The 144179-nt window shown below is 30.5% G+C and overlaps 3 protein-coding genes and 2 long non-coding RNA genes across 5 annotated transcripts; 2 read left to right on the top strand and 3 right to left on the bottom strand.

Moving 5' to 3' along the window:
• The first annotated feature begins 30695 nt into the window (after window positions 1-30695).
• LOC121117555 (neuropeptide Y receptor type 2) lies at window positions 30696-90233 on the top strand. Its single transcript, XM_040712011.2, has 8 exons — window positions 30696-30826; window positions 80422-80649; window positions 80800-80964; window positions 83484-83630; window positions 83697-83886; window positions 85618-85777; window positions 86211-86368; window positions 86433-90233. The coding sequence occupies exons 2-8, from the start codon at window positions 80433-80435 to the stop codon at window positions 86617-86619; spliced, it is 1224 nt and encodes a 407-aa protein (XP_040567945.1). The 5' UTR covers window positions 30696-30826; window positions 80422-80432; the 3' UTR covers window positions 86620-90233.
• A 3323-nt stretch (window positions 90234-93556) lies between these two features.
• Window positions 93557-101039, bottom strand: LOC121118131 (uncharacterized). Its single transcript, XR_011780424.1, has 3 exons — window positions 100990-101039; window positions 98528-98677; window positions 93557-95971 (listed from the first exon to the last, which is right to left on the bottom strand). It is a non-coding gene; the product is annotated as an uncharacterized lncRNA (long non-coding RNA).
• Window positions 101040-115395: 14356 nt separating this feature from the next.
• On the top strand, window positions 115396-118927 carry LOC121118786 (uncharacterized). Its single transcript, XR_005864567.2, has 2 exons — window positions 115396-117853; window positions 117973-118927. It is a non-coding gene; the product is annotated as an uncharacterized lncRNA (long non-coding RNA).
• Window positions 118928-121615: 2688 nt separating this feature from the next.
• Window positions 121616-130514, bottom strand: LOC121117556 (uncharacterized). Its single transcript, XM_071888985.1, has 28 exons — window positions 130485-130514; window positions 130210-130439; window positions 129905-130120; window positions 129532-129762; window positions 129227-129442; window positions 128854-129084; window positions 128549-128764; window positions 128176-128406; window positions 127871-128086; window positions 127498-127728; window positions 127193-127408; window positions 126820-127050; window positions 126515-126730; window positions 126142-126372; window positions 125837-126052; window positions 125464-125694; window positions 125159-125374; window positions 124786-125016; window positions 124481-124696; window positions 124108-124338; window positions 123803-124018; window positions 123430-123660; window positions 123125-123340; window positions 122580-122779; window positions 122357-122524; window positions 122273-122296; window positions 122017-122208; window positions 121616-121956 (listed from the first exon to the last, which is right to left on the bottom strand). Exons 1-28 carry the CDS (start codon window positions 130512-130514, stop codon window positions 121781-121783), a joined length of 5706 nt encoding a protein of 1901 aa, XP_071745086.1. The 3' UTR covers window positions 121616-121780.
• LOC139905371 (uncharacterized) lies at window positions 130460-137278 on the bottom strand. The gene is made up of 17 exons (XM_071888369.1): window positions 137158-137278; window positions 135617-135668; window positions 135327-135542; window positions 134954-135184; window positions 134649-134864; window positions 134276-134506; window positions 133971-134186; window positions 133598-133828; window positions 133293-133508; window positions 132920-133150; window positions 132615-132830; window positions 132243-132473; window positions 131938-132153; window positions 131565-131795; window positions 131260-131475; window positions 130887-131117; window positions 130460-130797 (listed from the first exon to the last, which is right to left on the bottom strand). The coding sequence occupies exons 1-17, from the start codon at window positions 137252-137254 to the stop codon at window positions 130578-130580; spliced, it is 3498 nt and encodes a 1165-aa protein (XP_071744470.1). The 5' UTR covers window positions 137255-137278; the 3' UTR covers window positions 130460-130577.
• Window positions 137279-144179: the final 6901 nt, after the last annotated feature.

Here is a 144179-nt window from a genome sequence, read left to right as displayed (position 1 = left end):
GTTCTTATCATCGTCCAACTTATTTTTTATTCTCCGTTCTTTACCATTTGAATATGAAAATATGATTTAATTAATGTTAATGGTAGTATGAACTAAGTTTATCGTAATTTAAAATACATTTGGATAAAAAAGATAAACATGTAAATATATACATATAATAGTTTATAAAGGTAAATACTTAAAGTGTTTTTTTAACAAACTTACATATATCAACCTACAAAAATGTGCCCTTTTCTCCATTTTTTCACTTTTCCTTTTTTTTATTTCCCATGTTTTCCTTCACATGAAAATAAGTCATTGTTGAGACAAAAAATTTCATCTTTGATTGCTTAAAATTGTGTTATGTATATAGATTGGTCCTCATCTTAAGCTTATTTAATATAAACAACTTCATTCCTTCGTCAGATTAAAAATCTTTATAAATATTGATTTTAAAAATTAAGATTTTATATTAGAAGTAAAAAAATAAATTATACATTTTTTGACTTAGCATGAATGTTGCTTATATTTTCCATGTATCTAAACATAACTTGTCCTTTTTCTCGTCCAAAGTTAGGAACTTTGGGTCTTTCAATTTTTCTTAAATTTTACACGGAATCTTTCATGTCCCCTCAATCTCTGGATACCTTTGTGTAAGACATGTTTCCATTATCATATAAATTACCTAAATCGAACAATATTAACCCATTCCAGACGATAACTTAATTAATTAACCACTACATATAAGTATGAATATTTCAGTCTACATGAAATATTTTTTAATCTGTCGCTCGGAGTACTTTACATCATATTGCATAAAAAAGAAAATAAGAAATACATTACTGGGGCATCACATTACTTAAGAGCAGGGTTGTGGCCGATTCAGGTTCAGCGGCTCTATTGGTTTCTCTCCTTTCATTTCAACGTTTTTGGTCTCGATTCAATGTTATCTATCTCGATTCCGGTATTCAGTCTCGGTTCTTTTTTATACAGGCTCATTTTTGTAAGAGGCACTTAAAACAAGGAATGTCACTTGCAAATTTGGTTCCAGGAAATGATATTTGACAGCACAACCTTACTCACAGAGTAGGTACTGCCCCAAATTTCCTTGAAGGGGCCCAAAAACTAAGGTTGCTTAATGCAATGGTTTTTCAAAGTGAGAACCGTGTGGGGAGTCTATGTTGGGGGGGGTAGGAAGATGGAGAATTGGGAATTGCTTTCATTTTACACATGTTTTGTATAAAGGGATCTTTAGCTACAACATTTATTAGTTTAGGGGGGTGTTGCATAATAAAGTTAGGGAAAACTTTGTGTGAGAAACATTATATGATAGAGGCCCGACAGGCTTAATCTGTCTAGTTTGTCAATTATGTCTCCAAATCACATATGTGTTCTTACATCTAAATGCTACTGCAACTAGCGATAGATTAATTAATTAAACGGACCCTACCTGGGTCCCATGGGTCTTTTTAGATTTTTTTATTTTAATGAATCGCTTATTTAAATTCTAAATAGATAAACTAAATCTTTAAAATGTTTCTAAATCAGTCAAATAATTATAGTCTGTATGAGTTAACTATCTAACACCGGGTCATGCGAAATGGATTACCATTAATCAACGTGAGCAAACTTTTGCTCCACCTGAGTGTCAATTAAGTGAGACGTGATAAATTACTCAAAGACATTGATATAGCACACAATGACAGATATTATTTATGAATTTGACCTCCATTGCTCTCAATAATAGCCTTGAATCGGCCACGGAAGGTGGAACACACTCTGACAATATAGTTATTTCTCATGAGATTCTACTCCTTCTCCACGGAGGACTTCAGGTCAGTGACATTGATGTGGTGCGATCTCCAGGCCATGGACTCCAGATAGAGTAATCCAAAGGATTTAGATCGGGGTCCTAGGGAGGCCAGAAGTTCTTAGACAAAACTCAATTTTCTCTTCAATCCAGGCTTACACACTAATAGCTGTGTGGTTTGGTGCCCCATCCTTCTGGAAGACGTAGGATGCCTTGCCCACCTTCTTGGTGATCTTGAGGACAAACGGGAGTAACATGATCTTCAAGATCTCCAAGTAGTCGGTCGCCCACCCGTCTTGGACTTTCCTCTGGTGTCCTTGATCGCCCTGGACATGGTGGAGGAAGCCACCTACTTCTTTTGGGTAAATTTGGCCTTAGACATAGTGGGTTGACCTCGAATCCCTTCTTGGAAACTTTTGGGGTCAGTTTAGCCGGGCTTTCGCTACTGGGCTCGATTTTAAGGATTTTCCCCTCTTTCATTAGCTTTCTGAACCTGTAGACGATGTGCCTCTTGATACCAACAATCTTGACAATTTTAGGTGTGCTGTGGCAGGTGTAAATCAAAGCAGCAATCTGATTTCTTTTTGCTTCCATTTTTTTTACAGAAATGATAGAAGCGATTGCAATAGCTCATTCGAAAGCTTAGCAAGTCATTTGTCACGTGAAACATCTGAAAATTTATGAATTACAATCACTATACCTCGAAAAATTGATATATAGTAGTGGTACATCCATTTCCCACGACCCGGTATCTAATCCCAGAATTGAAAAATTGGTTTTTCTGTATCTGCTAATCCCTACTTATCTATAATACTACCTTGAAATAAATAAAAGTTTCTGGAATGAAAATGAGTATTATTATTAGTCTCTTATCTCCACAAGTTTTCCCTAAATTATAATGTCATTATCTTTAGTATGGTTTCAAGTTTTTTTATGTATGGTTTTGATACTTTTTTGGTTCAATGAAATATATAAATATTCTAAAATAATGTCTTAAATTAGGAAACTACTTTTAAGTTCAATTTACTTATTTTCATCATTAATCATTTCCAGCATAACCAAGAGTTATTTTGGCATCGAAGACAAACAAACTTTTCTTATTAATATATAAGATCATTCTCACGGAACCCAGAGTTTTACTCTCCGTTGTTCATGAGACCACTCACATGTAGTTACTCAATATTTAGATGTTTTTTCCCCAGCTAAAATATTTAAATATATGTTTTATTTCTTTATTTAAAAAAGTATATTTAAAATTAGTTACCAAATTGATAAAAATAGTATTTTGAATAAATTCCCTACCTTCAAAATTAGATTTTAAAATTTAGAAAATGAATTATTTATGAGGTTGTATATATATATATACCTTAAAATGTTGCAATCAATATTCCCTTTTAAGAGCCATAATAAAAACTATATGCACTTAGTTTCTTCATCTATTCAAATTAGAATATAATATAACGTATAATAAAAGTTTTTTTTTTTTTTTTCAATTTAATGTCTTGATTAAAAAATTAAGTATAATTATTTTATTTGTTAATTACTTCAAAAATTCCCTTAATTACTCTCAAAATGGTTCCTTTCAAAATATTATCATTATTTTGGGCGTATACATCAGGCATACATTTACACTAGGGTGGCTTTAATTGTATTAATAAAAAAATCAATGCTTTTATTTTCTTGCCCTCTCAATGTGTTGTAATGGTAAAAATATGTTCCTGTGCTAAAAATTGTACCATTTGAGACACATTCAGAGCTAATAGGTAAGATCGACTCTTAAACTTTATACCAAAATTTCAAAATTTCTCAACATTTGTGCATGTTTTTATTTTTAAATACAAATGAAACATAGAATAAATTAAGATTTTATCACAATCGAGAAAAGAAGGGTACTCAAAATTTTGTTTTAATTTTGAAATGAAGTACTTTGTAATACAATAAATATTAAACAATTTATATAATTTATCCTTAAATGTGGGTCATATATTTAAACAAAAAATTCACTTAACAAGTAAAAGTATTGACATAAAACTTATTCATGCATGCTGACAATGTTAGTATTGTTCATTCCTTTGTGTTATTAGAAAAAAATGGAGAAATAAAAATATTTCTCTCAACGATTTTTTTTATAAAGGGAACAAAATGGAATGGTGATACATGTCAATGTAAAACATTAATTCATAAAGACCACCCTATTATACATAATTATATTCTGATTTAACTACATATATACTTGTTACTCAGCTAGTAAAAGTTTTATATCTGTTGAATTTGTTGAGCTAATTATAAGGAGATTAAAAATATTTGTAATATATTTTGTGGGATTTTTGGTAATTTTATACTAACAATTTTTTCTTTCTATCGATGGAGTTTTTTTTACAGTTCTTCAAGCATCAACTAAAATCATGACTATGATTAACTCAGGCCGCACTAATCAATGATTACTTCTAAAATATTCTCATGATCCTGGACCTGTGACCCCTTCGTCTTTACAAAAATTACTCTTTCTTTATTCCCTCACTATTTTCTTCTTCTGATCTTTAGGTACTAAAATACACCAGTAAAGATTAAACGTAAAGTTCGTATCTATAATACAAAAACATAAAAAGGCGGTTTATATGTCATGTGGGCAAATCTCCAAGAAGCTAAATTACCCGAGGGAAAAATAAATGCAGCAAATTTACCAGTGACAAAAAAGTTTGTGGCAAAATTACTGGTAAGTGAGATCGGGGAAAAATTAATCCATAAAGTGAGACTGAAATAATTTGTCGACGGTCAAAAATTGAGATCTGGACCAAAAAGCAGTCATTAAAAATTTACTGAAGAACAAACCGAAATGTTTACGAGCGTTAACAGTTAAAGCTAAGTGTGTCGTACAAAAAAGAAAAAAAATGAGTTACTTTACTGGGTGGACAACTTACTCGCTTGAAATTAGTATTTTAAATCAATGTGCGTAGTTTCGATTCAAGGTCACTCCTAGAGAAACAAATCTAACTACATTATGTATATGAATTGTTTTGTTTATTATATTAATAGAACCAAAATTGTATGTCTGTTTGTCTGCCGAGGACACATTTTGAATTGAGTACTTATTATCAAAAAACTGCCTTACTACTTGATCTAAAAAAATTACAGTGTAGTAAAAAGTGTGCGTACCTAAAGCTCAATGCGTCTTATGAAAAAAGGAAAGCAAAATGGAGCTACATAACTTGGCGGACAATGCACTCTGAATAAATTATTATCTTTAACTCAATGTGGGTATGTTAAATTCCCCCTCACTCTTAGAGAAAGATATAAATATACCTTTATTATGTATATAGACTTCAATGACTATTCCTAGGTCAGATGGATCATTGTAGTACTACAACTGTTTAAATTATACTTAGTCAATACAGCTCCAAATTGACCAATGCATGGAACTTTCAAAAAAGAGAAAAGAAAGGAGAGAACAATTAAAAAATATGGAGAATGACGTAAGGTGAAGTATTGCTTGCACCCTGACAACAACTCATAAAGTTTTGTATACAAATTATCTTTAATTAATGACATATTCTCGCATGTTATCCACGAATGTCTAGAATAATTTATTTTATTCGTTTGATGGATAATAAGTAAAAAATTTTACCTTGGATAATGTATGTGTGTACATATATATCGCCAATTGGTCATCATCTGTTGCAAAATTCATAAAGTTTTACCTGCTGTTCATCTATTAAAGTATTAATTTAAATATTTAGCTTTCAAAGATAAATTAAATAAGATATGGTAAAAATAAATCAATTGAACAGCAATATTATACTAATTTATAATCACTTTTAGGTTAAATTACGCACTGTCAGACAAAATAAATAGGTGTTTACGTTCATGTATTTTTATAGACATCGTGCGTTATATTTAAGATATTTTTTTAAAAAGTATTTATAGATATGCTGGTAAGAAGTACATATGTATCAGAATACTTTCATTGGAACATCGAATAAAAAAACCTTAAATATTCAGTCAAAAAACGCCCTAAATTCATAAATTGGACAAGTTTCAAATTATTATTTTTAATTTCGGACACTATAAAATCGGAAAAATTTTGGACAAAATATGCAAGTGAGTACAAAAGCTGTTTTGAATGTTTATCTCTGGGATGAATAAAAATCAAAATACAACGTACTTAATCTTGTACGTAGGAGAATTCCATATTTTTTTGACAATCCTTGAGATAAAGGATCTCAAATTATTTTTTAAGAACAAAGAGTGGAGGAACAGGTACATGGTACATAAAATAGAAAAAGAAATCTACCTCGCTAACTCCTTACCTTTCATCATAATAATAAAAAGGGATGGATATATTGTCTGTGCTTCCAGTACCGTCCCGGGAAGGAATATTGCGGATCCAGTTCGATAAAATAATGTAATTTATTCCATGGATACCTTTAATGTCTGACTCTCGGTTAAATATCTATCTGAATTCTAATTCAAGCCATGTATCGTATGGAGCATCTCCGAGTCGATTCAACTCATCACTTTGAGAAATTATCAACTTTCCAAAGATCTGTTATAATTATATTGTCTTCCTTACTCCTATTGTCAACTCCAGAAAGTTATATCCTCATTTCTAATACAATTCCATATTTCATTGCGACTTTTCCATATCAAAATATATATTATTGTGATAAAATGTTGGATCAACAGTGAAAAAGAATTATCTCCAACTCTAAATCATTTGTTAACTTCAACAATCAAGAGTTATCATTTGTATTACAATAAGTAATGTTGATGTTCAAGCCCTTAACATTATTTGGTTTCATTTATTAATAATAATTATAATAATTTATATTACACCCACCGTCTCCTTTAGAAAAATATTTGCATTATCATTCTACAAATACAAAGTCATCCTCTTTGTTGATAGAGTATTCACTCATTATGTTGGAAAATTCATGCTCAATTTGGTTTAACATTACCGAGCAAGGTAGTATAAAGCTTAGACTTCCTTGAAAAAAGTGGCTCACGCCTCGATTGCTCTTCATGTTTTTAGGAATATAAAATGCTTAGCTGTTACAAGATTTAGGAATTTATAATGGAACATTCTGTTGTGGCTAAATTCAATTTCTTATTGACTCGATAATTTAAGATTTAATTTGTACTGTCTAATTTATTGTTATAATATACAATTCATATATGAATTCATTTTATTTCTCAATTGATTAGCTCTTTCGAATATATTTCCTTCATTAACTCTTTTGAATATATTTCCTTGATTGAGTAATAAACCATTCGGAGAGGTGGAACATAGTATTGACGAAGTTGGAAGCACGGAGAATATCCCTCTTAATTATAATATTGACTGGGCGTGAAGAGTGAGAGATATTATCTTTCTATTTTATATATTGTCTCTCTTCTTCCTCATCAACAGCTATTTCTATTTAGTTAACTCTTTTTTATTTATTAAAAAACTTCTATATATTAATCTTTAATTTATGTGATTTCACAATTTCAGACACTTTCCTATCATATAGATTATTTTGTTAATATTAACAGACAACGATTATTTAAAATGTGACAAAAATGCAGGGAAAAAAAATACTTATGTAAAAACTCCTATTAAACTAAAACATTGCAAGATTTGTAATACATAACTAAATGGGGACGAAATATCTTCACATTATCTCACACCAGAAAATATGGAACTGTTGAATTTAACTACTTATTATTAGAACCTCGAACTTTATAGTTTTGTTACTCAAAACTATATCCTCAATAAATTTGAAAATTTACATGATTCTTTCAAAATCTGTGAAAATTACAAAACAGATTCTTATGATATCCTAGGTTGAAGTACGAAAAAATTGTTGCCACTACATTTCCGATAATTTAGAACAACTGACGATGGACAAGTTACCTTATGTAATAAATATATTTTGATATGATTATCTTGTTTCTACTATTTGGTTCTTACCATATATTATTAAAATGCCGTGTAGTTTAACCAGCAAGGGAGTCACCGGCTCAGGCTCAGTCCCGTTCTTGGTTCTTTCATTTCAAAGGTGTCGGTCTTGGCTCAGCTTTATCGGTTTAGGTTCTTGTTTACAAAGGCTCAGTTTGGTAAGCCTTACATTTAAAACAAGGGTGTCACTAGAAAATTTGGGCCGAAAAAGGATATTAAATACAAACAGGACCGTAGCTACCTTAGAATTTGTAGTAGGAGGTACCACGGGAACCCAATATTGAGTTATCACGTAATTTGACCCCTCAAAAGTTGCAAATGGTATATAAAAATCCGTTTTACTAAAAAAAAATCCTGGAGAAAAAAATTTACTTCCCCCCCGCCTTTTTTTGTCCGCAAATGTTTCTGTATGAAATATAAAAAAAAATTATGAAAAAAACTTTTTTTTTCTTCCTTATAAAAAAGAAGCTTTATGTGCTTAAAAAATTATATTATATGATATGTATTTTTTTTTAAAAGTTAAATCCCTCACTTCTATAGGGAGATAAATGTTGCGTGCCCCCGGATTTAGTGCGAAAATAGACGAAAAAGATAAAAATTAATTATGAAAAAGAGGAAATTCTGTCAATATCTTTTTTTTTAAATTCTATATAAGTTAATATATAATAATGTGGATAGTATAAATGCTTAATGTTTGTAAAGTAAATTTACTTTGTACATTTGCAACAACGAAATCAAAATTTAACCTTCTTTATTATCACCTCTTTGTATTTTGAAAAATAGACTTATTAACATGTTTCTTTTATACAACAACTTCAAATCGAACAATTGATCGAAAGTACTTAATTATAAATGCGATACAAGTGATTTTTCACAAAGTAGTACTCAAACAGAAACAACAATGGCTACAAAAAGTTTGACTCTGCATTTCCTTTTTGGTCAGCCCAGTGATCTAAATCCAGCAATTCTTCCATCTATAAAGGATGTCTATAAATCCATTTTAATTGTAAAGCAAGACTTAAATAAAACTCGTCCTGGTAAATGGTTTAAAAGAGAGGCTTATTTAACAACTGTTGATTTACTTTTGTCAATATGGGAACAGTTCAGCTTTCCTGCAATGAAGAAATACTTTGTTGCTGGTGAAATAAAAAAAAAGACGAAAAAGTTCACAAGATTTCTAAAAATGGGTTGAAAATTGATGATCCTTTGGTCAAAAAGTTGGTTAATGAATATGAGGAAATGTTGATTATCGCTTCATGTCAATACTATGATAATAAAATTCCAAAAGATAAATGCAAATGTCAAAGAAAAATCCCCATTCAAGAGTGGCAGGCATATATTGATAAAAAAAAGTAAGGTGGGGATGTTAGGATCTTTGATTGTGTTACTACCAGAAATAATTTGGATACTGCCAGCAAGAGATAATGTCAAATTGAGCGTGAAAATAACGAAGAGAAACGGCTAATGGACCAAAATTCTTATAATCAGTCCTTAACGAATTTTTCAGATGTAGAAGATTTCCCTATGCCTGAAAATACGGATGAGAACTTGAACTTTGAATAAGAATCTGTGTGGGAATTCAAAAAATCTGAATATAATAAGTGGAGTTCCTCTAATTTTACAATAATAGCGGATGGATTTCGGTTGTCAGATACAGTAGTAGCTGCTTTATGTAATTATCTTTTAGAAGAATTTACACCTTCAAATATACTAGATAGGGTAAAAGTTATTAGAGAAAGACAGAAGTACAGGAAAATTCATACAAAATCTTCGAAAGAAGAATCCATCAAAATGAAATGCATTGATTTTGATGGCAAGATCGACCTTACCAAAAGGGTTAAAAGTGTTGAACACCAAGAGATTAGCTTCCTAACAAAAAAATATATTTTGCACAGAAAAAGAGGAGCATATAGTAATTATGTATTAAAGGTACTCTAACATCAAATTCATTTAATTTTTATTCCTATAAAATATATAGGGGTGGAGAATTGTAACTTTCATGATTTGAAACTAAAAATTTCAATTAACAAGAATACACTTTCTTATTCTTTATTGAAATTTAAAATTATACAAATAAATTAATGTCGGTCTTTCTCCATTTAAGAAACCCAACATGAATGCATTGACCATGTTTAACCAAGAAGTGGGAAAGTGGAGGATCAAGCTAGAGAAATACTATCGGTTCTAGAAGATCATGAAAGCTTAGAATCCATAGTTACCCTTCACAATTTTTGATGTGCCCAAAAGCATGATAGCTCAATTTTGGGCTCCGTGATACCCCTGGTGTGTAGTGCCCAAAGTAACAGTAGGGGCTTCGAAAATTAAGATTGCTTAGGACAATGGTTTTCAAAGTGGGAGCCGTGGGGGAGGGGGGAGGCGGGTAGGAGGCACAGGAAGATGGAGAATTTAGAATTGATTTCAGTCTACACATACATAGTACACATGTTTCATATAAAGTGGGCCCAGCTAAAAATGTATTAGTTTAGTGGGCCTTGGCATAGTCAAGTTTGGGAAACCCTGGGTTAATAAATATTATGATTATATTATTATATCGCCTTGTAGCGGACCTAGATTCATAATCTACACTAGCCTTTCCCTCTTTTATTTGGACCGTCTGGAACCTCAACTGCTTGAACCACAAGACCGATAAGGGTACAACATCCCTAACTTGAATATGATAATTAAATACTAAACTTAATCATTTGTTTCCCCTTCATTTATTTAATCATCTCATTGTCAAAATAAAATTAAACACAAACACACAGCAGGTTATTACAAAATTAGATTATAGCAACCAGGGTAAATATAATAGAAGTTATGTTCTTCTAAACACTCAATGCCGAATTGTTTGATTTGAGTCAAAAATGAACTTTCTGGCTTAGTCAACTCACATCTAGATAAAAATAAACCAAGTCCTTGAATACCACAGTTGATATTTTATGTTCCAAATTATGATGTAAGGCTAATTCAGCAGCTTATAGTAAAACATCATCATATTCTTCCTAATCTATTTTTGGTCCATTCATTTCTTGTTTCAAGTCCTTAACTAAACGACCAAGGAAGTTATCGTTTTCTTTATCTTCAATTTGAAGTATTAATGATCCGATATGGATCTATCAGCTTGGCCAGGGATAATTAATCGGAATTGATTTATACAATTAACACAAGTTCGATCATCATTTGAGACTATAAGGGCCCTTGAAGCAGAAAAAAAGTTTTGCAAGCATTTTTCTTCTCCTTCCTTCAATTAAAATATTCCCCCCCCCCTTTCAATATTAGCCTGAACTAGCACATTTTTGAATACTTTTTCTGATGGATGTTCAACTTCCATAGCTTCAGGTAAAGGAGATTCTTCAGAATGATCATTATCAAGACTCAAATTCAAGTTTTCTTTACTGCAACATTGATTAATTTATCCAGCATCTTATTTGGATTTCTGGACAAGAGCCGAGAAAAATTATATTTAATAACTATAAATAAATAATAATATAATATTTCAGAATTCAAAGTTTGAAGCAGACCCAAAAAAAAAAAAAAAAACACACAAAGATAATATAAAATAGAAGTTACATCTACAATGAAGAAATGTAGAACTCTAACAAAAAGGAACAAGAAACACTCACAAAAGAGGTAGGGAGTATAAACCGGACTATTAATCATAAATAAGTTAAACTAATGATAATATAATAATGATGGCTTATCTTCTTTTCACAGCTTTAAAAAAAAAAAAAATACTTACATACGCTTACAAATGAAAATCAAATAATGAGGACAAAATAATTCAATTTTAAAGGTTTGACACTATTCACCCTTTTATTGAAAAAATCAGAGTTACAACAAAATGTAGACGAATAATGATATAATAGTTAGAACAATTACATAAAATAAATCACTTGCTGGATTTAGTTGTGTGTTGAGAGGAGAGTTCATTAAATGACTTAATAACGGGTAAATTACCTTGTGTTTCTTGCTTTCATCTTGCAGTCGTTAGTTTTCTGAGAAAATTTAAGTACTTTATACGAAGAAATGCTCTTTTTATCTGACAATTTTTTTGATGATTTTGACATTTTTTTTTTTTTTTTTGGTGTTTATAGACAATACGTCTGTTAGTCTTTCTATTATTACAAACGGATAACATTCAATTCTAGGATAATTAAATTTTAAAAAGTAACCTTCTACTTCAGTACAAAATTCCAAAAATTCTCTTGAGGACTGTATAAGACCTCCTTGAGATCTAAAAACAATCCTTGTACGAGTTGATCAGAATCTAAATATTTTTTCTTTGTTCCGAGACTTGGAAATTCTTCATGAAGTTTATTTGCCACAAATCCAGTGATGTAAGTAAATAATTATTTTTAACATTCTCTTGATGGATTGTTCATTATCTTCCTGGTTACAATTTTCATACTCATAAGTATCAGGTTCTCTAGCTATAATTTCACCTTCTTTAAGCAGCAATTGTATATCATTTCATAGGTCCATATCATCTTCATCATAGTTATTTTCTTCTGGTTCGTCTTTAAGAGATATTTCATCAAGGGTATTTCTTATCTGATCCAAAATAAAGAAGTCATATGACCCAGTTTCTAATTGACATTTTACAACGGCGGTTGAAACAGCAAATTGTGATGAATTGGATATAACTAGTATACAAAATCGATCCATAAATTTCACAGAGTGAGGATGCTGGTGAAATTGACCAATTCCTCGGATACGTGAATTTTTTTTCTCAATGATATCTTGATTACATCGAACCGACAAAATATATTCAATGGTGATCTTTTGAGAAGTAATATCACCATGGAAATTCCTAAGAGACTTGGACGATATAATAATTCCGTTTTGATACGGTCATAATTTGGTTTTCATGTTGCTCATCACGGAAACTTGCCTCGTGGATGAAATTAAATGCTGTTATACACGAGAAACTTTTTTTGCTTCTCACGGTACATTCTAAGTCTACTTCCCACGTCATTTTTGGGATCGTAACGACCATGACTGTTCATATCATCAAACCAAGAATTGAATAAATCTACAAAATTAGCAACATTTTGAGTCTACTTCATCCGGAAATAATAAACGAAGACTCATAGCAGAGCTCTTACAAAACAGTTTTGTAGCATTATTCACGCAATTAAAATGTTTAGAAGTCAATTTATAATTCATTTGGTACTCATTATTATCAATTGTAGAATTTTGTAGAGAGTCTGGTATTACTTTTGTGTCATCAAGTAGTATGAAATTATCATTGATGAAGTGATTTCTTTATAGCTTGATTAAATGAGGAACCTCTGCAAAAACGTGAATTGAACAACTGAAATCTGCTGGATTTAGGAATGACGTTTGATCAAACGTTATCCCCAACTTTTTCCACAATCTTTGATTTTCATTTCCATGTCAGAAACCATTCTGTATATTTTGATTCCTATATTTTATAAGTCGGAAATAATTTCGAACAATAAATCTTTGGTGATCGCTCTATCGTAATCATAAAAAATCACTTGTTTCCAGGATGAAATCAAACCTGAAAGATTAAACAAAAATATTAGAATTCAATACGATAAAAGTTTTGCAAAGGGAGCTATTGAATAGGAAATAGTTGAATAGAAGAGAAGATAATGAAATACAAAATACCATAAAAAATTTAGTATTACCTTATTCTATTGTTTATATGGCTATAGTAATATTAAAATGGTGGCTGTTATCATGATAAAATAGGTTAGACGTATAATTTAAAAAAATCTGTAATGATAATTAAATTTGCTGCTTTCATTTAGTAAGATAATAGAATACCAGAGACTCTGCTTTGATATCAAACATTTGCTCATTTCTTTGACAAATTTGACATCTTTGGATAATGACATTTCATCAAAACACAGGACACCATATCCATAGTTTGGCTCCTTACTGACTTTAACTTGTTTTTCAATAGCTTTTAAGATATCCCTTTGTACTCCAGGAGGAGTTTCAAAATCTTTAATCCGCCTTTTGAGGGTTGTCACACTCGGTAAAGGAAATAACTTCTTGTCCCTTATGCACTTATAAGTCCGGCTCAAAAGTGACATCTTGCAAAAGGCTATTTAAAGGAAGGCCATTTGTAATGTCTTCCTTTTCCCATCGTGTCTTAGATTTGTCGTTAGATACAAAAGGAGAAGAAGAAGTTCGAGAAGGTGTTAACCCCTTAAGGAGTTCTTTTCTCACGAGTTGTTTAATACTCTTTTTTGACTTGAATCTCACATTTGCCTTCTTATATAGATTGAGGGGTTCTTTAAGTGATTGCACCTGGCTCTGCAATACTTTAATTTTGTTTTTCAGTAACTAAGTCTGAAAATTCTTAATGGTCTGGGATCTGGTAGTTGTCATTTCAGGTTTCATTTGAAAACTCTTGGTTTTGTCAAAAATTGTGTCTTCTTTAGCTTTAGAATCAACTTCTCTCATGACTTCATAAACAATTTATATCTTCTGTTTCTTATCCAATCTTTCATCCCTTTTATCCTCACGATTAGGATCTCCATCTTGCAATGAAATTCTTCTTTAGTTTTTCACATAGGCCTTTCTCAACAATTTATATCCTCTGCTTCTTAGCCAATCTTTCATCTCTTTTATCCTCACGATTAGGATCTCCATCTTGCAATGAAATTATTCTTTAGTTTTTCACATAGGCCTTTCTCAACAATTCATTCTTCAAATCTCTCTCATAATTATCTTCAGTAAAATGAGTGAAACTGATTTTGGGAAACTGAGGCATAGTGTCAGGCCTTCAACAAACTTGTATCTCTATATGACGGAAATGAAGAATCCAAAGTAAGAAATTCCATTTGGAGAATTGCATGAAGCAAGGGTATAATTTTTTTTTTTTTTTTAATTTTTACTTTCCAGTTTTAATCCAAAGGTATTTATTTTTATTTATATAAGTACTAGCTATTCAAACGGTTTTGCCGTTCCGATGAAGTTTGCATGAAAAAATTGCACGAAAATACGAATGAAACATCATTATTATATTATCATTGAGGTTAATATAAAAATGTATATTAATTATTATTGATGTGCCACGAGCAAAACTCGTAAATTGCTACTTAAGTTTTATGAAGTAAATAACAAACGATACACAAATTTTGTTTTGCACGCATAAAAAGCCAAGAGTTAAACGGAAATCGTCCAAAGTTGAGATTATCCTTTTTCTTTTTCGAGCCCATTATAACATGTAAATCTTCTTAAACTGACTTCCAATCTCTGTGAAATTTAGAATTTATTTTATCTCAAAAAGGCAACACTAAGTAGAAACATGTATCCTTTTGTGCATTGTGTACTCTTAATCCTAGTTCATTTGAAAAGGAATATCTTTTTGATTTTTTTAGACTAGCGGGAGTAATCGACATTGCTTCAAATTACGCAATTTGTTAAGCACACACTCAAAGGTTCTCCTCAGACCAATAAACATACTACAAAATTGCTTACATTAATATATAAATTGATGAATACTTCTAAATGCATGAGTAAGGGGCACTATTAAACATAAATTATAATTGTCAGGTTGGATTTCCAATCTACTAGCTACTAATTAGTTTGGCATATCGCTTGAGGTTTAAGCTTGAACATAATCCCCATTCCTTTAGCACTTAAAGCAATTCATTACTACAGTATTACCTTATGTTTAAGTAGTAGTTACATCTTGAAGGGTATTTATTGTTTAAAAATTTAACTCAAATTCTGGAAATCATTCCTCTCCACCTGCCCATACTCTATCCAATAAGGAAAGGCGAGAGGGTAAGAATATTGGGATTTGCAGTCTATGCAGCAAAAATATATAAGTTCCTGGTGGTAACAGCACCACTTCTATGAAACTCCATATGGGAAACATCCATGAAGTCGCTTTAAATTAATTTATCAATATTAATAATTAACCCCCATCAATCTATGATTATGCCCAGAAAAAAAAGTAAGTTGTCAGCCCCTACAAAAAAAATGCTTCATCGAAAGGCAGCTATGATTTCGATAAAAAAAATTATCCTATGTAGAAGGAAAATATTTTAGAGAATACTGCTATGCACTTAACCCAAACTATGATCCCCTGTCTCGCAAGAGGGAGACTGAATATCATCTCCCTAAGATATATAAAGAGATTAAAATGGTGATTAAGTACTGAAGAATGCCTCTTTTTTGTTGCATTGACGACAAATATCTGGTCTAACTTTAGTACTACAGCATTTATCTCTAAATCGGCTAATTTTCTAGATAGCTCCAGTACAAAGGAATATTTCTTTGAAGTCATTTTTTGGATCTCATAGTGGTGACAATATTCGTGAGCTTATGAATACAAGGCTATGAAGTTTGGTCTCATTAAGAAATTTGAGAATATTATTATTGATCATGATCCTAATATATTTTGCAGAGTGATTTGTGCATAGTTTGAATTTGATGGTGAACAATGCAATCGAGAAAAACAAAGAATTAAATCATTTTAGAAAAAGATAGCAACATTTTTAACCAAGATAAAAAAGTCTCCTTATGCCAAAGAACAGTTCTTTGGAGCACACCAGAGAAGTTCAGGATGAGACATAACTTGCCAAAGTACATGCTGCTTCAGGATGTGCCTACTCGTCGGAATTCTTTATATCTTATGCGGGAGAGATTTTTAATGCTACAGTGGGTTCATTTTAATAAAATATATCTGTTAATTAATTTTTTATTGATATATACACCCTATTTGATGTCCTGGTACTTATTGCCCTCTGTTAAGGGAAACGATGAAAATATATTAATTCCCAACTAATTAAAAATCTATTAAAGAGTTTTTGTCAATAGTATATCTCATTTATCTGGGTAAGATTCATTTGTAAATACTGTAAATGTGGCAAGACGATATCCCATCCATTTTTCCTTGAGTTTGTGAATAGATGCATCATTACCTATTTCCATCCCACTTTCTTGAAACCTGAATCTTCCTGACCCAGCAAATTTGTTTAATCTCCTAATAGCAACAGTCCTATGGGCTATGATAAAGTTTTCCAGATGAAGGTTTATTAAGGTTTTTTTACGAGAAGGGATTTTTGTTTATTACCTTACTCTATAAGTTGCTCACATTAATCCATAAAAATATTATGACAACTAAGCAGCTCTACTACCAAAAAAATTATCAAATTGTGAGGATTACCTCGTTTTATTTTCTTTATCCAATAAGGTCGTAGTGTATATAAATCTATGGACTTCTTTATATCAGTCATTTAAAAAGACTCAATACGCAAATCCTTATTTGTAGCTACCTTAATTTTTTTAAATCAATTTAGTCATTTAATATTAGTTGATATATTTAATTACATAAAAGTAAATGAAAGATAAATTAATTTCATAAACTCTTTCATGATGACATCGATGACTTTATAAGCCAAGAGTACATCCTTAGTGTTGTCATCATAAATAATTGTATTGGAGATATGACTAATAATACTGTCTGACTTAAAGTAGAGGACAACTGGATGCAATGAAAACATTGAATTATTCCATTGAAAACTCTGAACTTCATCCTTCACAAAAAAAAAAAAAAAAAAAAAAATCAATCAAAATCAGCGAGAAAGACTTTTGAGATGGTTCAGTTAGCTAGATTGTTTTTTGAAATGTAGGAGTTAGGCCTGAGTTTTTTTGCAGTTATTCAATTAGCTTCTCGATGAAGCAAGGTACATCAGAAACGATTTTGGAGAGCGTAGATCTAAAAGTGTTTGTCCACTGAATAAAAATGACTTGGTGATCCTCTTTATAATTGCCAAAGAATGCAAACAAAAAATCAGTTAACACCTGTGATTCTGGATAGCTATCACCTTTTCATGCTGTCCATGTTACTCATTCAAACACCATTCATTTATTAATCTTGATATATGGTGATTCACTTTACGAGTAATTTAATCAAACATATTATTCCCTAAACAGATGATTTTACTCAGAAACCTTGCAGGAATTACTTTATTTTGTCTCAGAAAATCATTTTTTAGTAGATTTCACTCTGATCCAAAATTGCTAATTTTATATCAAATATACATTTCCCAAATACCATACTTTACATATAGTTGGTTTTGAGTATATATAAAATAAATTTGTCAAAAAAAAAAAAAGAAGTGTGTTTTGAAATATAGTCCACACAGCGGTCACTGAAACAGAAACAGTAATTTTTGAAGGTAATGCCTTCATTTATGGGGGTTCTAACATCAAAAAATGATCAGATATGACAATTTATATTTTTATTGTAATATTACTTCTTCAAATATTTTATAAATTAGTTTTGGGATCCTAATGTGAACCAGTCCATATTTTGGAAATGGGTCTTAACAAAAACATAAATAACCCAGGAATGCCTCATCGTAATGACATCAAATTTTGGCAAGTGAGTTTTTATAATCAGGGGTAAAACATATATAAAACTGAAAAAAATCTGAGATACTTGGTGTAATTTGACATACAATAACCCTTTGATCATTCTAAAAACTTTTTGCAAATACTTTTTCTTCTTATCTACTGAGAATAAATGTGTAACTACAATGTACACGTTCAAAAAGCAAATGTTCTGTGCAAAAAAAAAAAAAAAAAAAAAAAAAAAAAAAAAAACTTCTTGGCTTACATTATCTAAAAGACCTAAAACGATATTTTTTAGAAAAAGCTTCCAGAGTAGAAAAATCTGACTACACAATTTATGCGTTCAAATAGCTTGTACATTGTACAATCTTTTTATACAAGTAGTAAATTGCACGAATTAAGAGGTGGAGTTAATTTTTAGAAAAGTAGTATGCCCTCATTTTACCTTTTCTAATAGATTATCATAAAGATTCTTGTTATATACAACAGCAATCTTAAAAAGCTTGAATTTAGAAGATTTTTCCCTCGTGTGGACCGGAAACTTTTTGAATACGAATAAAAGAATCAAGACATCATTCTAGAATTATTGCTGTGTAAACGAGGCCTTAACTTAAGAATAAATGTGAGTATAGTATTTTTAGATAAAGGTATATTTTGCAATGAATTTTCTTTCTATTTTATTTGAGTCATATGTAATAAACATAAATCATCGACTTTCTCCTTTTAAATTGACATTTTTGGGTCAATGTTTTACCCAAATTTCTATAACTTCTAAAAAATTATATATATATATGAGTACATTCAGACATTTATGACAAAATTCATTGAAATGATACACTGGATACTTACACAATTTTTTTTTAAAAACGTTACCATATGTTAGCGTTTTTAAAACAATTCTGTATTGATTTTACACTCCTACAACAACAATATATTCAACCTAGTTAATTGTGCTAAAAATACCTACAAATTTCCATAAAGAATCTAAGTTTGATAGACAAAAGCTAAGTTTATATAATTTGATATCAGGCGCTTCAATTTTAACTTAGTCTAATTCAATTTTAAAACACAAAAATGGTGATTTACTTGTTTTTCAATTACAATTTTTGTGTGTCATTTACCACCATTAATGATCATTAAATCAGGTGTTTTGAATTATTCATTTTATAGACGTTATAGGCTCCTTGTTAGTACCTCGCGTATCATTGCGTTATTATAACCACAATACGCTATTAAAATTTCAAAATTATCAATTCCTGCAAATAAAATATCGTATCAGTCCACTTCTTTTTAATTCAAATATTTTTATCTATAAAAATATCTTCTTTTTTTGCTCTAAATTTCTTATTTTTCATCTCAGTCTAGTTTATGCTGAGTCACCGATATAAATAATAAGTAATATTTTGCTTGTTTATTGAATTCAACCTAGATTGAATTCATTTAAAGAAATTTTGACAAGAATAAATAATCTCGATAAATGAATAATATAGAGTGAAAAAGTCTCAATCTCTGTATCTTCTTGTTTACATCTCAAAATGGTATTATTTTATTTTAATTCAATTTCCTTGTTCTCCCTAGGATACAATTTTAAATTGAGATTGGAAAGGCACACCAGTCAAATATATGCAATGCATGGGGGGAAGATGACATATTTGATTGGTTCATTTAGAAACAGAAATAATGATACAGTTGTGTCAGGCCTTATTTAGGACTGAATACTGAAGTCCAATTCAGTTCCGTCTGGGTCCGGTCAAGCTCAGTCCTGCATATCAATCCTAAAAACATAAATTTTGGTCTTTTGATGACAATATTCAACTTAATTTCTGCTTTTTTTAATATGTTCTAATACTGACAGTCCGAAGGAGTGACAATATTAAGGACCAGTCCTTAGACTGGACTTGACCGAATAAATCAGGACTGACACTAAATAATGATTTATCACGGTGCCGCCTCACAAAAATAAACATGAATTATGTATTTGTTGTCAGCTGTTTGTTCTTAAACAGGATGGGAGTATTGTTAATGTTCTGAACATTGTTCGGTTGAACCCGAATTCGCTATAGTTAAGTTATGAACAATTAGCATCCACTATTAAATAATAATACCATAGTTTGGAAGAATTGACAAAACTACAAACTGATTTCGGGCCTTTTTTCTGTTTTTTTTTTTTTTTTTTTTTCAAGGAAAGGAAGTTAGATACATTAAAGGTAACAACCTGATATCAGCTCAATGTTAACGATTCAAATTCTCCTAATGACACTACACTTAAATATTACTCCTATCCAGTCGAGGAAGTCAAACTTGTAAAAACTTGTCTTTCAAAAAATGTAGGCTAAAATGATGGAAGAGTAAAGAATGTCATAATTAGATTTTTTTAAGAGTGAAAGGAGATGGTGGTAGCAATACATATGGGACACCTGAATTAAGACCTCTGTTAATCTTTTTTGCCTGTTATTTTGGGAGGAAAAAAAGGAATTACTTCTATAAAGAGGACCTTCTATATGCAAAAGTGAAGGGAGAATATACTAATTATATTAAAATTTATGGATACATATTTATTTTATAATGCATTTATAATAATAAACGATAGGGGAATTCTTCTTTTAGTCGGAGATGTTAACACACACATGACTATTAAATAATGAACATAAAAGGAAAAAAAAACATGAGTTAACCGTTTTTCCTTTTTTTTAATTCCTATACTTTGTTGTTTTATTACAGACATCCCCTCTTTAATCATTATATGGTGACATTGAGAGATAACTTAATGCAATTAAGGTCGTTAGGTTATTTTTTCAAAAGTTTCTGTATATTTTTGATTTAATCTTCTTTTATTATTGTTTTTCCGAGGTCAAAACAAAATTTTTATTATAATGATAATGTTGGCTTATTTGGTGATGCAAAGAAAAGTTGAAGAAATATCCCTACACTTCCTCGTTGAGAATCATTCTAAATTTTCTGCCGATCAAATTTTTCGAAATCATTTCGTGTAATCAACAAAATATTCAAGACTTTGATGATTTAATTCAAGTTATCAACAAAACATCTCCCAAGTTATCTGCAATACCAACTAAATTTAGTGGAGTAAAGTGGTTCAATTGACACAAATTAATTTCAGAGCACTTTAGTAAAATCAAAAACATTAAAAAAATACCATGTTTGTATGTTTTTTCAATAATTCCTCGTGTGGTAAAGATGAAGGAGTGGCCCCACAGTAAATAAATCAAATCACTAAATTTATTTAAAAAAGGAATATCAGCTGAGAAATTGCCTACAAGTATCCCTGATACCTGATCCCTGGTGAGGAAGTGTCATTACCGGAAGAAAGAAAGCAATGGTTGGAAAAATATGTAGCTCCTCTGATTATTTGCGAACAAAAGATGGTCAAGTTTATTGAGAATATTATGGGATACTCTCCTAGTCACATTTTTTCTTCAAGTCAATCAACTCTTTCTATTAGTCCTAATATTGAATCTTCTTACTTCAATTCCTCCTAAATTAAGTATTCTTCTTAATCCTAGTCCTGTTACATCAACTCTTTTTGATAGTCCTTATCTCGAATCAAGTCATCTTCCAAGTCCTAGTCCCCTTAAATCAATACTTCTATAATACTACATATACTACTGTTTATAGTATGAATGTTTCGTTGTTGTCGAAAAAGCTCCTGATAATTCTAATTCTCTTGCATTATGATTATTCACACTATATCAATCCGGTTAAGTAGAGTAATCTACAAAGTCTCATCATCACGACTCCATCCCCCCCAAAAAAAAAAAAAAAAAAATCTTATTACTGCCTCTTGTACCCATATTAGTATTATGCAGTATTAGGAAATTAAAAAATAATGTGTCATACACTACAAATAACATACCCACATCTATAAATTGTTTATTTGAGAAATCATTTTTTATTTACTTAAAAAAAATCCCAAACCAAAATTTGCAAAGAAAATTTAGAAAAAACTTTTTTTGCACTAATTTTGCAAAAAAAATAGTTAATACCATTTATTGGAACTGTAAATTAAATACACACCTACAAATATTTTTTTCGTACTTGCAAAAAAAAAAAGTTATGAAGAATAATGTTTTGAAAAATAACACTGGCTCAGTTTTGCAAATATTGGATAAATTATGTCAAAAAAGGTTCTAGAAAATGAAAATAGTCCGTTTTAGATGTTGCATCACCATATGTTTTTGTGCAAAAGCATCGTCTTGTAGCATTTAAGTGGAACAAGCAGGCTCATACTAGTCTGATATATACAAAAAGAAACATATCTATCTTCCTCCTCCGTTTTGCTGCCTAGCAACAGATTTTGTTTTTTTCTCACGGTATTACCTCGCTAACACAAAAAATATTTTGATGTTAACTGTCATATGCCTCATATCGCTTAGTCCGTCATGACTTTTTCATAATGTTTCTTTTTCACAAATTAATAAAGTAATAAATTATTCTAAACTTATGCTCCGTTTCTAAAAGTACCGGAATACAATTTTTTGTTGATTCCTCGTCCTTTATATAATATATACATATATTGGCCATTTTATTATTTCTATACAGAAAGTTTGGCTATCATACACGATTACTAATGTATAATAACACTCTTTTAATAAAATATTACTAAGTATATTATAATACAGTATCGAATAAAATACCATGTAGATTTTAACGATATTTAATTCATTTTAAAAATGGAGAATTAGTAATATAACAAGTATAGTATGGGAGTACATAAGATATAAATGGGAATTGGTGTGATTGACTTATTTGGCTAACTACCAGATTATTTTGGGCCTTTTTTAAGGGTATTTAAAGGAAAGGTTGTGTGATAAAATGAAGGTAACGATGTGTTGTAGCTGTATCTACTATAAAAAATAAGAAGTGAAGGGAAAACTGTATTAACCAGTTGATTCGTCTTGGATATTTTAGGTATTAACATGAAAGGAAATTGCATTAAATAGTTTCTTTGTCTTGGATTACTGCAACTCAAATGAACACTTATTGCCATAATAGGGTGTGAGAGTTTTCAGCTTATAAGCTTGGTGCCATTAGTTAGAAAAAACCTTAATAGTTAATCTGATCAAAGTATCTGATCATTGTGAATCATTGTTTTATAATAAAATTTCGAAAATACATTTTCTGGATATGCTATCCTGTTGTATTAGTCCTGGTTGCTCAACAAGAGGGGGGTTCATATTTACTTCAGGCTGGAGCCTTTTCTTGAAATCGTGGTTTGCCGTGAAAATAATTTACCCTTGTAGTATAGATATACTTTGGAAACCATCACCTACATCTATCATATGCAAGATCCACTTCCAGCCGTATGATTTCCAGGAACCAAAGCACAGCTATGAAGTCTTTGGTCAAAGCTGCAATTGAGACCTGATGCACTTCTCTCCCTTTTTCCATGGTCAAAAATGAAGCACCGAGACTCAGCTTATCATGATGGAGCAGAAAAAGAAGCGAAATGAAGATAGACACTAATTTTTGTAATGATCAACCAAAAGAAAGTGAATTTGAAGTAAGATTCATAACTTTATGTTGTTCCTATTGATAGCCATCTTTTCTATTATGCACTTGTCCATGATAATCGAATGGTTGATCTTTACATGGACATAGATACAGTGGATGCTATCACTGAAAATGAGGATCAAGAAAGTTCTGACAATACTTGAGGCAAAGAATGTCGAACAGATACTACTTCCACAACATCAAAGAACGTTCAAACTTTAATTAACAGAGAAAATCTCTATTTTGTCCAAATACATTGAACTTATGTTGGGAAACTTTTCAAGACATGGCTCAATTTCTTATATTGTCAATTTAAAGAAATTTATCTATTTCTGTCCAAGGATATCACCGACCTTTACATGCCTAAAGATTTTAGATCGAAGTTTCCTGATATGATAATGATACAAGATGCAACTAAGGTCAGAATAAATAAGCTATCTAATGTTAAAGATCAAAGATCGACATGGAGCTCCTATAAAAACTCTAATACACTTAAAATAATGGTTGGCAGTAGTCCAAGAGCTTCCTACCTCTCACCTGCGTATGGAGGCGCATGTAGTGACCGTCAAATAATTGAATTTGAAATACTCAAGGATACTCGACTTTCAAAAGGATACTCTATCATGGCCGATAGAGGGATTATGGAGCAGACCTTTTTGCTTATCAAAACGTAAAAGTTAATACACAAATGCCAATGCAAGGCATCAATCAACTTCCAGGATCCACCGTTGTTAATGACAGGAAAATATCTTCTAAGGGAATTCATTTTGGTGCAAGTCATAGGACTCGCTAAGAAATATAAAATTATCCATACAGATCTGAATAATTATCAAAAAAATACTTTCTTAATAAAATAATTTTTAAATGTGTAGTCATACGAAGTTGTCCTTGAATCTGGTAAAAATAATTATGATTCTTTTTAAGCTATATTTCTCCATTTCGAATTTTTAAAAATGAAAAATTTGGGCCTGGACTAATTTTTTCATTTCATCCTGAAAAGGGGATTTAATTTCAAGAATAGCGTTTTCACTAACACTTCCATCAGGAGAGCCAGCCAAAAAGTTATATTCAGGATCAATGAACAATCCACATTCCTTGACTTCATTATCGGTAGCATGATAACATTTTGTTTTGGCTGTAGACTCATGAACTTTTCCATGGGATATAGCGGCAGAAACAAGATTTGGGTGTAGAAAAATAGACTCAGCCTATTTAGTAAAATCTCTGATCCTGTAGCCTTGCAAACGTTTCCAAATCTGGGTGCAGTTAACTGCAACTTTCTTTCTTCTTTCCATAAATGCGACAATGAATGCTGTCTTGTCTTCATCTCTATATTTATGATTCACATAATGTAACACTCATTTTTACCTAAATGAGTAAATGGCCGTGTTAAATAATCGTGATCAAGTACAACTGATTGGAGGTCGGCAGATCCAAATGAATATCTCCATGAGACGTCGACGCATGAAAGGTTGCTGTAATTTATTGTTTTCGTGCATAGCTTATCCGTATATGCTTTTCTATTTCGGAATCGTTTTGGTCTAGGATCATCATTAACATGGGTACCTTAAATGTAGATGCCATTAATTAAGAGTTGAATTTGTAGCGGTGATAGATCTGAAACAAACCTCGAATCGATTTCTTCTATTTGAATAGGTTCCCCGCTACCTGATTTTCTAGGTCGTTTGAATGATTGTAACTGGTCTATACAAGGCTTACCGATGTTAATGGTTCTATTCGAAACAAAGTCTTCCAAAACTAGAAGGGCAGACACTATGTGCTTGCACGTAGCGTGATGCCCAATTCCAGCTGCACATTCACATTTGCTGTTTAAAACCTCTCCTGATGTTGCCACAACAAGTTTTATGTTGTAAAAACATTTTCATTTCGGCTCCTACGATTCCCGTAAAGAGCATCTTCTCATCATCAGGTTTGAAGAATCGTATATCCATTACTGAGCTACATAACTTCATCTCTTTGCACATTCACGCAAGATCATGGTTCTGAGTACTTTTCCCCACCTGACAGTAGACAACATAGTTCCAAATATGTGCATTTGTCATGGGGGGCATGTCCAATCTATTGCATTCAAAGATTGTCTTGAAACACCCTCAAACACTTGTATCTTACGTAAAACAATTTTCATAAAGGACTCAGAAATTCTTGTGTTCTTACATCGAAACAATCATAATCTTTTCATATTTTTTTTAAATTTCAGAATTTTCTGTAAAAGCGCCAGGCCTGAACCATGCTCACGTTTAAAAATCAATTCTATAACGCTCAATAACACTTCATAGTCTACAAGGAAATCCTATAATTAGAAACAGAATTATCGAGCAAGTCAACACTGCCCATATTTTCATTGTAAACAATAATGGAATAACGTCAAGGTTTTGACAACTTATTTCAATGTCCTCTGTTGTAACGAGTTGCTAAACCATTGGGCTCCAAATCCAAATAGCTTCCAATGTGGACAGATTCAGAATCCTTCCAAGCAGTAACACATAAATCATTGTCAGTATACATAGATTTCATGTCTCCTTTGCTCATCTTGTTCAGTTTAGATTTAGTTTGCAGATTCAGATTATTGAGCCAAGTTTTCTTAATGTCCCGACTATCCCCTACTCTTTAGATCCTAAATAATCCATAAGATCCACCAAAGTAAAGAGATTATCACAGACTATCTTGTGTAATGCTTTTAAATCAGGAAGGTCAACCATTTCAATTACACGTTTGGACCCTCTCAAAGTTCTATCTCTTTTACTCCTTTTCTGTTTTTTACCTTCAGAAGGCAAGGAGGAGCTCTCCAGTTGGATTACATGAACACCAGATTTTAAAACTAAAACCCACAGGCTTTTCTCACAATTTTTTTTTGAAGGGATGAGGTCCAAAAGATTTCATCAGTGATTCATCAACCAAAATATATTCAGATCGCTCTATGTATTTTTTCAATGCTTCATTTATGCTATCAAGGGTTCTACATTCCAAAAGAGTATTTTCTGTACTGGATGGAAATGGGTATATCTCATCAGTTTTTCATGTTTGGATCTGAAGATATATCTTTTTAATAAGTTATTGGCCGTATCTTCTTTGGACTTCCTGTACATGCTTTTGTAAGAGGCCGTCATATAGCCACTAAAATAATTGTAGGTATGACTAGCCCCGATCATATTTCCGTCTAAATAAAATGCGAAATTCATGTAATTATTTGGGGTCTTGTGAAGGGAATTAATATACAATAAACATTAGGACCATCCTCCTTGGGCAGAAGCAACAAAGAACATAATAATAAACATGTGCCGATATCTCCGTTCAAGAATATAGATATAATTTACTTCCCTATCAGTAAGATGAATATTGAAACGTTAAGTAGAAAAGGAATAAGGGCCGTCGAGGAATTAATGGCATCAATCAATATAACAAATCCAGCCATAGCACTACTGAAGTTGCAAATAAACTCGAGATATAAAAATGAAATAAGGAATAAAGACACAAAAAATTCTAACCAATCAATGAGGGGTAAAATTTTGGAGGGAAGAGGATGTAAGACGATTTTTTTGCATCTTTTAAAAAGAACTGAAATTGAGACGGGCAAGCTGATAAATTTCTGCTTTGGAATCTATGATAAGGATCTAACTTCGACCCAAATGCTCAACAGATATAAAACTGCATCAGGATCATTTTATGTTGGAAACCTTGGAACGCAGGAAGGAAATATGTTCAAGTGTTCTGGATGTGGGTAAACATCCACTTAAGAAGAGAGTTTTTGGGAAAAAACTATCAGAATCTCAAATTAAGTATGAGCTAATAGTAGATAATGAGAGGTATGCATTAGCCAATAAATTCACTGTTAAATTCCAAATGATGATAGCTATAGCGATGACGAAGAGAATGAATATAAACAAAGGATTTTGACGGCGGCTACGAAGGAGCTCCAAGAGATTTAATTCGATGATTCAATTCCGACTTAATGCAATACGATGTCGGGATGATTTATTGAACACGAAAAAAAATATTTAGTTTTTACATAATAGTCTAGTTTTAGAACGATACTCAACCGTATAAACCTATCAATTATTATATTTCATACGTGTTTTATATTTATATATTTTTAATTTGCTGTTAGATGTAAAGGCGAAAACTTTCCCATAGGCTTCGAAACGTTTATTAGACGGAGTATGGCTTTGATATTGACGTACAAGTTACAATTCCCATAGTACTACAACTATTAAACAATTCTTAATGTGTTTTATTACTTTCTTTCATTATTTTAACGAACTTAAATGAATCTATATATGTATGTAGTTATTACTATTGTGATTATTATATTTTCTTGATATTGATTTGCAATAATTGAGATGTTGACATGGAAAAAAATTTGTAGGCATGACTATTACTAATCATATTTCCGTCTAAAGAAAAAGCAAAATTCATGTAATTATTTATTATTGCATTTTAAGCGTCTCCTCAAAAATTTTGTTGAAGATTTTGTCTGTAATTATTTTTTTAGAAAATCAAGGGGGGGGGGTTCATTTTGCCTAAATCAACTGGAATATTTTCGAGGTTCTGAATATATTTGGCATCATATTGTCCAACTTTCGTTTCGTTATAAAAAGTTTTAATTTTGGCAAATTGTCTGAATGTGTAGCAACTTTTTAGTTGCTTTTGTTCCTTTCATTGACATTTTTAGGATTGTTTTTATACGCAAACATTAGCAGAGGTTTCATCTTCTCGAGATTCCTCTTTCTCAACATAATTCTGCAATTCTGTAGGTTGACCAAGATCTTTTTTGCCAATAGAGTTTTCATCTACAGTCCTATCAATCTCATCTAGGTCATCGTCTTCATCACACAGCTCAGTTTATTCTTTTGGTGAAAAAAACACTTAATTAATAAGATCATTAAGAGGATAGTCTTTCAATAAACCCAAAATTTATAATGTTCTAAGTCCAGTTTTTTTAGTAAAGAGAAATACGAAGATCGTTTCAAACATATAAAAAGCGCAAATCTTTCATAACGTACTTTAAAGTACGTACGAAATCTAAGCATACATTTTTACTCGATACCAATTTCTTAACCATACTTTTTTTCTTTAGAGCAAAGTTTAGGGCTTACAGAGGTACAATAAGCAATTTGAATTGATAAAAAAATAAAATTTCAACATTTTTCTAACATTTGAATTTAATGGAAGCCTCGATTTTTGTATTATCAAGTATCATATTTACTCTTTAACTATATATAAGAAACTATTGAAATTGATGACGTAGTATCATAAAAGAGTAATGCTTTTTATTATATGTATAAGCTTATATGAGAAATGATTTCATTCTAATATTGCTACAAACTCCCCCTACAAACACGTACTTTAAAGTACGTAATGAGAGTAATGGATTCATGGTAACTCTGAAAATTTGAAGAATATTAGTTTAGCTGTTTCATTAAAAAGGTTGCAAAGAGCTGTGACATGAAAGAAATTCTAATGTGTAGTAAATCAGCAGGGATTACTCTGTTTTAGATTCTCAATTTTACCCTGCAACAAATCTTCAGGGTTACTTTTCATATTTTACACCCTCGTTGTTAAACTTAATACTTAAATGTTCTCCCTTGAAGAATGAAAGAATAATTAAAACAGCTTTAGAAAATAAAATAAAAAACGATTCAGTTTGATAATTGAAAAAATAACTCGCTCAGTAAAAAATGCTCGTATTTACAGCCCCCATCTTTATAATATTAAAAAAAGAGCTCAGGGTATGTTAAAAAAAATAACCAAAAATTAACATGGTACCCTGAAAATTTGAAGTATGCTTGGGAAAAGAGAAGCTTAGCTGACATGAAATTTGATCAGTTTAGCTGCAAGCAGCTTTGAAACGAGGAAATAAATACAATTCCTACTCTGTATCTAACATTAATTACAACAATGCCGATCCTCATATCTACTCCGAGTCCAGCAAGAACTTTACACTTATAACTCCCCCAACAAACACTTAATGTTACTCTCCAATATCCATGAGCTCACGCACTTTACACTTAGATATTCTATCTGTAAGAATTAAAGAGTTATCGTATAAACCTTAGAAAATAGTAAAAACCTTGCTCGGGTAGAGATTACAAACAGTCTCCTAGTCATCTAAGGTCATTTTTTTTACAACTTCACAAATAATCTTTTCTTTGAAAAACCTAAGTGAGAGGATAAGTTTATTTTTTCTTTAGTTTGGGAAGTATATAAGATTCTAATCTCTTTAGAAAATACATTTCAATACAAATAAACTCCTTAACTTAAATACTGATTATTTTTTATAATTCCAATGGTATTTGGGCCAAAATTATACAAATAAATAATGAACGAATAATAACTCCAGCAAAAAATTATATATCTGATAATGTAAGGTAAAAATCCTTTAAAAAAAACACACACATATCTACACTATACAATATGGACCAATAAAATGTGATGTATTTGATTGTAAATCCTAAACATTTAGATGTTCCGAGTATTTTGTAAAAATGTTGTTAAATATATGTATATTCTATAATTTTTGAGGAGAGAAGATCTGAGAATAAAGTAATCCCAAGTGTGAGTCCTCATAAATGATAGAAAGTAACACTGAAAATCAATTACACCAGCTGTTTTTCCTTTTCTAATCTCAAAATTGTAATCTTATTTAGATTTTACCCATATCTACTAACAGATAGATAAGTAGGAAAATTTAAAGTCTTTGCCAATCCCAATCACTTCTTTTTATTATTGATAAATGCATAAAAATAAAAGAAATGTATAGAATTGTGGAAAAATATGAAATTAGACAATAGTCGGACTTTTTGTTTTTATAACAACAAAAGTGTTTTTTATTCGTCAACACTGTTATAACTATTCTTTTATTCTTGAAAAAGAAAATATAAATATAAAGAAATCCTTTTTCGGAGAAAAGAGGAAGAGTAGGAATGAGGTTTTGTTACAGAGTTATAAGTGTAAGTCCTTTTTATATTTTATTATAAAAAGGACTTACCTGAATTGTATCATAATATTGTGAATATTTTTTTTTTACTGTAAGATGTTTTTTTCTGAATAAAGCAAGTAAAAAAAAGAATATTGTGCGTTGTGGAGACGTCTTTAAACAGAAATAATTGCCTCTAGTAAGAATAAACAGTCTATCAAAAGAAGAGAAGAGGGAAACACGACATTGTGTGCTATACATAGAATAGTAAATAGGAGTTTTATTGTGTCATAGGGATATATTCATACAAGAGGTAAGTTTTCTTTATAATCTTACAATTAGGAAAAAGTTTAATTTTTCCTAATTGTGTGTCCATTGAGTAACCCTTTGAGTAACTAGATCTCTAAAATGAAGAGATTTAATATGTATTTTTCATGTAAATATTACTTGAATATTAAACAAATCAATGCTAGAGAGATTTTCACGCTCTATATGGTTAGGTTCGGTTTATTCCTTGGTGGTGATGATGGATCGTACTGATCTTAAAGCATCAGGCTCTTGCCTCAAGTTTGAGGTGCCTAGCTTTAAAATTTGATCCGTAGTCTGTGTGTGTGTGTTTTTTTTTTAGTTTTGAGACAAAGATTTAAGGCCTAAAAAGCAGGATATTTTTTTTAATTACCCAGTTTATATGCTGAAGTTTTTTTCTCTGGTCCTTTAAAGGGTTTTATTTGAAAATACACAAGTTGTAACTTGTATAAGTAATTAAAAAGAATTATTTTTTTCACATAGAATGTGCTCACTTTTCCTTCTCTAGAAAAACGATTCTCATTAGATACAAAAAAATTCAACCAGCTGCGATTAAGCAGATATATTCTTCGCATAGACGCAAAACCTGTTAAAATACTACATTTCTAAAGGGTTAATCATATTAAGTGATATCTTCTTATTTGGATACAAGTCATGATGAAATTAATTATAAAGTAAGTAGTAAGCACACAAAATGATAGGAAACTTTTATATAACAAAAGTTGGTAAAATATATATTTATTTTGAGGAATAAATTAATACAAAATTATTTATCCATACATAAATTATGATTATTATGGACAATTTTCCTAGTATTTAGTTGCATAATTCCCTTCTTGGAATATTTTATATAGGACAAAGTATTAATTTGGGCATTTACAATATTTATATAGGTAGATAGATAAAATACTATATTCATAATGTAGATCAACTCACAGTATCTATTATTAAATAATATGATTGTCATTAATTAGGTAGCTTATCAAACATTACCAAGTAAGTACATTATGTATTTGCTATGTATCTTTGGTTGGACTTCTATTATCAAATGAAAATAGTAAACAGAACTCTCTGAAGATATACCATACTTCTTTTTAAAATATTCTACATATCTGAAGTGGTGTCAAGATAAAAGGAGAATGGCATAAAAAAGCAATTGAGTAAAGAAGATTTTTCTATTTATAGTGATTTGATTTTATAAGAAATGATCATACGACTTTTTACAGACCAGTATTAGTGGGTATAAGGTCATTAAAGATAAAGATTTTCACTTTTTCATGATTCTCTCCTTATTAAAAATCTAAGGCCTTAGAATTCATTGAGTTTTTTAGTACAACCCATGTTTAACACTGTATTGAATTGTGGTGACACTTAATAAAACAGTAAAAACCATGGCTTCCACCAAGCAAATAAAAAAAAAAAATGTTTACATTATTTAAAAAACTATATCGATTATTTTAGCTCATGGATCGATTTTAACGCAAACAATTGTGTTTATGTTAATAAGTCACATATGTACATTAACAAAATTATTTTATGTACCATATGTTTATAAATATATATGAATGGTTAGGGGTTGATCTATCAGAAATAGGAAGACCATACACTTTCATTTCAAAAGTTAACTGAAAAAATTGTGCTCACTTCCACAGTATTGTCCTGCATTCTTTGGATGACATTTTTCTCAAGAACAAAATATCAGTGTTTTCTTTACAAAACAGCTAATCACTTACCTTTTAAGTGGCTGACTAATTTCTCTAGTTTATTGGTTATGTTGTTGATGATTTGCATAGATACCTTCAATGAAAAAACTCTTTTCTCCAATTTTTCAATAAAAAATTTGATTGAAAGTAGGAATGGAAGATGAGTTTTTATAAAAGTCAATTGGCTTGAGACATCAGGTTGATCGATTGCATCAATGGTTTGAGATACAAATGAAACCTCATCAGAATCGATTTGATACAAAGCTCCTCTGACTGGATCAAGGTGTTCCGCAGGAAACAAAGCAGTCACCAAATATGTTCTTCATCGTGTAATGATTGGCTGAGGGGGAAGTGGTAGTTGGAGATTGACTTGTGTCCCAATCGCAATTATTGTGGGCAACTTCTTAAGTATTTTATTCAATGCTGATAGGAATATATTAGTCTCTCTAAATGTTTCTCTGACGACCCCCACACCTTACAAAGACTGTGATGTTCATGAGCAACTCAACTTATGTTTTTTTTTCAAGTCAGGATACAACACTTTTAGAGCAACTCCGGATTTAATATACCTTAAAAAACTTTTGTAGAATTTGGGGAGGATGTCATCTTGTTGTGTTCTTGATAAATTGAAAGATTGTGGGTCGGTTTGTCCGATCAAGGAATGTAGTATCTTCCAAAACTAGGTATTGGTATTCAAGATATAATATTAGACATTAAAATTATTTTTGATATATTTTATTGAGGTAATTCTTGCTAAGAAAGGCTTTCGATGGGACATAAATATCCATATTATATTCCAAAAAAGTATTAATGAAAGTACTATCCAGCTTACAGAGATCTAGGTCACAGGCATCAGATCTGGACATTTTTATTTTGTTATTTTTTGTCACATCTAAAAGTTGTACTTGAATGTGGCTTCATTTTATTTGTACTCAAGATTTTTGTCATGCTTATGTTTACACTATGAAACTGTTCTACACAGTATTTGCAATATTACTCACTACTCAGTAGCTTTAAAAGATATTCATTAATAGAGTTTGCCCAAGAGATTCACTTCAGTTTGACTTTCTTTAATGTAGGGATGAACGACATTTTTAATTTCGATCTGTAGAGAAATGATGAATATTTTAATTCTAATTTTTTAATTAATTAATGGTACCCTGAGCACCCCCAGTAGACAAAAAAAATAGGGTTTTTGTAGGAACAAAAATTGGAAAAAAGTTGATCATGTGGTTGTTGTTTTCCCACTTGGTTTTATAGCTTGGTAAAGTGGGACTAGTCATAGCTTGTACAGCCAGAACATTCTCTACCCTTGTATAGAACATTTTACAAAATTGTTATTTTTTAAATGTAAATTAGAAGTAAAGATCTAAAATTTTCTCCCCTTAAAGTGAAAAATATTTTATTTTTTTCACCCAAAAATTAAGAAATGTGTTGTTATTGAACAAAATCCAAAAATATGTAATTACATAATGTCTTGGATCTACTTACACGTTTCAAAATTTAATGTAAAAAAACTTTCCTCGATCACAGCTTCAATACTATGACAGTCCTTGATAACTTTTCCCGTCCAATATAAGTTCCACTTCATGGTGATGACTGACAATTAAGGATGGGTTTGTAAGTAGCATTTACCTTATTCTCTTGGACGCTGCACCAAAAATAGTCCAACAGATTCTAGTTTGGTGATAAGGACAAAAAAGTTTACAAATTACAAAAAAATGGCTGGGAGTTTCAAAAAAGGTCAACATTTACTCTATTTGTAGGTTGTGTGCTATCTATAAAGAATATATTTTTCTTCTTTACTCAATATGAACATTCTGTGCAAATTCGCTCCCTTTTTATAAAGGTGACGAATTCAATAAAAATTATGTTACTTTTCAAACCTACTATTCCCTTGAAAATAAGGGTCTATCGTCTCATTAATGAATTAAATAAATTTAATTTTTGCTCAATATTAATTATATTTAAATGTCTCTTCATCATGAAGTCAGTCATTAGTGGAAGACTTAATAAATGACCTGCATAAATTAATATATAATTTAATAAATTATTTACAAATCACATCAATAAACTTTTCCCATAAGTTTAATGGTGAATGATGGATTTATAATAAAAATAATAGGTTGGTACTTATGATATCATTTGATTGAGTAATTGCGACTATATTTTGTATTTTTGTATCAAATGTTACTTAATTAGTATATTAGGATGACTCTTATAGTGTACTTAAACATCAATGTTTTTATTTCCTTTCTCTCAAGCACCCATTCAATTGGTATTAATAGTGAAAATATATTCCTTTGCCAACAATTCCAACATTTTAGACACCTTTAGTTTGGGCCTTGGCACTTAAGCTTTTGGGTAAAATTTTAAATTTCTTAACATTTTTGTACGTTTTTATTTTTAAACACAAATAAAACGTATACTACAATAAAACTATATTAACACTACAGAAAAAGAGAAGAATGCTCTCAATATTAAATATTGGTTTGTTTTGTAACTTAAGTACATTGTAATACCATAAATAATTAAGCTTAAATAAGAATTTAAAATTGGAACTACAAAAATTACTAAATCAGTATGGGTATTTGTATAAAACTTATTTGCTTATTGAAAAAAATTGAGAAACGTAGGTTGCTACTTATATTTCTTCCCACAAATAAACTACGCATTGTAAGCTCCGTCTGTTGTATACTGTTAATAGCTTGGTATTTACAAGTAGGAGCTTTATAATAACGTTTTATTATTTTTAACGAAATTTGAACATTTTATAGTGATTTGCAATGATATTTCCAGTAAAAAAATGTTATTGACTCGTGAATACTTTCGTGCAATCATTTTTCATAACTTTCGACGTAGATTATCAAGATAACAGAGTATATATGAACTTAATTTCTTGTATGGGGATCATGTTGAGCCAGAATACATTGATGCTGTGCATGAGCTGATAAAAAAAGATGTTCATGTGACTAACTGGGAGATCGAAGCATCTTCAGAAATCAATATGAACAGCACATACAGGATATTTCATGAATTTTGGCTGTAAAGAAGATTTGTTCAAGTTGGATCCTACATGTCAATTGGTGCCAGGAAAGGGTGAAAAAATTTGCTAGAGGTGTATCAAAAGCTGTATGAAATATGAACTAATGGTATGTAAAAATAAATAATTCAAAAATTAACATGCTAATCCAGATAATTTGATAAACGTTTGGGAGTAAAGTAGTTTAGCTGTCATACATCCCACTCTTTATGTAGCAAGTATAATTTGGTAGGATAACTCCGATATCGATCCTCAATTTTACTCTGAGTCCTACGAGGACTCAATGTTCCTCCATGTTACTCTCCACCTTTCATGAGCATTAATACTTAGATAATAAATACTCCTTTGTCAAAATTGAAAGAAAAATGACAACACCATTGTAATATAAAATGGAGTGATGTAGCTCAATAGACAATCCACTCGGGGGTAATTATTCTTTTAAACTTATTGTGTGTAGGTTAGATATTCACTCGCTCCCAGGGAAGAATATATATACTATTTTTATGAACTAAAAAGATAATTCCTAGGTTAGGAGGAGTAATTTTAATACCTTAATGTTTACTTATATTTAGTCAGTGAAACTCCATCTGAAGAGTATAAATAAGATAATAAAACAATCTTTGCCTTGTCAACCATAAATAAATCTCGGCCTTGTTAAGCTTATATCTTATACAACTCTAGTTGTCATATATTAATAACATTATATCAGACATAGTTTTTACGCTCGCCTGGATTTCACCAATTTTATCATCTCTTCTTATGTCTACATCTCATCTTCTCCTCTTATACCTAGACTTTTTGACCATTATTATTGGCTTGATTAAAATTCAAAATATCCCCGATTTTTTACTGAAAGATAGGGAGAGTGAGCTGTTCTATAATTGTTTCAGACACATAGTTTGACGGATGTTGGAATTGTCGAAGTATCATTTAACAGTCAATTTAGCAATAAAATAAACAATGCCAGAGATGAGAACTAAAGGAAAGATGAGGTAAAAGCTCGAGGCTTGTTCAGCCTGTGAACAAAAATATTCAAAATGTAATACAATAAGCTATTTTGCTTGCAAATGCAACAGTTAAAAAAGTTCTAAAGTTACCTCGATATCTTCATCAAAGATCAGAGATAACATTATAACTTACATTAGCCTTTTCTCTAAGTAAGGTACCTTTTAGAGAGCTCGAGAAGAAGACAGGATGGTAACTTGTGATATTACTAAACTAAAGCCCTTGTTAACATATATGATTTTGTGGGCAGAAGATGAATTGCTGTTATAAAATGGAGAACCGTCTACATTTAAAATAGCATTGGTACAAAGAAAATATTAAAATTATGAATACATATATTTATATTTTATTATTCATTTTTTCCTTCCTATAAAAACTTCAACAAAATTGAACAAATCATTTCAAAAGTCCTACTTATTCTCAATTCCGTACCTTCAAATAAGACCATCATTCCTACAGACCTCGATAAGTTGGTCAGAATAAAACTTTATTTTTCGGAAAAGTTTGGGGGAGAAGGAACCCTTGTTTTCTCTATGGATAGACTGAATTATAGATTTGTTCTACTAGAACTATTCAAAAATATACTTTTTTGAATTTTGATATATTTCCACATTTTTTTCTGTACTTTAAGATATGAAAAGTTTGTAAATAATTTTTTTAGGGATTTAAGCATATCTTATACACAGCTCATTGGTCTTAAAGTTTTTATGAAATACCATTGTTGATGTATTTGTGTCAAATGTATAGATAAATGCAAAGTTGAATGTAAAAAAAGACCTTAAACTATAATAGAATTATTTTTGAATAAAATAAATAAAAATTATTTATTTTATTATCAAGATTGCCTAATACAATGAAGGTAAAAAGAAAAAGCTAAGTATGTCGATGGCAGTACTAAAAATGTATATTCCCATCTATCAAAGTTATTTTTTCTTATATTTACTCATTTTTTGGGGAAAAAACGATAATATTTTCGAAAGATTATACACTAGGCTTATTTTCTTATTTAGAATATTTTTTTTAATTCAAATTTGAAAATCAAAATTTAAATATATTTATAAGTATAAATCTTTTATCCTATTTTATATATTTTCTTTTACTTCAATTACTAAAAACGTAAAATTTAGACAGGTAGTTTGTGGATTAAGTTATTATTAAAATCAATTTTAAGTTATTGACTAGAGCATCCATTGCAACTGCTGAAGTCATCCACATTGGCTTACAAAACAAAGTAAATAACGTGCTTATCCTATCCAGCTTTTTCATTGTATCTATATATTATTTCATTTTTTGATTGAATAAAATCAACTTTTGGGAGTATATATTTCTGGCTTTCATGCATGATGAATAGCTCTTGGTTTTCTTCCAGTGAATATATCGAGAAGTAGTGCCTCCGAGTGAATTTATAATAAAATTTGCAATTTTTTGGTAATCAACTCTCGTAGATGTCTCTGATATCAAAATAATTAATGACGTTTGATGAGTTTTTGATGTAAATAGAATAAAATTATCTAAATCAGCCCCGATGGGTTTTAATTGGCACAAACAACGTCTGTTAATGTGTTTTTATATAGTCCAAATGGATAAGCGGTATTACATGTCATTTCAAATTCCAGAATTTCTTACTTTTAATAAATTACAATTCATTTATAATAACTAACAAATAGTTAAACTTATTTAATAATAACTGAATCCAATAACTACCTGTCTAAATTTTATGGTTTTAGAAATACGAATCTAAGAAAATATTATAAAAGGTATATATCTCTTATTTTTAAATTGTTATAATAAAAATTATTCTAAAATAAAAAATTGAGATTAGGAAATAATTTTTCGAAAAAATCAATACTTCTTTCCCAAAAAAGGGAAAACATAGGTGAAAATAATTTAAATAGATGTGAATATACATTTTCAGTAGTTCCATCCAGGAAACTAGCTTTTTCTCTTTACCTTCATAGAAAGGGGTAGACTCCATAATTATATAATAAAATATTATTTGTAACTAATCATATATTAGTTTAATGTCTGTTCTCACATTCAATCGTGTGTTGTATGTATACTCTTTGTCCAATAACTACTATTTATAATATGTTAATAATAGAAACTAAGGATAATTCGTGGAGGAGTACAAATATAGTCCACACTCAATTTGGAGAAAAATTATTGTAGCTTGCTTGTGTGTTGAAATGTCACATTTCTTTAGCTACATGCCTAAATTAGTATAGCTCAATGGGTGAAAATTCAATATTAGATATTTGACATAATATAAATTTACATATCTACCGTACAATATTATATTGGTACACATATGTTGATCTAATTCTGTGTTCAGAATTTTCCAATATATTTATATGCTTTTTTACACCATCCTCAACCAACAAACATCCAACTTAATGCTTTAAAACGTCTTAGAAATCATTCCTTGAAAAGTTGCTGACTCAGCATATTAAACATTATTTATAGATGAACTGATTTTTAATTTTTATTAAATAAAAAAAAATGTATATATGATCAAATAAATTATACTACACGAGTAGTACTTAACAGTTTTTCAAAAACAGTCATTAATAGTAACTACTTTTTCTATGATTTTTAGATACAATTTATATAAGCCAAAGATATATAAATGATACTTAAATTACTGTTATTTATATATGTTTAAAATGTAAAGTTTGTCTGTTTGTGTGGTGAATCAATTTTTTCGAGTGTGTGCTTAATATTTAAGAACTGCGTGACTACTTGATCTAAAAAATAACAATGAAGAAAAAAGTGTTTAGCTAAAGCTTAGCTTGTCATATTAAAAAGACCCGTGTCCAGTTATAGGTTGGATTCTTAGTTGGTAGTAAAAAGGGCTTATGTATCTTAATGTAAGATGGAAGTACTAAAAATATTGCTTAAAATAAAGTCCTTAGTAAAATAATGATAATTTGTATTAATTTGATAATTTGAATGCATGTTTCAGTTTAAACCTGTTTAGGATTTGTGTTTAATACATTAAATAAGTAAAAAAAAATTAGATTTATCATTTCCATGAATGTAGATAACATAGGGGTTGACAAAGTTTGTATAATAATTTAACAAATAACCCCAATGAATTCTGAATACTCCCACTAGTTCACAAAACAATTAACTTGTTCAAGTTAATTTAATAACTGAGTTTTTTGTTACAACCTGTAACTTACCCTGTAAATGGGGCAAATTCGCGTAGTAGTGATCATCAATAAATAATAGTATTTTTCGTTATGAATGATATAAAATTTACTTTAACTAATAATATATTATTCATATAATCTAATAAATTTATAACACAACCATAGTATATTATTTGAATTTGAGTTTGAATATAAGCATTACATATGGGTAGCGAATAAAGGCGAATAGGAGAAAAGTACAGGTGAATAAGGTCTTTGCAAACTTGATCACTCAGTATGACCACCTTCAGCATCAACCACAGCCTTAACACGTCGTCGGAAGGCCTTGTAGGAGTTTATGACAAAATCCTCATACTCCATGCAGCCACTATGGAAGCCTTCAGTAAGTTCACATTTGGGTGTGGAGCTTTGTCGGTTCACCTCTCAAAATTGTCCCACACAGCAAAGTCCAGTGGGTTCAAATTTGGTGAGGAAGGGTCCACCTCTTAAGCCTCCTGGCTTTCATGACCTCTACCAGAGGTTGGCTTTGGGCCCTCGTGTATAAGAAAAATCCCAAATCACTTTTCATGAGCCTCCTGATAGTCCTAGGAGACGCTGAGAAATCTTTACTTATTCAGTATAATTACTATCTATAAATTTCTTTATTTTGATTTCTATTAAATTTATACCAGTATTTAAAGGAGTTAAGTAATACTGAAGAACAGTTGAGCAAAAAAAAAAAAAAAAAATCAGATTTCCAATTCTAAAGAAAGAGCAAGCTAAAAATTAAACTGAATTTTCATCACTTTTGATCAAAATGGCTCCTACTTTTTGTGTTCATTTGTTTTTGATTTTTTGTTTTTTATACCCCCTCCCGCCCCCTCAATGATTAAGAGAGAGAAAATAAGAAACAGTCTAATGTACATACGAGCATATAATTGGAGTTACAAAAAGTATGAACTGCCGGTATGCCAAAAAAAGAAATCGAAAATGTACGTGGTAATCTTGACAATTTGAAGAATGTTTGGGAAGGAAGCAGCTTAGATGTCATGACTTTAAATGAGATCTGCTCCAACCATATATTATTTAAGGGAAATGAACATCTCATCTTGGAAGGGCGTAGGCCGGAATATCAAGCTCGGAAGAGAAAAATTGAGACGCATTGTATAAGCTTACACTGGACATGCCCCTTTTCTAGCTCACCTAAGCAAGTGGAAGGACATACGCTCAATGTACAATAACTGTATGGAAGAATTGCAAAGTGCAGCCGATCTTATCAATAGATATCCCGCCATATCTTACGTGAGACATAAAGTTATGAATGAGGAAAACGAAGACATTCGTATTTTAAAATTTATGAAATGTAAAAAAATAAAAAAATACTATATAACAAAATTTCAATGTAAATTAGGTTTTAGAATCTTCTGTAGTATCACAAATAACCCATTTGGTGGTCGTGTTCGTTGCCTTATATTTTTAAAATTTTATTTTATGCATATATGGGAAACAGTAATAAATATTTAACAAAATAATTAAATGAAGTATTTATACGTGATCCGGAGCACAAATAAACCAGTTAACTATTTGAACAAACAATGCATATTTATTTTTATTCGCGATCAATATAGATACAAAGTGAAATAAATATATTTTAGACATTTAAAAAATATTTTTGGAATATATAAATATATTATATTAATACCTGGAGATGATTAAGAAAAAGTGACAAAAACTGTCAGACACAATGTGTCAGAATTAATTTGAATTATCCCTATTTTTTTTAACTTTTATTCTATTTTTACTTGATTATACACTTTGTAGATTTATATCTTACAATAAAATTAATTTTCAAGATTAATATATAATAGGATCTTCCCTTTTCAAGTATATGTATCTTAAACTGCATATGTTGTCAAAAAGTCATATTTATGAAAGGAATAATTTATTATATATATTTAAACTTAATAAAACTTAAAAACTACGAAAGCTGTCAGGAGCATCTGTCTATAAGATGGTTATTTTTGGTACAAAATATTCCATCAATGCAGTAGTATTGCATTCCATAGACTGGGAGCTACACAAAAATTATATGGAGTAAATCACCAGTGTTTGATTCCAATAGTACAATAGATGTCTTCCGCCAAATTTGAAATAATAAGTCATACTTTAAGACCCCCTCCCCCAAAAAAAAAAAACAACTAAGAGAGCTGGAAAGGAGGACGTTCTTACATTTCATGATATAGATCAAATCGAATACTGGTAGGTTCTACTAGCCTCTGCAGAGATCAGCAAAGTGGCATCTTCTATTCACTCATTGGTATCTGAAATTTAATTCTGAAGTTTTGAAATCCCTGTTGCGTGTCTTACCACAAAGGAATACTTAGCTCTTTCTCAAAAACGGGAGATGTGTTCTCTGAAAGATATCAATGACAGTCGTAAGTTGACCTCACAATTTCAGATATCGACTAAGTTGATTAGTTTTTATCGATATTGTAAAGATTGTGGAAGAATATATTACGATGGCAATTATACTTTTGTTTCCTGTCCACTGTTGATAATTATAAAGGATTTTGTATTACTTAATACTAAATATATTTTAGATATTGAGCCAAGATATGGGGAACCATTTGTGCTACTTAGTATTCCTTCTAATAGGAAACAGAGTTCAGATGAGGTAAAGCTTTTATTGCTCAACAGCTCACAGAAGATAGGGTAGTTGACTGGGGAAATCTAAGGACCATCTATCTATCGGCTGCAACTACATACACTGCTTTATCCCTGAGGATTCCCCAATTGTAAAACTCATCGTGGAATTATGCCTTCGAATTAATTAGATATTTTCCATCACTTCGGTATGAATATACTCTTAGGATGATTATTCGGCGACATAAGAAGCAAAGGAAAGAAAATACAGATTGAGTTGGTTTTTTCTTCTAATGTTTTATTTATTTGAGTTGTCTTGTAGTTTTTTTTCCTGTTAAGTACATTGGGTAACTGTATTTGATTATGTATATGTGGATATGCGAAACGTCGTATTTATTAGTTTGATTATTTGATTGTTTTGAGTTTTTAGGTATTTTTGGAGGAAATAAATTTTAAGTAGAATGTTAAATGATGTTATTATTCAAACGCAAATTTCCTTTTATGTGTTTATTTTTATTTTTGTACATCTAAATATTTATACTTAAAGACCTTGTGGTTGAGATTTTTTTTTTGACAGTACTATTTTTTTAATTAAAATAGTTAATAACATTATTTTTCGACATATCTTCAAGTTTCATACACTTTAATCGTTTTTTTCGTTTTGAAGTCAATTTCGAAAATCTAGATTCAAACATTTTTATCTGTACTGCAAATCGAAATAACAATCCAGCTAGATGCTTTTGACCCCTGAAGATTATCAATGCGGCAAAAAAAAAAAAAAAAAAAAAAAAAAATAGTGAAGACTGCCTCCATCCCTGGTGAAGCAGTTAACTGTTAATGGTTGCAAATGTTGTATGTAGAATCAAAATCATAGGTTGTCATAACTTTTTAAGGGTGGCTACAATGATGGATACAAGCCCTTAAAAATGTTTTTTAGTCCCTCACTTGTTTATCCACATCAACTTGAGTATGAAATCTGGGGACCCTTTGGAATACAGAATATCTCTCAAGATCTTATGAACCAACCATTTTGTTAGTAAAAATTACATTTAGGGAGATAATCTCACACAATAACGATCTATTAAAGAATGAAAAAAAAAAAAAAAAGAATCATAACACTAACCTTTTTTCTTTTTCTAATCTTAAAACAGTTAATTTTCTCTACTTTTTCCCCCATTCCTGATAGTTGGATTTCAACCATGATATTCTATATAAAGCCTTTCCTCTCAGCAATATTAAAAAGACAAGCATTTTTGATTGTGAAAAAATGTATTTAGTTTAGTAATACTATAAAAATCTTTTTCAGTATTCTATATTTCTGTAAAACAGAATATTAATTCCTCAAACCTTTTTTTGCTTGTAGAATACAAATAAAACAAGCAGCTTCACGAAAGGCGAAATCTGGTATTTGGTTAAAATGTTTCGAATATGACCTTAACGTATATTAATTTTTGTTATATCTGGCAATCTGAAGAGTGTTTGTTATATTAGAAAGCTATTATCATTATTATTTAAATATTAAAGAGAAATCATCTAAGTATAGAGTAATCATTAGTATGTGTACTACTTACTGAGAAAGAGTAACACTGAATAAAGTTGGCAAATTATCAGTGCCAGAGCTTGTTGGACTAGAAGTAGAATTGAAGCTCAATAAAGGGGTAATTCCAGCCTATATGGCCTTAACTACGGAGGGAAATTTGTGTTAATTTCCTTCCTCTCACAAATGCTTGCAGCTGATATAATAAAATATCATGACAGATAAGTTGCTCTCCTACTAAATTTATATATCTATAGAGTTTAGAATTTTAAGAGAGTCGCAATCAGTCCAACTATTAAGAGGAAAAGAATGTAACTAAGGAAGATAAAATAATACTAATGTAATTCAAACTCAATTTTGAAAATCATCATTTTAGCTTGCTTTTATGTTGACAAGTCACATTTATCATTACCAGAAAAATTAATCCTTTTTGAGGAAAGCTGTCATATAACTATTCACAAAAAAAAATTCTAATTAAGTCATTTATTAAGGATTTCTCTATTTTCACAGTATGTGGACTATTTTTAGATTTTTTTTTATTTATCACCTTAAATTATGAACTTTACAGCTTGAAAGGGACTTTTCAATCTTGAACCATTGGTCAATATAGACTTAACTATATATTTCTTCATTTTTTATCAAGAAGAACATTTTTAAACTATGTTTCTACAACATTTCGAAATCAAAATATTTTAAGAACCATTCTTATATACATATTTTGTCATTGCACAAGAGTTAAAATAAGATCTAAAATATTAGTCGTTCGGATGAAAAGTATCACAAAATCCATATACTATGAGGAATTACTTCTTAATTTGTTTTCCTGTAATAAGCATATATGGGCATAACAAAATATACTCGACTGTAATCGATTTTTTATTGATTACTTTGTTAATTTTTTTAGAGGTAGTTCCCGGCAGTGTCCAGAGTTACTTGATAAGCGTCAACGATCTGACAAACTTTGATTCAATAATATCAGTGATAAAATTTTTCATGAGTACACTCGCATGTGGTTACTCAGTACTTAGAGGTTCTCTCCTCAAAAATAAAAGGAGAATAGTAACAGCTTTATTTTTTTATTATTATGACGCGTACGCTAGATCGGATTGTTTTTTCTTAGATCAGGTATCTACACTCAAAAATTACTTTACACAAACTTATCTTAATTACTAAAGACTAGCTGAAGATACTCGGTGTTGCCATCCATTTTATGTATACAATGAAAAATCAAAACACAAAAATACATAATAAATGAATAAAGCAAGTTATTACATAGAAACCACATTAATATTTTTAAATTCCTTTATATACAAGATTTTTGGTATAACGTTTTTGAGTTGAATAAATTATTTGGACTTTCAACACGTAAATATCACACATAAACTAACCTAATACTCCCATGAGTAAGTCATTGTTTCAAATGTCACGTAATGATCGATCTATTGCTTCAAGATGTCCCCTGAGTGACATGTACTTTTATCCCCAACAATTAATTATACTTTTTGTAATACTTTGGTTACTCCAGAAGATGAACATATATTAAATACCGAAACTCCTGAAGATGCATAGCTAAGTTGCAATATGAAGCCTTTCCACCTACTAATAAAGTTGCAGCAAAACCTGGCAATTAGGGTTATGAATATTGGATAAATTGAGGTAAGCGTAAAAACCACACTCGAAAGAATGCCATAAAAAATGAGAAAACTGTGAGAGATGTCATATCTCCTGACATATATATTTTATAAAAAGAATCATTTTAGAAGAAAACTGTAGTATAACTTTGAAAGATTGTTTAATTTCTCTATTTTGACAAAATTTTGAAACGATGGGTCTCCTTGGTCGCTGATACGTTATAATTTTTAAATAGAGAGGAATAATTTATAAGAGCATTCACATTTTCCTCTTACGAACATATACCCTTTTTCAAAATTTTGGCTCGGCACAATTTATCCAATATTCAAATCTATGCACAGATGATGCTACGGCCATGACAAATGACTTATGCAAGCGAAAATGAGATAATTTTAAATTAATGAAGAAATTTGTTTCTCAGATGTCAGGTACATCTAAAAAAAAATATTTCCTCTTTTTCATTTCGTGACTGAACTTGTCAAGAAGTATACAATGCAAAAAAAAAAAAAACAATCAAATAATGGCTTTTTTTTAACATAAAAAATGAATTTTTGTCTTCAAATGATCCCATAAGTCAGTAAAAGCTAAGTGAACCCCAACTGAATATTAATTTCTGGTAACTTTTATTATTTAAAAGAAATCGATTCAAGGCTTTTACATTTGTACTTTAAGAGATCCCTGCGTGCTCAGAGAAGTTGGCCTTCATCGATAAATATTATTCTTCTGAGTGTGAAAATAGTGAAATGTATTCCTAAAAAATAAGCCATTGCTTGAAAAGTTTGGTCTTTCTTAATTAAAAATTGATACTTAGTGATGTCATGTTTCCACCCTGATTATTCTCAACGAAGCATGCGATATTTTTTTACTTAATCCAAGCGCTTATACATTTACACAAATCTCTCGGCAGATGAATAAAAATCAATTTAAAATATACATACCTTAATGAATGAGCTTCTTACAAAATTATCACCATGAGTCCAAAAAAAATATTTTACGATTTGAAGAAGATTAAATTTTGCTTTACGGTCTGATATCTAGGTCTAAACTAGACTAGTCCAAATCGGTCGAGAAAATATCACTTAAGATCGAACCCAAAAAAACTCCGTATTAAGACTGTGTCTTAATACGAATATTGTGATAATAAAACAAGAAAGGGATTTTTAAAAATTGTATCGAAACTTTTTATCAACAAATACATTACAAATAACACGAGTCGACAAAAGTATGCATTCTTAGATAGCGAGTTCTTAATTGCTTTTATCTCGAGCTTTAGAACCCGAAGCTTCAACTTTTTTTGGCCTTGAATGAGCAACATTTAATATACTATCAATAAATCTTGATAGTATTATAAATATATAAAAACATTTATTTAAAGCAACAAATCTTAAGTAACTTTTAAAATATATATTTTTGTTAAGTGCTTTTTTATGTTTTCACTTTATATGAAACTTTGATCTTTATTCTGTGATCAAATATTAAGAAATGATTGGACTTCTACAAAGAGAGTTCATTTTTTGTACTATATTTTACAGGTTTTTTAGTTTGAAGGCATTTCCTGTGATTCAAAAGATATTATTAAATAATTTAATTACTTTATAAATCTGTAAACATATTTCTACTAATTATATTTTATATTTTTCTTTTTTATTTATATCCTTTAAGGCAAAAAGTAACATTGAATCATATAGCTATAAGAAAAATTATTTTTTAAATGCATAACTTGAAAAACTTTACTTAAAAGCAAGTATCTTCTTTTTTTTTTTTTTTTTTTTCAAGTGCTTTATATAATAGCTGAAGTTTTAGGATAGATATTACATTTTAATATTAAAAAATGTCAATTTTGATTGATTTTTGATGTATTATTTCAATATTTATTAATATTTTTTTTAATAAGCTGATTAGGTTGCGTTGAATATCGATTACGATAATATTCCGTGAAAAAAAAAACTCTTCATGTATTTCTCAACACAATAATAATATGATTAAAAATTTAGATGTAAGGGGATCAAAACAAGCTTATAGATTATTTATATTGAGAATCATTGATTAAGGGATAGATATATTACCAAGCTAATTTTCCCGCCCGGAATAATACTGTAATGTATTGTCACGCAATCTAAATAGCTTATTTTATAAAAAAATCCTTAATAAATATTAAAGTAAATAGACTAAAAATCAGCCAACATCGACTTTTTTTTAATATTAAAATGTAAGATCTATTCTATAACTTCAAGTAGGATATAAAGCACTCTTAGAAAAAATAAAATGGATATTCGTTTTTAAGCAAGATACTTCAATTTACTTGATTTTTAGTGGTTATATACATTTTTTATGATCAAGAAAAATTACTAAATAATTCATTTTTCAAATGCTGAATGTTTGTATCAATTTGCTACAAACTTTAATTTTCATCTATATAGTTATTTCTTGTCATATGGAACCGATCTTAGCTTTATCCATAAATCTTGTTTTTTCAAAAGGTTTTAAAGGGCAAACCTGTAGAAGTTGAAAGTTTTAATGGTCATTGTCGTGGTCTATGGGCTTAATAAGAATATTAAAATTGGATTTCAACCCTAATTGTTATATGAATATTAATTTTATATCAGATATGAACAAGATCCATGTCGCTTGCAATGTCCCACTTCATATTTTTAGTCTTCGTATTTTTTTTGTTAAATTCATAGAACGTTATACTGGCAATGTATACATTATTTATTTCTTGCTACCCCCCTCACAAAGTCCATGGAGTACCAAAGTAAGGTGGTATTTTCAAAGATCAAGAAAGAACTTGTAGGAAATGATAATCTTCTAGTCGTAGACGAAACTACGATCGAAGACTGCAATGTTTATAGGTTGTTCTTATGTTCTAAATTTGGAAGATGTTAAAAAGGCTTACGACTGAAAAATTACAAGTATCTTAGTCAAAAGTCTTTAAAACGTTTTGGACTCCAAAATCTGTGGTGGGGGACTAAAAGGTTTGCATTATCGAGGATGCAGCTTACTCTGTATAAAATCAGTCAAAAAACTTAAGCAAGATTTTCCAATGATGTTGCATGTTACAAATTTCCTTCGAGGTTATCATCAATAAAACCTACATGGCACAATCAATTAAAAGTACATAAGGCTTTAAAAATGCATGAATGCATATCTTTAACCGTGATTACTCTGTGTATTAAGCATATCTTGGCTACAAAAAATTAAAAAAAATATTTAATCACTTCCTTTTTTTTTTCTGATTGCGCCATGTAACATATTAGAGCAAATATCGAGATTTCTAAGAAACTTCTACGATACCGATATTGGATATTTTGCTCGATATCGTTTTTCCAGATTTTAATCCGATATATTAGCCCACGTTTCGTACTCGTATTTTCTAATACTTTAGAGTTTGCATACAAGTTTCGTTTCATATTTTCGAGTAGTTCTGATGCTAAAAATTACATGGACAAATTAATTCACTTTTTTTTTTTTAATTTAGTGATAAAAGTCTTATATTACAATTATCTTCTTTAAATATGCTCTTAATTAAATTTCATCAATAAAATTAATATTCATCCCACATAACGTATGCACAAAGTATTTTGATCATATATTTTTTTTTAATCTCATAGAGTGCAAAAATATTTGTATTTAATAGTAATTTGACTACAATGTAGAAAATAGTTTTTTTTATAATAAAAAGAGCCCATTCAATCATATTTGTTCTGACAGATTGATTGATAAAACCATGAGTTAAATTAATTTTTTTGAGTTATTAATCTATCTATATTTGTACTAATATTGATTATAATATATGAAATATTCTTATACTATAATTTTTTATCCCATTCAACGATTACAGTTGCTGTCAAATATTTGTCAAAGTAATTTTGCTGTTTTGTTAGAACGTATTGATCCCAAAAATCTACGGGACACGTCCAAATTGGATGTAAAATTCGTCCCAGAGAACCATTTTTGATCAAATATGTATATAATAATATTTTTATATTAAAAAACATTTTACCAAAAATATATATATATATATATATTAGTTGCTTTGTCCAAAGCCTTTTCTGCAAATAGTTGTGTTATGCAAATGATTTATTTACGTCTTTTAAAATTTCTTTCTATCTAGCCGAAATCTTACTTTTTTTTTATTACCCCTCTTTATTATATTTTAGTTTCATGAATTGACTCTTATATGTATTTTCGTAAAACTGTAATATATTAAAGTCTGTAGTATGTATAAATCAACATCAGCTATGGAAAATGTTAGAAACAAAGTTACAATAGTACTTTGAGATTCGAGTCCCACAAAATATGAATTTTTATTAAGATACGAACATCATGAGAGTAACGAGCTCCAGTTCAATAACAAATGTAACTTTTATGTCAAGTGTATCATTGTTTATATTTTATCTCCGAGTTATGTTAATTTCGACATTGGGTAAAAGAATGAAGTTGATTGGTTATATTTTTTTATACCATCATAGTTAAAAAATTGCAAATTAATTAAGAAAAAACAAAAAAAAAAAAAACGTGGCGTCATATTATACCCCTTTTATCAGGTTTAACATACCTATGTTATTTTATCAAATGTTTCCTTTCTCTTTTGTCGGTAGAGGTTGCAAGTGTAAAAAAAACAAAACTCGAAATGTAGGATTATAACATTCATAAGAATAAAATATAAATTAAGAATAAATAAAAACGATTATCGCACATTAAGTATATGCAATCAAAAATTACTAAACGATTTCAATCCATACATGGAAGTAGGAGAAAGAGGGACTAAATGACACAAAATTCATTATATAATAGTTTTAAGTTTCGGTCTAGAAATCCTATACCCGTCTGAGACTGTTATTATTTTCACAAATTTGATATAAATAAATTTCAAACGTCCTAAAATTTTGATTTGGATCGTAATATCGGTCCAGATTGTTTTAGAAAAACACTGAAGATTAAACAGAAAAAAAACTGGATCACAGACCGAGTCCTAATGCTACTTTAAAGCATATTACTCATTTTGTTCAATTGATGTTGATACGTGAATGTTTTTTTTTTGCAAAGTTCAAATCAACTTTTGGCACCAATACCAATATCGTAGCATATTTAAGTCGGAAACTTTTTGGGGCATTTAGTACCGTCGATGGGGGGGGGGGGCAAATTGAGACATAAGTAATTATAAATAAATAAGGACGGGCATTTTGTAGAGTGCAAGGAGAATGCAGGAAGAATTTAAGGAGATAACCTTCATCATTTACTAATAGTACAATGAAAATTTTATACCAATATACTTCTATTTTTGTAAATGTTTTTTTTTAATTGGTCCAATAATTTTTTCACTAACGGACATCTAATTTTTGCCAACTGACATTTCATTTCAAAAAAAGAATAAGATAAGGCATTTTGATAAATAATTTGGTAATTTTTTTAGAACGTATGTTTTTTACTTATCTAACCTTTGCAGGAATATAGTTCAATTTAATGTTTTTGTCTATTTCTAAAAAGTAATTTTGAAGTAAGGATGTATATACTAGGTTAATTTTTGATAGAACTATTCCTCATTGCCATATAAATTTTTCCATATTGTACGTATCGTTTTTCGTGGAGTCTTTAAGGAAAAGATGGAGTTATTTAAGGCAAAAGGGTAGAGATGCATTAGGGGAAAGGATTGTTTCTTTGTCTTATTACCTGATTGGGTATTTCTTTACTTTGCATTATCATTTGATTTGCTCTACAAAATCAAAGAATGGATATAACATTATATTTAAAGATATGTTTAAAAAAAAATGAAAGAGTGGATAGAAAATTAAATAGAGATATATGTGAGACAATAGTGGGGAAAAGTCATTATACTGCAAGTTCGAGTCCAGTCTAAAGTCTTTGCTCATGAATCCAAGTAAATTAATATTTTTATGGATTCCAGTTTAAGTCCTCAGAAAAAAAAATATTTTTAAAAGAGTAACTTTTCTTATATCCAGGAAATAATTGAAATGATTTTCAAGTCTCAGTCGAGTCTTGAGTCCAAAAATTTAAATACATATAACAAAAACAGAAGTAGTCCAATGCAATCAATGATCATCTCTTTAAGTTATATAAAAATACCATTCAGATGAGAAGTCAAGCTAATCTATATTTATTAGTAAAATCGCGTTAGGAGCTTATAATTGCTCAGTAGACAATTTGAAAAATATTTCACTTTTTCATGCAATATTATTAGTTTCAGGTGGGATAAATCTGTCAAAAAAAAAAGATTCTAAAATACAAATGTGGTTCTTTAAAATAAAAAATTGAACCAAATGAAGATAATTTGATATACATCATTCTGATTGCATAGAAAGGGCATCAAAATAACTCCAACTATTTAGGATAATTGGAGTTATTCATCTTGAGAATATTAACTCTGCAAACTCAATCTCTGACAAGCTTTTCACTTATGACAAATCTTGTTCCAGCTAGTCCATTACCATTTGCTAAGCCATACTTAATCACTTAAAGTTTGAATCTTGAAGTATAAGCTCTTCTATTTGATGAAAACATGGTGTAACAACCATTATAATAAATGCCTATTAAAAAATAGGAGACTCAAACATGTGTTTAAAAACGGTTACCATTAAACGACATAAAATCTAATGAGAATAGTGTATAGTGTGTACTATAACTTTTTCTTGAAAGTGCGACTTAAATATATGTATAAACCGTAAATCAGAGTTTTTGACTCCGTGGTTGCCATCAAAGAGTCCTTGTTGATCCTTGAAAACTCCAAATATTGTCCACTCTGTAGATCATAGCCTACATTGCATTAAGATCATGCGAAAAGGGAAGCCAAAAAGTTTTTTTCCAAGAGTGGGTCAAAATTGTCACTTCATCATTCAAGAATGTAAGAAATGAAATATATCCTAAATCTCCACATACATTACATTTAACACTTTAGAGCTGGATCCATCTTTATGTGCATTGTTACACTATTTGAGTATTTTTCATCTGGGCTTTTTGTTTTTTTACAATGGTTTTTACTTTTATATTGTTTATTTTTATGATCTGCTAAATTTATTTAATTTTCGCTGGATTATTAAACTTTAACATTTAATCAAATAAAGCAAATTGGATGAATTCATCAAAAAATTAATTGCAAATGGGTTTAAAGGTTTTGCGGTAATTGTATCATTTGTAGTTTATGACTATGTTGGTAAATCCGAATCAATTTTGAGCGTACAAGTGTTGTTGTTCTTGGCAACTTGAACAGTGTTTTCTATTTTCGGAATATGTTATCATTATTCTTTCATACTTGAATATAGAATATATTTAAATAATATGACCTCCAGGTAGGCTAAAAAAAATAACCTGTGTCCCTGACAATTTGAAGAATGTTGTGGAGGAAAGCAGCTTAGTTTTCACAACTTTTGTTTTAGATCAGCTGCAAGCAACTAGGAGAAGAGGGAAATAAAGGCGAATAAGTATAAGTTGGACTCAGAGTAGAATTAGGATCAATAAAAGAATCATTCCTGTCTATTTCTTGCTTGATACGGAGTGGGACTTGTATTTAGTTCCTTCCCTCAAAGCAGCTAGCAGCTTATTTAATGGACCGTTATGACAGCTAAGCTTCTTTCCTCTCAATCATTCTTCAAATTGTCAGAATTACCGTACTATTATTTTTTTACATACCGAAAATGCTTACATTGTACATTTCTAGTTATTACTTTCTCATCTTTGGCCTCGTTTTTTTACATCTAAACACCCAAGGCCCAAATTAAAATAAAACTTGCAGGTTTTTTTTCTCAAACTTTGATAAAGAATAATGATTAAAACTTAGAAATTTCTGTAGAAAAATAACCAAAAATTGTACAGGACTATAAATTATCCTTGTTTTTAAAAACTTGGGTTTCTAAACATCCTAAAAAGTTATTGGGGCTAAACACAGGACCAGTTTTAGGGAAGGGAATAATAGTTCGAACTTTGCCTTAGAATGAGGAACGATCGAAACAAATTGAAATATATACCAAAGAGAAAATTTATATTAAAAAAAAAACCAATAGAATAGAAAAAAGATTTCCTTTTTATTTATTTTAATAATGAATGAACATTTGTAAAGAGTCATTATAAAAATAGTTATAATTTTTCCCCTCAAAAAACCGTCATTAAATGAACAATAAAATAATATTTTTGAAGACTATAAGAAGCCTTGGTCTTTATAAAACAATTGTTTTGTTCTTCTTGTAGCTAATCAGATGAAATGTCATGAAAGCTACCCTGCACTCTCCAAAAAAAAAAAAAAAAAAAAAAAAAATCAAATTATTAGGATTACCAAAATAGTTTTGGATTTCTCTTTTCAGCTACAAGTTCAAAGTTATTTGAGGAAGTTTTATTCTGTAGAAAAAGAATAAAATCTATTGTTTGAAAGGACAGACCTTTCAGCAGCACAGTCATAGAAAACTGAGCCAAATGGAATTGAGGGTGTTGGGGGATTAAAAAAATGGAAGATGCAGAAAATTATTCTCATTTTTATGAGTGTTTTTGTAATTTTTATAAAAAAAAGTTGTTGATTTGTTCCGAAAGACCTACAAATGTATATATGCAAAAGGTTAAAATTATATTGAAAGAAATGATCAAGAAACATATACTCCACCTCCATAATCTGGTTTGATGTTTATCGAAAAATTCTGGAAGGAATGAAGAATAAATAATAGGACAAAGGAGATTTTAAAAAGCACTCTTATTTCAACAACAACATTATTATGGGGGAGTAAACTAAAGGTTCATTCCGAGTTTGCTACCTCTCTGCCAACAAATAAATGGGTCAAAAAGTATGATAAAAATATTTTCAGGTTGTTTTGAGGAGCAAGAAGAAAGAAGAGAACATTCATTCACTTGACAAGTTTAATTTTTTTTTGAACGAGAGTTAAACAATATTTGGGAATCATTGATCAGGGGGATTTTTAGTGGTCTTTGAACTTAACGAAAGCTAATAAGATTACGCTTAAGCTTTTTCAGCAATTGATAGACTTCTTTTGATTGACAACTGAATGGAAGTTTTATTCACTATGAATAATCTTGTTTAAACAATAAACAAACTTAAATTATCTAAATAATTCCAATATCTATACCTCTGTTACTAATTTTAAAGGCTTAGTCCTTTGTTTCTAGACGATTATTTTGTTACTGTTACTTTAATGTTTTTAACTCAAAAACAATAAACAGCCTAAATTAGGGGCCTAGAAAAATAATTTTTTATATATTGTTTGGAGACACCGTAAATTGCTCTTAAAGTAAACAAAATTGATAGTTGCGATAAAAAAAATTATTTGAAGTACCTATCATTACTCAATCCACATATTTGAATATAAAAGGCTAAAATCGACTAAAATATTGCGATAAAATGTAAATTAAGGTGGAACATATTACTCTCAAGATGAATAATTCAAAATTTCCTGAATAATTAAATTAGTTTATAAATCTACAAAATTACTTATAGGAATTACCGAATAATATTAAACTTCCTCGAATTATTAGATTGAATAAACTTGCTAACAGTTGAGTGACTACGGGTGTGTCTGCTGTTCAGTAAACTTAAGATACATTTAAAAGATTAAAAGAAACTGGGGTTATACAAAATAATATTTCTCTAAAGAATTAGTTGTATCCCACAAAAATAGTTTTTATCCAATGTCTTAAAGAAAAGTAGACAAAATTTATCATTATATCATACTATTGTAACGTAAATTTTGTAACCGTAGCTTTTTTGATGTTCGTGAAAAAGTGTCTTTGCAACTTTCATCTGTCTCCTTAATAAAAGTTATATAAATCAAATCAAATTGGTAACTTTCAAATTATTTTATATTTGTATTCCTATATTTTATTGTAATATGTAGATATTTTAATCTAGAGCCAGGATTTGATGATTTATATACCTACTTTTACGCTCAAAAACACAACCATTGATATTTTAAATTATACTTTTTGGTTTGTGATAGACAGACGAACTATAAATTCTTTTTAATTTATATTAAAAATTTAGGTTCATTTTCAAATACGAAAAAAATATAAACTCTTTTAATAAATATATTAATGAAAAAACTCTTATCCCTTTAACGTCATAGGAATAATAAATTTGAAATCTTCGATTTAAGTGGTTTAACAAGGTTTTGTGTTTTTTTCCTCTCTCGCTTAATTGGTCTAGGGAAGTTTCATACGCAAAAAATATGTAAATGAACATTATAGTTTATAATTAAATCCGTAAACTAAAAAGATGTGATTACTATAAACATGGTGAACTGATAATGTACATATTTAAATACATTTTTTCTAAAAAAATTGATAAAATATATCAACAGGTATAAAAAACTCATTAAAATAATCCTAAAAATTCACATTAAAGTATCAATAATAAAAAAAGAGAACCAAAAGCTAAAGTTTTTGAACTTTTGAGGAACATAACTTTTTTAAATGTTTATGAATATGTATCAGGCGACGTAGAAACTTCCTATTCTTATTCGAACATGAAGTGTAAAATTATTATAACATTGCGTTATAATTACGGAAATATAAAATCATGGGCAACAATGCTCGTATGGAGAAAAAATTAGATTTGAGACTCAGTAGAAGACCGAACTTTACACATAATTCAATGGTGTCCGTATGCTTTTAGGGGGGAGGGGGTTGGTTTATTTGAACTTTATGAATTTTTTTTCCATTTAACCAGAATTTGATCAAAGGAACTTTTTAAGAAAATAAATCATGTAAAAAAAAATTGCCCGACTTTCCCATTTGTTTTTCTAAAAAAATATTTTACAAAAATATTTTTTTCTTCACCAAGAGGAATATTTTTTCATTTGGGTAGAGGGTCCAGCTCCCTCCTGCAAACGTCCTTATAATTAAAGTTTGATAAATTGTTAGTATAAAATTTAACTAGGGATGTGAATGAGCAAAATATGAATTCTATAATTCATTATCTCCGTCTAAAACTTTATTTTAAAAATAGCAAAACGCACTTATTAGCTTGATGAAATACATGGTCTTGGTTATATCTTTTTTTACTAGGAAGATTTCGCTTTTTATGATACTAAAGATGATGTCCTTATTATTTTTATTTAATTTTCCCTTATATCGTACTACAAAGCACCTAACTCTGAACTAAAACTAAGAAATCTCAAATAGCCTGAATAACAGAGCCATACACCAGTAACGACTCAACAAAATGCCTCGTTCTAAGTGGGTATACTATCCATTGCAAATATGGGTCAAAACTAATTGTATAAATTTAAACTGCATGATTTGTACCCGAATTCTCTATTAACAGATGTCCATTGCTCTCATATAAGAGATAGCAAGCATGTAAGAAGAGGATGACTTTTTCATTCCTTTGGTGAATTTAACATGTAAATATATTTAAAAGGGTGAATTCATGGAAGCTGTGTAGTTACTTATGGAGACATATTCAACACTCACACTAGCGGACAAAAAAATTTCGCTACGACTACTAAAATGTTTAAATATTGATCATGTGTTTTTCAACTCTCAAATTGGTTTATAGCTTTGTTTCTCCCTATTTTGAAAGCTGTGACGTATCAGTGGGAAAGGAGTACTAAAGTGCTAAGCAATATATATTAGCAGATATGTCGTCCATAATAGTGATCATATTTCTCTAAAGACGAAAATAATATTATCCGCTGGTAAGCTTAGAAAAATAAACTGAAAAATAACTTGGTCACCTGGATAGTTAGAAGAATATTTGGGAGAAGAGCAGCATGGCTGTAATGACGTTTCACTAGTTTAGCTGCCAGCATCAGCTATGAGATGAAGGAAATAAGCACAAACTTCAATATCTGTATCTAACAAAGATATTGGCAGGAATTACTCCGATGTGGATCCTCAATTTTTCTCCGAGTCCAACACTTATTACTGTTCATCAAATCATGAGTGTTATTTTCCGTCTTTCATGTATTTATTGATTGCTAATGTAAAAATGCCATCATTCAACATTCAAATTTTAAAACCAGATTTGATTATGTTTAGAACATGTAAGTATCACTATGTATCAGCAGTTTTGCCCTTAAAAACAAATCCCTCTTGCTTATCCTACTTAATGACTTGGGTAATGAAAGTTAGTAATTTATCGTATTTCTATATTCATAACTTGTAAAAAGGGCTTTTGTGCGGTTGTCAATCTTCTAAAGAAAAAACAAAATTGATTACAAATCATTGAACGTGGATACTTGGGATTAATTATTACTAATTTGAAGCAAATGTTGAGAAATTGTTATTGAGGCATGAAACTTACCCTGCTCATGATTGATTAAATCATTATTTTCTTGTAATTATAAGTAGATAATAATTTTTTTGTTTGTTTTGTTCTAATTTTAATATTTACATGGATTTTACATTTTTTCAATGACATTGAATCTGTTTTCTTTTTTTACAAGTGTCTACCTTCAAAATAATTCAATCAAAGTGAAAATCACTGTTTAAACTGTTCCAAACATTCCAAATTAATAATTTTAAGAAAACTCAGTACGACATATATGGGGAAAAAATTGATAAGGGGTCTATGTTATAAATTGTTTTGGGAAGCTCTGCTGTAGACGAATCCCAGAATAACTTATGGTCTCCAGGGGTGAGTCAACAATCTGGAATATGCTTTCAATTTGAGACTCTTGGCAAATGATACTGGAAAAGGACTACAAATAATTGAAAACTAGTCAATTCTTAATGAAAAAGCTCAAAAATTTATTACTATTCTTCTTGATGTAATCATGCCTCTGATGCCCTAACATGAGTAGGACATCCCATTAAATCCAATATTAGAAGAAAATAGAAATGATAGTTATAAAAAGAAGCTTCGTATCAAATAAACAAGGCTTCTAGACAAGGCGATATACATTATGAACAAGACTTCAAAGACAATTCACAGAGTCAGATGGAGCAATTGCAAAACTATAATATTTACTTAGACTTAATCAATGCGACTCCATCTAACCAATTAAAAGAACGTAAAATAAAATAAAAGTAATACACTTTTTCTGTAGATAGATTTTCCAGACTTATGTCCTACAGAATATATCTTTATATCAATTAAGATTATCGAACGTACACATTAAAGTCGTACAAGTGATCAAAACAAAACTACCTCACCATCGTGGTTTAAATTATTTTCCGATGAAGTATTATTTTTATTTATGACTTTAGATTGAAAAGATAATAACTTGTTGATCATTCTTAAAAATTGTGTGGAATAAAGTGATTCTCAAATTATTTACAAGGAAATGTGGTTTAGTTGTATCGTCTACAAAAATACATCAAAATGTGTGAGATATAAAAAAAGGTTGTAATAAACTTGATGGAATTAAATACTTTTTTACAGACTGTAATTTATTACTTTTACATGCATCTTTTTTATAGGTATATATGTCGTTCGACTATATAAATCTAATAAATGGCTTTTTTTTTTCTTCATAAAAATATCACAAATAACATTATGAAGTTATTTTATGTCATTTGAGTTATTTCTCATTCATTCTACCGTTTTCGACGCTTACATGTGTCTAATATTATGTGTATAACTATAATCGTATAAGGTATGACCTTAACACCTACAAGATTGCTTTAAAGTGGTCTACCTGAAGTGTTTTTTTTATCATTATTCCAATGTTATTATCAGTATTTTGTAAACACTTGAGAAATAATATCAACATATAAAATAAACAGTAGTGTATGTGCTCGTGACAGGTGGAGAGTAATACGGAGTGATAAAAATTCATCCTTATAGACTAGTAGTAGAATCTAGGATAAATATCGGAGTTATTCCTGCATATGTCCTTGCTAGATACAGAGTGGGGTTTGTGTTTATTTCCTTCCTCCCAAAGCTGCTTGCAGCTAATCTAATATATCGTTGTAATAGCTAATCTACTCTTTTCCTAAACATAGTTTTTTTAGAGGCTGCAGTTCCTGTTTTTTTTTTTTTTTAATTTCGTAATCTTTCTGTGGACTTTACTTTTTATTCACACCCTTTGATTTCATGGTCAAAATGACACACTTTGATAAATATCCCATAAAAACCTGATATCTGAAGTTTGAGATCAATTATATAATACATATACAAACGTACATTTTTATAAAACATGTTCGATATAAATCTGTTTGTGAGAGTGAAAATACAGCGATAAATTAAATTTTGAAGGAACGAAAATGACTAATTGACCATTTTCTCTCCCCCAAACAAGAACTATTATAAATCCCAGAGAACTCTTTATTTTCACAGACAGAGTTTTTTTTTAAATTTTTTTAAACTTCACCTGTACAACCTGAGGGCCGAGGTATATTTTGTATATTAAGAGGGGTTTCGATGCTCAGGGAAGCGGCATCGGAGAAATTTAACTGTGGGCGGGGGTGTATTCTACCATATTTGAACGGGTTCTTGATGTATAAAAATGTAGAGGCGGTGCAGTTTAAACCCCCTAGAGGCCAAGTACTTCATCTGTACAGCCTGAGAGCCGGGGGATTTTTCGGGATATTAGGAAAGTTCCTTGATACTCAGGAAGGGTGGCAGAGAAATTTAAATTGACTCAGTTCATCTGCAAAATACATCCGATGGGGTATAGTAGAAGGGTTCCTTGGTGCCTAGAAATATTTTTTTATAGACAGCCTAAGTCGAAAAATCTACAAATTTTCTTTTAAATTTGAGGCCACAAGTAAAAACAAACGTCTGAAGTTCTAGGGCAGAATTTTTTGCATATTTTAAAATTTTGTAATCCTCCAATATCCAAAAATTTAGTAGCCATTTTTGAATTTGGACAACATCCTTCTGCAAAACCTTCTCCCTTTTTTGATTGCTCTGTACATTGTCATCTTAGAAACATTGGAATTGTCATCATGTTCTCACATATCCTGGTATATATGGAGTACCTTCCTAATACCAAATGTTTTTATAACTACTACAAATGCATTATCCTGTACTCATTTATATTACTTACAATTGATTACCTCTCATGACATCATTTGACAAGTTGCTCACATTTTTCTTCACTTTTTTTTAAAAGATTTTTTCATCCTTCAATGTAACAGAAATATTATAAAAAACTTGTTTGAAGTATATAAACATATGTATGTTGTAAAAAATTATTGTGATTTATGTAATGTAGACAAAATTATATGTTGTCAAAACTCAAGATATGTGATAAATATATTTTAGATTTTTATTTTTTCGTACTATAGGGATCTTAGAACTTTTTTTTACTTAGCTTAAAATGTTGTATGTACAATATCATGATATTTACTCTTTAAATTTACGACAAATATTTAAAGGAAGGACGGTAGCCGTATATTTATCATATAATTTTCCATTTCATGTACACATACATGCATACTTGTACAAATATTTCAAATTTAATTTCAAGCTTATACGTCTCTCTGAGAGTGATGAGATCACCCATCCTTTCTCTGACACATTTTCTGGTACTACAAGTTTGGAGTAATTCTTTTCATGTTCTTTTTACTTCAAATACTATTAATAAGGTTGTAAATCCTAAGCATTTTCAGTATGTGAAAAGATAAGCTGCAAGTTAAATCTACTTCTCAAACATTATTTTAATTGTTAGGGTGACAATCATTGGTTCTTACTTAATTATAGATCTACTGGCTTTTGAAAATTTAATATTTGAGCCTAAAGTTTCAGTAATGCTTTGAGTTTGTTCTTTATGGTCTCACCCAAATCCAATTTTCAAGATATTATTATTTTATTAGGCATTAAAAAAATTACACCAAAAGTAGTGGGAATTCATCATTAGAGATAAATGTTAATACCTTGGCGATCCATAAAAGAATGAAAAAAAAAAAAATCAGAAAAAAAGCACACGCACTTAATTGTTGTTCTTTTCAAATCTCAAAACTGTTATTTTTATAAAGGTTTTGCCGACCCTTAGTACTATTTATAATTAAAGAAGGGATCTTTTTAAAGTATAAACTGAGTTTAGAGATTAAAAATGTTAAACAATGTAGGGTGTATTTTCTTCTTCTTGTGCATTACTGAATAGGTTGCCGGGGTGTTAACTTTTCCCTCTGAAGTAAACTCTATTTTCTATCTCTGGTGTAAATTGTTTTAAAAATGCATAATCAATTAATAAATATAAATTATAATAATAGATATTATCCCTATTTTAAATGTAGAAGTTTTATCCACTAGGTAACATACTTTAATTAATTTTCTACCCCCCCCATCATATAACTGGCAGCTTATATTAATTAGCGTCTTTATTTCAGTAACAACATTGCTCTCTTACAAAGATCCCATCTCTAGTTATATGTAAAGCTTGAGAAAATATACGTGAAAAGAAGAAGACCAAAAGGAGAGAAGTACAGGCGGTCGAAATAAGAGGGGGGAAACCTAAATACATCTGTTCTTCTTTTTATCTTTTCTTTCGCATTTTCATGACTTTTTTATGAGTGGCATTCAGTAATTCAAAGCTATGATAGGCAAATATAATACTTTATTTAAAAGCTCTCAAGTTGCTAAAGAAAACATTATGTCAGTTCACCATGATCTAAAGTTTGACCTGAAATATTTTAAGGTTGGTGGTCTTTATTTTTTTTTTGAAATTTTAACCATCTAATGATTAAATGCTTATTATATTTCTTTTTGAAAGCTATTAGCTGTTTGAAAAACAAAATTGATTCAAATCCGTGTCTTCCTGAAAATGTTCATTCCAGGATATATGTTTACAATTAAACGGACATACAGTAGAGAAAATAAAGTATTTGACAACTGTTGATGGCTCGTCAAGACAAAAGTGTAAGAAAAAACAATTCTTCTCAAAATTGAGTTAATATAATATTTTTATTATTATACGGATAATCATCAATTTATATTAACAAATTATTCGTATCAACATTTTGAGTGAGCTCAAAATTGCATTCAAGGAAGACAAAATGGATTGTAACAATAAAAGAATGAGCTTTATGGACTTTATTTAAAAGACCCTAGCGGCGTCGATATAAGTAAATCTAAATCAAATAAAGGTTTTAAACTATAGCTAACATTCTTGCGTGTCTTAAAACATCCCAGAAATTTGAATACAAATTCTATAATTGACTCAAATGGGTCTATAAAACATCGGGCTGGATGTATATGAAGTAAAAAAAAATAATTGGGATTTTCTCCTTTTCTTAATTTTTGCTTAAGATTGTTTTTATGTTGACACAGCACATAAAAACAATATTTATTTACTCAGTATTAGTTTATTTAAGATTTTTTCTACAATATAGGTAATATATAAGAGCTTTTCAATTATGAATCATGGATGGTTTTGTTTTTCTTTACAAACTTTGAAAATAATTCGTGTTAATATTTATTCTTTATTAATGTTCATAACTCGTTAATATCTAATTTTCTTTTTATTTAATCTTTACATTAAGATTCTAAATTATGACATCAATCTAACGTATGTATCTAAAAAATAAGGATCAGGTCATCATGATTTATAATTATTTATTATAGAAAGATGTGCCTAGATATAATATATACATATCACAGTTAATTGGAATGTCTCCTGATTAAAGTTATAAAGATAAATCCTACTTGAATATAACAGTGAACAAGGCTTGAAGCGATCATCTATCATAAGAAAGTAATCCATTGTTTTAGAGGTAATATCTGAAAATAGACATGCTAAACTCAGTTTGATCATAAATTAATAGTATGCTTCGTGTTTATCTCCTTTTTACAGTGTGTTTGAATGCTTTAAAGGTATCAGTTCTTCTAGATTTTTCTACAAATTCATTTGTTTTAATATTCCTTTAATTTCTTAGATATACTTAAGTATATTTAAGTCAACATAAATAAATGAATCATGAGCGTTGCTGACTTATATTCAGTTGTAAATCCTGTGCGGACTATTGGCCGGAAACATTTTTGCCAAAAACCACTTTGAACATTTGGCCGAATAATGATATTTAATATATTGTATACGATCAGATTGCATATTTCAATTCAATTTAAAATGATAGTCTGATGAATATACAATCTATCCAAGTTATATAGGTAAATTAATTTGTGTTATTTTGAAGATTTTTTTTTACAGTTATAATAATTAATTATCATTATATAAACCCAACATAATTTAATTCGAATCTTAACCTCAAATTGTGTAATAAACACAATCATACATATGAAATGACTCAGAAACGGCATTATAAAATATAATTCAACAATTTATGTAATTATCTTATTTAGTTAATTGTGCTACATATGGTTGTAGCCAAATTTATAAGAAGGTTTCAGGGTATCGAGGATTACGGGTAAATACATGGAATCCCATTCTACTGGGTTGTGTATAATATAATGGCAGTATTAACAATTGATCTCAGCTCCTGAAGATGCAACACATCATTATAGAGTTTAGTAAAGCAAAATCTAAAGCCTTTGTTTCAGCTGGCACTCCTCTGTTTCTTTTGGAAATCCGAACAAAACCATACTTGTTGCAACGTTAGTATTAGCATGTTCTAATCCACAAAAGCATGTAAAGTATCATTAAAATTTTTACCACAAAGATTCCAAAGATTCGAATTAAGTTATTTTACTATGTTGGGTTTATATAATGATAATTAACATGGCATAAAAAACTGAATTATTCCAGATTGGCAGTAATCTTTTTGTCATCTTTAATTCCTCTCAGAGGTATTAATATCCTCTTTCTCCATTTTTTGGGAGCCCCAACAGCTTGATATGATCAACGCACATTTTTTCCCCTACATCTGACGAATGAGGAACTTTCATTTTAAGATGCCAAGGGCAAGGTATAATGTGGGCATTTGCTGCTCTTGTGAGGAGAAACTTGAATCTTCCGTCCCTAAATGGTACAAAATTATTAACATCATGAATGGTAAGAGTTCCATTATTTATTGCATATTCCTCCAGAGATCCAGGATCTTTGACGATTGTGAGGGAAAAAAACTTTTCCCTAAATTTTGCTGGATCATATTTATTAATGAATCTCCTGATATACAGGCTTTCATTTCCAGATGATTCTTTGTGCAACAGCCCAATCTTGAGAAATTGCACCGAGGGTTATATTCGTAAGATCTGTTCCCATCATTATTCTGTAATATATATTCGTTGTTGTAATTGTGCTCCTCCATTCCAAGGTTGTATTTTGCCATATTTATAATTATCTTCATGTAAATTTTAGAGATTATTTTTAACACAAGTAAAATTCCTTCACCTAGTTATGCTCTGGGTCTTTCAATAGATTCCCAATAATTTTTTTTAAACAATCTTGGTAACCATTCTTTTTCTTCTAATATGGCTTTTTCAGCAATCCTTGGAGATGCAATAGCTGCAAAAAGTATCGAAAGTATTACCTGGATCTTATAAAGGTCAATCCTCTTCTGAATATTATATCCTCTCCACTTACTCAACCTGTGATTATTCTGGGAACAAACACGATCCAATTTAAGTATATGAATTTCATCCCTATCCCACTCTAGGACCAGAATATTAATACCTGTTTTTACCATGCAGGTACTTATACTGAGTTCTTGATTAGGGATCCATGATCCTATGAGGAGAATTGATGTTTTCTCTTTGTTCAGCTCCAGGCCAAATATCTTTCTAAATTTGCTAAATAAATTCAACAGAACTTCTATCCTCTTGATTAACTGGGGCTCCGAGTTAGCTTCTATAGCTATTGTCACATTGTCTGCATATAGATCCAAGTTTTTACGGGAATTTTACTCGAAATCCAGTATATTTTTTTTTACTGTAACCCGTGATAGCCTTTCAATGGCAGCTATAAACAGGAGAGGAGCAGACGGGCAGCCTTGTCTACAGTTCCTTTTCAATATGATTGGATCACTCGTCACCCCATCAATCGAAATTGATGATGTACTGTTGAACAAAAATGCACGTACTGGGTTAAAAAACTTTTTTGGGAGCAACCTCCTCACAGCATTTGGAATAGAATTATGAAAGATAGAGTCAAAAACTTTTTTGCAGTCGATCTCTATGATAGCGCCAAACTTGATCTTTGATTTAACAGAATCAATCACACTTGAATATTTCACAAAATATCTGAAATTCTTCTGTGCTTTAAGAGCCCTTTCTGTGTCATTTCAATTTTTTATTCAATATAGGCTGCATTTGTTCTGCCAAAATGCCAGATAAAATTCTATAGGTTTAATTAAGAACTGTTATTGGTCTCCAGTTCTTAAAATAAGTTCCGTTACCTTTTTTTAGGAATGAGGACTATTCTTCCATTGGTTAAAGATTTTGGCATTTTACAAAGCTTTTCCATAGCTGTAGGAGATAAGGTGCACTTTCCTAGGGGAAAACGTTAAAAATATCACTAAAAATACCATTTGGACCAGGTGTTTTTTTGCATTTGAGTTTCTTGGTAATGTAGGACACTATTTGTTGCTTGGAGAAAACTTTATCATCTAAAGAAGCCTTAAATGATAGTTTCCGAGGAAAATTCAACCTTTCACTGTCTACAATTTCTTGAAATTTTCTATTAAAATGATTCAGGATATACTCTGGACTTGTAAGAAATTTTCCCGTCATAATTGATCTTCTTAATAGTAGAGGCCTGATAATTAACCTTCCTTGAAAGCAACTTTATTCTTTTAGTTTAATCATTTTCCAAAATAACCTTCTATGCCATATCAGCTTCAACAACTTCTGAGATTCCGAAGGAGTTGATAGTGTCAGTAGTGTAAGTCCGCGTAAACAATGAACTTTCCCGAAGAATTTCATCAATTTTTTTTTTTTTTTTGGCTTATATTCTTGATTTCTCTTTGATTCCTCACGTATCCTAATACAGTTCGTTGAATAATGTGACATAGCATAAACGCTACTTTAGAAGATGAATGAAGAGGGTTGAATCCACCTAAAAAATCCTTTTCAGTCCTATCTCTTGGGGTGACCGGCTTATTCTTAACTTTGAGATATATTAGCAGAAAAATATGGCTAATCTATTCTAAAGTATTAAACCAAGTAACGAAACGTGACTGTTAGCCTGAGGAGAAAGAATGGTGAAGCCTAACAAATTTTTTTCGCAAGATGTCGCTTTTAATTTTCCTGCCACTGAGCCTGACAAATATAAATTAACCTTCAAAACGGAATTCTAGACACATGGAAGAACCACACTTTTTTCAGGTAGCAGGATGAGTGTAATATTTTCATTTCTTCTTTCAGAAGTTAATAATTTATTTATGTGTACAATCAACCTTCTATGTAATTTAACAGGCGTATTATTTGTTTTGTTCCCTCGGTAGAATAAAAAAATAAAAATAAATAAATAAGCATTTTAAATTAGTATAAATTTTATTGATTAGAAGATAGTTTTATTATTTTTCTAGTTTCTTTAACATATTTTTTTGAGTTTACAGCAGACCTTTTCATATTAATATCATCATTAAGTTTTCTTGAATATTTTTTACCCATAATATTTAGTAATTGAATGTAACAGTGATTAAATAAGCTTTTAAAGTAATGATTAGATGGACAATTATGACCTAAATAATTATGGAAGTCGTAATTTTTTCAAAACAAATAAGAGAGAATAGTATTCCTCAATGTTGGCATTATTAGAAAAACAACGATTTTGATTTTCCATTTTTCATAATAAGTTGATACGCAATGTACATTTTATTAACTAGAGAACGACAGAAGTCTGTAGGAGAGTAGAAACTTCCTTCATTTATTTGTTCAAAAAGTTCGACTTAGGAATTTTTGTTACCAGATTCAGTGAAAGTAACTGAAACAAAATCTTTTAAAAATACAAGGAGACCAAAGCAATCTTTGCATTTGAGACTTGATATTTGTGACCTGGCAATATATCCATAAATCACAAAAAGAAGGGCTTCATCACTTTTTTCTTCCACATAAACCATTTCATCTTCATTCATGAATCCCAAATTTTTTGATTTAAACGGGTCAATAATATCTTGGGAATGTTGGACTTCAATACTTACTGAATGAATGCCCTTCATTTCTCGCAAATTAGGAACATCAAATTTGGCAGGTTAAAGAATTATTATTTTCTTTAAGGAATTCAAGTACTTGTCTAACAGAAACATAATTGTTGGCTCCAGAGAGCTGACGGTACCAGGTAAACCTTGATTCAATGAAATCGCTCTGTACTTGCACAAGAAGAATGCATTTAAAGTCACACTTTGTTAAGAGGTATTCATCAAGGTTCAACGCTGTACTAGTAGACTGTATCACTGCAGTGAACGTTTCGTTTAGGCCACTCATTTTGTGATTTTCTGTTTCCTCCTGCCAATGCTTCACCCAGGTATTGAACTTCGTAAGATACTCCAAATTTTCATGTCCTGAACTAAGCAGTTCTTTAGAAGTATCCCTTTTTCTAATCCCTGCAAAAGATGTCTTGCAATTGACGATGTTCCAATAAGTTCTTAGAATGGCGAGAAAGTTTCCGATTATTTTCCATGTAGGGCGTGATGAGGAGTAATATTGAAGAGCAGCAATGGGACCCTCATGGAAAACGCTGTCAGACAGTAAAATGTTTTTTTTTTCAATAGGTGTTGGATATACTACTTTTGAGGTTAACTTGTGGGCAATTTTGACGGCCTTATGTTTTTCCATCTCATACAAGTCAAAGACGTGTTGAAAATTTGGAGATGAGAGATCAATATCACCGAAATAAGGACACCTCAATATTTTTCTCCTTTGAAAACAGTTATACAAGTTTTTGAAATTGTGGGAACTATCAAAGAGAAGAAAGAGAGGAAAATCTGGAGCAGCTGGATTTGATATACTTGGTTTCAAAGATCCTTTACAGAATTTGTTTAAACAGTATTTCCTGTTGAGACTGCATTGCCTATTAAAATAGCTTTAACATTCAATCCTATTTTAAAAAGCTTTGTTTATTTGTAGCATTAAGTCATATAGTGTTTCTGATTTTAGGTTAACAATTGGGTAAAGTGCGACAGTGTCTTGGTAATTTAAACATATTGATTTTATCATGAAGACCAGCAGAGTTTTTGTTGTTTCACCTCCTTCCTGTCCCGTCCATTTTCCTCCAAAAAACTCAACTCTTTGAGCAGTATAAACTTCATCCACTAAGAGAACAACTTTGTTGTGGCCATCTGATAATGATTTATATCTTATATTCTCTTGATAAAGATATTAACCCCATATTGATGGTTAATGAAGAAGACAGTTTATTATGGTGATTAGGCGAAGGTAAAGTTACAACATCAATGGACATCTGTCGATATAGTGCAAGACTCGTATTGTGCCAAACGAGGGATGATGCCAAATAACTTGGTGAACAACATCTAAGGGTTGCAGGAGAGTTAAGCAGATTGAGCTGTACACATATAAATATCACTTTTTTCGCTGATGAGAGTCAATATCCGATAACGAGTTTTTAATCAGCTTATTAAAATCATTCAAGGCATTGCAAATGGTATCTTGCATTGACGGAGAATTAAGAGATTTCATATAGGCTAATATATTTTGAAGCTTACTGATAGAAGTAATCTTCTCTTCAACTGTCATTGTTGAATAATCTTGTGATGCACTTTGATATTCTTATGTGTCAGATCCATTTGAATAGCAAAAGGGAATATTATTTCAAGGAAGCTTTGTTCTGACCCTTCCAACCAATAAAATTGAATACAATTATCTGTTTTCTACAATGGATATTAGCCGGAAGTCTTTCATTAGTAACTTTTGAACATAAATCATCAAAGTCACTCACAGAGTATATTTTCCAGAAAGTTTCTTCTTCTTTGAGAATGCTGAGATTTCCAGTTGCAAACCATGCTGATGAAGGGTTTTTTTAGTCGTTCTCTCATGTTTGTGATTAGACAAGTACTTTAGAAGATTTGGGAAAAGCATGGAAATAGAAGAAGTTTTCAAATATCAATTCTTGTATTGATATCCACCGATTTTAACTGGTTTTTTTTTTACTCTTCCGGAGCTTATCTCGACTTTCTATAACAAAATTATCGTCTTGAAAATGAAGAGAGCAAACTCGTGAATTCTTAGAAGGTGCGTAAACTCCGCTAGCTTGCCAAGGAATTGCTCTAAGCTAGGGAATTTTTAGGCATTCATCATGAGGGAAAGAGTGTAGATGCACAGTAGGGTCCTTTGGAGTGTTTTTATATCCACTGCAACAATTTGGTACTCAACAGCAGTCTGACATTATAAAAAATATCTGAAACATAATTTCAAATTCATTAGGTACATATATTATATAACTACGACAAAATAATTGTCTCTTCAATTAATTATTATCATTAACGCAATAATTGTTCAAAAAAGTAATTATTATTATGGAGTCAGTTTAATCAAATTACATCAATTTTCTTACAAGCTTCCTTTAATTCCAGTCACGACAATATTGGCTTCACGATTATTAGAATATTCCGCGATATGGAGTAGATAATCAAGGATTCAATACAAATTATACAAATGACTCGAAGAACAAAATTTCGTTGTTACGTATAAAAAAATATAACAAACTGAATAAGAGAACAAAGAACCTAACTTGTAAGGAAAAAAATGAAAAATTAAAACGAGATTCTTCCATGTGTCTAGAATTCCGTACCTTCGGTTAAGTTCTTAATGTGGTAAAGTTTGAATTACTTGAATTTAAATATATTAGTATGGATTATCATTATCCACGAAACCTCTGAAATAAGAGGGTGAATTTCAGTTACTCATAGGTTATTGTTTATTATTACTGTTGTACTGCTTTGGACCTCAGGTAATGTCATTAATTACATATTTGAGAATTGCAAAAAATAAATAAGTATATTTATGAACAGCAGCTAGTCGCCAAGAGTCCTTATTTATTAGCCAAATCACGAGACGGATAAGTATTTACTTCATTGTCGTCATATGGGATTCAAGATGTCCAATTTTTCTCGGAGACAGTAAGTGTATTTCCTTATAGTGGTGTAGGGTGCTAGATATTCCCCTCCTTGACGAAGGGCTTTCGTGAGAGGAAGATGAAAAACACCAAACTGTATCCTCATCTATTGAAATGACCTTTCTGACTCCAAGATTACTAGGAAACTACTTTTCCTAATTTCATAATACGAGGGATTTATCAAAGAATATACTAGTAACTACAATATATATCTACGATATCTTTATAACCAAGCATGCTGAGGTTTTCAAAGAAGATTTATCACTATCAACATAAGCGTACGGAAATATGGGGATAATATAGAATTTATTTTTTTACCCAAGAAAATAAACTGATATCATACTATAAGATTATCCTAGATGATATGGATTCCTAGTGGCCAGCTTTAGTTTTTCTGTTATAGAAAAATCTTGTCTTCCTGCATTTCTTGTGTAAATCCATGTATAATATCAATGTAACTTTAAATACTTAATATTTTATCTTAATTTATATTGTTTTCATATTTTGACTTCAAAAAGTAAAAAGACTTCAGCACATGAACCAAAGTAATTCATTATTTTAACATTTAATATTCAAATTTTGAATTTAAATTAACTAATATGATCAAACTGAATCCAATTATTGAACATCCAATAAAATTATTATACAAACGTTTTATAATAGGCTAAATAAGATTTAAAAGGATAGTGTAAAGTTATTTTAGTTTATTAACTTCAGAAATGAGCTTAATGACTTTTGATTTTTTTCTTTATACTTTGATAATACCATTTTTAAAAGCAAAATATATTATAAACTTCTTGTTGGTTCTGTTTGATAGTTATTGTATAGTAATAAATATATTGTATTTTTGAATTTTTACTATTATTTATAACAAGACATAATTACTGCATAGTTTATATTTATGGACAAATATTGAGCTACATTTTCAAGCCAAATAACTGAAATTTCTTTTTAAACGGAATCCAAATCCAGTTTTTCCTTCAGTTCAGATAAAGTCAAAAGACCATCATCATGTTCTTAAAAAGTTTCAGACAGAGGATCAAAATTATTAGTTCTTTTTCAACGTTGGGCTTCAGGAATTTGATTAATGGTGTACTCAAAGAATCCCTTACAGACAACATATTAAGCATATTATACCAATAGCTTGTGATACATTTGATTGTATAATTTTTTTATAAGTATATATTCATAATAGATCCATTAAATACTAAATAGTGATGCATGAGATATCCAAGTTAATAAAAACTTAATGAAAATAGTATTAATAGTAAACTGAAACCACTTAAGAAATAAATTAAAATTGACAAATGTCGATTTATTTATTATCATTGAAGATTAATGAGTTCTAAATCTTGTACATACTATGCAGGTTCTTCATGAGACGATTTTCTCTGATGGTGATATATGTATGAAGTGAATATCTTCCCATAAATAAAGGAATCTGATGAAACTGATCCAGTAATAATTTCTTTGAGTTCTAAGTTCTATGAATGTGAAAGTTAATGAATCTGAAAATATAACAAAAACTAAGGCGTAAATTATTTATGATACTCATACCATGCGGTTCATTCTTACCACAAACACTAAACGGGCTTAGGCATACTTGATAATTCAATTTGAGCTCATTGAAAAGGAAAATAAGAGTTCTCATTAAGGTCAAATTCAACCCATGATATCTTTCCCTTATACTCAACAATTCAATTTCCGTCTTCCAAACCTTCAATGAGCATCTTCTAAAAAGTAAAATCCATTCCGTATCATATTAACTCCTCCTAAACATCTTTCAAAACAATAACTCCACAATAGATTCCACCCAATATTTTTTTTAACTCAACTCAAATGGTGAGTCGAATGTTAAATTAGAAAAAATCCTATTGGACATCAGTTTTTATTGAGTTGGCTTGATTATCATCACTAAACATCATTATTTTATTTTTTTTAGTTTTGTGGCGCTGTAGTTTTCTAATCAATCATAATTTAATCTATTTATAGACCCAAATTAGATTTTATTGATTTTTGTCAAATATTTATCGTGGGGGTTGTAAAAGTTTTCACTCAATCGGGTTTTTTGAGTCGTCAAAAGATGCTATTTTCAAGATGCATGAATAATATTAGAGTAATTCTACAACATTCTCCCAACCAAGATACTAACTCATTTTATTTTATGATCCCTTCCCTTTCTCACCTTTACTGTTATTTTTTCTTATTAATATGTAATAAATTTATTTTGACGAATAAACAAATTAAATTCAATGTTAAAAGCATAATTATTAGAATGTGAAAAAGACCTCTTGTATAAAAAAAATAATAAGAATGAATAAATGACTGTTTTTCTTCTTGAATTAATACCTTAAAATCTATTAAGCAGAGACATCTCATTAAGTATTCTTTAAAAACATTGAGTGTGCTTGTGTATATACATAAGTCTATGTAATATAAAAAAGAACAAAGAGATATCTAACAGTGATAGAAATGTATTTAGTGCATAGTTCTGAGAAATTAAGATTGCCAATCAAACCAGTTTGATTGGCAATTTTTTCGAATATCAATTACAGGATATGAAAATAATCAATACAAAATGTTATTGTTCTTAATTTCATCTTCAGGCAGCACATTTTGGTCAAAGGTTTGAAAAATGATAATTCTTCCTTATTTTGAATATATATATATTTGATAAGTTTACAATATTTTTAAAATAATAAAATTACCAGATATATACAAAGTTTACAAATACCATTGACTCATTTTTTTTTCTAAAACGGTTATTTTAGAAGAAAATAAATACCAATTTTGATGATTTAAGAATAAATTTAATAAAATTAACCTTTGAATTTATTAACACGTCAACTATTTATTTTAAACCATTAAAACAGGTTCGTTTAATACGGGAATCATCAAAATTGATATCAATTTTCCTTTTTTTGCAGAATAAATAACTGTTTTAGAAAAAAATTATATAATAGTATTTGTAGACTTTGTAAATATCTAGTAATTTTTTATTACATACAAAATTCGAGTATATAAGGGTTTATCAAAAAATAGATTCAAAATAAGGAAAAATTATCAATTTTCAAAAACTGTGAACAAAATGTGCCCCTGGAAGATGAAATCGTAGAATCAAGAAATTTTTTCCTGATTATTTCATACCCGAAGACAACTTTGCGCAATGCCTGTAATCCAAATTTGAAAAAAATTTACTATCAAACTGGTATGTTATATATATATTTTTCTCGTATGATAATATTTTCCCCAAAAACTAAGTACCGAATCTTTCATAAATAAGATAACTCTACTTACTTTTGTCTAAAAAGTATAAATGATAAGAGATAATAAAACATGGATTTGTATGTGGTAAGATGGGGGGGATAAATAACTCTCTGATCTTCTTAAGTAAAAAGACCATCATCAAACATGAAGGACATATAGGTTCAGAGAGGGCCAATTCAAGAATAGCGTAGGGGAAAAGATGTCGTTTTATCTTACCTTTAAATCAACCTCTACACCTATAAATTAAAATATGTTTTTTTTTGTAATTACCCATCCTCACTCATCCTAATAATGAAGACATTTTTTATCCATAAAAACAAAATCAAATGCAACGAATAAAAATATCAATATTTGAATATATTAAGTTAGTTTAAAATTATTGGAATTGAATAATTGAGCATGTGTAGCACTTTCATTTTTTATATTGTTTATTTTCATTTCTACTATATAGACTCGAGTCAATCAACTCAAGTCAACTCAATGACAAGAAAGAAAGGGCCTCCGAGAATTTCTCTTCAACAATACCTTGAAAAACTTAAGTTTCTATGTAAGATTAGTAAAGAGAGGTGGCAGGGTTCTTACAGAAGTGGTTGTTTGTCATTGTCAAACTTTTTTGGATGAGGCAAAAAATGAAGTAAACGAGAAAGTTCTTCTCCAGGAGAGGAACAAAGGTTATGAATGTATGGTCATTGCAGACAAATTGAGGGGAAAACAAAACATCAGCTCATGATAATGATTCTATAACGTTCCCTTCAGGGCGGGGAAATGGTCCTGAGGTTAGAAAAGAGGATTGAAATTTCTCTAAGGATACGTTGCAAGTAGGGAATGAAAATGAAGTAACAAAAGAAGAAATTTAATATTTTATAAATAATTGTAAAAAAAAAAAGTCTACAGGTCCTTCTGGAATCCCATTTGAGTTTTACAAATCGCAATTAAAACTTCTCCGCCCCATTCTGAAGGAAGTCTTCGTTAAGATATTTGAAGAGGGGGTGATCCCCAAATTAATGAATAATGGGATTATAACTCTCATTCCAATAACAGGTAAAGATCCCCTGTGTATTGATAACTATAGACACATTACACTACATGAAACAACTTACAAAATTAATACGGGTATCTCAAACAGTCGTCTAAAGAAAGTTTTACCATATATAATGTCCACCTCTCAAAAGAGTTTCATAGAAAAAAAAGACTCGCAGAGAACATACCAAGATCACTTCTATATGCGATAGGAGTGATTAGAAAAACTAATAATGAATACTTGTTGATTTCGAGAAGGTTTTTGACTCTATGAGCCATAAATTTATTGTAAACAATAATATTAGACTGGTTTACCTCCAAATTACATTTCAAAAGTGCCAATAATTCTTAAGTTATCTTTCTCAATACTAGATCTGCCTGGCAATAAGAAAAACAAAGAAGAGGATGCAAGCAGGGTGACTCGCTATCACCTTCATCGTTCATTATAGGCATTAATCTGCTTTATGAAAAAGTGATTTCTAATGCATTAATCAAAGGTCTTAAAATAAGAAGGAAGTCATTGAGGATAATACTGTTCGCTGACGACGTCTCTGTATTTATTGCTGGTTTACGGGACGAGGTGAAAACTGCTTTACGAGAACTAGGAAAGGCGTTAGTCCAAATCTGAAAGGAATCTGGATTGAAGGTTAATCCATCAAAGACACAAGTACTTACATCTATGGGAAATGAACTTATCGAGGAGTTTCGTTTGTATTCATACGTTGACTCTGCATCACAGTTTGGGTATTAAAGTGAGCTACTGCCATAGTGAGGAACAAGCATCATACGAAAACCTGAATAAAATGTGAATCATAGTTACCAAAGCAGTCGAAGTGTCAGTCCCATTTATTATAAACAAACTTGATAAAATATACATATGGAACTCAAAAATTCGTCCAAAAATTGTTCATTTTTTGGAAGAATCCCCTTGTAGAGAAAGCATTTGATGTATAATCATGGCAAAAAGAGAGAAGGTCAAAAGTCAAGGTGCAAAGAAACCAAAGGAAGCACTTTAAGCGAAACATATTTTAAGCGCCTTTAGACCTTTTTTAAGTTACAAATACGTTTAGTGGGTACTGGAAAATAATCCCATTTTACAAGTTAGGAAGATCCTAGGACATGAAGAACCTGTTAATTACAACCGAAGACGTAATACAAGGAATGAATACTATTCACCCCTCAATATTACCAACGCTGGAGAACTCAAGCCTTCCAATAAATGAGGAGTTGGTTTTCCAATTATGTCTCCCGAGGGTTGCTTTCGATAGACAAACACTACCCTTTTACTTCCTCAAAGCAAACATGGCTCTGCTATAAAATTGTAACCTTAACAATTTATAGGAATAAGTCGAATAACAAGGATGAGAGTATGAATTGCACATTCTGTAGGGAAAAAATAGAAATGTCAGCAAATATTTTCTACGAGTGTAATAGGGAGATTCCTTGAATGCGTGAAGTAAAATTAGAAGAGAAACTACAAGTTTTGACGTCAAAAACGGATTGGGTAGTGCCCATCGATCCTGATCTTCCTTGGGTTTTTAAAGTTTAGGCCATCATCAGTAAAATGCAGATTATAATACATTCTTGCAGATGTAACTAAAAACCAATACCAACAAATTTAGAAGGTGTAATCGGGAAAGAACTAAACGTTTTAGCTATTTTTTCCGACATTTATCGTTCATTCCGACTTTTAGGTGCTTCTATAAAAAAAAATTGAAAATAGCTGTGATTTTTATTGTTGTTTTTCTTATTATTGTTTTTTCTTTACCCCCTGTAAGATATGTGTAAGGATTTTGTTATATTCAGTTAGAATGTTTGTTTGATTTTGTTTGTCATAATTATAAATAAAGGTATGCCTATTGGACTTTAAAAAATACATATGCACACATACAAGTACACCTATAGTGTGCACAAGCTATTAGGGCCACGATTATTATTTTTTTTTTCAAAAGCAACTTTCTCTCCAACCAAATAAAAGAATTTAAAAAAAAAAAAAAAACAGACTCTGCAAGCTTGATAGATTTGATTTATTTCATTAAATAAATTCACCTCCAGCCCCAATTACAGTCTCGGTACGATGAAAATGTTAGAGCCTTCGCCACTTGGTTCCCCGGCAAATCTTAGAATTTTTTCTTGATCCGACTTTCGGTGGATTTGCTTGGTTTTTTGTTCGGATTTAGATCCGGCTAGCTTGGAGGCCAAAAGTTCGGTGAGATGAAGTCATCCAATTTTCATGGATAAATTAGGGATTTTTTTCAAGGTGTTGCTGGAAGGAGTTCTTTAGTAGTCTCAAAATTCCCTTCAAACCTTGCGAAAGAACCTCTTTCTGAGTCACAGTGTTTAGACAATTGTTATGGGGTGGGTCATCTAAATATTTAACACTGTCGTAACTATTATAATTTTGAGTCGTTTTATCTTTCCATGAATTGTTTTCAAAAGTTACAGATAAGTTTTAAAAAAAAATCAAGCATAGGGCTGCTTTGAGTTATTCAAACACAAAGGAGCTCAAATATCTTTCCTTATCTCACACTTACCAATTTAGGGGTCTGACAAGAAATTATGATGAATCATAGAGTGGGCAGTTTTTAAAAGTGATAATACACATACTACAAGTACTTCTTCTATCTCTATCACTGAAACATTCGTATTCCAGTACCAAAAGCCTCTTATTGGTATGTATAGGGATCCCATTCAACGTCCAGAATACTGTTTTCATCTTAATAGAGGAAGAACGACATGATGCATGATGCTTTAGATATGGAAGAGCTCTTAAGCGTCAAAATCAATCTGAACATCAGAATCAATGGACTACAAGTCAACATTTCAATCTCCAATCAAGTGGTGCCTGCTAACCATATGACAGTGTCCTAACTTTCTAAATAGTATTTTTGAGGTAGTATACGAAGACAAATCCATATAATTTCATCAAATTAATACAGAAAAATGTGTGGCAATGAAAAATGGACCTTGCTCAGGGACTAAGCATGTTGTACCTTTTGAGTTAGTAACGGAAATAAAAGTTTTAGATACACTGATCTTAAATGAGGATGGAAATGGGGAAAATTTTGAAAGTTTATTTCAAGACATCCAAATGTCAGTCAAATCAATATCGAAAGAAGCTTTAATTCATTAGAGAGGGACGATACCTGGAACAAATACTTCTTGTCGAAAATAATATACCTAATGAGAATTAATCCAGCCACTGATAAAAAGATAAAGAGGATCAACGATTTGAGTGTTTCTTTTGTATCGGTAAATTATATGCAAAATATCGAAGTATAGAGTGGTGGAAAAGAAATATAATGACTGACTTGTACTCATTTGGACTAGACAAAAATTCTCTTGGTTAAAAAAAAGTGGTTATTTGATGATCTGTGAGTTAAGATCCTAAGTTAAAGGTTTAATAATGCATAAGACACTAAATTATGCGAAACGTCGAACTTATACATCTCGGAAACCATGTCAATGATCATAATACTTAGAAAAATTCTGAAACAAAATACCTAAAGTAGTTTATAGATCTTCCATATGATGTAATAAATGCTTGGGGCTATAGTTGAATCACTAATAAGTGTGGGAGTAATAAATCATTATAACATATGTTTCTAGCACGATGCCAGGGATGCAAATAAAAAATATCCCACACTGGATCTACGCCTTTGAATTTAGGATTTTTTTTGTAACAAAAGTCTCAAAGTATAGTCTCATAACCCAATCCAAGAAGACATCCTTGGATTTTGGTTTCGTCAATGTTCGAAAATTTTATTAAAGGCAGTAACGAACACAAATGTATGTAGTTTGTCCTCTTCAAAAAGCGAACCACAAAATACTAAAGCACAGAATTAGATGAAGAAAAAATAATCATGTATCAAAACTCACTTTTATTCCATCCTCTTGTTAAGTGTTTCTTACACTTTTTAATCAAAAGCTACAATAATGTTTGGTCTTGTTTATTCTCTTGGGCGCACTATTACACCGTGGTTCGCAGATTGAGAAATTCTGCTCTAGATGAAGGCATACAAGAATAATATAAAGGGCTGTAATTATAGCCAAAGAATTTTAACGTGTGAGTTTTGTTGTTGTTGGCAACCTCAACCATGTTTTTTTTTTTTTTCTAAATCTGTTTTTTCTAATTGTTATTTCGTTCCTTGGGAGGAACATGAGTGTGTGCTCATGAAGGAAGTAGACACTGAGGAACTGTTGAACTCACAGTAAATTGAGGATAAAAAACGGAGAAATTCCTGCCTATGTCCTTGCTTCATTCGCAGAGGTGTTTTTCTTTATTTATTTCCATTCTTAGAAGCTTGTAAGTAATCAAATAGAACGTCATGACAGATAAGCTGCTGTCCTTCAAAATATTGTTAGAATTGGTAGGGTCACCATGTTCATTTTCGGTTCCTTGCCCAAATGCCTACGATTTGGAACCCTTAGAATGTTAATAATTTTAATGACCTCAAGAACAACTAGGAGCAGAAATCAGGCACATTTTCATTCGAAGAAATATGAACCATCATTGAAGGTGCCACCTGGAGATATCAAGCTATCTTTTCGGTCAAGGTGGCCTATTTACATGACTTTTTTCTATAATCAATTAAAACGATTAATTGTATTGTATAGAATCAAACAGTCTTCTATTGATCAATAGACATTTGTTTTTGTTTATTTTGATAGAAATCCCTGTATAATTAATTATACGGACCAAGAAATCAATATAACTTTAAAATAACAAATATAATTTGAAAATAAAATTATCGATTCCCAAAAAGAAAATTAGTTATCTTTATAGTATATTATATACAATAATCAATTATTACAATGATATACATTTTTCAGATTTAAGACTTTAAAATATGGATATACATAGTGGAGATACTTTATTGATTGTTTGACAGCCCATAACATGACAATTTAAATATTTTAATGTTCAAGCTACGAACACACACTTAAGCACTTGTGTAGTCGTATTTATTGAAGTCACACATCTTGGGTTCAAATCTGTTCACGAACTTCTTAACTGAGAAAAGATAGTTAAATGGAAACCGAAATTGGTATTAATACTACACCTATGCAAAATATAAAATTTAACTCTTAAAAATTAGAGAAAAATTAAAAGACTTTCCCTACATTACGAATGCTGCTAATAAGAGCAGGCAAGACTAAACCCTTTTTAGTTGTCCCTGGTATTGCATAGATACAATATATACAAAAAACTCAGGTAAAAAAGAACTGAATTTCCATTTTAATTGTCGAACAGGGCTAAAACTGGATCAAAACCACTAAAATTTAGAGGTTTATCCGTTAAGAATCGGGAACCGTTAGAGCTACATACATCAGTTACTTAACTAACTCATAAATATACAGTTTGTTTTGTTGTCAGCTGTCAATGTTTCTGCTTCTTTTCTCATAATCAGCGTTCTGAACTTTGATTGGTTGAATTATAATTAGCTTCTTAAAAGCTGTGAACGATTTTCAACCATTAATGAATAATAATTATATATGTTGTTGTAATGAATTGGCTAATTATTTATAACCAATTGCTTTTGGGACTGTTTTTGTTTCTTTTATTATGAAAGGTTTAGTGATATAATAAATGTAGCGAGGTGCATATAAAATGGAACTTCTACATACTTGTCTTTTAAAAAAAAATAATAATGCTCTACTTAATTTTTATGTTTCATATTCAAATATGTATATAAAATACGAATTTCTAATAAATGAAATAAATAATAAAATATTTTTTATCTGATTCCAGATCGACACAACATGAAAAGCATTGATCTCTTTGGAATTGAGCATTCATCTAAAATATCAAATAACAGCTTTTATAGTCTCTATAATTATACTTACAAAAACTTTAACATTACAACAACGCCTCCCATAATTTTTAACCCTCCTGAGCAAACAGCTTTTATTCTTCTCTATGGAATCATTCTCATACTGGGTATTTCCTTTAATGCAGCTCTCATCTATGTCATCTTGCGTATGTTATATATTCATTAAATTTGTAGATGATAACTGTAGCATAATTTAATTAGGGTATGATCATTTATATGTAATTTGTAATAGCACGAAAAATAATCATTTCAACTAAATCAAAATCTGTTCTTATCAATCTCTTATTTTATTCCAGTAAGTCGAGAAACACGGAATCCAAGAAATGTGTATATTCTTAACTTGGCAGTGTCTGGAATTATCATGAGCGTTTTCTGTGTTCCTCCCACTCTATTGCAAATTTTATATGGAGGTGTTTGGCACATGGGAGTGATTGCCTGTAAATTGGTGCCAGTGATTCAGGGTAAAAATCATTTACAATGGATTTGTCTTCCTTTGGATTAATTAGACAAGTCAACCACGTTTGACTTTTACAAAATCTTATTAATTCTATACTCAATTTTTGCAGCACTTGACGCGTTGATTATGAATCTATAATTAGTTTTTCTCTATCATGTCTGGTCGTTAAGAATATTGATTTGAACTTTTTCTGAGTATTTTGGCCATTATTATTTGATAATTATAAAGGATTTTTTGAGTTAGGAAAAAAAACAATATTCTACACAAAATTAACTTAATATTTTTTAAATTCAAATATATGCTTATATTTTATATGTAATCATCTAATCCTGATAAAATGCAATTCAAATGTTCAAAAAACACTATATTTGAAAGCTTTCATTTGATATGAAATGACTCCTCAATTTTTAAATGTTTCAACACCAAACGAATTAATTTAAAGTCTGAATAATCAAGATTTACCCCTTTACAACAAGGGCATCAAAGTGGTTTCGGTACAAGCTGGTGACATCCTCTACATACACCAGCAAGTCAAATAAAAAGAAACGTGGATATTTTTTATGTAAAGAAATAGTAGAGTCTTTATTTCACCTATTTTATTTCTGTGATTGAATGAGCCATCTATTGTTGATGGTGGAGAGTATAATTACCGATATATTTAACATAACTCTAAAGGCGTCGGACTGACTCATTGCTCTTCCAATGAGAGGAGAGAATTATTTTTAAGCCGAGGCGATAGTTGCAAAGACACTCACAATTATTTACGCATGTAGAACAAGAAAAACTTCTCTTCCTACAGGTCCAAACCAAACAATCGCAAGTTATATTGAAACAATAGAAGCTTTTAAACCGGACAATTTTTTTATTTTAGTTTAGAAAGCAGACTGTTGTTACCCCATCTTTTTAATAACTTTGGAATCTTTGAAGCTTTTTTAAATAACTTGAGAAAACTCTGTATTTTCAAGTTATTTGTTTTTATAATTTAAATCATTGATCTTAGTGGGAATTTTATATATGTGAAAGGATAATAATAAAAACATAAAAAAATAACATGCTCACATACATATATAAAAAATTGCCTAGATGAGAAGTCATTTTTTTATTTTGGTCAATAAATAAGTCGCACATAAAATTTTAAAAAACTTTTTTGCAATAATTTTGCAAAAAAAAAAAAAATAGCATTTATTGGGATTAAAAAGAAAAACACAAACCTACCAATATTGTATCCTTCTTACAAAAACAAAAAAATTTATGGAAAGTAATGTTCTCCAAAAAATCAAAAAATAACCCCTGATAACTGGTCATTTTTGCAAATATTGTAAAAGTTCTTTTATAAAATGTTCCGGAAAGTGAAAATACTTTATTGTATTGTATTGTTAGAGTCTAAAATCTTATGTACAAAATGCGTTGTTTTGAGGCAATTCTTCTTAAAAATTGACGTTTTGTAAAAAATAAAAATAAAATAATAATAATAAATAAAAAAAGTAAAATCAATCAGAAAATGACGGATATTTTAGTTAAACATCAATTTTTATTCGGCAAATTTATATGCAAACGAATCTCCAGACAAATTTCTAAAAAAATTTACTCTATTTACGAACCTTTTTTTATTTATTTTTTTTGAAGAACAAAGAATTCCGAATTTCATAACAAGCATAACATCAAACAAATATGTTTTCATTTTTTCTTTAAAAAAATATATATCTATTTAATAAATTTAATGCAATAGAAAAATTGGTTCGTTATGGTCTTAATCAGCAGCAATATTAACTTGAATATATTTGTTTTAAGCAGAAATTTTTAAAATTCCGTGGTAATTAATTATATTTTATTTACAGGAAATAAATTTAATAAATTCAAATATAAATAGGTTGATAATATTTATCAACCACCTATTTATTATCTCCTTAATATAATTAAAAACAAATATTGCTATTAAACTAAACTATTTAGAACCAAATATAATTTTTAAATACAATTCTGATTATTCATGCTTCAAATAAAATCATTCTACATAAAAAGTATTATTCAATTGAGGTTTTCTTCCTTTTTAAACAAAAACTTAAAATTTTTATGTTTTTTAACCTTAAAATGGCATTTTCTCAGGAATAGATGACCGCATATATAAAATATAAACCCAATAATTGATATTAATATAATTTTTTTGCAAGTAATAGATTAATCTTGGTTTTATTCTTGCTCAAAAGCTGTCTTAAACCTTAACAAAGGGGTTTTTCTTTGTGGTGGGATATTCCAAAAATTCAAATCAAAAATTTTTGAAACCCAGATATGATACAGAAAAACTTATTACGTACCCGTCAAGTACTATTAGTATGGATTTTTTTTTTTTTTTTTACTTGTATAAAATTTATTTTTCGTGTATGATTAAATTATATTGCATCACCCTGGCATTACCTCAGGTCCCACAGGAACAAATGAATAAGTCCCCCCCCCTCCCGTCAAGTTTGAAAATGTCTGCATTAATAAAACATATACTTATATGATGTTTGTGTATTTACTTAGGAACAAATATTCTTGTATCTGCATTCACAATAACAGTGATAGCAGTTGATCGCTGGCTCTCCGTTATGAATACAAATCCAAGAGATAGTCAATCTTATATATCAGTTACTCTAGTGGTCATTGGTGTTTGGATGATATCTTTCACAGGTTATAATTTTTTTCAATGTTTTTTATGTTCACAAGATGAATTATTTATTTTATACTTACCTATAGTAACGTCACCACTCTTGTTTTTTCAAACACTTGAAGGAATGGACTTTCCTATAAAAATGGAAATTTGTACTGAAAACTTTCCAAAGGAAATTTACAAGTCTTCATTTACTCTCATCATCCTTCTTTTTCAGTATTTGATGCCTCTTATTGTTTTGCCCATTGTTCATGGTAAAATTCTTAATTTCTTGAGGTAAGTATGCTTGATAAGTACACACACATTCGAGCTTATTTCATGATTCCAGAAACTCAAAGTTAGACTCGGAGTAGAATTGAGGATCAAAATCAAATTAATTACTAGCAAAACAAGAGAGTTTTATATCAAATATAATCAAGCCCAGGGGATTAAAAGCTTGTTTTCAAATTGCCTTTAAAAAATTAATAGTGTTTAATCTTTTCCATAATTTTAATAAAAATTATGGAAATGGCAATTTTTTTAAAAAGTTTTTGTCAAATTCGTCTAAGAAAAAAAAAGTTATTCCTCAATTTTGTAACTTTTTTTAAATCATATTTGTAAAAATTTGGTATTTATATTTAAAAAAACCCATTCTAACGTTTTATTAGACCAGCTACGAAAGAAAGGACATAAACATAACTCCCACTTCATCATTCATGAGAGCACGCACTTGTGGTTATTTTTATATTTTGATGCTCTATCTTCATTAATTGTAGAATTATTATAACAGTTGTGGAAAATATAAAAAATCTTCAGATTACAAAAAAGTAACTGTATATTTGCAAATCTTTTACAACTCTCATTATAAAACTCCGTACCAGGATATAGGATAGAAAGAATCACCGCCAACATAATGTATTTATCAGTGGGGTGGGCCATATATACTACACATACATCCTTTCATGGTATCGTTAAAGACACGTAACCTTATATTTTATAATACAACTATTACATTTAGTCCAAAAAAGTAATGGCAATGGTCCCTTGATCCCTATTGTTTGCCGCCTCTAGAAAGGGTATAAGAGAAAATCCCTAGCAGGAGTAGAATGCATTATTTTGATTATTAGTTAGGGGTCCACAAACAGTAAAAAGGGCAGGCAACCCCTGCTTTCATATGAGGCGTCTGCAGGGATGGGCCGGCGGGGGTGAAACCATTTACTAGAAAATTAAATATTTAAAATTAATTTTTTGAAATTTAAAATTTTTTTTTTTTTTTGGAAAATAGCTGTTTATTTTGGAATTAATATTTGAAATTAAGTTTATAGAAGTTTTAATTTTTTAATTTCAAAATACCCAGTTAATAATATAGATAATAAATACTCTTAATATAACTCTAATATATACTTTTCTTTTCTTTTTTAACATGATGCCCTGAGCTTTAGCTGCATTGTTATAACTTATTTCTTAGATCAAGTAATCCTGCAGTTAATCATTTACTTTAAGCACACACTAGAAAATGAGATCTTGGCAGACAGACACACTTTGCTATAGTGATAAAGATTATAACCAATTGAAAAGAAATAAAAATTTTGACAGACCAAGTTATACGTCTCCCAATCATTACATTTTATTATTATCTTATAATTAATCTATCATGTCATGAAATATAAATTTATTCAATAAATGTGTTTGTTTCTATAAAATGTACTTATATTTTCCTGAGGTTTTTCAAAATCAAGGAGTTTAAAAAAGGTCCATCCAAAACCAAAAATCTATTATTTTAAGATTATGACTTCTTGCGTAAACATGGGGAAAAAACCCTACTTATTTTGTAATAAAATTATCTGAAAAGCTCCGGCATGCAGCGTAAAAGTAAAAATTGTATCATTATATTTGCAAAATATATTAAAAATGAATATTCATCATCTAAAATTTTAAAACAATGAACAAAGTTTAAAAATCGTCATGGAAGCATGATTTATAAATAATATACAATTTTACTTATAAACATAAACTTTCATTTTACAGGGCAAACTCAGGATTTCAAAGTGATGAGAGACGAAAGGAACGTGAAATGAAACGTAATCGTAAAATGACCTTAGTCCTTTCATTTATCAGTATTATCTTTGCTATTTCCTGGTTACCTCTTCATTTGTACTTGATTATAACTGATCTTTATTCGATTGAGGTAATCTTTCCACTAATTTGTAAATGTACGAAATTGTATGGGGACAACTTGTTGAAACACTATTGATGAATAAAAAATCACGAATGAGATTTTGCCGCAATTTCATTTATAAATTTGATTATTATTCGTGAAGTTAAACCAAGCATTTGTGCTTCCCATTTATGTTGCTCTTATTTGGAAGGATCAAATGTTGGATTACCTTTTCTACGAATTGAAATGATTAGATAGGAACTCATAGTTGATTTATTTTATGATAAGGAAATGCTAAGGCTGTAAACAACTTAATTTTATTGTTTAAATTGGAGTCCATTCGGTATTTCAAGAAAACGTAGTTTAATTATTTTCAACAAAATGTCATTCAGCAATATGTTATTTGGCGAAATTACTTCGGGGAATTCCTCTATCATCATACCAAACATTCTAATATTTTCAGGTGGATCAAGAAACATATTATTTATTCCTTGGGCTTTGTCACTCTTTGGGCCTCTCCACTTCTTTTACAAATCCAGTGCTGTATGGATGGTTCAATACCAATCTTCGATCCGAGCTAGAGAAACTCATACCTCTTTGTTGCAGACGTTATTTGCATATGTAAGATTTCCATATAAATTTGTATCTATTTTTTAAGATTTAAAGATTTTTATGGTTTTTGTAGCCATCCAAAATCTGGTCGAGCCAACCGGTCTCATAACAGCAACAACAATACTAATATAAATGTCCGAGATCAAAGAGCACCGATTGTACACCCCATTGCAGCCACAACTCGACAAGAGTTTAGAACGGATTTAATGAAATCATGTCCGAGTGAGCCAACCCAAAAGCTTGAACCAAGGCGAGACTAGAATGCATATTTTTAGAATTTGTCAAAATTATATTCAAAGCATTTATTATTCATAAACCGTAATCTCCGAACAATAAGTTGCAACTTTTTGAAATTGTATATGAAGTTATAGTGTGCACTCTACATTATTATCAGCAAAGTTTTATATGCACTTTATTATTTATGGTAACCGTTTAATTCATTTTAAACAATTTAACTTATCAAATCACAATTGATAACACCTTGTTGTGTGTCTTATTTTTTAATACGTAATTATTAAGTTTGAAACACGGTCCATAGTCATTTTTTTCTTCGTTTTGGTCTTAAAAAATATTTACCGATTATTGGTCCAGACTACGATTTCAGACCGTAGAATGAAATTTAATCGTTTTCAAATGGTGGACCAATTTTTTTGGTCTCAATATATTGGCCAATTTTTTTGGGTATATATCTTTGAACCGAATTTTTACCTTACCCGCCTTTGAAATGTACAAATAGGATTTATTTGACACATTAACTTTATAAGAAGTGATTGTTTGATATTCACTATTTTGAAAGACACATGACGTCATCAAGAATTCATTAAAAGTTTATTCCAAACCAAATTTTAATGAGACTGATCCAGACCATTTATTTTGTTAAACCAATCACGGCCAAATGTTTTTCTTGGGTCCGGTATAGACAAAATTTTTATATGAGGCTGTCGAGACTCAACTTTTTTATACGACTGAATGAATAATGTCCACTAAAAATCATAACAGTTGATGACTGGTCTAGGATTTTTAGGCCAAACCCCAACACACTAGTAATTATTACAAATGTTTCACCATATATAATTGAAGAACATATACAGCTATATTCAAGCATGAAATGATAAAATTAATGTTAATCGACCAGCTGGCAGAATATTGTAGTAAGCGAGAAGCTTGTAAAAAATTGGAGAACAATTTCAATCTTGAGTATGCAGGGTTTTTGAATAATTTAATGCTCTTTCTTTACATGAATTATGTTGAAAAAAATAACATCTTTGTATAAAGGGTACGCATGTGACGTCACAGACGCTATCTCTACATATATCATTCCTTCTGAGTGGCAAAAAAAAAACTAAATAAGAGCTGGAAATAATAAGAAAAGGATTGTTCATAAAAAAAGGAAAATTTATGATTTCATATTTTAAATTTGTATTTATATACTAAATAAAATAGCTTGATTTAGCATATTTTTTAGTTACCAGTAATTTTACCACAGGATATTTTGACTTAAACCATTTTGCCTCAAGGATATTTCGCCTTAATATATAAATAAATGAGGTTTATACGTCGGGATTGCTTATTTTTGGTTGAAATTGATGTTCCCTTAGAATTTTTTAAATATAAATTTGTAAATTTTTTAATTTTTTAAATTAAAAAGCATTAAATGTTTGCTTTCTGTTTGAATAATGATATACTTTTGCCCTTGCTTCATATTAAGGTTGTTCGTAATCCTTGACTCTTTTCTAATATGAATAATCCATCATATCTAATTATCATTAATAACAGAGAATTGATTCGCAATTCTTCTATTCGAATCGTTGCTGTGTTTATTTTTTATTTTTTTACTGCACTAATGTTATTACCTATTTTGTCTCTGGTTCAAATTCATTAGATAGTGAGATCTTGTTAGTGTATGCATTGAGATTTTGGAGCATAATTTCATCATTATTTCAGCAGAAAATAACCATTTATTGTGTTTTACAGTAATACATATTATGATTTGAAGAAAACATCAATTTCAACCAAAAATAGCAAAAGCAACCTATAAATTTCATTCATTTATATGTTAAGGCCAAATATCCTTGAGAAAAGATGGCTTAAAAGCAAAATGTCTTAATGCGAAATTGGTTAAGGCAAAATTAACTAGCACTGTATATTTTATTAGTGATGGAACCTTGGGTACTTGGATGATCTATTGTATGACAGAATAATTATCAATTAATAATTTCTATCAAAAATAAATTACTTACCCAATTAATATACGCAAAATCCAATTATCATAAATTATTATTTATTTAAAGTGATTCATATCATTTTTTTTTTTGTAATTTATACATTATTGTAGATAATCTCAACTTGTACACATCACATAAATAAATATGCGTCGTGTACATTTTGACATTTTATACTAGTTATAGCTTGTATCAACAAATTATACAAGTTGCTCCCAAAAGAAAAGATGAATAATTTACAGAACATGCAAAAATAGAAAAGTCTTTGTATGATCGATACATCCATAACGTAGTTGAAAATCGTATTGCAAATCAAGTACGTACAAAAATCTGGTAATTCAATTGGGGGGGTCAAATATTAATATCCGAAATACTATGTTCCTTTGTTAAACTATACGCGAATGTATGTGGACCAATTTTCCTCCATTTGTTTCTAATCTAATTTTTCCATAACAATAGATGCAAATTTTCTCCATGTTTTGCCACTCAGTACTGGAGAAGAGGGTGTATTCTAAAAAAATGAGATGTCAATACATATCCTCTATTTTTTATCTGATGGGACTTATTGTCAGAAAATACGATAGTTTTAATTGCAGTATTTGTTTAATCATGTCGGGTTTTTAATGTTGCTTAAAAATATTCTCGTATTAATTGTAAAAAATTAACTACATAATATTTGTATCCAATTGATGTTGTAATGCCCTGATTATTTTTATAAAAATTTGTGATACTTATCTATTTCCATGTTTATGTGTTATTCCTATTATAAATTATATTAGGTTGGAGAAAAAGTAATTTCGAATTTCCCCCCTCTTTACTTAACTAAGTATATCTTGTTAATTATTGGTCACATCGGATCATACGATAAGACGTTGTAAAGGTATGATTATATACAAGAAACTATTCTTAGATAGTATTGCACTCGGCCACTTCAGTCGTAAATTATCTTGCGTCTAATATGGAGATCTCGAAAGAAGAAATTCGCCACATTGTTCATTTTTACTGCCTGAAAGGGAAATCGCGTCGTAAGCAATCAAGAAAATTTGCTATTTAAACGGAGCAGATACTCTTTTAGTTCGTGGTTCCAGCGATTATTTTCCGGCTCCGTTCTTCCCTCTACTATGAAAAACTCGACAATTAAAAGCTACCGATCTAGCAGAAGCAGCCAGCTTTGGTGAATAGGAGACAAATCACATCATCAAGACAACGCAAGGGTGCACACATATTCCGGGATCTCTGAGCGGAAGTTTTCATGCATCAATGATACAGGCCGGACCTGGCAACAAGTGACTACCACCACCTGTTCTTGTCTATGGCCAAAGCACTTGGGGGGTACAAATTTGGCCTCAATAGAGGCCTGTGTAAATTGGTTGAAGGTTTTATTCATATATGTACAAGGGCTTCTACGAGAAGGTCATTATCAAGTTGGATTCTTATTAGCAACAAGTTATCTAACAGAACAGTGCATACTTTGCCTAAATCCAATGGTTTTAAAACTTCTTATAAAACCTTTGAAATAATGCAATAAGTACGAAATTACTTTTTACTCAATCTTATATATTAATCAATATACATATTTTCTGTGTCATTAAAATAATAGAAAAATATTTGAAAATCCTTAATTGAATAATAAATGTATTGATGTACTTTTATATTGGTGTCTTAGTAAGTTATTAAAAAGATATATGTAATAGATACATATGAGATACGTAAATTACCAATAATATCTGGAAAGAGATTCCTTGCTAAATGCCAAAAACTTCAGTGTACAGTTCTGCAATTAAAATCTTATACCCACATTTTAGTGATCATTAACCTGAACTGCTTTATTAGGTGATAAAGTGCGAAAATCTGAAATATAGCATACCTGGACCTCAGCTTCTTCATCAATAGCACTAACACCGTTGCTGTCAACCTTCTCTAGTGTTTCTATAGATATAGGAAAAAAAAGGAAAATATATATATAGATATAGGAAAGTTGAGAAAAATGAATCAACCGCTCCAGAACTCTCTTTCTCGAAGATGATCAGACTTTTGGATGAGAACATATATATATTCAAAAATCTGAAGCCTTTTGCCATGGCAGTTTATCCTGGAAGTACCAAAACGGAAGAATTTTTGACACTGCTGGCAGACTGCACTAAACCTTAAGTCAACCAAGTTGTCATCAACAGAAATAATTCGACATATTTGACGGATAATAATTTATTTATACAGTTTGAGACATGAGACTAAATGCTATAACAAATTGTATAATATATCTTTTCATTTCTCCTTTTTCTTTTCAACTCTCTTTGTTTTTACCTCCTTTCTTCTTCTCTTTCTTTGTTTTTATATCTTGTAGTTGGAGCATACGAATATTTATGGACTTTAGTTATGAAATCAATTCAAAAATTAGTTTTATCCTTGAAATATTGACATGGGGTTACCTCAAATTGACAACAATATAGAACGTTTTAGGAAAGGCTCATTTTTTTAAATCAAAGTTTATAATTTCAGCTATCCAATGAGATACTTTTGAACTTTTTGAATCTATTTGTCTTGAAGCTATGTGCCTCTGAATAAAAAGCACTCATTTTCCATTTTAAACTAAGATAACTCAGTTAAAAGTATGATGCAGTCATTTTAAAAATGATTTGGAAAATTTTAAACATTTGTCTTTAAAATATATTAATATAGTTTATCCCTATCTTCTACACTGAGGGATTAAAACAGTTTCGAACCTTAAAAATAGCCAAAAATAGCAAAATATGTATGGCCTGTTTCTGAAGGCCAAGAGGCTATGCCAGAAAAAATAAGGTCATATTTGGAATCAAGGGATCAAATTGTACTAAGTTGAGCATAAAAAAAGTGTGATTTTGTTGGATAGTGTAATGAATTAGCACATTGTTACTATAGTTACTAAAGATAATTTACATAAATATAAACGTTACATATAAATAATGATAAATAGATATGTTGATTTGGTCAATGTCAAGCCACACACCCTCTTCCAGACACTACAATTATAATTTAATAAAATAAAAGACTAGATGTGGCATATATAAATACAAATTTTTAAAAATTAGGTATTATCTGAACATGAATATTTTCATAAGGTTTGCCCTAAATCTAAATATATTAAAAACTTTGATATAAACGGAAAGAAAACTTTAAATTTAGTTGTGATTTTCATTTACTTAGATCAATCTTCATAAATGAAAGAAGGAAATACTTTAAGTTCTTTAAGAATTACGACAAAAGAAGTGAAAGTATCTTTCAGAGAAGTAACGCCCAATTGGCTAACCCTGTAATTGAAAGAGCAACTGGTGAACTACAGGCTAATGTCTTTTGATACAACAGCATCAAATATTGAATTTCATAAAGGAGCGTGTCTTCTTATTGAAAGAGCTTTAGTAAACCCTCTTCTTCGTTTAGCCTGTAGGCATCATATAGGAGAATTACTAATTAAATCTACAAGGCAGACTATTTTTGGTAAGAGTATAAGTCCAGAATATCCGGTGTTACTGGTGATTTTAAAAAAGTGGGGTAAAATAAATAAAACATCTGTGAAAGAAATATATAGGCACAAAAAAAACGTTAGGGAAGCAACCGACCTTGACGTGGTTCTATGGATTTAAACTCACAGGTTGCAAAAATTTGTTCATCCTTATATACTTAACTACATTTTTGTCTCAAAAATGCGAGAAAATTCACCAATTTTAGGCCTTAAATTTCATAGGCTGAGGGCTTGCTGAATTTTACGAGTATTCTTGTAAATGTTTAGTTTAAAGATGGGTTTAGGTAAGCCTTACAATAAAACGGAAGAGGTAACATAATGCAAAAACATTTTGTTCTTTTTAGAAAACCCTCATGTATAGTGTATTACAATTGATATGCTCTTACTATTTTTATACTAAGAAATTCAGTTCTTAACTGGTTGGGGAAGTGTATTCAGGTTGGGTTGTAGCCCAAAATATAGACAAGTGATTCAGCACTTATTTTGTTCTCACCCCCCTAAAAAAAAAAAAAAAAAACTGAGTCCACCCGTCTGGAGAGGTTAAAACAATAGACAAACTAAGACAACTGTGGGTATATGGGAGATGAGCTTACAGGAGGAATTTACAGCGTTTAGAAAAAACCAGCAAAGCCATTAAAAACCAATCAGAGGCCTCTAATAGGCCTGATAATTGGAAAATAATCCCCGACCAGGTCTGATCGGTATGGGTCTTATTATCATATTGGAAAAATTGACCCGACCCGAGAGTCGGGTTTGGATCGGGCTCAATTTTTTTTTTTTTTTTGCACCAATTGTCTATGCCACGGATCACACTTGCTAGTAAATAAGGTTACACTTAAAAAATATGACTTTTTAGCTCTTTTTTAAAGGAGGGAGGCTGTTGAAAATAAATTGCGGGATCCCTTGAATGAAAATCCAGACACTTTTTGAAGCTGCCCGAAAAACCTCATTGGAAGGTATTTTGAGGCTGTTCAAAAGAAATACTTAATAATAAATTTGACAGCATTTTATAACAATTGAGAGCATCATTTTTACAAGTATATTACACCCCTGTAAATTTAAAAACCCTAGGACAGCATGTTTTCCTTGTATTAAACTACACCCTTGAGACTCATTTTAATGTTTTTAGAAACAAAAAGGGATTTATGTATTACTGAGTATTTTGTAGCTTTTTCTACCATAAAAATATTAAATGGATAAATAAAAATTCAAAAAAAAAAAAAAAAAACGGAAACAAAAATGAACGATTGAACGGGAAAAGGGTGAACGGGTACAAGTCTGAGTGTAAGCAATGCCAATGAGTTATAATAGTATCTAGAGGAGAACAAGCTCCAATCACGGAACCTGTTGTGGTGAAAAACATCACCTTTTTTTTAATTCAACTTGTTAAACTCATATGAGCTATAAAGCTAAATTATTTGTCGTAGTTCTAATTTTATATTAATAGCTCGTGGTATATTAAGAAACTCTTCCATTTTGGGGTAATATATTTGAAATTCTAACAAATTGTTTTTGAGCAAAAAATGATGGATTTACTAAAGGTATACAACAAAAAATCAAAGTAGATTTATGTTAAAGGGTTTTCTAAATTCAATTTTCAAAAAATTATTAAACTAATTATTGAAACTGATGAATTTGTGCCTCAAAAATAAAGTTACTAATTTACTTGTCATTATATTTAGATATCTCTTGATTGTGAGGATTTAGGATCTCCACAACAATATTTAATAAATAAATCAAGGATTACACTAAATGCCTATGATGTAATAAAATGTATATAAGAACGATTATTTTAGTATTCATTGACATTAAATAGTAGATTATGTTCCTTGACAATTGTAAAGCATATTAATATGACAATAACAATTAAAATCATTTTCTTATTTATCAATTGTAAATAATGGTAAAATGCAAATATTATTTATGTGCTTCATTGATTTAAGTTTATATTTTTATTTTGTCTTCATTGTTTGGCCTAATAATATATTTGATAATTTATTAATTTACTACGATTTACACTTATATACTTCTAAATATCTAGGTATGTAGTTAAAATGTAAGATTTTGTTTTGACTACCCTCATTGATCAAAGATTTATTCATAAGTGTATGTGCTTCGTTCCAGAATGCCATAGTAGTTACAAGGCATCGAAGTCTCAAAAAATTCAGTATTAATTTTCTTAGAGAGTACGTTCTGTTAATAAAAAATTTCTTAAAAAAAAATTATCTTCAACCAAAAAATCTAAAAGAATATTTCAATAATAATAATATTTTAAAACTAATATTGGAAGACCTATATTTTCTAGAAATTCTTAACGTTGAATCTGATGAAAAGCATATTTTTGATCGATTTATATTTCGGTCAAATTTTCAAGTGCATGACACAACAACTAGTTTCTCAAGTTTATGATAATATTAAAAAAGATATAAAAATAACAAATTAAAACTAAAGAGTTATAAAGATTAAAAATTGAATAGTGGAGATTAAAATGATGATTTATCTTATTGCAACTATAGAATAAATTATCCCCAAAGAAACAAAAACCTTATCCTTCATATTATTCCTAATTCACACGTTTAAAGTGTTTTATCTTTAGACGGTTAAAATAAAAAATAAAAGAAATTATTAACCTGAAAAAATTAAGATCCTGATTTATATTTTTTCCTAATATTGCATAGTTTTGTTTAACTATCTAATAGCTTTTTAATGATGTATTTTACATACCTATTGAAAAATTATATAACTTTAACTGGTATGCTTACAGAATATTTGATTGAGAATAAATCCTGAAAGGAGTTGAGTTCTGTTTAAAGTGGAGGCAATGTTCACATAATTATATATTTTATTATTACTAAGTTTATTTATTGTTTAATTAATGGTAAGTAATATATAATTGTAAATCTCTTTAGGCATGTAATTATCTTTAAATATATTGGTTGTTCAAGAAGATTTTTATTCACCTATCATTGTTTAGGTTTATCAGATATCAACTATCAAAAATTCATCACCATTCTAATTTCTTCATCTTTAAGATCTTATAATTCAGAGTTGGATTGAGTTACAAATCCAATATTTTATTTTTGACTAGAACTACTATCCATGAAACCGCATATTAAATTTGACTAAAATCAGTGTTCGTTTGTGAAAGTTTCTCATGGAATTACCCATATCTGATATGTATTAGCAAAAGTTTTTATTAATATAAATTAAATATTAGAAAATACTACTACGAACTGCTGTCCTTATTTTGTTCACAAATCTTACACAGTTATGTTATTATTATTTATGAGAAAGATGATTTATTTAGATATTTAAGTACGAATATGCAGTATACAATAAATAAAGTCATTATTTCGAGATTAAAATATAATTAAGTTTGTAGACAGTTAACTAATTATTATCAATTAATATTGTATATTTTATAACATTAATTTAATAATTATGTTTATTTTTGCTAAAAAAGAGATATCGTATTCTATTTTCTTAATCTACCTTTTTGTAATAATATGGATAGAAATTAAAATCATTTTTGCGCACTCTAAGTTGAAAATGGTCACTCGGTCTATAGTTATATTTTTTTACTCGTAATTGAAAATTGGTACGGTCTAATGACGGTAGTCCCCAATCATGATGTAGATTTTTAATTGCTTTTCTTACGCGGAGTTGAAAATCATTAGAGAGGGACTTTCTTATTCTCAATTGGAATCCACCATCCCTCAGACTGGATTTGAAATTGACTGGATTGTTATTTTTTGAATTTCTTTTTTGATAAGGATATGATGATGTGTTGTTAATAGGCTGTTGCTGTTGATATAAACCAAATGATGGATTTAATTTATATTTGTCAAATATCTTCGTATTCTCTAAATTAGAATCTAATGTAATAGGTGCCTGTAATAATTAATAAAAACAATTAGATTAGGACACATTTTTTTAATGTACGAAAAGATAAGTAAAATTTTTAGAATATAAAATACATATTACAAAAAAATATTTACTCTTAAATGCTTTTTGTTATTTTTTTGTATAAAAATAATGTTATCAAGTGAAAAACGATTCATAGTAGTGGTTTAAGGAAGGAAAAGGGAATACAGTAAAAACTAGAATGGGCACTTGGTAGAGCTCAAACATTCTCCTACAAATTAACATTGAGTTGAGTTATGTATTTCAATTTCTTCAAAAGTTATACAATATCATACGTTTTTAACGTTTTGTGTGACTTAGATATTTTAAAATTTAATCTGAGTTATGTATATCAATTTTTTCAAAAGTTGTGGGCAACTTTGTGTTTTTGATATTTTATGTGACCTTGACCTCTAAAAACTTAAAAGTATCTTATTGATCACATATACGATCATCCTACAAAGTCTCACCAAAATCAATTTTTAACTTTTTCCGTAATCCAGCTGACAAAGAGACAATCAAACAAACCAAGGTGAAAACATAATCTCGGATCAACTTTATTGATGGAGGTAAATATAATCTAATTGATTTTTGTTGCTCATGTGCAACATAATAAAGCGGCTTAAAATATACATATTTCATCCGTCAACACAAAAGCAAACTAAAATGTATTTTTGTTTTTTGTCAATTTCTATCAAAAAATAACTGTTACTACCCCTTTGGATGCGCCACAAATTGCTCTTGATCTTCACAACTATAGAATTTGAAGGGGATAAATATATATTTGAAAGGCCATAATGGGGACAATTTGAGTCGCTTCAGTCCAATAAGGCTATCTTAACTCATCCCACAAATATGAATGAAAACCCTATAATTGACCTCTATATGTAGACTTTTTGATAGAATGGAAAAATGAACGACGTTTACGTGTTCAGTTTATTTTTTAAATTATGAGTGAAAAAATGTGAACTGGTCTCATTTGCTTATTGTCTATTGGAGAGCTTTTTATAGAAATTTTTTCCCGAAGATTATAACAATTATTTCGTTAATTATGGGTACAATTATTCTTATATCTGAGGTTGCCTAAAATAAAATGAATGTATATTGGAAAAATATCCTTTACTGAGTAAATGGATTATTTTTTATGAAATATATCACATTACATCATTTGCAAATCACTAGACTATGAAATGGTGGTGTATGAAATAGGTATTCTAGGTTAGGTAAGAGTGCAATTTTCTATATACTTATAATTTCTTATTTTTATTAATAAATATTTGATGAAAATATAGATTTTATTTATGACAGGGTCATTAATTGATGGTAAAATCAACCATTTTCGAAGGGATGCTTGTAAGTTAGCAACTTCTTGGGGCTGCAAAGTATCATAAATGCTTTTACTTCATGCAGCAACAGGGTACAGATATTAGGACCAATAAGGTGTTAATAAAGAAGGTTTCCACATTTTAAAATAATATAATAAAATATTACTGGTTTCTCCACTTCTAACCAGATTCAAGTTTGAAGTAGTTTTTACACTATTTACTAAGTTATACATATATAAGGTCCCTATACTCAGAACATAATCAAAGAGTTGTAAAAAAATCGCCAAAAAATAAACATTTGCTATAATTTCTATTTGTTTTTAATTTTTGGGGAAAAAATGTATAGGCCTTAGTCTATGGATAACTTTTATACGGGACTGGGCTGATTTAAATCAGTTTTTTTAATAGTAAAAATAGATTAAAAAAACACAATTTATATAATGAATTTTATGACCTTTTCTTAATTAATTATGATTCGGCTTCAGTAATCAGTTGAAAAGTTTTCTCATTTTCAACAAACACTAGAATATATAACTATAATGTACTAGAAAATCATAAAATAATTGTTAAATACCCTCATAATAACTAGATTTTCAATGTTTAGGATCTTGAAAAAGGCAAACCAAATAAGCCTCAATCGTTTATACATCCAATATACTAATTGCCTATTTAGCGGCTGTTTTGATGTAACTTCATACAAGAACTATAAATGAGCAAAGTGTATAGAAAATGACAGTTTTAAGATTAGAAAAGGATACACGGGGGGTTGGTAATTGGTGCTGACATTTCTCTCTGAATGATAAATTCCTATCTACTTTTGATGCATTTTTTAAGCATAATAGAATAAATGAATATTATTTAAATATAATTATGATACTTTTCCTGCACTAATACTATTTTTAATATAGAAAGTTATCCTACTTATAGCAGTAACTCCTTTCCTCCCCCAAAATCATATAACAGGCAGCTGATATTAACAAAGTAGTACCAATCTTTTTGTTGTGCTCTCCTTGATTCCCATCCCTACAAATAACTATTCAAATTTATCAACAGGCTCATTGAAGATGTAAAGCAAGTTGTAATTTGGTATATTTTCCATGAATATAATACTAAATAAGCATTTTGGTGGTATGCTTCATATTTGCAGCAAAAAAACATTTGACTATTATACTTAGATTAGACTTACGTATATATGAAAACATATCTTATAATTCCTTACCATATGATCAACCATTTCTAGAGGAATAAGTTTGTACGCCATTTCTGAATCTGGTTTAATGTCACTCAATATATCGGCCATCGAGTATTTGACTCCTAATGAGAAAATGGTGAAATAAAGTTGAAATACGAACATCGTTATATTCGTCACCTGTTAATGAAGAAATAATTACTATTAGATATGTAATGTGTCAACGCAAATGCAATCTTAAACAAAAATCAAGAAAATGAGAAAATTCCAATTAAATTTTTTACTTAATATACAACCCAAAATTTCATTGACATATTTGAGTAAATTATAGGCTTATTATTCAAATGTATGCAATGAGCTAAGATATTCTAATAATTTACCTATAGTTAAAAACTTTTATCAAGTTTGAGAGACTTATATTGGTCCCAATATGGCCTTTCAAATAAAATCTATCCTTTTCTCGTTCTTTTAGAGTAACATTCCATTTTGGCCAATTAATGGCGCCTCCAAAGGGTTGTTAAGAGTAATTTTTGATATAAACTGGTGATAGTATGTCAAAGAATACAAATCTAATCCACACTCAATTTTAAGAAATATCCTTTTAGCCTGCTTTTGTGTTGACAAGCCACATATAACGTCTTAATATGCTTATCTAAAGTTAGATATTGTAGTGAACTGAATTCTATATATATATATTATTTGTTATAACCAGTTCAGTCGTTGAAGTGAAGTGAAAGAGAATATACTCAAAAAAGTTACATTTTACCTATAAGTTGCCTTCCTTTTCTTTACATTAATTAATTCATCAATTATAGAACCCTGAATACCCTTTTGTTGTTAATTTGTATACGTAAGAAATCCTTTAATAAAACTTGTATTCACCAAAAGGTTATTCATAAAATGATCTTGACATATCCTTAGACTATGTAACAGTATTCTTATCAATGGTCTAAAGTCCACATTTAAAAATATTATTGATGTTGTAGAAGACGAAAATGACTATTTGCACTTTTCTACTTACATAGGTTTGACATATAGAGCCACATAAAATTTATCAAGTTTTTAAAATATAATTAAGGTTCAATGCCGTATTTCAAAGTGAAATAACTATAAAAATAAAAGTTAAAAACAATTGATAAAAAACTGTAGCCTTTCAAAGACTAATTAATTATTTATTATGTGTCTAATCAAAGAAATCGAATAAAAGTGGAAAAAATCTTCCCCGCTTTTTTTCTTATTTCCTTCATGTAATGGAAAAACTTAAAGAATAAAGCTTACATTACATTAAGCTACATTTTTTTATAATAAACATTACAATATAAAAGACGTCATTACACACCAGAGTAGTGTTTAAAAACAAATTTGTAGAAGTCTAGCAGTGGCTGGAGCGACTGATGTTCTTGTCAGATTTCGCATCTACTCCTAAAGTTTTTGTGAAGAGAATAATTTAAATAAACTCAATGAGTGTGATTGTGTCAAACACTTTGATCGATGGATCTTCGTGGAGTGGGATCCTGAAAAAAGGGATCACATTGTCAGACCATTCTCGTCGTGAATGTTATGACAATACATAAACCTATTATTCATATGGCATTTTCTCTAACAAAGACAATATATATCCTGTAATGTATATTATATGAAAATGTTGCTGAAATTAATCTAATTGAAATCAAGCTTGCCTAACTACATCCTCACACAAATGAATGGGCGCCATAAAAAGGCTAAGGATTTTAATCAATCACACTGTAAATATTAACTTATTTTATCATTACTCATATAATCAACTAATTTAACAATAATAAATGTAGGTGTTAATTCTGTTAAACAATTATATTTAAATAAGTTCTTTTTTGTAATGCTAACTAAAATAATAAGTCCTGTTAATTCTTTAATTCTGCAATGCACAACTTAATTTCAAATTTAAGAAAAATAAAAAGTTCTTTTAAATTTGCCTTAAAACAAAATTTGGTATTTTCCAATAAGAGTCCTTCTAAAAATATAATGATGCATTACTTACTAAAAAAAAAATCCATAAGTATTTCTTTTTATTTAAAAAAACAACAACATTAGAATCGAACCAATAGGATATCAATTGAAAAATTTAAGTTGAAAATTTAAGTTGAAATACCTCCCCTCCACCCATAAAAAAATTCTCACAGCGGTCTTAAGAATAATTACTAATGTTTAAATCTAAAAAACCTATACCGTTCAGGGATAAATATAAATCATATATAAACACCTCATTAATCAGGATAAGGTGAAAAACAGGTCCTAAGGTTGAAGGCAAAAAAATCTGCTAGATATTGTGACCCAAAAAGCTGTCCACAATTTTAAAACAGTTAAATTTCGGTCATTGGTCTAATATCGTATTCTTAACCGTTATATAGGGCCGAATTGGTCTAAAAAAATAAGAAATTTAGACCTAACCGAAGAAAAAATTCTAAAACATAACCATATATTTTTAACAAAGAAGGTAATATTATCCTACTTACCTCTACCTCCGTATTCCCAATATAACAAATATATTAATTTTCATACTGCTCATATTTATAACATTTACATGGAATGGATGTACAACAAAGTTAATAAATCATCTGAAGAGAAGATTAGAAAGTAAGAGAAAAAAATATGTCTTGAAAGTAGTGGTTAAATCAATATATCATAATAGATTATAATTTACAAGATAGGGAGGAATCGACCATAAATTCATATTATGATTATATTTTCTAAGTGTAACACATACCAGGCACTAATGTTGTAATATATTTATATAATTGAAATATTACCCATCTACAGGGTGCCTAAGCTTATTTTACCACCACTTTCTTGCGCTCTCTTAGGCAAACGCAGTCACTTAGGCAGCTGTTTTTTACTTAGCCTGTTTAAACTTGCAACAATTGACAAATTTGTAGTTCAAAATATTTGTAAAAAGTACGGAGCCCTTCTTGTAATCCACGTCAGGAGCGTCAACATAAGAAATGCCCAAACTTTGGGACACAGCGAAACGTTCCTTCCAAAGGTTGGAAGGAAAATGAAGCATGTAAAGGTAATTTAGAGGTAACAGGAAGGTGGACTGAGTCGAAACTGGTTGCATAACAATTTTGGTGACTTCACCTTGCTTGACTTTTGGCCTCTAAACTCGATGGATCTAAATTCGATAGATTTTTTTTTGTCTAGGGTGCAATAGAACGACAAACCAACCAACCCACTTGCAACACCAAAGACGAACTTATCAGTCTGATTAAGAAGGAGTTCTAATATTTGTCAAAGTTCTAATTGACAAAGGGCTGTTTGTGCTTTAGGTCTCGTATAGAGACTTTATTTGAGTCTGCAGGTTATTTTATCTGATTTAAAATAAATCAGAATACATCTAGCTTTAAGAATCTGGTTTTTTTTTTTTTTTTAATTTGATAACTGGTTGGCGAGAAAGTGGAGTTTAAAAAAAATTATTTTTTGCAACGCAGATAGGTTTATATTAATCTAACAAATTTTGTCTATTATTAAAAGGAGTAGTTAGTACCGCTCAAAAAATCTTGATACAGTGCGCTCATTCCTTTAAAAAACTAACGGGAGTGCGCTCACCATCTTAGAAGGGCCATAAAATTGCTCGAATTTTAGCTCATTTATAAAAATTTCTATTACTTTTTATGTTTCTACCTTTAATAACATCAAAAAATTTGATACTTAAAGGAGAATTTTAACGATTGTGAGAAAAGACAGTTGAAGTTATGTCTCAAGATAAGTTAGAATTTTTTTCCCATGTTTTATTTTTAGCTTTCTGCTGTCTTTTGTTGACGAGTTTGAATTTCATGTTGCTGAACACTCTAAGAAGACTGAGACATCGGTTCCCTTAGAAACACCCCCAGCTCTTTCGTGTATGGAGATTATGTTTGAAGATAAATCTTTCTTTTTTGTAAAAGAATTTTCCCTGTAAAATACGCTTTTCTATTATTTTTATACAGTAAATTGGCAAAAGATCTCAAAATCTCACGTAAACATAAGCTTGAGAACTATGTGTTCAAGCTCAAGCTAATTTTCAGGCTTTCCTAAAATTGGCTTAAAATGTCCCTTAAAACAGTGGTTACCAAAAAACTTGTGCCCAAGCCACACCAAAAGACAAATAAAAATTTATTTTTGGAAATCAAAATTAGAATAAAACAACTATGGCCTATTCGTAGATGAAGTAGAGCTTGTGTCAGCGAATCCTGAGTAAGCTTGCGTCCAACTACCAAATGGAATGGAATTCAATCTATTTTTAGAGCACCTGGCCCCAAAAGAGGTTGAGTGTGAAAATCTTGAACAATTTGAGGAAATTACCAATAGTCCCAAGGACAGAATGGTATAAAATTTATTGTGTTGGCTTGTGAGTTTACGTACTAACGTTCGGTGAACTCACAATCCTAGTTTTGTGTTGTATGTTACTTATAATTAGGGATGGGCATCGAGCAAGTCTATGTAAAAAGCAGGAGCGATAATTATTGTACTATTGATTAAAGTTACGGTTTTGGAGGATAGAATATCACATGATTCTACTATTGAAATAAGAATCTTCTTTCAAATTACACTGGAACCGTGAATATAAAAAGTAGAAGAAATTTTCACATTGATGAATACTTTATTTACTTCGTGAAACTCATAAAAAGAACTTTTATATCTCTATATTATAGATGTATTAATATTGAGATTTCCTAAATTTCTACCCTTAAAATCACTAATATGGTATGTTATACAATGAGTAATCAAAAACTAATGGCAAAAACTTTATCTATAGGAATGGATTACTAGTAAATGGATAAGTTAAAGTATTATAGCGTACATTTGAAATGTTAAGTTAAAAAAGTATGGGTAAAATAAAAATCAACTAAAATAACGATTTAATATTACAAAAAATATTAATTAGAAATTTTAATAGAAGTTATACATAGAAAATCAAACAAATTAATAATGACAAATGATGTGATGAAAATACGAAAACTCTTCAGTTATGTTCTCCTCTGTCTTGATCAAAGCCAAATGGAGGCAACCGAAGAATGATGCTTCTCACTTGATCATTCATCTCAAGAGAGCAGATTCGACTCCTTCCTTGCAGAGGAGATTAAAAGATTGCAACATTGAAGAGATCCATTCACGATGAGTAGGGAATTTCAATATTTCACATATAATTATTATTTACTTTATTTGAATTTGTACAAAGCACGGTGTTACATAGAAATATTAACAATTACGAAGTATGAAGTCGTTATTGAAACATTGAAATGGTGAATATTATTAAAATAATTTATAAAAGTAAGTTCACGTATTCATATAATAGTAAGCTAAATAAGTATGAATAAATTATTAAAAAATACAACTAAAGAAACAATTATATTCATTAAAACTAGACTAGCAGCCAATAAGGGGATCCATGCCAAATTTGCATATGCCAATAATTTGCAATCCTAAATTAATTTTGTCAAAAATCTATAAATCAAAAGTTATTTTAACTAAATATAATCAGAGTCAATAACAGTAAATAAGGATTTTATGCAAATATTAGCTATATGCAAGGTTGATAATTTTGGTAAGAATACAAAAGCGTGCGAGGAGAAGAGAAAAAATACTTATGGCATCATTGATTAAATAACATACATCTTCTTCTATCAAGAACGTTATCATTCCCGCCTTTATTATTCAATATTAATATAGTATTAGATGCTAACTGTCGACAGAGAACTGAATAAAATGCCTAAAATAACGTCGCCTTCTGTCTGGATTTCTGAAAATGGAGGGCCAGGAATTTGGAAAATACTTACCGGATGAGAAACAGATGGCTTGTCGGATTTGTCGATATAAATGTGCCTTTAGTCCCCCGTCTAGAATTAAACGCCACTCATTATCCTCATCTCATATCAAGAGTATGAATATTCATCTATAAAATCAAGTTAACGATAAATACAACCAGTCAGACTTTAACTTTGATTTCACATAGATGTTTATTGCATGTCATGTAACCTTATCCATTGCTAATCATCCTACGTTCAAAAAATGTATTGAGAAAAACACGGGTAAATTCTTCCCTTCCCGAGGAACCATCATTAAATTAATGTAGGGTGTTGGTAATTATGTCATTTATAGAAATACCCCCATTGTAAATTGTGAAGTTGAGATAATTTTCAGCATGTTTAGAGTCATCTACACCAAATTACGAAATGGAACTCTGAATTTTGTACCATCTACAAGTAAGTATTCATTTTTTTTTTTTTAAATTTAATCATAAAATATGATTCTAATTATCAAGAATTATGATACACAACTCATTAAATGCCAAAAACAAGTGCTTAAATGGTCACAACAACGGGGATAGTAGCTTTGGATGGTTCGCAACTAGTTTTTCTGAGAATAGTTTCTTCACTTAAAGGCTTGGGTATGATCATTAGGTTTTCCAATATTACATAGTCAATCAATATTACTTTTTTATCACTTAAGGATTAGCTATGGTTGATAAGCTTCAAGAAAAGGTGTTCAGAAAACTCATAAAAGGCAAAAACAACTGCTTAAATGGTCACAACAACAGGGTTAGTAACATTGGGTTATTTCATTATAATTAGCAATTGTGGGTATCCTTCATGATAACAGTACACTGTTATACAAGCATAAATAACGGGGAAATCTTTTTTTATGTCCTTCATAAGGAGTTATATCGCCGGACACTACTACATAATTACATTTTGCACTAAATCTTTACGATGGATTTAATTCTAACATTTTTATATTAGTATATTTATTGTCTATTTTTATGATTTGGATATTTACTTCATTATTAATAATTATTTAGATCTCATCAATATCTATCCTGTACACAATTCTATATAGCAACTTCCATATCAGGATAAAAAGGTGATGATTTTTTTGAGTAAGCTCAACATCTGGCTTGTGTTGAGTAACTTAAAGTTATTACATATTTAACTGAATTCATGTCAGAACAAGAAAATATTATTTGGACCAATCTATTATTTCAATATTCTCTATTTGTAATTTATTGTTTTTATTAGTTATATAATTACAATTGTTTAATCTTGTATATTTAACATAAATGTGTGTCGGTTTATTTTTTAGTATGTAGATTATATTTAATTTGAACCTACTTTTTAAACTTGGAACTTCAAATATATTTCGAAATACTATTGTCGTTTCATTAGTTATTATTCTGAGAATATGGTTCATAATGAATTAATTACAATTTCATGGAGTGTGACTTTTCAAATCTACTGTAACGGATAAAAAACGTCGAAGTCAATTATACGTAGTATATCTTCATTAAACATTTTGCTAATAAATACTTTCGTTATACCCTCAAAAATCATAATGAAGTAGGCTATTGATAATCACATCAGTATTTTACACAATTATACCATAAGTCTTTCTCCCTCCCATTCTCCTTGCACGCGGTTTTCTCTACAGAATTATCAACTTTGCCTATATGATACAAATTACTTAAGTGGAAAGGTAATTTAAGCACAATCAACAATAAAATAAGAATTCCACATATGTTTTATTATAACCTATGTAACCCATGAAGTTGAATAATTATATATATCCGCGAACACCGGTCAACCACACATGGTTATGTGGATGTGGAAAAAAGGAAAAAGATTTTTTTAGAGAGTCACACACAACCTATGTAATACGCATGCCGGGTTTTTTCCCCTCTATAAAATTCTAGGATGCTTTTATGCTGACATCATATAATAGAATAAACACTCCACCGCTTTGTTTTAAATGCAAATAAAGATATACATACCAAGGAATATACATTTTTGAAATTAGTAGATAAAGGTCTACAACTTTCACTTCAACCAAGAAAATGATTTATTATTCAACCAATTTTGAATATCCGAAGGTATAAAATTTATGTCGCTTTTTGAAGATAAATTTTGATTTGGTTTTCAGATCTGTTTGGTTAAAGTTACATAGCCTAGATTATAAAAAGATGGTTACATATTTAGGTTTTTCAACTTTGATTAAAAAATATCATGTTAATTTTTTAATTTTTTTTTTAAGTTTTAAGCCTTTGAAGTTCGGACCAAATCTGTAAATATCTTGGTTTTCCTATTCCATTGAGGAGGTTTGTATTTTGAAGTTTAGAGAAAAATAAAAAAATCTGTTTTTTGAAAATTATCTAAGTGCCAACCCAGTGTATTTTTTTGTCATACCAATATTGAAATTTTGAAAAAATGTTTTATTGATATGAATTGTAATAAGGCATATTTCAAGATGTTTTTTGAAGACATTTTAGAATTAACTTTATATTTGCATAAGTTATTTAATGAAATAATTTCTAATATTAATAATGTATTAAACAGTAACACAAAATGGAAAAACTTAAAAACGGAGGGAGAAATAATTAAACCGCACTAAACAAGGACCACAAAGATTAGAGAAAGAAAAAGAATGGAAGAAGAATGATTTTTACCTAGATTTTGTAACATCTATAAAATTCTTGGTTTTCGAGATTTTTACAATTTTGCAAAGCTTAAAAAAAACTATAGGACAGAGAGCAACTTATCATATTAATACAAATTTACAAATTGCTCCAATCCAAATTTGTACATGCCAAAAATTAGCAATGCCAAATTAATTTAGGCAAAAGTTTATTTGTAAATTGTAGTAATATTATACAGTCATCTTTAATTAAATTACAAAATACCGAGTTTACATAAATTTTAAATTATGACCTTTTTTCAACTTCAAACTTTGAAAAAATGGGTGAAATCTAAAAAATTTGCAATCTCAGTATTATGCAAAAATTTAGCGAGGACTTAGGGTTAACTTTTTTTAGCCCTATAAATTTTCGAATTGATTTGTATAATTTTTCATTTTTAGTTTTTGGGGTTTCTTTGTAGTCCAAAACAGGATTTCAGGGTACAAATTTTGCAAAAGTTATTTAGAAAAATGTTCTGGAAATTGAAAATCTCTCTACATAATGCGTCAGCATTTTTAAAAAAATATTTGGAAAAAGCATCTTCTTGAGGTCTTTTTTGGAAATTTTGAGTAAATTTAGGATTGATGTATGAATTTGATCGGAAATAAAATTGTGTATAGGAAATTTTCCTTTTTTTTGTAACGGATTGGTATAAGATATCCGGGAAATTAACCCACCACCATGATTTATATTTTCATGGTCTACAACATTTATGTTATGAACTGTAGCCTTTAGTTTCAACGTTTATAACCCTCGAAGTTTGGTCAAAAATTGTATTTTGAAAAAGTGCGCCAGAAAAGTTATTAGAAAAAGTTCCTGGCCTCACCCTAGACGGCATTCTGTCCTCCGATTTAAAGATTTTTTTGATTTTTTAAAAGCCTTAAGTTATCTTCAGGCCAGGCCACAACTTTCTTTATTTTACAGATTTCCAGATTGTTAGTCATTTTTCTGAGATACCCGGATTTCAGGTCAAAAATGACACTGTTTTTTTTTACTTTTAAACCCTCAAAGGTGGAGTGGAACGGCGAATTGATCAAACATATACTTATGGCAAAATTTAGTCAACACATATGACCAACTTTTACGGAACAGGTTTCTCCAGACTTTGGCATAATGTTTCCGGAATATAACCCGGTTCACTTGATACTCTTTTTTATGGTCTACAATTTTTATTTGAGGGGCTATATGCGCACACTTGCTTGTGAATCTGTAGCAATCAAAGCAAGATTACCAGGATGCAATTGACTTTTACTCAAAGGACTGCGTTTGTCAATTCTTTGTGCAAATAAACAGATATTTTTCCAACCCTTCGAGTCATTAACAGTCCAATCAGACACATAATTAAATGAAGGGATATAATCTTTGCTTAAATTTGATTTCACAACTCCACTATATGACATTGATTTTGCTGTATGGGACGTTCCCACATTGACAGCAGGAATTATTGATGAACATTCAAGGAAAACAGTGTCTTATTCTTATCATTAGGATTGGTACTATTTCCTCCAAGAATAACCGTGTTCTCAGCAGCAACAGAGCTTAAATGTTGATCCATTTATAATTGATAAGGTTGTCTAAAGGAGATCCCAGTTCGGATTTCTCCTTTTTTATTTTATTATTCTTTCTTTCGCCGGACGTCAAAAATAATATGTGAATATAACAACAACAACGGAAAAAGTGGGAGAAGAAGAATTTCAAGGTGAGTTTACTCACCCTGAGTAAATTACATCACCGAAGGAGAACTCCTGGAGTTATTCACAGATATTGAAATAGACTAGATAAAAAAAAAAAGAGGAAGAAAATCCCTTTACATGCTCTGTGACAAATCCGAGACGGTTTGTGCGATATGTGAGGGTTGTACGAATAAGATAAATCAAGAAGAAGACTGTAAAGGGGTCTTGCAAACACACTGATGTATACTTAAACCCACACAAATGATAATCATTGAGAAGCCAATAAAAAAACTTCTGCACTAGTCAAATACACAAATGTAACTCCGTATTAATATATCTTATATAAAAAAATAACATATCCGTGAATTACTTCTAAGCCAGCCCTTGGATCGCACGTTTTCTTGTCTGTTGTCCAATTGCTTTTTTTGTTAGACAAAATGTAAAATAAATATATGTAATATCACTTTCAAAAATAGTCATTTTGACTCATAAGTCATAACTGGTAAGAAAAACTCATTCATAATATTTTGTGTCAGAATATTCTATATAATATGTCGTATTCATTCATATTTAATATTAATAAATAATAATATAACAATCACAAGATATAATGTTTTTAACCCCATGCTATACGTTATGGAATGTTTTTGGGATTATACTCCGCATTTTCCTTCCTTCAAATGCTTGTTTTGTTCATATAATTAATTGTCCCTCACTATTTTTTTTTTTTTTTTTTTTTTTTTTTTGGTTAAAATAATTTATTTATATTCTACAATACAAACAGTGTAAATAATGAATACACATAAAGATAAAAGTAGATCATATAAATAAAAAGCAACAGGAGGATTACTTTTAATAAAACATAAGTGAACATTATAGTTCATATTTAATGTCCTGAAATAAAATAACCTGATATAATATTCAAAAAAAAAGTTCTAACCATCAGCTAAGGTGAATAAAAATGACGATGTCTTCTTATGATTAACTTAATGAGATATAATAATTTTGAACGGACCTCGAAGGAACTAATTTGATTATATTTCCGGCCCATGGCCATGACGAAGATGATGACAGAGGGGTTTTGTTAGAAAGTGCTGAATATCGAGCAGCTGCGCTTATCATTATAGCTCTTAATTCTTCCACATATAATGGAGATTCAATAGTTAATTTTTTAGCAATCAATGATTGGCTGTTTAATAAAGCAAACTCCACGGCTTTGTGATCAAGAGACGTATTTTTATTTCTCTTATAAGCTCCAAATAATTTATTTGCCTTCATTAAGTTAGAAGAAATTTTGAGTACTCTCAAAACTGGGCAATCAGCAAAAGTGTGGTGGGCAGAGTTGAACATAAACCCGCAGTCTTTGCACGTATAATAAAATTTGATATTGTCAGTGGAAATTTGAAATTGTGCCGTAAATTTGGTCCCGTCTGAAATTCCAGAAATTGATCGGAGAATTCTTCGTTCCCATGAAGGAGGAAGATCGAGTAGTACCATATATTTATCTGACACAGACTTCACTTCCACCGATGAATTTTGGCAAAAGCTAATTTTTAAAAACCATGGTTTTGAAGGAGTAAAATATTTAAGAGACCTGTCAAGAGGAATACGGAGTCTCTCAGCCAAAAGATAGATTCCAGACTTAAGTCATGATAGCTTAAAATGTTATGATGGAGAGTAGTCTTCTCTAATAAAAACGGATTCCTAAACTTATTAACAAAAGGTATTTTAGTCCTATTTTCGTGAATTATATCAATTTTTGAATCTGAATGATAAGTAGGTCTTTCTTTCCATAAAATTATCTGAATAGACGCTAAAAGTGGCGAAAAAACTTCCAAATCCCGATTAGTTAAGGTTGTTCCCATTTGGATTCATTCATAATGTTTAGAGGACGTGAAATTCAACCTCCAGTCTCTCAACGGGTATACACCTAATTCCTCCACAACCTTTTTGTAACATTTTGGAATTATACTTGATAAAAGGCAGAGCCCACCCGCTAAATTATACTTTGGACGCTTTAACGCAGGAATCTAATTTTTATGAAAGAGACCCTTAAACCATGCATCTTCTTGAATCATTGCAGAGTCTGCTAGAGAAGGAATGGAGGTAGCTCTGTATAATACAAGAGGAGCAATTCTCAAATTGTATAAATCAATGCGTTTTCGTAGAGATGAATGACACCATTTTTGGATCTGTTTGTTGACAATCATATTTAATTGTACCCAATTACCTCTTGAAACCTCATTGGTTGTTCATTCAATACCTAATATGGTCACCTTCGGTACAACTCTACAACCTTCGATTATTGTAGAACTATCCGGTTTCTAAGATCCAAGGGGAAGGATGGCAGTTTTCGTTAGAATCATTTCTAATTCAGAGTTGACCATAAATATAGTAAAAAGAACTTTGATCCTATACTGAAGTTGAATTTCTGAATTGGCAATCATTACTGTTACATCATCAGCATATAGGTCAATTAGATGTGAAGTCCCACAAAAAGAGACACCAGATCCAAAATACTTTTTCGATATGGTCCTTGTTAGTTCATCGATGGCAGATATAAATAGCAAGGGGGCGACTGGATAACCTTGTCTACAGCTCTTTCTTAATAAAATTGGTTCACTCATTTTGCCAACCAACGAAATGATAGAAGAGCCGTTAGCGAGTTATGCTCTGATAGGATTAAAAAAACGTTTGGGGAGTAACCTTTTTAATAGATCTCATAATGTGGCAGTGACGTACAGAGTCAAATGCTCTGCAAAAATTAATTGCAATCAATACACCAAACTTGCCACTCCTATCAAGGGATTCAATTACTGTAACTATATTTTGTGAATATAATTTTTTTTTAATTATTCTCCCCCCCCCCCTGCCCCACTTAAAGTGGCTTATTATAAGTAAATCTCCCACTAAAAATTCTCAAAGATAGAGAAGCAGGTCAAGATTAATAAACAACGCACTTTGAGTGTATGTTATTTGTAAACATTATATAGGTATGTTACAAAAGAGGGAGTGCTATATTTTCTTCCCCACGTAGTGAGTTGCTCGAACAGCTGATCGATAAGAAGTTTTGTGACGCATAAAAACGCCATGAAAATGTACATCTTTTAAATCATAAACTTGATAACTTTTTCTTAAAAAAATTACAACAAATTTACCCTAATAATGATTGAGAGGGTTGAAACTATATTGGCATTTCAAAAATTACGAAAAAGTCGCAATATCCAGCTTCATTTCATATTTTAAATTGATCTCCGAATTTGCTTCGACGTTTTGGGCCAATAATGACCCATCTAATTAATGGCCATTTTTTTTAAAACGTAAGGAAGCTTGAACATTTTCCTATTCATTAGTGAAAAAAATATAAAAATGGATTGATAGCATCAGTTTGTATGTGATTAAATAGTTTGTAGCCGCTAATGAATAGCGGATGTAATGAACTGCTGATTTGTATGGCAGTTTGGGGCAAAAAAATCACAACTTCCAGTTGACAGAAAAAAAAATCAAAAACACTATTTCTTTATGTTTAAATTGGCTTCGACGTTATGGGTCAAAAATGGCACTTCTAATTAATAGAAATTGTTTTTAAACCTAAGGAAGATTGAATATTTTTCTATTTATTAATGAAAAAAATATAAAGAAATTGATTTAGTGCACAAGTTTTAATGAAAATTTGAAATTTGTAGGGCTTATAAATTATGAGAGGAGTGTCATGTTTGTGTTATGCTCATTCTTTTCCGATCATTGAACCTCGTACAATAGACATCTAGGAAAGTTTAGGTTTTCTAATTCAATCTACGACAGTCTTAAATGTAGAAAGACATAATTTGAGTAATAATAATAATAACAAACTCCGTACGTCATATTTAATACTCCAGTCTTGAGAAACCAGTTTTTAGTACGTGTAATTCAAGGAGAAGACGGATTAAATTTTCGACCATGAATCTCCAGATTTCTCGGTGAATAGCCAATTGATTTTAATAATTGAAGGTATTTATGGAAAGAGACACTCCATAGACAACGTAAGAGCCCCTTTTTAAGTTCCTATTTTGATTTTTTTAGACTTTGTAACAATCCTACTATTCTACTCTGAGTCCAACAAGGACTTACAATTCTAACTCCGCAACAAATCCTCAGGATTACGCTCCGTCTTTTATGTGCACAAATGAACGTTCAAACAGGTTTTGAATATAATTGAATCTATTGAGGAATGGATGATGTTCACTACTCAGGAATTAAATAATAATGACAACTGCTAAGGAAAATAAAATTCATTCTTTATACTACCAATTACAAATTAACGGACCAGCTAAAAACACAACGGATTTATATGTATGCTTATCATATACCAATATTTTTGTACCGACTTCCACATTAACAAAGACCTGAAGTTAAATTAATAATGAGAGCGAGACACACAAACAAAGAGACGTTATAATTGACCTTCAGGAAATGAGGAACGTTATAAATAACTGTAAAATTTGTGAAACTTATCAAAAATCCCCACATGAAATGCAAAAACAAAGTTTGTCAGATCCATCTCCCCCTTAGCACACTATTTTTATGATTACATTTGAGTATAAGGATCAAGGATACCTGGTTGTGGTAGATATAATTAAGGTTTTACCCATTTCCTAAAAAAATAGTTATAACTTAAAAATGTCAATAATAATACCAAAACTTGAAAATAAATGCGCTCACATTTTTTGGTGTGTATTAATCACAAAACGTTACTCATATATATTCATCTTGCAATCCACAACATCATTTAATTGCCGAAAATGATGTTAACCTTGCTAAAAGTATATTTCAAAATCAGAATCAATAATTGGCTTCAACGTTCTATGACCACTGCAGCTAATAAAACATCAGTAATGTTTCTTGGAAGATAATTATTGTCTATTGGTAACCTTAGAAACAACATCTGAAGAGACAACCTTCAACTCTTATTCCCTTCCTTTTGCTAACTTTTTCATAACTGGAAATTTTGAAAACCTCTCAGGATTTTTTTCAATGTGACGTAAATAGGTATTTTTAACATTTTATTAATGAATGTACTAACAATTAGAGAATAATATTGATAAAGCAATGTTTATCTGTCTCTCTGGGTATTTTTAGAAGCATCATTTTTGAGTATGCCTTTAATATTTTAAAAACTCATGACTACTTAATCCAAGAACTATCAATGAAACAACTTGGGTGTGTTACTAAAGCTCGGCCCATTATATTTAAAAAAAAGTTCAAAAATACTAAGGTACGTAAAGAAAGAAATGGGATATACATATTTATGTTAGTAAAGCAAAGTTTGTTTATTTCTCTGTTGTCGATGCCAAAGTAACTAGAAATGTATTTTTAGTTACCTTGGTTGATGTTTAATAATTCCAAAATTGATGGGTACTATCACTGTTATAATAAATATAATATGTACATTAAGTAATAATATGTTAAGAATTATGATAAACTAAACATTTATAATTAAAATATGAATATATTTTATAATTTTTAGATATAATATATTTATCTTAACACGAAAAATGTATTGTCAAATTTCTAAAAAAAGAAGTATCACCATGTGTTGTGTGTATAAAAAAGGCATAAGTACCACTGACAACAAAATTGAATTGGTCATGCGTTCGCTTTGGCTTGTTTGTTATAAGTATTACTGAAAAAGTTATGAATCAAGTTAGATGAAACTTGGTATGAAGGTTATATATCTGTTAAGAGTACGACCACATTAAATTTTGAGAGATCAAGGTTACAGAAAACATTATCCTTTTAACTGTAAGGTAGGATTACTGATAAGATTGAAAATCGATTCTGGTGAAACTTTATAGGAAGGTTTTATATATTAACAATAAGTGGCATTAAATTTGGAGAAGTCAAGGTGATAAAAAGTGTTCAAAACACAAAATTTACCAGAACTTTTTAACAAATAGAGAACCATAGCTCAAATTAATTTTTGAGGGGTCAAGCTCACAAAAAAACAAATTGACGTACACAACTAAAATTAGTATCATTAGGGAAAATTATTTTTTGTCAGAGGTTTGCGTTCTACAAGGGTGCCAACTCTATTAGAATTTGAATTTATACTAGGAGTGGCCCAACTTTTTATTTATAAAAGAACAATAAACACTATATTTTTTTTTAATAAAATCTTGAGTTGTAGTATAAGTTAAAAAATATGAATAATAGAAGATATCACTTTTTGTAATTACAACTTCACTGTTTTTTTATTTTCTAAACTCGTTATCAGTATTCTTTAATTCTTTAAGAGAGAACTTAGAAGGATAAAGTAATCACTAGTGCGTGAAAGACCAATAGTAGGACTAAAAAATTTTTACAGAGTTACAAGAATATGTCTTTGTTGAACTTATTATAATTAAGGATCGACAACGAGTAAACTCACGCCTACATTTTCTATTTTTTAATTTACAAATATCAAATCAGTCAAAAATCAGAAAAGTTTGTAATCCAATACAGAAAATATACAATGTTCAAATAATAATTATAAAAATAAAAAACAAATAAGTGATGCAGACACTCCCTGGTCATTGTAAGAATTGGAAATATTATATGTTCAATTAAAATAATGAAGGATGAAAATAAGAAATAAAACCTGGTAGATAAGTAATCAGATCAAGAAGTGAATTTCTCGAGCAAGTTCTGAAAAAAAGGACTCAAGGGAAAGAAGAAGTAGAAGAAGAGCATGTTTTTTTCTTCTCTTTGCTGATTGGCTTAAAATTGTCAGCTGCCATCAGGGCAATTTTGAAGGTCTTGAATTCAATTTATGCATTACTTTGTGAGCTTAATTTAATTATTTTTGTTTTAATTAGTGTAATGTATTTCATATTTCCTTCCCCCTTGTTCTTCTTCTTCTCGTCTTAAGTTCTTGTATATGTATATGTATTAAAGTACTGTCTTTTACCAATTATAAATAGTCTTGTATTTTATATATTTATTAGAGTAGGGTTTTTGTAATAGAAAGTATACAGATGTTCCTTTAATAAGTATTGTTTTACTCCTCCTCGCCAATTTCTTGTCCTCATCTCTCTCGGTCATCCTGGATATCTCCTCCTTATAAAGAGTCTCCTTCTCCTCACCTTCGTCAAGACGCAACATTGGCGACGAGGATGGGATCAGGATCACGTGACCTTTGGGATCGTTGGCGAAGCTAGCCCTGCTGGAGTTGGGTAGCCCCTTTTCGTCGACAGGGAGAACGCTCGTTAGTCTACGGAAGGCGGAACAATACGGGCTGTGCCTCAGTTTGGGCCTCGTGGAGGAAGGAACAGATCCTTGGTCACTTACAAGAAGTGAAGGTGTGTCCGTGTCAGGGACCACATCATTAAAAGTGGATTTAATCCTATGAAGTTTTGGATCTTTCTTGTTCCTACTCTCCTGTTCACATCATTGGATAGTGAATGTGCTATGGTCTCTCCACTGGATCATCCCGAGTTGGATGAGGGTACATCGAGCAAGATCGATATGTCTCCCTGGGACGAGCAGGGTGCTCGTGTCCCTAAAACCTCTATAAGGGTGATCGATAGGTCTCCGAGGGACGAGCAGTGTGATCGTGTCCCTTAAACCTCAATAACGGTGATCGATATGTCTCCCAGGGACGAGCAGGGTGCTCGTGTCCCTAAAACCTGTATAAGGAGAAGTGTTCTGCTTTCTCCGGTGCGCGTGCAGAGAGCACGGCACGTCTATATGGAGATAAAAATTTTATATACAAGAGCGAATGGTTTGTCCGCGCCTGGATATGGATGGAGCGGATCAATAAGCTACTATTCATGGAGCGGAACCTGTGTAAGCACCGTCATGGATTTGGTGCTCGGGGGGTGGTGTAATGTATTTCGTATTTCCTTCCCCCCTTGTTCTTCTTCTTATCGTCTTGTATTTTCTTTTATCTATATATATATTTATTAAAGTACAGTGTTTTACCTAGTATAAATAGTCCTGTATTTATTTTATTTATCAGAGTAGGTTTTTGTATTATAAAGAATATAGATGTTCTGATAAATACCCGTTGTCTTATTACTCCACGCCTTTCCTTCTCCTCACTTCTCTCGGTCGTCCTGGATCTCTCCACCTATAAATAGTTTGTGTCTCCTCTCTCTCGTCAAGACACAACAATTCGCCAATACTATTTTTTACTATTACACGCCTTAAAGGTACGTAAACGGAGTAGTTACTTCCCCCTAAAGCCACGGAACCCCCGATTAAATGTGGCATCCCGTGTAGCATATAACGCTATGACTAGTATATATTTTCATATACTAAAACCACATCCTTTACAAGAAAAAATTATAAGACTCTAAAACTGTGTCTAAAAATAACAACACCGATTTAAAAAAACGTCATTAAAATAACCAGTCTTCTTAATGGCTTCAATGTAGTGAAAAATTTCCTTTTTATTGGGACGAGTCTTCTATCTTTCCATCCTTATACACTCCAAGGCATCACACTCTACCCATAAATGAATTGGTGTCTCAGTTACATCTCCACACAATCTTCATGATGCATCTTCCCCCCTTCCCATTACTTTTAGATGCATCCTTAAGGGAATACGCCCTGTATTGAAGCCAACTATAATATAAATAGATGCTCTCCTGTTTTAAAAATTTTTCATTCCGAAGTAGGGCCCTCCAAAATAATTTTGTATGTCGGCACGTTGTGTCTTCTATCCATTCCCGTTTCCATGTTTTCCTTATATACTTATCTATCTCAGACAAAACTGCACTTTTGGGAACTTCCACTTCCGATTCTTCTTGAATAGTTCCGCCATTCTTGGCAGGCACATCTGTATATTCATTTCCTGTATAATCCCAATGACCTTCTATTTCATGTCATAGTCACATTCCTTTTCAACCACTTTATTTCTTCTATCACCCTAACTTGTTGACCAGTGAAGAAGCCTCTATTTTTACATATAGAACTAATAGCAGCTGAACTGTCCAGGAAAATTTTGATAGTCATTTGAATGAACTTTTCTATACTATTGAGAGCATGTAATAGGCAATACTTATGAATTACAATATATTGTTCATAATGGTAACGTGTAGTCCAGTGTCTTACAATAATAGGTCAACTTTGAATAAAAAGTTTCCTGGCTTATCGCCCAGGAAAATGTTTAATTTTCCAAAGGACATCAATGGTAGGAAGTTGAGGATCAATGCCATCAAACACACGAATTGGACTTCCAACAAAGACTCAAGAGTTAGCCAAGTAATATAATCAACATTTGTTACTATGGAGGGAAATGAAAATTAAATTAATGGGTTGTTTTATAATGATGTCACTGGGCTCCATATTATAATTATTAATACTTAAATTATTCGTTTTAGGCTCACTTTGAAGAATCAATATTTCTACTGAAGTCTTCAGAAGGACGGTGGTGTTTGGTACATAATGCAATTCCTACTTTATTTGAACATGTTAAGATAAAAAACAAACGAAAGCTTCTGTTTAACCGAAACAGAGACGCAGAAGAACTTCAAAGAAAGCAAAGAATTCTAATGTTAGAACATCAACATCACATGGGACATCAAATAAGGAAGATTATCCTGATCATGAAGCTCAAACCCCATTCTCATCAGATATTTTTATACAAGAAGCCCCTGAGATTGAAGTTTTAGCATATGTACCATGCTCTAATTCTATGAATTTAGGAGCGGCAAATAAATCTTTATCTGCAAAAATATAGCATTTTCAAGCGAAATTTTCCCGAAACAAGGCTTCAATAATGTCAACTAAAAAAAGACGTAAAAAGATATCGAAAAAGGTGGTATCTGTAAATGATACAGTAGTATATTAATTTTATTGTTTTATGCTCCGTTTTGTCGCAAAACCTATATTGAAGGATTCTTGAATGACGATCAATTAAGATGTTCGTCAAGAAAGGAAAGAACTCCAGAATCAAGTCCAACAGTTAAAAAAGCACTAAAATTAAGGCAAACAAATAAATAGAATGAATGAATTTACGATTCTTTTATGCCTTGTTTTGAATCTATGTCCTGTCTTATGAATTTGTAATGGTTTATTACACTTTTAAGATTTGCTTGTGGTTCGTCAGTGTATGAATCTCTTCTAGATCAAGGATTTTCTTTACCTGTCTCGAAAGAGACGAACAGAGGAAGGAGAAATGAGGAACAATGTTCTGGCTAGCAAAAGTGCAAGCATGCATGAAAATGTGCAACCCATTTCTTCATAATTGCCCACAATTAATTATATGTATACTTTATATTAATTTAAAAAAATTAAATTCTTTACCAAAGATAATAAAAAAAATATTAACAACTATTTTATAAAAAATAAATATTTTAAATTATAAATTACGAGAGAATAACAACTATATATATATATCAGTCTGTGTAATAGCTGTAGATGATTTGACCTTATTTCTTTCCTTTATATTTTTGTTGTTGTTGTAGATCTTTTGTTTGTCCGCTCTTTCCCTGGAGTCCTTTATTTCTGACAAGTAAACGGCACTAAAAAATTTAATTTTCATATTGTATATAGTATTTCCCTTCGATGGAGAGGAAGGCGAGGATTAATATCACTTCAGAGACCTAATCACAAAGCCAAGAAGGGAGTTCCTGGTTCTTGTGCTTCACAACGTATATTATACCTTGAACTTTGGAGATTAGCCACTCAATTTTCCACCTATCCTTATACAGGGAGGAAGTTACAATGAGCCTATCCGAGGGATTGGTCTTGCATGAAAGTTTCTCCAAACTTCTTCCTCCACCATTCTAAGGATTGGGGTAACTTTTAAACATTGTTAGAATAAATGAACAGAGGTCTCCAATTTTTTTTGGCAAAAATAACAAATTATATCCTGAGGATCTTCCCGGGACTTATTTGTAAAAATACAAGACGTCCCTAATTTGTACCTCAGCCATTTCTGACGTGTGTCAGTAAAGGTGTTCTTCAAAATGACGTATGTTCTATGCCATCACTAATACCATGACGTTCGAACCTTCGCCTTGCGATTGATGTAGGATCCTTCTCTTCATGACCAATATTAACAGTTGCTTTATCATTTTGTTTGGAATGACTTGTAAGGCAATAATCCAGGATCGGAGGTTCGAGATAATTACTTTTGAAATCTCTTCCGAAGAACATCTGCCGTGTTCTATGAGATAGAAAGAAGTGATTCAATACGGTTCTTCCGTCTAATATATATTGGCCTGCAGAAGTCATCCCTGCATTACTAAGCAACTAACTCCTACTGTTCATTCGAGGATCATAATTAAGTGGTTCGTTTGAACCAGTAAAGGGAGGACTTGCTCAATGATAGAGCTCCATACTGAGCACATCTTCCTCGAATAATGAGACGATCTTTTCACCACTCCAAACATTTCAGATGGACTCATTCAGATCTGTTCAACAAAATGAAAACCAATCTGTTGTAAGAATTTGGTTTTTATTTTAATTACCCAAAAATCCCCAGAGCTTCTGAGTCGTTTTAACAACGAGATATTTAGCACCTCCCACATTCCTTCTATGTGCGTAGAACCAAGACTCCTCGATCTTGAAAATTGGTTCTTGCATGCCCCCATACTCAATCTTCCCTTAATTTCAATATGTTCTCACATAACATCGTTGAGAAAGGCACGTATCTCTGCAGATGGAATGTTTTTAGGAGGATATTGATATCCCAGGCCCTCAATTTTTCATATCTAGTGAGTGGAGTATTACTGAAACATCTGAAACTTTCTGTGTAGTGGATAAAATTTTAACTAATTTCTTCTCTCAGCATCGGCACTACAGCTAGAAACTTCCATCCTAGAATTGAGAATCACTTAACAAAATATAACTTGCTTAGACCATCATTTGCCTTAAGATAGTGTTCACAGTTGGATAAGATCCTAGTTTTCTCCATGTTAATGGAGAGACCCCAAATTTTTGGTAATCCTGAATAAGTTCAATGGTATGGGAGAAGGAATGTGCTTGTTGTTCTTGTATTCCCGTTAAAAATAAGGTAAGATCACCCGCATATAATAAATGCTACAGTGACATTTCATTTATTTTCGACCTTCAAGGCTGGAGTTGTAATTGATAATTAGGAATGTCAATGCTCGACGATGAGTTCCTAAGGATAGCCGAGACCATGTTAACAAACTCATCCAGTAGACTGTAGCTATATAGCTGTCCGTCAATGAACTTGTGCCAGGCAGTATCAAATGCCTTTTCGAATTTGATAAAAATAGTAGAGTACTTGGATGATGCATATAAGCTTATACCATCTTGTATAGAGCGCGGTATATCCATAATTCCTTTCTGATCCGTTGATATAATGTATGGGAGAATACTGGAAAGTGTTCGAAGTAACGTTAGTGTTTATTTTCTTCATCTCATAGCTGCTTGCAGATAGTTTCATAAACATAATAACTGCAAAGCTACTTCCAAAAATTCTTTAAATTGTCAGACAGACGTAAATTTTTGGTTTTATTTATTTTTTAAATACCAGCAGGTCATTATTATTTAAATTTATATTCATTAGTGTGTCAATTACTTCCATTTTGTGAAAAATTAAAGATAGGAAGATTTAAAAGTGTTTCTATTAATAAAAAAATGCCGCCGATGAAAATGTTTAAACCATTCTTATATATAAAATCTCCCAAAAGTTTTGAAATTTTACTCTTTCTTTTTAGTTCAAACATTATTAAGTAATTACTTTCTATTTTTTTATTATTCTAACATATCAGCTAGTAAGGAGCCATATAGTTTAAAGTGATCACTCTAACCACATGTTGTGATTGAAAATTAATATTTATTATGACCGTCTGTCTGGCGCAGTTCCTACACTCACTGCAATATACCCAATATTAACATCCCTAAAATTATAAGAATATACTTATATGTATAAGCAGGGAGACACTCAGGTATAAAAATATGGGTTAATTTGTATATTCAACACAGCCTTGTTTTGAATTTATTATAGCAAATGGATTATAAGGAACAAAGTTAAATATAAAAGGCAAATTCAATGATTTTGTTAATTGTTTTTGCATATACAACAGACAAATGACATATTCAAAGTTCAATGTTGAAAGGATGTAAACATAAGTGTGAAAGGATGTAAACATAAGTGAAAAATATTAACTTGATCATAATAACTTCAGCATTGTGAAAATTTTTAATTCCAATCTAATTACAAAATGCATTATTTTCACATAATCCCCATCCTTTTGCCTCGCCATCAGAGTCAAGAGTTGTAGCACACCATTTCAATCCATTGTTGTCAATATCTGTGCATTTATCATACTTCACATCATAATACATGAATGGTAAGATACAAGCCTGACCCTCAGTTGTGAGGCACGCTGAAAGACATTTTTTATATTGAAAATGTAGTTAATGGATATGAAATTATATTTTCTTACAATTTGAATTAGGTGAAGGTGCAACATCACAACTGTCCTTGCAATATTGCCATCCCAATGTTTCATCAGAATTTGTATATTTACTAACGGCACACCAAGGTTTTGAGTCACCAACAAGGGTACATTTGTCATACTCAACGTCATTAAACTTAAAAGGAAATAAACATCTATAACCCAATGACGAAGTGCATCCTAGAATAAAAATATTAAGAGCAATTAATTTCTTCATATCCCATTAATGTATAAATTTACTCACCAACATTAGTGCTCGTTTCTTCAACTATGTTGAAAAAAATATATAAAAAAATATTAAAAACAAGACTTGCAAATTAAATCATACCTTCACAACTAGATCCACATTCTCCGAATACACGAGCAAAACCCTCTCTATAAAGAGAAATAGCACACCAAGGAACATTACCGTTATCAACAGAAGCACAGTTAGAATATTCAAATCCTTTGTAAATAAACGGAAACATACAAGGAATATTCTGCTTTGTAAGACAACCTAAAAGCAAGCCAAATATAAAAACAATATAACCAATATTTTTAAAAAAACTTACTTTTTCCTGGAGCAGAAGTTGTTATACTATTTACAATGTCGAAATTTCCACCTTGGAATTGGGTAAACCAAGACAATACAAATGAAAGATTTACTGAAAAAACACCTTGGAGCTCAGTAACCGACATTTCTACGCTGTAGCCTCTTCGGTAATGATGGAGAGCGACGTTGGCAATATGGGTTTTATATTGGGATCCCAATCTAAAATTATAAAAATATTACTCCTATTACACTTTAAATAATAACTATTATGATGGGAACTAAACCAAAACTCTAACAATTGCTACAGAAACCCATAACATATAAAATTAAGCCTGACCAAAAAAGATGAATATTTATTGACAAAAATTAAAAAAATATTTATCGATAAATTTTTTCCTAAATAATTTAAATTGTTTCAAGTAAAACATGTTAATACAGTCATAAAAAATTGAAAAAAACGAAGAAAAATTTTTTTTTATAAACTTTATCTTGCCTGTGTAAAAAAAAACTGATAACAAATTAAATTATAAGATATAATATAAAAAGTCGAAAATATTTCCGTACGTTAAATAAGGTGATGTAAAAGGTTTAACATCTTCACTGTCAGGAGCTGATTTCCCTGATTTAAAGAAAGAGAACCATGATTTGATTTGTTTGCTCGTTATTGTGTCTGAGCCATATTCGGAATTGAGTTCTAATAAAGAACGCTCATACGTATAGCCTGTTTCGAAGTGATAGAGTATCAAATGAGGAATGTGTACGTTTTTATCATAGCCAGTTCTAGAAAGGAAAGAAAGAATAGGATTAAAATAAATTCAAATTGAATATTTATTGGTTCATTCCTAGTTTTGATTACAAAAATTACATACCCAAGTGCTCTAGTCGTTAAGGTTGATGAGTCTGGTGAAGAGGTCGTTGTTGCACCATTTGCAATGTCATTATTACCATCTTGGAACTTGACAAACCAAGACGTTACTTCTAATTCGGTGACTTCCTTTCCATTTTCTTTGAGTTCATTAAATGACTTTTCTACGCTAAAGCCTTTTCTGTAGTGATGGAGGACGATGTTGCCAATGTGGGTTTTATTTTTTGTTCCCATTCTAAAATTGGAGAATTAAAGTTTATTCCTTTTTAAATCATGGTACATGATGGATTTTAGGAGAAAGAATGGTCATATGTGGAACTGATTAGGAATTCTCAATTTTCAGAAAGAATAAAGAAGGTTGGTACAAATTTACTTACGTTGAATAAGGTGATGTAAAAGGTTTAACATCTTCACTGTCAGGAGCTGATTTCCCTGATTTAAAGAAAGAGAACCATGCTTTGATTTGTTTGCTCGTTATTGTGTCTGAGCCATATTCGGAATTGAGTTCTAATAAAGAACGCTCATACGTATAGCCTGTTTCGAAGTGATAGAGTATCAAATGAGGAATGTGTACGTTTTTATCATAGCCAGTTCTAGAAAGGAAAGAAAGATTAGGATTAAAATAAATTCAAATTGAATATTTATTGGTTCATTCCTAGTTTTGATTACAAAAATTACATACCCAAGTGCTCTAGTCGTTAAGGTTGATGAGTCTGGTGAAGAGGTCGTTGTTGCACCATTTGCAATGTCATTATTACCATCTTGGAACTTGACAAACCAAGACGTTACTTCTAATTCGGTGACTTCCTTTCCATTTTCTTTGAGTTCATTAAATGACTTTTCTACGCTAAAGCCTTTTCTGTAGTGATGGAGGACGATGTTGCCAATGTGGGTTTTATTTTTTGTTCCCATTCTGAAATTGGAGAATTAAAGTTTATTCCTTTTTAAATCATGGTACATGATGGATTTTAGGAGAAAGAATGGTCATATGTGGAACTGATTAGGAATTCTCAATTTTCAGAAAGAATAAAGAAGGTTGGTACAAATTTACTTACGTTGAATAAGGTGATGTAAAAGGTTTAACATCTTCACTGTCAGGAGCTGATTTCCCTGATTTAAAGAAAGAGAACCATGCTTTGATTTGTTTGCTCGTTATTGTGTCTGAGCCATATTCGGAATTGAGTTCTAATAAAGAACGCTCATACGTATAGCCTGTTTCGAAGTGATAGAGTATCAAATGAGGAATGTGTACGTTTTTATCATAGCCAGTTCTAGAAAGGAAAGAAAGATTAGGATTAAAATAAATTCAAATTGAATATTTATTGGTTCATTCCTAGTTTTGATTACAAAAATTACATACCCAAGTGCTCTAGTCGTTAAGGTTGATGAGTCTGGTGAAGAGGTCGTTGTTGCACCATTTGCAATGTCATTATTACCATCTTGGAACTTGACAAACCAAGACGTTACTTCTAATTCGGTGACTTCCTTTCCATTTTCTTTGAGTTCATTAAATGACTTTTCTACGCTAAAGCCTTTTCTGTAGTGATGGAGGACGATGTTGCCAATGTGGGTTTTATTTTTTGTTCCCATTCTAAAATTGGAGAATTAAAGTTTATTCCTTTTTAAATCATGGTACATGATGGATTTTAGGAGAAAGAATGGTCATATGTGGAACTGATTAGGAATTCTCAATTTTCAGAAAGAATAAAGAAGGTTGGTACAAATTTACTTACGTTGAATAAGGTGATGTAAAAGGTTTAACATCTTCACTGTCAGGAGCTGATTTCCCTGATTTAAAGAAAGAGAACCATGCTTTGATTTGTTTGCTCGTTATTGTGTCTGAGCCATATTCGGAATTGAGTTCTAATAAAGAACGCTCATACGTATAGCCTGTTTCGAAGTGATAGAGTATCAAATGAGGAATGTGTACGTTTTTATCATAGCCAGTTCTAGAAAGGAAAGAAAGATTAGGATTAAAATAAATTCAAATTGAATATTTATTGGTTCATTCCTAGTTTTGATTACAAAAATTACATACCCAAGTGCTCTAGTCGTTAAGGTTGATGAGTCTGGTGAAGAGGTCGTTGTTGCACCATTTGCAATGTCATTATTACCATCTTGGAACTTGACAAACCAAGACGTTACTTCTAATTCGGTGACTTCCTTTCCATTTTCTTTGAGTTCATTAAATGACTTTTCTACGCTAAAGCCTTTTCTGTAGTGATGGAGGACGATGTTGCCAATGTGGGTTTTATTTTTTGTTCCCATTCTAAAATTGGAGAATTAAAGTTTATTCCTTTTTAAATCATGGTACATGATGGATTTTAGGAGAAAGAATGGTCATATGTGGAACTGATTAGGAATTCTCAATTTTCAGAAAGAATAAAGAAGGTTGGTACAAATTTACTTACGTTGAATAAGGTGATGTAAAAGGTTTAACATCTTCACTGTCAGGAGCTGATTTCCCTGATTTAAAGAAAGAGAACCATGCTTTGATTTGTTTGCTCGTTATTGTGTCTGAGCCATATTCGGAATTGAGTTCTAATAAAGAACGCTCATACGTATAGCCTGTTTCGAAGTGATAGAGTATCAAATGAGGAATGTGTACGTTTTTATCATAGCCAGTTCTAGAAAGGAAAGAAAGATTAGGATTAAAATAAATTCAAATTGAATATTTATTGGTTCATTCCTAGTTTTGATTACAAAAATTACATACCCAAGTGCTCTAGTCGTTAAGGTTGATGAGTCTGGTGAAGAGGTCGTTGTTGCACCATTTGCAATGTCATTATTACCATCTTGGAACTTGACAAACCAAGACGTTACTTCTAATTCGGTGACTTCCTTTCCATTTTCTTTGAGTTCATTAAATGACTTTTCTACGCTAAAGCCTTTTCTGTAGTGATGGAGGACGATGTTGCCAATGTGGGTTTTATTTTTTGTTCCCATTCTAAAATTGGAGAATTAAAGTTTATTCCTTTTTAAATCATGGTACATGATGGATTTTAGGAGAAAGAATGGTCATATGTGGAACTGATTAGGAATTCTCAATTTTCAGAAAGAATAAAGAAGGTTGGTACAAATTTACTTACGTTGAATAAGGTGATGTAAAAGGTTTAACATCTTCACTGTCAGGAGCTGATTTCCCTGATTTAAAGAAAGAGAACCATGCTTTGATTTGTTTGCTCGTTATTGTGTCTGAGCCATATTCGGAATTGAGTTCTAATAAAGAACGCTCATACGTATAGCCTGTTTCGAAGTGATAGAGTATCAAATGAGGAATGTGTACGTTTTTATCATAGCCAGTTCTAGAAAGGAAAGAAAGATTAGGATTAAAATAAATTCAAATTGAATATTTATTGGTTCATTCCTAGTTTTGATTACAAAAATTACATACCCAAGTGCTCTAGTCGTTAAGGTTGATGAGTCTGGTGAAGAGGTCGTTGTTGCACCATTTGCAATGTCATTATTACCATCTTGGAACTTGACAAACCAAGACGTTACTTCTAATTCGGTGACTTCCTTTCCATTTTCTTTGAGTTCATTAAATGACTTTTCTACGCTAAAGCCTTTTCTGTAGTGATGGAGGACGATGTTGCCAATGTGGGTTTTATTTTTTGTTCCCATTCTAAAATTGGAGAATTAAAGTTTATTCCTTTTTAAATCATGGTACATGATGGATTTTAGGAGAAAGAATGGTCATATGTGGAACTGATTAGGAATTCTCAATTTTCAGAAAGAATAAAGAAGGTTGGTACAAATTTACTTACGTTGAATAAGGTGATGTAAAAGGTTTAACATCTTCACTGTCAGGAGCTGATTTCCCTGATTTAAAGAAAGAGAACCATGCTTTGATTTGTTTGCTCGTTATTGTGTCTGAGCCATATTCGGAATTGAGTTCTAATAAAGAACGCTCATACGTATAGCCTGTTTCGAAGTGATAGAGTATCAAATGAGGAATGTGTACGTTTTTATCATAGCCAGTTCTAGAAAGGAAAGAAAGATTAGGATTAAAATAAATTCAAATTGAATATTTATTGGTTCATTCCTAGTTTTGATTACAAAAATTACATACCCAAGTGCTCTAGTCGTTAAGGTTGATGAGTCTGGTGAAGAGGTCGTTGTTGCACCATTTGCAATGTCATTATTACCATCTTGGAACTTGACAAACCAAGACGTTACTTCTAATTCGGTGACTTCCTTTCCATTTTCTTTGAGTTCATTAAATGACTTTTCTACGCTAAAGCCTTTTCTGTAGTGATGGAGGACGATGTTGCCAATGTGGGTTTTATTTTTTGTTCCCATTCTAAAATTGGAGAATTAAAGTTTATTCCTTTTTAAATCATGGTACATGATGGATTTTAGGAGAAAGAATGGTCATATGTGGAACTGATTAGGAATTCTCAATTTTCAGAAAGAATAAAGAAGGTTGGTACAAATTTACTTACGTTGAATAAGGTGATGTAAAAGGTTTAACATCTTCACTGTCAGGAGCTGATTTCCCTGATTTAAAGAAAGAGAACCATGCTTTGATTTGTTTGCTCGTTATTGTGTCTGAGCCATATTCGGAATTGAGTTCTAATAAAGAACGCTCATACGTATAGCCTGTTTCGAAGTGATAGAGTATCAAATGAGGAATGTGTACGTTTTTATCATAGCCAGTTCTAGAAAGGAAAGAAAGATTAGGATTAAAATAAATTCAAATTGAATATTTATTGGTTCATTCCTAGTTTTGATTACAAAAATTACATACCCAAGTGCTCTAGTCGTTAAGGTTGATGAGTCTGGTGAAGATGTCGTTGTTGCACCATTTGCAATGTCATTATTACCATCTTGGAACTTGACAAACCAAGACGTTACTTCTAATTCGGTGACTTCCTTTCCATTTTCTTTGAGTTCATTAAATGACTTTTCTACGCTAAAGCCTTTTCTGTAGTGATGGAGGACGATGTTGCCAATGTGGGTTTTATTTTTTGTTCCCATTCTAAAATTGGAGAATTAAAGTTTATTCCTTTTTAAATCATGGTACATGATGGATTTTAGGAGAAAGAATGGTCATATGTGGAACTGATTAGGAATTCTCAATTTTCAGAAAGAATAAAGAAGGTTGGTACAAATTTACTTACGTTGAATAAGGTGATGTAAAAGGTTTAACATCTTCACTGTCAGGAGCTGATTTCCCTGATTTAAAGAAAGAGAACCATGCTTTGATTTGTTTGCTCGTTATTGTGTCTGAGCCATATTCGGAATTGAGTTCTAATAAAGAACGCTCATACGTATAGCCTGTTTCGAAGTGATAGAGTATCAAATGAGGAATGTGTACGTTTTTATCATAGCCAGTTCTAGAAAGGAAAGAAAGATTAGGATTAAAATAAATTCAAATTGAATATTTATTGGTTCATTCCTAGTTTTGATTACAAAAATTACATACCCAAGTGCTCTAGTCGTTAAGGTTGATGAGTCTGGTGAAGAGGTCGTTGTTGCACCATTTGCAATGTCATTATTACCATCTTGGAACTTGACAAACCAAGACGTTACTTCTAATTCGGTGACTTCCTTTCCATTTTCTTTGAGTTCATTAAATGACTTTTCTACGCTAAAGCCTTTTCTGTAGTGATGGAGGACGATGTTGCCAATGTGGGTTTTATTTTTTGTTCCCATTCTAAAATTGGAGAATTAAAGTTTATTCCTTTTTAAATCATGGTACATGATGGATTTTAGGAGAAAGAATGGTCATATGTGGAACTGATTAGGAATTCTCAATTTTCAGAAAGAATAAAGAAGGTTGGTACAAATTTACTTACGTTGAATAAGGTGATGTAAAAGGTTTAACATCTTCACTGTCAGGAGCTGATTTCCCTGATTTAAAGAAAGAGAACCATGCTTTGATTTGTTTGCTCGTTATTGTGTCTGAGCCATATTCGGAATTGAGTTCTAATAAAGAACGCTCATACGTATAGCCTGTTTCGAAGTGATAGAGTATCAAATGAGGAATGTGTACGTTTTTATCATAGCCAGTTCTAGAAAGGAAAGAAAGATTAGGATTAAAATAAATTCAAATTGAATATTTATTGGTTCATTCCTAGTTTTGATTACAAAAATTACATACCCAAGTGCTCTAGTCGTTAAGGTTGATGAGTCTGGTGAAGAGGTCGTTGTTGCACCATTTGCAATGTCATTATTACCATCTTGGAACTTGACAAACCAAGACGTTACTTCTAATTCGGTGACTTCCTTTCCATTTTCTTTGAGTTCATTAAATGACTTTTCTACGCTAAAGCCTTTTCTGTAGTGATGGAGGACGATGTTGCCAATGTGGGTTTTATTTTTTGTTCCCATTCTAAAATTGGAGAATTAAAGTTTATTCCTTTTTAAATCATGGTACATGATGGATTTTAGGAGAAAGAATGGTCATATGTGGAACTGATTAGGAATTCTCAATTTTCAGAAAGAATAAAGAAGGTTGGTACAAATTTACTTACGTTGAATAAGGTGATGTAAAAGGTTTAACATCTTCACTGTCAGGAGCTGATTTCCCTGATTTAAAGAAAGAGAACCATGCTTTGATTTGTTTGCTCGTTATTGTGTCTGAGCCATATTCGGAATTGAGTTCTAATAAAGAACGCTCATACGTATAGCCTGTTTCGAAGTGATAGAGTATCAAATGAGGAATGTGTACGTTTTTATCATAGCCAGTTCTAGAAAGGAAAGAAAGATTAGGATTAAAATAAATTCAAATTGAATATTTATTGGTTCATTCCTAGTTTTGATTACAAAAATTACATACCCAAGTGCTCTAGTCGTTAAGGTTGATGAGTCTGGTGAAGAGGTCGTTGTTGCACCATTTGCAATGTCATTATTACCATCTTGGAACTTGACAAACCAAGACGTTACTTCTAATTCGGTGACTTCCTTTCCATTTTCTTTGAGTTCATTAAATGACTTTTCTACGCTAAAGCCTTTTCTGTAGTGATGGAGGACGATGTTGCCAATGTGGGTTTTATTTTTGTTCCCATTCTAAAATTGGAGAATTAAAGTTTATTCCTTTTTAAATCATGGTACATGATGGATTTTAGGAGAAAGAATGGTCATATGTGGAACTGATTAGGAATTCTCAATTTTCAGAAAGAATAAAGAAGGTTGGTACAAATTTACTTACGTTGAATAAGGTGATGTAAAAGGTTTAACATCTTCACTGTCAGGAGCTGATTTCCCTGATTTAAAGAAAGAGAACCATGCTTTGATTTGTTTGCTCGTTATTGTGTCTGAGCCATATTCGGAATTGAGTTCTAATAAAGAACGCTCATACGTATAGCCTGTTTCGAAGTGATAGAGTATCAAATGAGGAATGTGTACGTTTTTATCATAGCCAGTTCTAGAAAGGAAAGAAAGATTAGGATTAAAATAAATTCAAATTGAATATTTATTGGTTCATTCCTAGTTTTGATTACAAAAATTACATACCCAAGTGCTCTAGTCGTTAAGGTTGATGAGTCTGGTGAAGAGGTCGTTGTTGCACCATTTGCAATGTCATTATTACCATCTTGGAACTTGACAAACCAAGACGTTACTTCTAATTCGGTGACTTCCTTTCCATTTTCTTTGAGTTCATTAAATGACTTTTCTACGCTAAAGCCTTTTCTGTAGTGATGGAGGACGATGTTGCCAATGTGGGTTTTATTTTTTGTTCCCATTCTAAAATTGGAGAATTAAAGTTTATTCCTTTTTAAATCATGGTACATGATGGATTTTAGGAGAAAGAATGGTCATATGTGGAACTGATTAGGAATTCTCAATTTTCAGAAAGAATAAAGAAGGTTGGTACAAATTTACTTACGTTGAATAAGGTGATGTAAAAGGTTTAACATCTTCACTGTCAGGAGCTGATTTCCCTGATTTAAAGAAAGAGAACCATGCTTTGATTTGTTTGCTCGTTATTGTGTCTGAGCCATATTCGGAATTGAGTTCTAATAAAGAACGCTCATACGTATAGCCTGTTTCGAAGTGATAGAGTATCAAATGAGGAATGTGTACGTTTTTATCATAGCCAGTTCTAGAAAGGAAAGAAAGATTAGGATTAAAATAAATTCAAATTGAATATTTATTGGTTCATTCCTAGTTTTGATTACAAAAATTACATACCCAAGTGCTCTAGTCGTTAAGGTTGATGAGTCTGGTGAAGAGGTCGTTGTTGCACCATTTGCAATGTCATTATTACCATCTTGGAACTTGACAAACCAAGACGTTACTTCTAATTCGGTGACTTCCTTTCCATTTTCTTTGAGTTCATTAAATGACTTTTCTACGCTAAAGCCTTTTCTGTAGTGATGGAGGACGATGTTGCCAATGTGGGTTTTATTTTTTGTTCCCATTCTAAAATTGGAGAATTAAAGTTTATTCCTTTTTAAATCATGGTACATGATGGATTTTAGGAGAAAGAATGGTCATATGTGGAACTGATTAGGAATTCTCAATTTTCAGAAAGAATAAAGAAGGTTGGTACAAATTTACTTACGTTGAATAAGGTGATGTAAAAGGTTTAACATCTTCACTGTCAGGAGCTGATTTCCCTGATTTAAAGAAAGAGAACCATGCTTTGATTTGTTTGCTCGTTATTGTGTCTGAGCCATATTCGGAATTGAGTTCTAATAAAGAACGCTCATACGTATAGCCTGTTTCGAAGTGATAGAGTATCAAATGAGGAATGTGTACGTTTTTATCATAGCCAGTTCTAGAAAGGAAAGAAAGATTAGGATTAAAATAAATTCAAATTGAATATTTATTGGTTCATTCCTAGTTTTGATTACAAAAATTACATACCCAAGTGCTCTAGTCGTTAAGGTTGATGAGTCTGGTGAAGAGGTCGTTGTTGCACCATTTGCAATGTCATTATTACCATCTTGGAACTTGACAAACCAAGACGTTACTTCTAATTCGGTGACTTCCTTTCCATTTTCTTTGAGTTCATTAAATGACTTTTCTACGCTAAAGCCTTTTCTGTAGTGATGGAGGACGATGTTGCCAATGTGGGTTTTATTTTTTGTTCCCATTCTAAAATTTTGAATTAAAGTTTATTCCTTTTTAAATCATGGTACATGATGGATTTTAGGAGAAAGAATGGTCATATGTGGAACTGATTAGGAATTCTCAATTTTCAGAAAGAATAAAGAAGGTTGGTACAAATTTACTTACGTTGAATAAGGTGATGTAAAAGGTTTAACATCTTCACTGTCAGGAGCTGATTTCCCTGATTTAAAGAAAGAGAACCATGCTTTGATTTGTTTGCTCGTTATTGTGTCTGAGCCATATTCGGAATTGAGTTCTAATAAAGAACGCTCATACGTATAGCCTGTTTCGAAGTGATAGAGTATCAAATGAGGAATGTGTACGTTTTTATCATAGCCAGTTCTAGAAAGGAAAGAAAGATTAGGATTAAAATAAATTCAAATTGAATATTTATTGGTTCATTCCTAGTTTTGATTACAAAAATTACATACCCAAGTGCTCTAGTCGTTAAGGTTGATGAGTCTGGTGAAGAGGTCGTTGTTGCACCATTTGCAATGTCATTATTACCATCTTGGAACTTGACAAACCAAGACGTTACTTCTAATTCGGTGACTTCCTTTCCATTTTCTTTGAGTTCATTAAATGACTTTTCTACGCTAAAGCCTTTTCTGTAGTGATGGAGGACGATGTTGCCAATGTGGGTTTTATTTTTTGTTCCCATTCTAAAATTGGAGAATTAAAGTTTATTCCTTTTTAAATCATGGTACATGATGGATTTTAGGAGAAAGAATGGTCATATGTGGAACTGATTAGGAATTCTCAATTTTCAGAAAGAATAAAGAAGGTTGGTACAAATTTACTTACGTTGAATAAGGTGATGTAAAAGGTTTAACATCTTCACTGTCAGGAGCTGATTTCCCTGATTTAAAGAAAGAGAACCATGCTTTGATTTGTTTGCTCGTTATTGTGTCTGAGCCATATTCGGAATTGAGTTCTAATAAAGAACGCTCATACGTATAGCCTGTTTCGAAGTGATAGAGTATCAAATGAGGAATGTGTACGTTTTTATCATAGCCAGTTCTAGAAAGGAAAGAAAGATTAGGATTAAAATAAATTCAAATTGAATATTTATTGGTTCATTCCTAGTTTTGATTACAAAAATTACATACCCAAGTGCTCTAGTCGTTAAGGTTGATGAGTCTGGTGAAGAGGTCGTTGTTGCACCATTTGCAATGTCATTATTACCATCTTGGAACTTGACAAACCAAGACGTTACTTCTAATTCGGTGACTTCCTTTCCATTTTCTTTGAGTTCATTAAATGACTTTTCTACGCTAAAGCCTTTTCTGTAGTGATGGAGGACGATGTTGCCAATGTGGGTTTTATTTTTTGTTCCCATTCTAAAATTGGAGAATTAAAGTTTATTCCTTTTTAAATCATGGTACATGATGGATTTTAGGAGAAAGAATGGTCATATGTGGAACTGATTAGGAATTCTCAATTTTCAGAAAGAATAAAGAAGGTTGGTACAAATTTACTTACGTTGAATAAGGTGATGTAAAAGGTTTAACATCTTCACTGTCAGGAGCTGATTTCCCTGATTTAAAGAAAGAGAACCATGCTTTGATTTGTTTGCTCGTTATTGTGTCTGAGCCATATTCGGAATTGAGTTCTAATAAAGAACGCTCATACGTATAGCCTGTTTCGAAGTGATAGAGTATCAAATGAGGAATGTGTACGTTTTTATCATAGCCAGTTCTAGAAAGGAAAGAAAGATTAGGATTAAAATAAATTCAAATTGAATATTTATTGGTTCATTCCTAGTTTTGATTACAAAAATTACATACCCAAGTGCTCTAGTCGTTAAGGTTGATGAGTCTGGTGAAGAGGTCGTTGTTGCACCATTTGCAATGTCATTATTACCATCTTGGAACTTGACAAACCAAGACGTTACTTCTAATTCGGTGACTTCCTTTCCATTTTCTTTGAGTTCATTAAATGACTTTTCTACGCTAAAGCCTTTTCTGTAGTGATGGAGGACGATGTTGCCAATGTGGGTTTTATTTTTTGTTCCCATTCTAAAATTGGAGAATTAAAGTTTATTCCTTTTTAAATCATGGTACATGATGGATTTTAGGAGAAAGAATGGTCATATGTGGAACTGATTAGGAATTCTCAATTTTCAGAAAGAATAAAGAAGGTTGGTACAAATTTACTTACGTTGAATAAGGTGATGTAAAAGGTTTAACATCTTCACTGTCAGGAGCTGATTTCCCTGATTTAAAGAAAGAGAACCATGCTTTGATTTGTTTGCTCGTTATTGTGTCTGAGCCATATTCGGAATTGAGTTCTAATAAAGAACGCTCATACGTATAGCCTGTTTCGAAGTGATAGAGTATCAAATGAGGAATGTGTACGTTTTTATCATAGCCAGTTCTAGAAAGGAAAGAAAGATTAGGATTAAAATAAATTCAAATTGAATATTTATTGGTTCATTCCTAGTTTTGATTACAAAAATTACATACCCAAGTGCTCTAGTCGTTAAGGTTGATGAGTCTGGTGAAGAGGTCGTTGTTGCACCATTTGCAATGTCATTATTACCATCTTGGAACTTGACAAACCAAGACGTTACTTCTAATTCGGTGACTTCCTTTCCATTTTCTTTGAGTTCATTAAATGACTTTTCTACGCTAAAGCCTTTTCTGTAGTGATGGAGGACGATGTTGCCAATGTGGGTTTTATTTTTTGTTCCCATTCTAAAATTGGAGAATTAAAGTTTATTCCTTTTTAAATCATGGTACATGATGGATTTTAGGAGAAAGAATGGTCATATGTGGAACTGATTAGGAATTCTCAATTTTCAGAAAGAATAAAGAAGGTTGGTACAAATTTACTTACGTTGAATAAGGTGATGTAAAAGGTTTAACATCTTCACTGTCAGGAGCTGATTTCCCTGATTTAAAGAAAGAAAACCAAGCTTTGAGTTGTTTGATTGTGATGATTTCGGGGCCATATTCTTTGATGAGTTCTATGAAAGAACGTTCAGTACAATAGCTTGTTTCGAAGTGGTAGAGTATCACATGAGGTATGTGAATTTCTTTATTGTAGTCAGTTCTGAAAGGAATGAAAAATGTTTAATTTAGGTGGTTTATTGGTTAATTTCTATTTTGGTCACATTAATTACGTACCCAAGTTCTCTTGTTGTTGAGTTTATTTTGTTTGAGCAAACTGCATTTTGTTCTGTAAAATGTAATTTTTTAATTGTTTTTATTTTATTGTATGTTTATTGTAAGGTAGATTCATATATACTTATTTTTACTTTAATTTTTTCACTGAAAGAATTTTTAATAATTCTTTCATGGGTTTTATATTACACTTTTTTGCTTTTTTAAAAAGTGGATATACTTTTGATCATGAAATAAGCGTTACCTAAAAAAAATTTTTTTTGTATTCAATGATTTATTTTTGTCGAAAATGTTAATAATGATTGACATCTTTTTTTGACATATTGGACATAAACTTTTGTTTAGGAATTATCTTAACATTTGAGGAACAATTGTTTTCTGTAAAGATTCAGTAACTTTTCATAGTTTTTCCTATTATTTTTATAATTTTTATTATAGCTAGTATAATTTATTAAATTTTATAATTGTACTTGATGAGAATTTTTTTTAGCAAAATGTGTTATTCATGTTTTTATTTTGTAAGTTTTCTTAATTTACTTGTTAAAATACATAGTGCAAGTAGACAAGGTATTGAAAATGACTGTTTTATAGTCCAAAGGTGGGTATGTTGGATATATTACAAGACAAACTACTGATTTCTTTAATTTCTTATTAAGTTTCAAAAGTAGCAGACATTTCGAATGTTTGTCTTTTTAATTTTTAACTTTCTTTAATCTAAAGATGTTCCAACTTGCCACATTTTTTTACTTATGTTTAGATATATCTATATTACTGAATGCAACAATTGAATTTTTTTTTTTTTTTTTTCATTTTTGTTCAAATTTTTTTTTGTATCTTTTTTTTCATTTAAAATTAGGCTTTTTGAGTAATTATCATTTCGATTTCTGTATAAATGTTACCTTTATTTAGGTTCGTACTTAAATTTGGAAAAAGAAAATTATTCAGAATCATACTTTTTTGTTAAAAACTTTAATTGTGTTGCATGTGAAACGATCTAAATTTGACAGAACACAATAAAAATATCTAAATTTAGTGATTGCATACTTAAACCTTTTATTTAAGTTTGTAACATTTGCTGATTTGGGTGATCGTATTATTAGTAATCAACATGTCGAGTGCTTTTCTTTTTAAACCAATTATATAATAATTTCATAAAGTGCTTTCACTATATAAAAATACATTACTTTTAATTATTTGGTCTGAGATATACAGGGTTGATCATATCTAGTGGTACACAATTTTATTATTTTTAATTTATTAAGAGTAAAATTTATACGAGAGGTTATGTGAGGACATCAATATAACAAAATTATTTTATAGTTAATTTAAAAATTAAATGATTTGGTCAAAATATTAAAACTATCAATAATACATATTTTAATAACTGCTCAGCCAATCCAATTCTTGAAGAAAATGGATGATAATTAGAGACAATGAATATTCCCGGTTTTTTTTAAATCTACTTTTAATATTGAGAAAAAAATATTGTTGATATAAAACAATTTCAAAATGGATAATTCTAACTGATATATAAAATGAATTACCTTGTCCTGTTGAAACCAAAAATAATGTCGAAAGAAGCAAGGGAAATAAATATTTCCTAGCTGTTCTGTTTCCCATATTAACACTATATGAAATCATAGTTATTCCTAGTACATATATATATATATATATACTAATCTATAGGATAAGCTAATAATGTTTTTAGAATTCAGCTGTTTACTTTTTAGATAAAGTTTTTCTTCAATACCTGCCGCGTAATAGAAATATAGAAATAAAATATTAATTATAGATTGACAACTCATTGCTCGTATTTTAGCAATTGTATAGAGAAGGTTTCAATACACGAGTGATTTTTGTTACTACATAAGAGACATTCATTTATATTAGATTATTAACTTTTCATATTTAGTAAGAAACACAAGGTCAAAATTTTTATTTAAAAGAACATGACTAAATGCAATTTATAGACAATTGATGGTGATATCATAACAAGAATAGATTTGGTTATAATTTTTGGGAAGAGCCTACATTTGAACGAATAACTTTTTTTTAGAAAGGAAAGTTAATTTGTTTTAGAAAAGAAAAGTTCATTTGTTTTTTGCAAAATATCGACAAAGTGGTAATATGGTTATAGTAACAATAAGATTTTTTTTTCATTTGAGGACACGTTCATGGCTAACGGTATCTCTGATATCTGAACTTTGGAGCACAGAGATATCCTATTTCGTTATTCCCATATGGAAGAAGGATGTAGGTTGTTAAAGGTTTTTCCGAAGGATTGTTCCTGTTCCCTGTGACCCTCTAATACATACATTAGGAAAAAATACCCTTTGTTTAGTGAGATCAATGTTTATAAATGTATTATATTTCTCCATCCTCCCATGAAGCCCATATGTTTGAACATTTTGTTGCCCTGGACAAGGAAGATCAAAAAATAAAATTTATAATTAGTGGACAGATAGTTTTTCTTTCTTCATGGCTATAGTGAAATCCACAGTTTAGAAACTATCATACACATTATTTGAAAAATGGGTTCACACTAAAACAAAATATGTTGACTAGAAATCCATCAAATAATCCACGTAATAGAAACATTTATGAAAGAAGAGAAGGTATAAAATATTTTCTGGAGAATCTGATTAAAGATCATGGTATTTTTGTACAGGGAAGAGTTGCATCTCAGTATAATCTTAACACCATTCGTTTCCCATGTTAGTGGAATAGAGATGTTCCAAATCATAAATATAACTAATCATGGTTAGATAAAGGATAGAATAGCTATTTCAGTAAACCGACTTTTATTCAAAATTGGAAGACTGTGTGTACCGTATTGGGTATAATAGGTCGGTTAGCGATATTTGCCATATTTGTTATGATTATTCTCAAGAATTGACCTCTTTGTTCATATAATCATTACAGACTAATCTTTTGATTGATTGGACTTTTAATATCAATGACAGTATCAAGGAGCAATTGCACCATGTTTTAACTGTACGCATATACTTTTAATTTATGATTTAAGAAATTTTTGGTGTTTAAATCTCCTACTTCTCTTTTAAAATGCTAATATTATGTAGATGTCTGTAGTTTAATTTTCATTTGCACTCAATTTTAAACATTAAAATCTAATAAAAATGTCCACAAATCGTCAAAATATACTCTCTAAGCTCTGACCTTGAAATTCATCTAGGAAAACTATAAGTTTTAAGTCCATAAAAATGACATTTTCAATAAAAATGGTACCTTTACAGGACTACAGGAAAAATAATTAACAAACTAAACAGGGGCAAAAATATTAAAATGAATGAAAATTACATTTTATATAGTCTGAGAAAGGCTGCTAAGTTTTTAGTTTGTTTATTTTAAATATGTGATATAAGGAATACCTATCATGTATCAAAAGTTATACCTCTTTTATGTGCTACCCCTGCTGAAGACAATTATTTATGTATCATTTATGAGATTAAAAGTAATTTTTTAAATTACAAAAAAAAGAAACTTATCTCCAAAAAGATTACACAGCTTGAATGAATTTGGTTATTGATTTTTTTTTAGCTTTATGGAATCTTGAATCTCTTTTGGATCAGTCAACTTTGAGATAATTATTATTTATGAAGCATCATCTCAAGAATTTTCTTATGAAACAACCCCAAAATTATAAAAGCGATCCGTGCACTGAAGATCCCACTATGTTAAAGACCCTTCCAACTTATTAAACAAGATTGAAGGAATTAAGCAAAGATTCAAAATAAACTATCAAGAGTTATGAGCTATCTTAAGAATGCATAAATCTAATAGAGGTCAGACCCCTTAATCAGTACATATATCTCTACAAACGCTGCATTATACCCATCTTTTGTAAACTACATAGAATTACGACACTATTTTCCAACGCCCAATTATGACATTCAGATTGAGTTTAACAACAATTTCACCATCATTTTTAAGAAAGTATACCTATTTCATTGGAATTTTTTATTGAATATTTGAAATAACGAAAAATCAAAAGAAATAAGTATAAAGTTATCGAAGCTTTAATAGTTTACTTTAAGATATGCCAGAAAAATGATTTACTTATTGTAAATTATCCGATACCCTGTGAGTAGATTTTATAAAAATGTGGAAAACTACAGTTTTTCAGTTTTAGATCATTTTTTCGGGTGCAAACTGCAAAAGGATAACCTCTTTTAGCAGGACATACAGTCAAAAAGTTAATGCTGTCCTTACAAAGGACAGTATATTTTTTACACCTTAAAGTCAAGAACGGAAAACAACACTAAAGGATTTTTAAACATAGGAAAGGAGCAGGGATTTTTTTAAATGGTTCTAGGTCATTTTATTTCCTCTAAAATACATCCCCAGACATTTAATACCCACTTTAAAGATGGATATTTAGTGATGTCATACAGTTTCAATCCAGATATGAACTTAAAGTAGGTAGTTGAGTGTAAGTGATCCTGGAGAAAGGTCTGATGGGTCTGAGCATACTTGATCATTATTTACGTAGATCTGAACTATGAGATGAGAAATAGGGATGATGAAATTGATTAGAGGGAGTAGTAATAATGAAAGACAATCGCAGGGAAGAGTAACAGCGTTATTTACTTCTACTTCCCTAGGTTTAAACAATATCCATGGGTTGTGATTTCATTCCTACTCACTATTAAAGACTTATAATGACAGTCATTTCTCATTCATAAACACCATAAATTGTTCATATCCATGTCCCATTCATCACAAGTCATCAGTCATATCTAGTGTCAACTGTCCAACTGTACATAAAAACTACAAACTGCCTTTAAACCTATTAAAAGTGGGAATGAAATGTCCGAGGATGACATTTAGAGGGAATGAAATTGCCAGTCACGATATATGAGAATATATATACAAGACTCATATCATATCATTATTGATGAGTCATCCATAGTCATTAAAACCAGACCCCATTAGTAAACTATAATATAGTGGAGAAGAAAAGCTTCGTTGTCATGACGTTTTTTAGATTAAATGCTAGCAAAGAAATAAACACGAATAACACTTTGTATAAAACAAGAAATTAGGGAGGAATTACTACGATGTGGTTCCTCAATTCTGCTCCGAGTCTTAGACGCAATTAACATATAACTCCAGAATAAATCTTCAATGTTGCTCTCCGTCTTTCATGAGCACACGCATAAGTGACTGATTACTTTATACTTAGATTGTTCTCTCTTCAAGAAATAAATAATAATAATTACAGCTTTTGAAAGTAAAAAACTCTATCGATATTGTCAGCGATAAAAAAATATTGCATGTGTTAAGGTAATATTTTATACAACTCTAAGAATGATTATATTTGAGTATATTCAATTTGATTTCAAGTAATGGAATAATTGTAGCTGAAATATTGAAAAGGATTGATTATTATTATTATGATAATAATCAATTTTTTCAATATTTCAGCTACAATTACTCCATTATTAGATACTTATTTTAAGTGAGTAATTGAGATAAAAAAATTAATGAGTATGACCTAGGTACATTGATATATAGACAATAAAATGTCCAAAAATAAAATAAGGTAGATGTATTTACGTCATAGATGAGGAGTTTAGCTACATCATTTTAACTTTAACAAACGTGACTTCAGACTTGTAATAGGGCACTTTGACATGAAAATTTTTAGTCAACTATATTTTACTTAAAAACAAAAAAAAACAATAAACCATGACATCAGGCAATCAATTTTCAAGAAAATATTTTTCACATTACTTTAAATTAATTATCATCAATAAAAACTTCAATTTAAAAAATTAGGTAGTTATTAGAGGTAGCATTTGGATTGAAAATCCAATACTGGTCTGAGACAGTTAGGATTTTCAGTGGAACGAACTAATTCGTTTCTTTAAAGAAGTATGGTCCTTAAGAAGTTCAATTTTTGTATGCTGTTGATTATTATTTCAAGAATAGCTATTAATTATTATATACATTGAATTGATAGTTATCATCTTATTAATGACTGAACATGAAAAGACACGAATTAAAAAGGAAAGGAATATATGTTCAATGTTATTAGAAAAAGGTTAGGCAGGGTAAACCAAGAATACTTGAGTCTACTAGAAAGCAAAGAAAAACACTCCTCCAGAAAAGATGGCCTAAAAAAGCATTAGCTGTAATACATAATATTAATTTGATAGTAATTGTATATTGCTTATGGCGCCATTGCTATTAAAAAGAAGAAAAAGATAAAAAACATCATACTTGAGTAAAGCAAATTGCTTGACCCTCTTTTGCTAAGCCTCCTCATCAAAGCAATACTCCACTCAATAAAAGTGTCCAATTCTAAGGAAGTCTTCCACCTTTACTTCTAACAGCAAATTTAAAATCCTTAAATATAAAAAAAATATAAGAAATATAATAACTAAAACTAGAGTAAGTTTGCTTTGCATTAATAAATTAAGAACTCTTTTGCTTAGTATAGGGGGAACAAGGAAAATCCGGAATAACTTTAACGGGTAATTATAAGACTTTTATAAGAGATGGAAAGATTATTTTTGATACATTTGAAAGTCTCATTAAATGTAAAAGGATTATTTGTAATGAAAGACTTAAGAATTTTGGGCACCAAGAAGATCCCTTTTTTTATCGGCTATCATCTTTCTCCTTCATGTGGCGTTTCACCAATGATATTTTCGTCAATTATGTTGGGGACACGGAGTGGTTTTTTTCCCCCTCTGTTCATGTTGCAGTAGAAAGGACAACTTAATGGAGAATGGTTTCCGATAACATATTTTGAATATTATGATCCTGAGAGGATAGTATTTCATCTGCAAGGATTAGCTGATCAATGAAGTGTTGTACATTTGATGATGAACTAGATAGGTCTTTATAAAGAATTCTGTTCTATTTTGGATCTGATAAGTTAAGATGAGGGGTCTGATCCTGAAATCACAGATTTCAAGAATGAAGAATCTCTCGTTGATTTTACTGCATTGGAATCTGAACTAAACTTGCTATCAACTCTCCAACTCCAACAACATTTTTTGGTATTCTTTGATGTTGATTAATTTATATTTACAGCCTGTGCGAGTATCTCCGAATTTGAGCATTGATTCTTTATTATGTAGAACTTTAATTTTTTATTTGTCCACTGATAGGCAGAAGAGATAGAAAACTTGCTTACTCCCCACGACATTGAAGGAACCCGAGCCCAAACCTGGAGTTATATTACAAAATTTAAGTGATATGGATAAATTGCTCCAAGTGATTTAAAGATACTTTTCAAGGTTTCTTCTCACCCCACAACGCCAATACACTTCACTTCCTTGGTGAAAAGACCTAGTGTTTTTGCCACTTCGATGTTTGCCACCTGGCCAACTGTCTTCAAGACTTTAACTTTGAAAGATTTTGTTTAATGTAACTCAATTGCTCTTTTTAAACCTCTTATGTCGATTTTAAAAACATATCCCGACAATTTACTTTCATAATGAAACGAGAAACAAAGATCTTTGAACTTACAAAGAATATGGATGGGCTTGAACTGACATGAGACAGGTCATACGCCGGATGATCAGCTTATCAATAGCAATTTCGACGATGTCATAGTCTTGAAATTCCTTTTCAGATTGAACTGAACCATCCTCTTTCTCAATTAAAAGTTTAAAAAACTCCCAGTTCGTGCTTTTAACAATAATATTCTTATTATCTGTTTTCTCCTTAAGGTTGACGTTATCGTCCATTCGGTTAAGGGATGAAGAGTGGTGACAGGAGATATATTTTTTCCCCTCAATCCGGGTATCTTGGTCCACATTCTCACCATGAGGTTGTTAAGCTAGATTAAGCTTAACATCCCTATGGTTCCTGTTAGCCTCTGATCCCTTCATATTTTGGGAATTCAGTGGGGAAATGGATCCCCCTCACCAAAGGACATCCTCAATATGTAAACTGTTGGAATACTGAAATGTGTTAAATACTCTTAAACATCTCAAAAGAAGTTATGAATAAGTTTCCGACCTAACAAAGATAGAAGACATTTTTTCTGATTTTTTTTATTTTATTTTTCAACATACTCTCCTTGGGATTTTAGACCCTTCTCCGTAATCTGTCCGAATAGTACTCTGCGTATTTCTCCCAAAAAAAACTGTTCACTGTATACTTTTTGTTTTTGGCTCAATAACTCCGAGTTGGATTGACCTAGACGTGTCAAATTTTAAGATAACAAGTCTTTATATGTTTGCTATTGTTTAAATCTAGCACATATTTTCCAACACAAATATCTAATGTCAGCTTGATACTCGACATTGTCCATTTTCATAGAAACGCCCACATGAACTCACTCAAACGACTGTAAAATATCAATTACACATCCAAAATGGTTGAAACTTTCATGAGTAACTATCCACAGATACTAGATAGATATGACTTGCTTGTATTTACAAGTGCTGTTATCTTCATGTTGAGTTTAAAAACTTTTTAGTCCACTATGATATGTCTCTGAGAAAATATTTCTCGAGAGAAATTGAACTATTTCATGAAAAAATTGATAAGCAATTGAAATATAGAAAATATTGAATAAAATAGGGAT

Source organism: Lepeophtheirus salmonis, chromosome 5 (assembly GCF_016086655.4).
Source record: "Lepeophtheirus salmonis chromosome 5, UVic_Lsal_1.4, whole genome shotgun sequence".
Lineage (NCBI taxonomy): Eukaryota > Metazoa > Arthropoda > Copepoda > Siphonostomatoida > Caligidae > Lepeophtheirus > Lepeophtheirus salmonis.
This window is presented reverse-complemented; position numbering and strand designations above follow the sequence as displayed.

What these genes read in the sequence shown, in the direction of transcription:
- LOC121117556 (XM_071888985.1), bottom strand. Translation starts at nt 130,514, where the DNA reads ATGACCATTCTTTCTCCTAAAATCCATCAT. An exon ending in TTTCTCCTAAAATCCATCAT is followed by an intron (nt 130,440 to 130,484) that starts GTACCATGATTT and finishes CTCCAATTTTAG; the next exon opens with AATGGGAACAAAAATAAAAC. An exon ending in AGAAACGAGCACTAATGTTG is followed by an intron (nt 122,209 to 122,272) that starts GTGAGTAAATTT and finishes TTTTTATTCTAG; the next exon opens with GATGCACTTCGTCATTGGGT.
- LOC139905371 (XM_071888369.1), bottom strand. Translation starts at nt 137,254, where the DNA reads ATGATTTCATATAGTGTTAATATGGGAAACAGAACAGCTAGGAAATAT. An exon ending in TCAACAACAAGAGAACTTGG is followed by an intron (nt 135,543 to 135,616) that starts GTACGTAATTAA and finishes CATTCCTTTCAG; the next exon opens with AACTGACTACAATAAAGAAA. An exon ending in TTAACGACTAGAGCACTTGG is followed by an intron (nt 133,509 to 133,597) that starts GTATGTAATTTT and finishes TTTCCTTTCTAG; the next exon opens with AACTGGCTATGATAAAAACG.
- LOC121117555 (XM_040712011.2), top strand. Translation starts at nt 80,433, where the DNA reads ATGAAAAGCATTGATCTCTTTGGAATTGAGCATTCATCTAAAATATCA. An exon ending in TCTCATCTATGTCATCTTGC is followed by an intron (nt 80,650 to 80,799) that starts GTATGTTATATA and finishes ATTTTATTCCAG; the next exon opens with TAAGTCGAGAAACACGGAAT. An exon ending in TGCAGACGTTATTTGCATAT is followed by an intron (nt 86,369 to 86,432) that starts GTAAGATTTCCA and finishes TGGTTTTTGTAG; the next exon opens with CCATCCAAAATCTGGTCGAG.